Genomic DNA, 137,864 nt, shown 5'->3' with positions numbered 1-137,864 from the left:
ATGGTGACTGTGGCAACCACAAAATGGGAAATGTGTTCTGCTAGGATTTTGGTCTCAATTATGAAAAGGGGAGATAAGCAATATGGTCTTACAGAGAAACAATTGTTATCAGTTTACCTAGCCTTACAACAAATTGAGGGGCTAAGCACCGACCTATGCATCAGCGTCAGTGCACAGACTTCCCTGTCTGGATGGATGAAGGATAAAAGGGTGGCTTTAGGTTTATGGGAGTTGAAGGTCTCATTTTTCTGGCTGCTACAGGACCTCCCACCTGGTGTTACTGTAATTCATTGGCATTTAAATTAGTCTCTCCCTCCCAGGGCGCTTGGTATCCTAATCCTATGGGGGACCCTGGGTCTCACTTTCAATCCAGTCTTTTATATTGGAATGGGCCCCACACAGACCCAAATCACCTCTCCCAAAGCATTAGCACAATATCCCTCCTTACTGGGAATTCCCCATAACCTTCCCACTATTAAGTCCAGGTGGTGGGCCAATCATATATGTCATGGTGGGAATGGCTGACATCTATTTTCCTTCTCCAATACATAGATGTAAGTGCTAAACTAGAAATCCAGGCATTAGCACAGTTTCCCAGGTCAGCTTTGAACAACTCCCACCAGAGCATCCCTCTATTAAACGAGGAAATCACTCACCTGAAAAAGTGGTGCTGCAAAACCGATGGCTTTTGATATGTTGAGAGCTGCTCAGGGAGAAAACTTGTGCCTTTTTAAAAAAATTTTATTTTACTTTATTTTATACAGCAGGTTCTTATTAGTTATCTATTTTATACATATTAGTGTATATATGTCAATCCCAATCTCCCAATTCATCCCACTACACCACCACCACCCCGGCCCCTCTTTCCCCGCTTGGTGTCCATACGTTTGTTCTCTACATCTGTTCTCTATTTCTGCCTTGCAAACTGGTTTGTCTGTACCATTTCTCTAGATTCCACATACATGTGTTAATATACGATATTTGTTTTTCTCTTTCTGACTTACTTCACTCTGTATGACAGTCTCTAGGTCCATCCACGTCTCTACAAATGACCCAATTTCATTCTTTTTTATGGCTGAGTAATATTCCATTGTATATATGTACCACATCTTCTTTATCCATTTGTCTCTCAGTGGGCATTTAGGTTGTTTCTGTGACCTGGCTATTGTAAATAGTGCTGCAATGGACATTGGGGTCCATGTGTCTTTTTGAATTATGGTTTTCTCTGCACATATGCCCAGTAGTGGGATTGCTGGGTCATATGGTAATTCTATGTTTGTTTTTTTAAGGAACCTCCATATTGTTCTCTATAGTGGCTGTATCAATTTACTTTCCCACCAGAAGTGCAAGAGGGTTCCCTTTTCTCCACACCCTCTCCAGCATCTGTTGTTTGCAGATTTTCTGGTGATGCCCATTGTAACCAGTGTTAAGTGATACCTCATTGTAGTCTAGATTTGCATTTCTCTAATAATTAATGATGTTGAGCAGCTCTTCATGTGCCTCTTGGCCATCTGTATATCTTCTCTGCAGAAATGTCTATTTAGGTCTTCTGTCCATTTTTGGATTGTGCTGTTTGTTTCTTTAATATTGAGCTGCATGAGCTGCTTGTAAATTTTGGAGATTAATCCTTTGTCAGTTGCTTCATTTGCAAATATTTTCTCCCATTCTGAGTGTTGTCCTTTCATCTTGTTTATAGTTTCCTTTGCTGTGCAAAAGCTTTTAAGTTTCATTAGGTCCCATTTGTTTATTTTTGTTTTTATTTCCATTACTCTAGAAAGTGGGTCAAAAAAGATCCTGCTGTGATTTATGTCAGAGAGTGTTCTGCCTTTGATTTCCTCTAAGAGTTTTCTAGTGTCCGGTCTTACATTTAGGTCTTTAATCCATTTTTTGTTTATTTTTGTGTATGGTGTTAGGGAGGGTTCTCATTTCATTCTTTTACATGTAGCTGTCCAGTTTTCCCAGCACCACTTATTGAAGAGACTGTCTTTTCTCCACTGTATATCATTGCCTCATAGATTAGATGACCATAGGTACATGGATTTATCTCTGGGCTTTCTATCCTGTTCCATTGATCTATATTTCTGTTTTTGTGCCAGTGTCATATTGTCTTGATTACTGTAGCTCTGTAGTATAATCTGAAGTCAGGGAATCTTATTCCTCCAGCTCCTTTTTTTTGCATCAAGACTGCTTTGGCTATTTGGGGTCTTTTGTGTCTCCATACAAATTTTAAGGGTTTTTTTTCTAGTTCTTTAAAAAATTGCCATTGGTAATTTGATAGGGATTGCATTGAATCTGTAGATTGCTTTGAGTAGTACAGTTATTTTCACACTGTTGATTCTTCCAATCCAAGAACATGGTATATCTCTCCATCTGTTTGTGTCATCTTTGATTTCTTTCATCAGTGTCATAGTTTTCTGAGTAGAATTCTTTTACCTCCTTAGCTATGTTTATTCCTAGGTATTTTATTCTGTTTGTTGCAATGGTGAATGGGATTGTGTCCTTAATTAAATTTTTGATCTTTCATTGTTAGTGTATAGGAATCCAAGAGATTTCTGTGCATTAATTTTGTATCCTGCAACTTTACCAAATTCATTGATTAGCTCTAGAGATTTTCTGGTGGCATCTTTAGGATTTTCTATGTATGGTATCATGTCATCTGCAAACAGTGACAGTTTTACTTCTTCTTTTCCAATTTTTATTCCTTTTATTTCTTTTTCTTCTCTGATTGCCATGGCTAGGACTTCCAAAACTATGTTGAATAATAGTGGCAAGAGTGGACATCCTTGTCTTGTTCCTAATCTTAGAGGAAATGCTTTTAGTTTTCACCATTGGGAATGATGTTTGCTGTGGGTTTGTCATATATGGGCTTTATTATGTTGAGGTATGCCCACTTTCTGGAGAGTTTCTATCATAAATGGGGGTTGAATTTTTTCAAACGATTTTTCTGCATATATTGAGATGATCATATGGTTTTTCTTCTTCAGTTTGTTAATATAGTGTATCACATTGATTGGTTTGCATGTATTGAAGAATCCTTGCATCCCTGGGAAAAATCCCACTTGATCATGGTGTGTGATCCTTTTAATGTGTTGTTGGATTCTGTGTGCTAGTATTTTGTTGAGGACTTTTGCATCTATGTTCATCAGTGATATTGACCTGTAGTTTTCTTTCTTTGTGACATCTTTGTCTGGTTTTGGTATCAGGGTGATGGTGGCCCCATAGTATGAGTTTGGGAGTGTTCCTTCCTCTGCAATTGTTTGGAAGAGTTTGAGAAGGATGGGTGTTAGCTCTTCTCTAAATGTTTGATAGAATTAATCTGTGAAGGCATCTGGTCCTGAACTTTTGTTTGTTGGAAGATTTTTAATCACATTTTCAATTTCATTACTTGTGATTGGCCTGTTCATATTTTCTATTTCTTCTTGGTTCAGTCTTGGAAGGTTATACCTTCCTAAGAATTTGTCCATTTCTTCCAGGTTGCCCATTTTATTGGCATAAAGTTGCTTATAGTAATCTCTATGATGCTTTGTATTTCTGCGGTGTCCATTGTAACTTGCCCTTTTTCATTTCTAATTTTATTGATTTGAGTCCTCCGCCTCTTTTTCTTGATAAGTCTGGCTAAAGGTTTATCAATTTTGTTTATCTTCTCAAAGAACCAGCTTTTAGTTTTATTGATCTGTGCTATTGTTTTCTCTGTTTCTATATCATTTATTTCTGTTCTGATCTTTATGATTTCTTTCCTTCTACTAACTTTGGGTTTTGTTTTTTCTTCTTTCTATAGCTCCTTTAGGTGTAGGTTAGATCGTTTATTTGAGATTTTTCTTGTTTCTTGAGGTAGGCTTGTTTTGCTATAAACTTCCCTCTTAGAACTGCTTTTGCTGCATCCAGTAGGTTTTTTTTTTTTTTTTTTTTTTGGTACTTGGACCTCTCACTGTTGTGGCCTCTCCTGTTGCAGAGCACAGGCTCCAGACGCGCAGGTTCAGCGGCCATGGCTCACAGGCCTAGCCACTCTGCGACATGTGGGATCTTCGCGGACCGGCGCAAGAACCTGTGTCCCCTGCATCAGCAGGCGGACTCTCAACCACTGCACCACCAGGGAAGCCCCATCCAATATGTTTTGGATCATTGTGTTTTCATTGTCATTTTTCTCTATGTATTTTTTGATTCCCTCTTTGATTTCTTCAGTGATCTCTTGGTTATTTAGTAACGTATTGTTTAGCCTCCATGTGTTTGTGTTTTTTACATTTTTTTCCCTGTAATTGATTTCTAATCTCATAGCATTGTGGTCATAAAAGATGCTTGATATGATTTCAATTTTCTTAAATTTACCGAGGCTTGATTTGTGACCCAAGATGTGATTTATCCTGGAGAATGTTCCGTGCACACTTGAGAAGAAAGTGTAATCTGTTGTTTTGGGATGGATGCCCTATAAATATCAATTAAATCTATCTGGTCTATTGTGTCATTAAGGCTTGTGTTTCCTTATTAATTTCCTGTCTGGATGATCTGTCCATTGGTGTAAGTGAGGTGTTAAAGTCCCTCACTATTATTGTGTTACTGTCGATTTCCTCTTTTATAGCTGTTAGCATTCGCTTTATGTGCTGAGGTGCTCCTATGTTGGGTGCATATATATTTACAATTATTATATCTTCTTCTTGGATTGATCCCTTGATCATTATGTTGCGTCCTTCCTTGTCTCTTGTAACATTCTTTATTTTAAGGTCTATTTTATCTCATATGAGAATTGCTACTCCAGCTTCCTTTTGATTTCCATTTGCATGGAATATCTTTTTCCATCCCCTCACTTTCAGTCTGTATGTATCCCTAGTTCTGAAGTGGGTCTCTTGTAGACAGCATATATATGGGTCTTGTTTTTGTATCCATTCAGCAAGCCTGTGTCTTTTGTTTGGAGCATTTAATCCATTCACATTTAAGGTAATTATCTATATGTATGTTCTGATTATAATTTTCTTAATTGTTTTGGGTTTGTTTCTGTAGGTCCTTTTCTTATCTTGTGTTTCCCACTTAGAGACGTTGCTTTAGCGTTTGTTGTAGAACTGGTTTGGTGGTGCTGAGTTCTCTTGGCTTTTGCTTGTCTGTAAAGCTTTTGATTTCTCCATTGAATCTGAATGAGATCCTTGTGGGGTAGAGTAGTCTTGGTTGTAGGTTCTTCCCTTTCATCACTTTAAATACATCATGCCACTCCCTTCTGGTTTGTAGAATTTCTGCTGAGAAATCAGTTGTTAACCTTATGGGAGTTCCCTTGTATGTTATTTGTCATTTTTCCCTTGTTGCTTTCAATAATTTTTCTTTGCCTTTAATTTCTTCCAATTTGATTACTATGTGTCTCAGCGTTTTTCTCCTTGGGTTTATCCTGCCTGGGATTCTCTGCATTTCCTGGACTTGAGTGGCTATTTCCTTTCCCATTTTAGTGAAGTTTTTGACTATAATCTCTTCAAATATTTTCTTGGGTCCTTTCTCTCTCTCTTTTCTCTTTCTGGGACCCCTATAATGTGAATGTTGGTGCATTTAATGTTGTCCCAGAGGTCTCTTAGGCTGTCTTCATTTCTTTTTTTTTTTTTCTTTTTTCTTTATTCTGGTCCACAGCAGTGAATTCCACCTTTCTGTCTTCCAGGCCACTTATCTGTTCTTCTGCCTCAGTTATTCTGCTATTGATTCCTTCTAGTGTATTTTTCATTTCCGTTATTTTTCATCTCTGTTTGTTTGTTCTTTAATTCTTCTAGGTGTTTGTTGTTTAATTCTTCTAGGTCTTTGTTAAACATTTCTTCTATCTTCTAGATCTTTGCCTCCATTCTTTTTTTGAGGTCCTGGATCATCTTCACTACCATTATTCTGAGTTCTTTTTCTGGAAGATGGCCTATCTTCTCTTCATTAATTTTTTTTCTGGGGTTTTATCTTGTTCCTTCATCTGGCACATAGTCCTCTGCCTTTTCATCTTGTCTATCTTTCTGTGAATGTGGTTTTTGTTCCACAGGCTGCAGGATTGTAGCTCTTGCTTCTGCTGTCTGCCCTCTGGTGGATGAGGCTATCTGAGGCTTGTGCAAGCTTCCTGATGGAAGGGACTTGTGGTGTGTAGAGCTGTGTGTTGATCTGGTCTGCAGAGCCCAGTAAAACTTTAATCTGCTTGTCTGCTAATGGGTGGGGCTGAGTTCCTTCCCTGTTGGTTGTTTGGCCTGAGGAAACCCAGCACTGAAGACTACAGGCTCTTTGGTGGGGCTAATGGCAGACTCTGGGAGGGCTCCCGCCAAGGAGTTCTTCCCAAAACGTCTGCTGCCAGTGTCCTTGTCCCCTTGGTGAGACACAGCCAACCCCCACCTCTGCAGGAGACCCTCCAACACTTGCAGGTAGGTCTGGTTCCGTCTCCTATGGGGTCACTGCTCCTTCCCCCTGGGTCCTGGTGTGCACACTACTTTGTGTGTGCCCTCCAAGAGTGGAGTCTCTGTTTCCCCCAGTCCTGTCGAAATCCTGCAATCAAATCCCACTAGCTTTCAAAGTCTGATTCTCTGGGAATTCCCCCTCCCATATTGGACCCCCAGGTTGGGAAGCCTGATGGGGGGCTCAGACTCTTCACTCCAATGGGTGGACTTCTGTGTAATTGTTCTCCAGTTTGTGAGTCACCCACCTGAAGACAGCGGTTATGGGATTTGATTTTATGGTGATTACACCCTCCTACCATCTCATTGTGGCTTCTCCTTTGTCTTTGATGTGGGGTATCTTTTTTGGGGAGTTCCAGTGTCTTCCTGACAATGATTGTTCCGCAGTTAATTGTGATTCTGGTGCTCTCGCAAGAGAGAGTGAGTGCACATCCTTCTCCTCCGCCATCTTGAACCAGTCCTATCCTTTACTGAAAAGAGAATGCAGTCATTTTGGCAACTGTATTTTCTTTAATCAGAGTGAAGCTAAAGCTATGACTTTCAAACTTTGGTGTCTGTCAGAGTTTATCAGGCAAGGGTCTAGGCAACTGCATTTTTCTCAAAGCTGTCGGGAGGGACAACTGGCCCCAAGGCTATGCAATGGAAAGTTGTGAGGGCTGCTGTGGCTTTGGACCTCAGTAGACCTCAGACTGGGGCCCCATGTTCTGTGTCAGAAACTGCACAGCTTAACCTGGGGCTTCTGGAAGGCTACCAAAACTTGTACCTTAATGGGACAGGAATGCTGTACATATATGCCTTCATAGGAATCCAACATAACTGATTTACCGTCCTGTGTGAAAACGGTCAGTAATCAAATGGTTTCCTTTGCTGATGCCTTTACCTCTGACTTACTTCTCTCCTAGGTAAAAAGGGAAGCGTCGTTCTTAATGTTCTTTTATGTTTAGTAGGAATCGTTGTTCTTGCTCCTGCTCATCTTGTTGCTATGGGTTTGGAGTGCAAGCCACCCTGGATGTCTGGCCCTAGGGTCTATGGGGAAGAATGACGGATAAGACTGTGGAGCCATCGGGGCTTCCCTGGTGGCACAGTGTTTGACAGTCCGCCTGCCGATGCAGGGGACACAGGTTCGTGCCCCGGTCTGGGAGGATCCCACATGCCGTGTAGCGGCTGGGCCCGTGAGCCATGGCCGCTGAGCCTGCACGGCCGGAGCCTGTGCTCCGCAACGGGAGAGGCCACAACAGTGAGAGGCCCGCGTACCGCAAAAAAAAAAAAAAAAAGATTGTGGAACTATCAAGTTGTTGGAGGTGGAGTGTATGGCTGTTGTCATAATTGGTGCCATCTTGGGCTCATCCAGTTCCTCCTGTCCTTCCACTGACCCTATCCAGGACTGTAGTACATGGGAAATCGCTTCTCTGTCATCAAGGGCTTGGTAGTAAATAGATATTGGTTAATGACCATTAGATCCAGGTGGCCTCTGTGCTCTGTTCGCCTCCAGTAATGAAGACCTTCACTGACATATTCCTGGCAAACCATGAAACTAGTTACTAATTCATAAATCTTGACTTAGGAATGTACTTCCTTTTTCCAAGCATCTACCCCCATACCGTAGGTTAACTATTAAATTGTCCCAACAGCCCCTCGGCGGTGCAGAGAGCAGCTGCTGCGAATGCTTCTGGATCCTTGTCTACCTAATCCTATTCAGCAAGTGAATTATCCTGTAATAAATGGATCCATTGATTATGTGGAGCTGTCTGCCTCATTTTTGGGTCTCAAGGTAACTTCTGAGTCATGTGGACACTTTTCATTCCCTCTGTCATCCAGCAGCTAGCAAGTTTCCAGGCATTTTCTTTTTTGTTTTTTTTAATTTATTTATTTTATTTATTTTTATTTTTGGCTGTGTTGGGTCTTCGTTGCTGCGCACAGGCTTTCTCTAGCTGCAGCGAGCGGGGGCCACTCTTCATTGTGGTGCACAGGCTTCTCATCGCGGTGGCTTCTCTTGTTGCGGAACATGGGTTCTAGGCACGCAGGCTTCAGTAGTTGTGGCTCGCAGGCTCTAGAGCGCAGGCTCAGTAGTTGTGGCGCATGGGCTTAGTGGCTCCCCAGCATGTGGCATCTTCCCGGACTAGGGCTCGAACCCGTGTCCCCTGCATTGGCAGGCGGATTCTTAACCACTGCACCACCAGGAATCCCTCCAGGCGTTTTCTTCTTACTCATTTTCTACTCCATGTTCAAACTCAGCCCTGTGGGATGGAAGGACAGTGATCAGAGCACAGCAACAATCCCCGAAGTCACATTTTCCAGAAAATTCTATCCCCCCACACAAATGCTCAGATAGTTACTGAGCTGAGGGCTCCAGAATATATACTTATAACACTCATATTTGTGGTGAAATGAAATGGTTAAACAGTAACATCCCTGACCAGTGCAAGTAAACATTTTATGGTGTAATACAGGAAGAGTCATGAAGTCATATTTCTGTCCTGTTTTGAGACAGCTGACCTTCCCATTAAAAGGCAAGTAGCTGCTCTGTGGCAGGAAGGGGGGAGAGGGCTGTGAGCCTCAGGACTCTGTCACTAAGAGGGACAGGTCACTGAGGGCTAATAAGCAGCCAGTCGTGGACAGACTTAACACTGCAAACCTCCTCACAGTCATTCCGGAGTTGATACTTAAAAGTGAACTTAGAATAATGTTGCAGTTGAGAATTTCTGCCCTCAGCATAGACTGGGGTGAGACAAGAAGGTGAAGGAGCCACCAGGAGAGGCTCAGCTTACTTAAAGTATTTTGGGAAAGAGAAGAGAGGAATCTAGACCAGACCAAACACCCCTTCCTCTTAGCTGTGTCTATCAGAAGGTTTTCACCTCAGAACCCCAGGGTATAACTTTGTAGCTTGTTATAAATAATTACTATATGCCCGAGTTACCCAAGTAAAGTTACATGTCACAAGTTTTTTTGGTTTCTTTGGTTTTCTTTTTTTTTTTTTTTTTGGCTGCACCACACAGCTTTTGGGATCTCAGTTCCCTGACCAGGGATTGAACCCGGGCCCTCAGCAGTGAAAGCATGGAGTTCTAACCACTGGACGGCCAGGGAATTCCCACATATCACAAGTTTTAATCATTTTCCACAGTTTCTTTTCTTGTCGGCTTAACGATTTCTGGACTGAGTGGGTCGTCTCTGCATTTAGCAATCGAGATTCTAAGTGACTGGTCATGAATAAAAACAAGGAAGCAGTCTTCTTTACAGAATATCGCTCCAGCTTTACTTCTCTCTGGCAAGATGCAGTCTCTTGTCATCTCCAATACTCCTGCTTATACTCTCTAAATTGTTTCTTGTTGCCCCATGAGAACTGGCTCTAAACCTCTACTCCATGACATCAGAAAGCAACCACCCAGGACAGTGCTTCGCTCTGTGACAGCAGGAGACACTGAATATAAAATAGCAGGTCATTCTGGCCGTGACCAGTCAGACCACCACGGAGCTATCTTTTTCACAAGAAGTGGTGTAACTCTGGAATTTCATCAGTGAGTGTGGTCACGTACAGAACTTTGATAATGAGTCCCTGACTTGACCTAGTGCAGTGCGAGTTGGCTGAGTCTCTTCTCCACTATTGATCAGTTCAGGACTGTGCTGGGAGTGATCACGCAGGTAGGCCTTTGATTGCTCCATGCCCTTTGGCTGCCCGTTAGTGGGTCAAGGTCCTGCTCATCACCTTCTGTCAGGTAAAGGAGTCAAAGACAGAGGAAGAGAGAAAGCCAAAACTCTAATCTAGCAAAAGCCTTGATGGTATTGGTGTCTACAGTGGTATTGAAAGGGGATTTTTTTTAATGGCATAAGGATTTCAATTACTCCTTCATTCTTGTTCTCTCGATTCCCTTGAATGATGTAGAAATCAAAGCATATGATTTATTAACAATGAAAAAGAACCACAATACTAGAATTATTTTTGCAAAAGATTAAAGACTAGCATTCACAAGGTTTGATTACAAGAACCTCACTGGGTGACTTTCTTGAAAGGTCTTCCTCCCTTGTCTTTCAGGACTGATTCCCTCTTGCTTCTATTCCATGCTGGGCTAATAATATACTCAGTGCAGAGCTTAGCACTTTGATTTGTGCCCTGGTCTTAATTTATAAAAGGTGACTGAGTGATGACACGAAGAGGCCAGCGCCACTGAAAGAAAAGTTCATTGTGACTCACAGTTAGTTCCCCTAGAAATGAGAGGCAGACGTGTTACACGGCCACACGAAGAGGCACCAAAATTGTTCAGAAGCAGGAACCAGGGGAAAGCATAGGCGGCCACAGCATTCATTGCAGTTTCTATGAGAAAGGCAAGGCAGGGCACAGTAGACATTTTAGGATTGGCTACTTTGAACAATTCCAGCAGGCTTTAGAGGCATAGGGACTGTATTTGTCTGGTACTTGTCTCAGGTTGATTTAGGGCAAGGGAGGTATTGGCTTGGTGTATGAAATCTAGATAAAGGAGGCTGTTGGCGATATGGACTTGAGATTGGCAGGTTTGTGTATAAAAGTCTGGCTCACCAACAAGTTGTTTATAATCTCTAGGAATTAACTAGCTCTGGGAGTGGCAGTCCCTCCCGAGCTAGTAAGGTCCCCCAAAGATGTCCAAGCACCATCAAATATTGAAAATTAAAAACATAATTAATACACGTTTCATTTCAGAATTAACTATTTATGTGACTCTCTCCTCAGTTAGACTGGGCCTCCTTGGGACAAACAACTATGCCTTGTTTTCTATTGAATCCCAAGCACTTAGCGTAGAGCTTGACAATAGCTTAATAAATATAGAAAGAACAAACGAATGTTAACTATAATAATAGTCACTCATAATTATTAGATGGTTACTGTATGCCAGCACTGTGTAAAAGCCTTATAAATTTTATCTCCTTTAATTCTCACAGCAGCCAATTAGATAGATGTATTAGTTTTTTATTGCTGCTGGCACAAATGGCCACAAACTTAGTGGCCTAAAACAACATAAATTTATGATCTTACAGTTCTGTATGCCAGAAATCTGACATGTGTGTCACTGGGCTAAAATCAAGGTGTCAGTGGGGCTGTTGCTTTTAGGAAGTTCTAGGGGAGAAGCTATTTGCCGCCTGTTCCAGTTTCTAGAGGCTGCCCACAATCCTTGGTTAATGGTCCCCTCCCATCTTCAAAGCCAACAATGGCAGGCTGAGTCTTCCTTACATTGCATCACTCTGACCTTTTTTGCCTCCTCTGGAAAATCTCCTTATCTCAAGGTTAGTTGATTAGCTAAATTTAATTCCATCTACAACCTTAATTCACCATTGCCATATACAACCTTAATTCACCATTGCCATATAAGATAACATACTCACAGGTTCCAGGGATTAGGATGTGGACATCTTTCTGGGGGCTATTATTTTGCCTACAAGATATCACTATTAAAAAACACACAAAATTCAATTGAGTAAATTTTTTTTTTTTTCGGTACGCAGGCCTCTCACTGTTGTGGCCTCTCCCGTTGCGGAGCACAGGCTCCGGACGCGCAGGCTCAGCGGTCATGGCTCACGGGCCCAGCCGCTCCGCAGCACGTGGGATCCTCCCGGACCGGGGCACGAACCCGTGTCCCCTGCATCGGCAGGCGGACTCTCAACCACTGCGCCACCAGGGAAGCCCCTGAGTAAATTTTGAAGATCTCATTGGCTTTATTCAGTGATTCGTGAATAGGGCAGCATCGCATCTAGCAAATGCCAAGGAAAGAAAGGAGCGCCAAGGAGCTGTGCCAGATGAAAGACTTTTATAGGCAAAAGGGAGTGGAACAATGACGTGATACTAGCAAAGAGAGGATTGTCGTAGTAAGGTCCTCTTCCTTTCGGGGATGGCAGGGGTCTATCAGGTAGACAACCTCACTAGTACTGACCAGGTAATTCCAGATTGACTGGTTTAAAGTTCCATTCCTGGGAGAAGCCAAAACTGTAATTTTAAGTATTCAATCCCCGTTTGGTGACATGGGGCTTAGCATATGTGAGTCAGTTTGGGGCCCATTCTCCCTCTCTTTTTTTTAAACAAACACCACGGATATCTTCATTTTACAGACAACAAGACTATGGATGAGAGACATTTTATATCTTGTCCAAAATGCCCCAGCTTGCGAGTGGGTGGCTGGAATTCAGTTACAGGCTTGCCTCCCAGAGATACACTGTGGCCTGAGGGCATTAGAGCATGGCTCCACACCATGGTAGGCAGGCCCTCCAGGTTTCTCCACCCTTTGGAAGAATGATGTCCAGGCTTTGGTTGGCAGCTGATGGATTCAGAACCTTCTTTTTGTCAGTTTACATAAAGATGACCAGGTTTAGAGGGCTAATTGATTATTTTTAAAATTTATTTATTTTGTTTATTTATTTTTGGCTGTGTTGGGTCTTTGTTCTGTGGCTTCTCTTTTTGCGGAGCACGGGTTCTAGACGCGTGGGCTTCAGTAATTGTGGCACACAGGCTCAGTAGTTGTAGCACGTGGGCTCAGTAGTTGTGGCTCGCGGGCTCTAGAGCATAGGCTCAGTAGTTGTGGCACATGGGCTTAGTTGCTCCGTGGCCGGACCAGGGCTCGAACCCGTGTCCCCTGCATTAGCAGGTGGATTCTTAACTGCTGTGCCACCAGGGAAGCCCTGGCTAATTGATTTTAAACAAACTTGGAGAATAAATCAATATAATAATTTATTCATCAAAAAGAAAAGGAAGATGGGCTTATACTATTGGCCTCTTAAAAACTTTGTTTATAGACTTAGAAAATATTTTGGAACAAAGCAGTCTTGGTAAGTATAGAATTTGAGCAGAGCAGAGGAGTGTATTTTCTTTTTTTTTTTGGCCGCGTCACGCGGCTTGGGGGATCTCAGTTCCCTGACCAGTGATCGAACCCGTGCCCACGGCAGTGAAAGTGCCGAGTCTTAACTACTGGACCGCCAGGGAATTCCCAAGTGCATTTTCTTAAAGCATATTCCTTTAGTTTTTTTAATTTTTTAATTTTCTGTACTAACAGTATTTCTGTTTAGATAATGGGTACTCATCGTTAGAATAGAGCACCTTCCAATAGTCGTGCAGGAGACACATCCCACTGATGCAGCCTTAGTCTTTGACTCTTCCCTGTTAAGAATGCATGCAGGGCCTCCCTGGTGGCGCAGTGGTTGAGAGTCCGCCTGCCGATGCAGGGGATGCGGGTTCGTGCCCCGGTCTGGGAGGATCCCATATGCCGCGGAGCGGCTGGGCCCGTGGGCCATGGCCGCTGGGCCTGCGCGTCCGGAGCCTGTGCTCCGCAACGGGAGAGGCCACAACAGTGAGAGGCCCGCATACCACAAAAAGAAAAGAAAAAAAAAAAAAAAAAAAAAAAAAAAAAAAGAATGCATGCAGATGCCTACCCTTCCACTCAACTCCATTCACAAAGTCACATTTCACATATCCATTAAATCAGGGTTTATTTTAATAGACTATCTTCCTTGTCTGTCTCTGAATCCCAAAGTCTAGGACTGTGTTTTTAAATAAATGAATGAGTGGATGAATTAGGCATTATTCTTGGTGAGATTTGGGCACCATCTTTTGCAGTTTCTTAAAGAATACTCTAGTTTTATCAGTAACACTTTTTAAAAACTCTCAGACTTGGATGTTTCTTGGGGTGGATGCGGGTGGTAGTTGCATCTTTTATAGGTTCTGATTAGTTTGAAAATCAAAGAATGAAATAGTATTGTTAATTTTGTCCCATGTTACAATAGCATTATTATATTGATTTTTAAAAAGTCTTCTTCTGGAGACACATATTGGAGTATTTTGGGGTAAAATGATATGATGTCAGGGATATGCTTGATAATACTCCAGGTATTCATGCATTACTTGTGAAATTCAGAGGTGAAAAGTAAAAGAATGAAAAGTCTGATTTTTGTTTCAATTTTCATGTTGAACCCTTTTGTTTAACCAATTCCTGCTTTCAAATATTCTTACTAATTATCTAAGGCAGAGGCTTGTTAGCCAACCCACAAGATATTTCTAATTCCTCCTCCCTGTTATTTCTACTATAGAGGCTACAAACCTTGTTTCCAGCCTTCCTTGCAATTAGGAGTAGCCAGATAATATTTATGACCAATGAGACATAAGCAGAAGTTGGCTGGGTCTCCTTAGAAGATTTTTTGCTTTCTTGATAAAATGAAAAGATGTGGTTGGTGCTACTCCTTTTTTCTACTTCTCTGCCTTCAACCTGAAGTAATATTTGGAGCCACAGGAACCATCTTGCAACCATGAGGCATCAGTCATGAGGAAAAGGCCAAGGGCATTAGAGACACTGGCCCTCATATCATCAAGTTGCTGAATCAACCCAGTAGCCACCTATCTCCTAAATTTTTTAAAAAATTTGAGACAAACACCATTGATAATTCCCTTTTAGCTGGGTTTTCTGTTAGCAGAAGGCATCCCAACTGTTAATATTGCTAGATGCAAGGACAGGACATGAGTCCTTATTTTTGGTTCTGGAAAACTGGAGCTTATACATTCTGAAAACTGAAGTCTTCCAATCCTAAGGCACAGTAGAGTATATGGATTTGCATTTAAATACTGATTCATACACTTACCCATGATATGAGGATTTCATTTTTCAAATATTTGCAAATGTCCTAGTTTAGGGTAAAATCTTGGATGGTGTGTTTTTTTCCTAACCAAGCCAGACTTCTGTTTATACCTGCTCTTTTTGTCCCTCTTGCCCACCCCCATTGCCATTTGTTAAAAGCCTGGTTATACCCCATAGACTCTACTCCAAGGACACAGTCTACAGAAAGAGGAAGAAGCTCAAAGATTAAATTTGCCAAGAAAACTTTTATTTCAAGCTAGTTTTCCTGGCACATTGCCATGAAAGTCTTTAGACAGCCCCTCCTACACTCCTTCATCCCTGAAGTTTTTCTTCTTCAGCAACTTTAGCTAAAATGGTTACATACTTTTAAGGAAAGAGTATAAGGTTTATATAAGTCTTAAGAACATCCTTAAAATGACTACCAGTGCTTTTGCAAGAAAAAATTTGCTTACTAAATTGATAGCAACATCACTGTCCCTTTGCCATGTGGACAGAAGACATGAAGACCCAATTTTTTGCTTTAGAGTATTTGTAACACAAAAATCTAGTTTCCCAGAGAAACCATGTTATAAGTGAAGGATTTATTTTTTGGACAGCACACGAAAATCTCTTTTATTAAGGGCAGGAATAAAGACACAGACATAGAGAATGGACTTGAGGACACCGGGAGAGGGGAGGAAGAGGAAGCTGGGATGAAGCGAGAGAGTGGCACTGACATATATACACTACCAAAGGTAAAATGGATGGCTAGTGGGAAGCTACTGCATAGCACAGGGAGATCAATTCAATGCTTTGTGATGACCTAGAGGGGTGGGATAGGGAGGGTGGGAGGGAGGCTCAAGAGGGAGGGGGTATGGGGATATATGTATACGTATAGCTGATTCACTTTGTTGTACAGCAGAAACTAACAAAACATTGTAAATAATTGTAGTCCAATAAAGATGTGAAAAAAAAATAATATGTTAGGAGTTTGGGGTTAACATATATACACTACTGTATATAAAACAGATAACCGGGACTTCCCTGGCAGTCCAGTGGTTAAGATTCTCTGCTTCTACTGCAGGTGACACAGGTTTGATTCCTGGTTGGGGAACTAAGATCTTGCAAGCTGTGTGGTGTGGCCAAAAAAATAATAAAATAAAATAAAATAAAATAAAATAGCTAACCAACAAGGACCTACTGTATAGCGCAGAGAACTATACTAAATATTTTGTAATAACCTATAAGGGAAAAGAATAAAGTATATATATATATATAATATATATATCTGAATCACTTTGTTGTACACCTGAAACTAACACATTGTAAATCAACTATACTTCAATTTAAAAAAAAGAATAAATATGAATGATTATAGGAATAAGAGTAATAATTACTATTACTGTGTTAATAATATTATTCTTGGTATTAATATGATGTTGCAGGTAAAAATTATATTTGGGGCTAATATGTTTTTGGTTTTGTGAGAAACATGGTCTTTGTATTCAGAGTGGACCCCACGGAAAAAATATCCACAAAACTCAAGAGTGGCACAGCCTATTTTAAATAGTGTATGACATATATGTTCAATAGTTTTCCTGATTTTAAAAGTAATTTAGGGCTTCCCTGGTGGCTCAGTGGTTGAAAGTCCGCCTGCCGATGCAGGCGACACAGGTTCGTGCCCCGGTCCGGGAAGATCCCACATGCTGTGGAGCGGCTGGACCCGTGAGCCATGGCCGCTGAGCCTGTGCTCTGCAACGGGAGAGGCCACAACAGTGAGAGGCCCGTGTACTGCAAAAAAAAAGTAAAAATAAAAAAAAATAAATAAAGGTACCATAAAGCCAGTTCACACCTAGTTCCATATTTTAATTTGATAACAAATCTTGAAGGAATAGTAGAATTGGAAGGCCACCATTTGTAATCCCCATTATAAAAATTGAGTCAGGCAAGGATCATCAGTGGATCCTTTTTAAAACTACAAGATGAAAAATTGTTGTAATAAACTATACAAAAAGTTACTTTACAGATTACTTATTAATTATAATAGGAAGATGATACTTTTAAAATGGGGAGAATGGTACACATCACCTTCATAAAGTTATCAAACTTAGCCTTCCCAGTATTAGGACCTGCTGACCTTGTGTGCCTCTTGATGTGATGTAGGAGGAGTACACAGCATCACCTATGTAGTGCTCTTGCCAAAGGTGTTTGACAGGGGTACAATCACAAGGAAATGATCAGAACAATACAGAATATGGAACGTTCTGCAAAATTGACCTGGACATTTCAAAAACGAAATATCATGAAAGATCAAGAAAAAAAAGGAAAAGGTCTCCTGATTTTAGGAAAGATATGACAATGACAACCAAATGCTAAATATAAATGATTAGATCTTGGATTTTAAAAAGTTACAAAGAGCGTTTTGGGAACAACTGGTGATATTTGAATGGACTGTATGTTAGACTGTATTATTGAATTAATGTTAGTTTGAAGAAGGTGATAACGTTTTTGTGGTTGAGGTAGATTGTCTTTATTCTTAGGATGCACATGCTTTAGTATTTACGAGTGAAGAGTCATGATGTTTGCAATTTACTTTCAGTTGGATTCAGAAAAAAAATATAGAGAGAGAGAAAGCAAATGCAGCAAAATGTATATGAGTGTTCAAGGAGTTTTTCTTTTATGTTACTGAGAGTTTGAAAATTAAAAAAATAAGTTGGGAAAGAAAGGGTAAAACTAAGGATGATTATAGTTGTTTTACTTACTTATTGAGAAGCAACAGAATAGAGCAAGAAATGCAATTCATATATTCAGAAGCATTTATCAAATGTCTGTGGGATATAAAAAGCTAAAGGTATAACTATTTACTTGCAGCAGATATATTGCAGATTGTATGTATTGAACCTCAGTTCTGGCTTGGTCATTTCCTTTCCTGTCCTGTTATCTTGCCATGCTGCCCCAATAACTGGATTACAAGGTACCACAGTAACTAAAGCTACCCAGGCCTCTTACCTTGTATTGAAAGCTGTGGTCATGAAAGTGAACTGTGTGCAGGTCAAACTCACCCCCCATGCCAATCAGATACCAATTCACTTCATCCCTAACATGAAATGTCAGGCCTTGGTTATTTCCAAACTTTCTTCCATTAATTGCTGTGGAGGACACAGTTTATTATATTCAACAAGGATTTGAAGTGATACGTTTTTTTAAAAAGTACCATGATATTTTCAGAGGCCATGAGGGTTTTAAAGCCAGCCTAAGGAAGCTGTTAAATATGACCAAGACACCCATTCATGGGTGTGTCTAATGCTAGATAGAGAGTTTTCCTTGCCTGAGGAAATGAAGCACTGCCTTTGCTTTAACATAATCGGGTTGGTCTAGAACAGTTCACAACTGAGGATACTTACATTGGTGGATACTTAAATATATCTATATATTTAAAGTATACTTAAAAGTATCGCAAAAGGCTTAGAATATTAGGAATGTGTTCCCATTTAACTGTCTTACATCAAACCTTCATGATCTGTCACCAGTATGACTGGAATGGCCATTTGCATGAGGTCTTGTCTCGCCCCCTCTCTAATCCGCTCCAGGTGTGGCTTCCAATGGTTAATGAGAAGAAAATATTAAAATTTTAAAAAACCCTCTCTCTCTTTATATATATATCCTCCTTTGTACTTTTCTACTTTGTGTGCATCTTTGGAAATGCAGAGAATACGTTATTACAGTGGCACAAGCATATATTTAATAACCATATATCTATAGAGCTTGGGCTCTAATACTTTTAGCTGATGGAGGGATGTAATAGAAAAAAAACTAGGGGACTGCTTTAGATCAGTGCTTCTCAAACTTTGATGTGCACGTGGCTGGGGGAATCTTGTTAAAATGCAGATTGTGATTCACTGGGTCTGTGAAACCTGAAATTCTGCATTTCTAACAAGCTCCCAAGGGATGCTGCTACTGCTGGACCACGGACCACACTTGGAGCATAAGTGCCAGAGTTGTTCCAAAAACACACGTCTATTCCTATTGTTCGCTAGCTCAGTGCTCTTGAAGCCTTTAGTACAGTGGTTCTCAACAGGATTTCCTCCTCCAGGGGAGTCAAGGCCCAGAGACAATGTTTAGTTCTCACAACTTGGGGGAAGGGGCTACTGGCATCTAGGGGGTAGACGGTATGGATGCTGTTAAACATCCTACAATGCACCGGACAGCCTCACCACAAAGAGTGATCCGACCCAAAATGTCAGCAGTGGCAAGCTTGAGAAACCCCGGTTTAGATCAAGTTTAAATTGTTAACAGGGTATTCAGGGTCTTCCAACCACAGATGGCTTTTTCTTTCCAGGTGCTGTGTGACTTAGCTCACATTCTTCTTTCCACTTGGAAGGTCATTCCCCTCATTTTCTACTAGACAGACTCACAGGCATCCTTAAATACTCAACTCAAAGTTCTCCTCCCCTTCAAGAAGCGTTTTTCGACCTCCCAAATAAGAATTTAAAACACAGCACTGTTTATATTTCTGTCATGGCATCTCCTCAAGTCAGCCTTGTACTGTGGCAACACACGGAACCACTTGAGAGACGACCCATCTTATGGCTTTTGTATCTCCGTAGGGCCTAGGACAGTGCTTTGTGCCCTCTGTGTTGCTTATTAAAGACTATGGATAGAATGGATGTTGTCCTCGAATTAATTTTAAATTTACATATATTTCTTACAGGGGGATAAAACCTAAGAAGTTGAAAACGATCGTATTTGGATTTGCCTTAGTTAAGGATTCCTTAACGAGTCGTATCCCTGAACTTCCTCAGGTGAAAGGATTGGGACCTGAAGTTTGACTAAGACTGTGGTAAGTGAGATTGTTTATATGCTTTTTTATTTGAATAATTGTCTTATTACTGTGATTCTAGATGAGGGGGGTGTAGGTCATAAATAAGGCGAATCTAGTCACAATGAATCTATAAAAGAGTTTTGGTTGATGAGCATGGGATTTTGAAAGGTTCTGCCTATGAAGGTCCTTTGGTAATGGTGGTGCGGAAGAGTGGGTGGGCCATGTGCTCTTCAGTTTGCCTCAAACCCTAGCTCTCCCTGAGTCCATCCAGGTAAAATACTTAGAAGAGCCTGTAGTCAGTCAGACCCTCCAGAAACGATAGCTGATCTCCTCGGTTTTACATTGCCTACAGGGCTCCAGAGACATGAGAATTCACAGTGCTGCTAGGACAGTGGTCTGCACCCTTCATGCCAGTTCCAGCCCACTCACTGCCCTTTTCTCTATGGCTCATGAGCAAAGAATGGTTTTTAAATTTCTAAACAGTTGGAAAAAATCAAAAAAAAATAATATTTCCTTACCTGTGAAAATTGTGTGAAATACAAATTCCAGTGCCCATAAATGCGGTTTTATTGACTTTTACTTACATTATTAACTTACCACTTACATTTGTTTACGTCTTTTCTGTGGGTGCTTTTGTGCCACAAGGGTTGAATAGAAGACAGCACGTGGCGGAGACCCTACAGTCTACAAGCCTAACTCTTTACCATCTGGCTCTTGGTCCACGTGATCTGCACCCCAGCTCTATGTGATCATGTTCTTTAAACTGTTCTGAGAGTGACAGATGTAAACCTTTGTCTGTTTCCTTTGGGCAGAACAACCTGTAGGCTACAGTCAGTGAGTTAGTGAGTGGGCATTACCGTGAATTTACTTGCTGAGGTCAGGAGTAGCATCACTCCTGTCTACTTGGTTTGAATCTTGAGAATAGGTATTGATGTTTTCTTCAAAGTACCAGGATTCATTCTCATGAAAAATCATGAAGTGGAGAACACTGTGAACTATGCTGGCTTTGGTGTCTTTTCGACATACGATCAAAGGACCTACCAGTCTGCTATTAAGATCCTGGAGAAGCAAAGCAAGATGACAAACTGTGCCCACAACTTTCCCCAGTCAAGGAAAAGAGTGGAAACAAGTTTTAGTTTGAGTGAGGTCAGATCCTGAGTTTTGAATGAGTGTAAGGAACAAAATATTTGACATGCTAAATTCTTGATTGAAAAAAGTGATCATCTCACTCATTAGAGTTGAGGTCTAAAGAGAACAACAAACTCCTGAAAGGGATTTTAGACACATTCCTTAGTGGATTTAGCTCCATCTTTGAAATTTTAATTAAAAAACAGAACTTTGGTTTTAATTAGAAGTCCCTGGAGCTGGAGTTGGTTGACAGACGTGTCTAAAGGTTTCAGATCCCCCCCTCTGTGATGCCTCTCCCTCCGCAGCCACTCTCAGCTGGGAGCTTTGGTTTGTTTATATTTATTTTGTTTTGGGGTTGAATGTCTGTGTCTGTTCTTGGTTTGGTGGAGAGTAGGCCCAAAATAACTAAAAGACCAAAGAGGGAACTCTTTTGTTTTTTCTTTTTTAAATACAAATAAACTGGAACTCCAGAGTTGAGAGTTTTTAAAAGATATATACTAGGTATGCATTTATTTGTCACTAATCATAGAATTTTAAAACTCCATGCTTTGTTTTCTGGAACCCAAATCTTATTCAGTGAAACAAAGAAGGGGGTATTATCATATAATTTTACATACATCTATATATATATTCCAACCCACTATAACATTTTGGAAAATATCCTAAATCTAAGTAATCATAATGTACTAATTTAGTTTGCTCTTGAAAAATGCAAACCTGTGTAGAATTAACAACTGAGCAGTATTTAGAAAGTTTACATAAAACTAAGACTTTTTAAAAAAGAAAAATAAACTCCTTTCTTTCATTATAATTTCTAAGAGGAGCTAAGATAAAAACTGGGATTTAAAGTTTAGCCTAACCACGTCCACAGTTGAATAGTAAAACCAAGGTACGCACTCAAAGTCCTTTGAGGTAGGATCAGCTCTTTCAGGAATCTGCCAAATGTATGTTCGGATCTCTCCTGAAATAGGCAAATACAATGTATTTAAATAGAATCTTTTAAATCACACTTCTTTATGGAGAACCAGATTATGAACAAACTCTAAAGCTATACAAATGTTAAACAGCATAGTCTTGTTTTTACTTCCAGCTCTACAGCTCCTTGCTTTGTGGCCTCAGTCAATGTGTTTACATGTTCTGGACTTCTGTTTCCTCATGCACATAAAATGGGGATTTAGCGATTAGACAAGATGGTGCAAAGGAAGCCCTTGGTGTTGCATTACCTGGCCCACAGGGCAAGGTCGATGTCACTATCAGTGTTGGCTATTATGTTCTCAGTGTTACAGGATCAAAACTTTATAGTGATTTTGCCATTGAAAAACATCAGTCATTAAATATCTAATTCATTTGTTCAATGAATATTGATTGTAGTGAAGATAACTCATCCTTTGAAATGTGACAAAATTGTTTTGAATCACAGCTCTGAACCTTCCAATTTGTGGATCACATGAACCTCCTTCCTGCTCCCAAAGCTGTTTGCGTTAGCCCTACTTAATATAAATCCTCTTGACTCTTGCAGGAAAGTTCTTTTGGTCCCCACCCTCACCCCTTGCTATATCATTCTACATCTCCCCTTTCCAGAGGCTTAAGTTAATTTTCCCAAGCACCTGTGACATAGTCTTCCTTTTCCACTAACCAACCCCATCTTCAGCCTCCCCACTTCCAAATCTTTAACAATCATCTTACTACTAACCCTCCCCTTCCAGCACACCACGCAGTGCCAGGAATACATCATGTACTCAGAAGTGTTTGTGAAATGCATGTAACATGATCCTTTCCTGACTAATTAGAACAAAGTGCTGACTTGCAAACTCCCTTGATAGGAGATTCATGTTGGTCCCACCATAGGACTGTCTGCCTTTTTTTTTTTTTTTTTAATTATTTATTTTTTTGGAGGGGAGTGGCTGCATTGGGTCTTCATTGTTGGGTCTTAGTTGCTGCACACGGGCTTTCTCTAGTTGCGGCGAGCGGGGGCTGCTCTTCATTGTGGTCACAGGCTTCTCATTGCAGTGGCTTCTCTTGTTGCAGAGCTTGGGCTCTAGGCGTGCAGGCTTCAGTAGTTGTGGCTTGCAGGCTCTAGAGCGCAGGCTCAATAGTTGTGGCACACAGGCTTAGTTGCTCTGCGGCATGTGGGATCTTCCCAGACCGGGGCTCGAACCCGTGTCCCCTGCATTGGCAGGCGGACTCTCAACCACTGCGCCACCAGGGAAGTCCCAGGACTGTCTGCTTTTAAAATCAAAAGAGAATATTTCACGTACCATCAAAGTCTATCTTCAGTCCCTCTGCCCCACAAAACTTTTTTTCTGAATTTGGCTCTTTCCTTGATACCCTTAATTCCCAGAACTACTTATGTTGGTGGGCAACTATGGAGGACATTTTGGATGCCCCTTTCACATCCCTCTTGAAAAATGCTCCACCAGGTGTCAATAGCCATGCCCCCAATCCCTGCATCTAATGACTGAGGCAGGGACATAAAGGTCCAGCTTTCTTTCCCCAATTCAAGAGAGTTGAGGGCCACCCAATCTTTGGAATTTCTCACAGGGTTATGGCTGTGACTTCTATTGAGCCTGTATCCTTATTAAAACTTTCCTCCTGCCCAATTCTGCTTCTTTCCTTTTTTCCCCCATAGTTATTGACCCCAAGAGCACTACCTGCACACGAATCTTCATTTTAGAGTCTGCCTCCTGGGCATTTATATTAAAAAGTATTCATTTTCTTTGAGTTTAGAATGCTGAGCAGGATGCCACATGTATAGTGGTGATGCCACAGTGATTAGCACATGAGGTTCATCCCTTTTTCTTACCTGCTTAACTCTTTCCCTTGCCCTCTCCCTCACACACTGCATCATGTACTCCACTCCTACTTTAGCACTTGAGTTGGAGAGAATGAACATAGCACAAATACCTGACAGCTGGACAGGTAAAGAGGCGGGAGAGAGGGTGGCCCTAGAGGAGAAATTGTATACACTAGGGGGTTGCATACAAATTGTATACACATGGTGCCCCATCCTGGAAGCAAACTCCATTTGCAAAAGGAACTTCTTTCCCAAACTTGTTCTTCAGGCCCTTCTTACTAGTCCACTAATCCCGCTCATCTGGAACTACACCCGTATTTAAGAAAGAACATTAGCCCCACAGTCCTGCATAAAAGCTTTGGGGCTTTTCTTTCTCCCAAAGCAGTTACCTGGCTGTGTTGGAACAACAGTGGAATAGTTTGTCTTCACTCCAAGAGTGGTATATCTTTCCACCTGTTTGTGTTGTCTTCAATTTCTTTTCTCAGCACCTTATAGTTTTCCGAGTACAGGTCTTTTACCACCTTAGGTTGGTTTGTTCCTAGGTACTTTATTCCTTTTGATGTGATTGTAAATGGGATTAATTTCTTAATTTATTCCTTAATTTGTCTTTCTGATATTTTGTTGTTAGTGTATAGAAATGAAACAAATTTCTGTATATTAATTTTGTATTCTACAACTTTACCAAATTCATTGCTGAGCTCTAGCTGTTTTTTGGTGGCACCTTTAGGATTTTCTATGTATAGTATCATATCATCTGCAAACAGTGATGGTTTTACTTCTTGTTTTCCTGTTTGGATTCTTTTTATTTCTTTTTCTTGTTTGACTGCTGTGGCTGGGACTTCCAATACTATGTTGAATAAAAGTGGTGAGAGTGGACATCCTTGTCTTGCTCCTGATCTTAGAGGAAATGCTTTCAGCATTTCACCATTGAGTATAATGTTAGCTGTGTGCTTGTCATATATGGCCTTTATTATGGTGAGGTATATTCTCTCTATACCAACTTTGTTGAGAGTTTTTATCATAAATAGATGTTGAAATTTTTCAAAACTTCTTCTGCATCTATTGAGAAGATCATATGGTTTTACTCTTCAATTTGTTGATGTGAGGTATCACACTGATTGAGTTGTAGATATTGAACCATCCTTGCATCCTTGGGATAAATCCCACTTGATTATGGTATATGATCCTTTTAGTATATCATGGAATTTGGTTTGCTAGTATTTTGTTGAGGATTTTTGCATCTGTGTTGATCAGTGATATTGGCCTATAATTTTCTTTTTTGTGATATCTTTGTCTGGTCTTGGTATCAGGGTGATGATGGCCTCATAGAATAAGTTTGGAAGCATTCCTTCCTCTGCAATTTTTTGGAATAGTTTAAGAAAGATAGGTGTTAACTGTTTTCTAAACGTTTAGTAGAATTCACCTGTGAAGCTATCTGGTGCTGGACTTTTGTTTGTTAGGTTTTTTTTTTTAATTTTAATTGATTCAATTTCATTACTGGTAATTGATCTGTTCATGTTTTCTATTTTTCTTCCTGATTCAGTCTTGGAAGATTTTATGTTTCTAGGAATTTATTCATTTCTTCTAGGTTGTCCATTTTATTAGCATATAATTATTTGTAGTAATCTCTTATGATCATTTATGTTACTGTGGTGTCATTTGTAAATTTTCTTTCATTTCTGGTTTTATTGATTTGGGCCCTCTCTCTCTTTTTCTTGATGAGTCTGACTAAAGGTTTATCAATTTTGTTTATCTTTTTGAAGAACCAACTCTTAGTTTCATTGATCTTTTCTATTGCTTTTTGAAATCTCTATTTCATTTATCTCTGCTCTGATCTTTATGCTTTCTTTCTTCTACTAACTTTAGGTTTTGTTTGTAAATTGGAACAACCATTATGGAAAACAGTATGGAGGTTCCTCAAAAAACTAAAAATAGAACTACCATATGATCCAGCAATTCCTCTCATGGATATATATCCAAGGAAATTGAAAACACTAATTTGAAAATATACATGGACCCTAAAGTTCATAGCAACATTATTTACAATAGCCAAGACAAGGAAGCAACCTAAGTGTCCTTCAACAGATGAATAGATAAAGAAGATGTTATACACACACACACACACACATACACACACAATGGAATACTACTCACTATAACAAAGAATGAAATTTTGCTATTTGCAACCACATGGATGGACCTGGAGGGTATTATGTTTAGTGAAATAACTCAGACAGAGAAAGGCAAATACTATAATATCACTTATATGTGAAATCTAAAAAATAAAACAAACTAGTAAATATAACAAAAAAGAAACAAACTCATGGATATAGAGAACAAAACAGTGGTTACCAGTGAGGAAAAAGAAGTGGGGAGAGGCAAGATAAGAGCAGGGGAATAAGAGGTACAAACTACTATGTATAAAATAAATAAGCTATAATGATATATTGTATTGTACAGTACAGGGAATAAAGCCAGTATTTTATAATAACTATAAATGGAATATAATCTATAAAAATTTTGAGTCACTATGTTGTACACCTGAAACTAATATAATATTGTAAATCAACTGTACTTCAATTAAAAAAAATATGGCATGGCATATAGTAGGTATTCCACAAAACCAACCAACAAACAAAAACAGGAAAAAAAAAGAGCAAACATTAGCCCCACAGTCCTGCATGAAGCTTTGGGACTTTTCTTTCTCCCAAAGCAGTTACCTGGCTGTGTTGGAACAACAGTGGAATAGTTTGTTTTCACCCCATGAGCATGAATAGAATACGGCCTTGAGGCATTATTTTTAAAGACAGCATAGAGTTTCTCGCCAGGGCTAAGAAATATTATGGGACCTAGGAAATAGAAAAAGGAAAATGTGTGGATAGTTGTCATTTATTTAAATTATGAGTCATCTGTCCCCTTAAGTATATACACAGTGACTTATTCTTTTCCTTAACATGCAGCCAAATGAAACAAAAACACATTTAACAAATGGACCATTGCTGGTTTATGACACATGGTTTTTGCCTTTAAGTCGTCTAGAATTTTTATAAGCTCCAGCTCTAGAAAACTTACTTCGATGAGCATCAGTTAATGCCTATGAAAACACTCAATTTAGAAGTGGAACACTTTATTTTCTTTCTTGACCAGCCTCATTATTTAAGACTTTTATTCTTTTCCCCTTTCACCCTCATGGAGGATTTGGAGAAGCTGCAAGGCATCTTCATTGACCCAGGACAATTATTTCTCTCACAAAGTAAAGACCCTTCATTTTACTCTCTCTCCCTTTCAACCCAAGCCAAGAACTGGAGGTATATAATTTGTTATAAAACTTCTTTCTATTTGGAGGCAGATTGAATCTGTGGCTCTAAAAATTCTGAAACAGAGATGGTTTTGAGATGAACTAAGCAGAAAGAACTCTCCTTAAACTTGTGCTACAAGTACTAAAATCAGAGCCTTGAAGAGACTTTGTGGACACTAGATGCTAGCGAAGTAAAGCAACTCTTTGCCTCCCATGGCAATTCTACAGTCTCAAACACTATGCTTGTTTTTCCTTTTCTAAAAAGGGTGTTTTTTTTGTATAAATAATAAAGGAATCTAGAGCGTCCTATTTTGTTATTTATCTTAGTACATTTGGCCAGAATCCTAGAGAAAACAAATATGATGCTGTTACTAAAGATAAGAGCCCACTCAAAAGCACTGGGAACTGGATAGAATAGATCTCCCTCCAGAGGTTGCAAAGCCCGAGAGCCTGATGAGGAGCCAAGAAAAGTAAAAGTTTTTCCCCGTCAGCACGTACATCCATCTTCTCAGGGTCCATGCCAGAAAATGGACGCCAATAGACACACAGACATCAGGACTGAAACAAGATCTGGGTGTATGGAAATGCCATGTGACTTCTGGAAATACTAGGCAATGTATGGAAATGCCATTTGATATATGAAAACATCGTGTGACTACAGAAATGCCATGTGACTTATGGAAACGTTATATGTGGGTGCCTGGGAGTGACTTGTAGGTTTCCTAGCTGATCTGTCAAGGGTGGAGGAAAAGGCTGTAATTTTCCTCACTCCTGGACAGAAGATGAAATTAAATCTTGACAGAAAATTAGTAAGAAAACACAAGCCTTAAATGACACAAGAGACCAGATAGATTTAATTGATATTTATAGGACATTCCATCCAAAAACAGCAGATTACACTTTCTTCTCAAGTACATACAAAACATTCTCCAGGATAGATCACATCTTGGGTCACAAATCAAGCCTCAGTAAATTTAAGAAAATTGAAATCATATCAAGCATCTTTTCCAACCACAATGCTATGAGATTAGAAATAAATTACAGGGAAAAATGTAAAAAACACAAACACATGGAGGTGAAAAAATATGTTACTAAATAACCAAGAGATCACTGAAGAAATCAAAGAGGAAATCAGAAAATACCTAGAGACAAATGACAACGAGAACACAGTGATCCAAACCCTATGAGATGCAGCGAAAGCAGTTCTAGGAGCGAAGTTTATAGCAATACAATCCTACCTTAAGAAACATGAAAAATCTCAAATAAACAATCTAACCTACATCTAAAGGAACTAGATAAAGAAGAGCAAACAAAACCCAAAGTTAGTAGAAGGAAAGAAATCATAAAGATCAGAGCAGAAAAAAATGAAATAGAAACAAAGAAAACAGTAGCAAAGATCAATAAAACTAAAAGCTAGTTCTTTGAGAAGATAAACAAATTTGATAAACCTTTAGCCACACTCATCAAGAAAAAGAGGGAGAGGGCTCAAATCAATAAAATTAGAAGTGAAAAAGGAGAAGTTACAAGGGACACTACAGAAATACAAAGCATCATAAGAGACTACTACAAGCAATTCTATGCCAATAAAATGAACAACCTGGATGAAATGGACAAATTCTTAGAAAGGTTTAAGCATCCAAGACTGAACCAAGAAGAAATAGAAAATATGAACAGACCAGTCACATGTAATGAAATTGAAACTGTGATTAAAAATCTTCCAACAAACAAAAGTCCAGGACCAGATGGCTTCACAGTGAATTCTATCAAACACTTAGAGAAGAGCTAACACCCATCCTTCTCAAACTCTTCCAAAATTTGCAGAGGAAGGAACACGCCCAAACTCATTCTATGAGGCCACCATCACCCTCACATCAAAAGCAGATAAAGATACTACAAAAAAAGAAAATTACAGACCAAATCACTGATGACTATAGATGCAAAACTCCTCAAAAAAAATACTAGCAAACAGAATCCAACAACACATTAAAAGGATCATACACCATGATCAAGTGGGGTTTATCACAGGGATACAAGGATTCTTCATTGTACACAAATCAATCAATGTGATACACCATATTAACAAACTGAAAAAATAAAATCCCATATGATCATCTCAATAGATGCAGAAAAAGCTTTTGACAAAATTCAACACCCATTTCTGATAAAAACTGTCCAGAAAGTGGGCATAGAGGGAACCTACCTCAACATAATAAAGCCCATATATGACAAACCCACAGCAAACATCATTCTCAGTGGTGAAAAACTGAAAGCATTTCCTCTAAGATCAGGAAGAAGACAAGGATGTCCACTCTCACCACTATTATTCAACATAGTTTTGGAAGTTTTAACCACAGCAATCAGAGAAGAAAGAGAACTAGGAGGAATACAAATTGGAAAAGAAGGAGTAAAACTGTCAGTGTTTGCACATGACATGATACTATACATAGAGAATCCTAAAGATGACACCAGAAAACTACTAGAATCAGTGAATTTGGTATAGTTGCAGGATACAAAATTAATGCACAGAAATCTCTTGCATTCCTATACACTAACAATGAAAGATCAGAAAGTTAATTAAGGAAACAATCCTATTCACCATTGCAACAAAAAGAATAAAATACCTAGGAATAAACCTACCTAAGGAGGTAAAAGAACTGTATTCAGAAAACAGTAAGACTCTGATGAAAGAAACCAAAGATGACACAAATAGATGGAGAGATATACCATGTCCTTGAATTCGAAGAATCAATAGTGTGAAAATGACTACACTACCCAAAGCAATCTACATATTCAATGCAATCCCTATCAAATTACCAATGGCATTTTTTATAGAACTAAATCAAAAAATCTTAAAATTTGTATGGAGACACAAAGGACCCTGAATAGCCAAAACATCTTGAAGGAAGAAAACAGAGCTGGAGGAATCAGACTCCCTGACTTCAGACTATACTACAAAGGTACAGTAATCAAGACAATATGGTACTGGCACAAAAACAGAAATATAGATCAATGGAACAGGATAGAAAGCCCAGAGATAAACCCACGCACATATGGTCACCTTATTTTTGATAAAGGAGTCAAGAATACGCAATGGAGAAAAGACAGTCTCTTCAATAAGTGGTGCTGAGAAAACTGGACAGCTACATGTAAAAGAATGAAATTAGAACCCTCCCTAACATCATACAAAAAAATAGATTCAAAATGGATTAAAGACCTAAATGTAAGGCCAGACACTATCAAACTCTTAGAGGAAAACGTAGGCAGAACACTCTATGACATAAATCACAGCAAGATCCTTTTTGACCCACCTCCTAGAGAAATGGAAATAAAAACAAAAATAAACAAATGGGACCTCATGAAACTTCAAAGCTTTTGCAAAGCAAAGGAAACCATAAGCAAGATGAAAAAACAACCCTCAGAATGGGAGAAAATATTTGCAAATGAAACAACTGACAAAGGATTAATCTCCAAATTTTACAAACAGCTCATGCAGCTCAATATCAAAAAAAACAAACAACTCATTCCCAAAATGGGCAGAAGACTTAAATAGACACTTCTCCAAAGAAGATATACAGATTGCCAACAAACACATGCAAGGATGCTCAACATTAATAATCATTAGAGAAATGCAAATCAAAACTACAATGAGGCATCATCTCACAACAGTCAGAATGGCCATCACCAAAAAATCTACAAACAATAAATGCTGGAGAGGGTGTGGAGAAAATGGACCCCTCTTGCACTGTTGGTGGGAATGTAAATTGATACAGCCACTATGGAGAACAATATGGAGGTTCCTCAAAAAACTAAAAATAGAACTACCGTATGACCCAGCAATCCCAGTACTGGGCATATACCCTGAGAAAACCATAATTCAAAAAGAGTCATGTACCACAATGTTCATTGCAGCTCTATTTACAATAGCCAGGACATGGAAGCAACCTAAGTGTCCATCCACAGATGAATGGATAAAGAAGATGTGGCATATATATACAATGGAATATTACTCAGCCATAAAAAGAAACAAAATTGAGCTATTTGTAATGAGGTGGATGGACCTAGAGTCTGTCATACAGAGTGAAGTAAGTCAGAAAGAGAAAGACAAATACCGTATGCTAACACATATATATGGAATTTAAGGGGAAAAAATGTCATGAAGAACCTAGGGGCAGGACAGGAATAAAGATGCAGACATAGAGAATGGACTAGAGGACACAGGGAGGAGGAAGGGTAAGCTGGGATGAAGTGAGAGAGTGGCATGGACATATATACACTACCAAATGTAAAATAGATAGCTAGTGGGAAGCAGCCACATAGCACAGGGAGATCAGCTTGGTGCTTTGTGACCACCTAGAGTGGTGGGATAGGGAGGGTGGGAGGGAGGGAGACGCAAGAGGGAAGAGATATGGGAACATATGTATATGTATAACTGATTCACTTTGTTATAAAGCAGAAACTAGCACACCATTGTAAAGCAATTATACTCCAATAAAGATGTAAAAAAATAAATAAATAAATGAGTTACAAGTATGAAAAGGGGGGGGGGTTAGCTATAACACTGTTAGTGAACCAAGAAGGTGAAAGCTATTTAAATATCTATCAGTAGGCAAATGTTTAAATAAATTAGGCTATATCTCAAATATGGAAAACTATACAACTGTTTAAAAGAGTAAGTTAGAGGTATAGGGAATGTCATGGAAAAGATTTGAAGGCATATCGATGAGTGAAGAAAGCAAGCAGCAGAATAAAGAAAAACCTATTATATAAAAATAATAGCCTATTTTTAAAAGTTATATAATTAAATAAAACTTATATGCAGTGTGATCTACTTATGTAGAACAAAACACAAAACAATAACTGTGCATTTTTTATTTCTACATGTTCATATATATTGTATGAAAATGCATGGTAAACAGGTTTACAGGTATTCACGCAAACTTGCTTACAGGGTTTATTCTCTGAGAGGGAACTGGGATGGTAGTGGGGTAGGGTTAGACTAAAGGTCTATTCTTAAACCATTTCTCTAAAGGTGAACACAAAATCTGATTCTTCTCTTTCTTTTTCATTTTTTGCTAATTTTGGTAGTGTAAACTCTCTGCCTTGGCCAATTTGAAGCTACCACAAGTTTATCAGCTGGCTTATTTAATTTTCAACTCTCTGGAGGTCCTATAAGGTGGCTCCCAGATACCATATTAGACTTTCACTCTTTCTGTCTGCTGCCGCCACCAAATTCTCCCTCCCTCCTTCACTACCCCCTGCCCCGGCTCCTTCCTCTTTCTTTTCTTCCTTTCTTTCCAGCAAGTCTATTCATGTATTCTTGTAATTCCTAAAAACAAAACAAAACAAAAAACCAAAACCAAACAAACAAACAAACCCCCAAAACTGTAGGTCACAGGAAGAGAAGAAACACAGGGGAAGGCTATGGGGTCCATCAGCCAAAGAACTTTCAGAAGCTTTCTCAACTGTGCCTAGGCTGACCCTATATTTTTCTGCAGAGTTGAGGAGGAAAGACCTGATTTAAAGGTAAGATCTGTGAACGAGGTAAATAGGAGGAGTGGGGCTGAGTGTACATTTTAACCTTTAAAACATATGTTAAAACAATACTTCTTTCTGAGAACCTTTTTATCATTAAATTCTGTCGAGTTATTATAGCTGTGTGTGGGTCTCCTTTTTCTCACAACCCTGGGAGGGACACAGCACATAGGAAATCCCAATAAATACTTGTTGTTTAGTTGTTTAAATAATTAATTGAAGTATGATGCTAACCAACGTATGGGACTTAGAAAAAAGAAAGGTTTTTCTCAGAGAAGTAAACCCCATTTTTTTTTTTTTCCGGTATGTGGGCCTCTCACTGTTGTGGCCTCTCCCGCTGTGGAGCACAGGCTCCAGATGCGCAGGCTCAGCGGCCATGGCTCACAGGCCCAGCCACTCTGCAACATGTGGGATCTTCCCGGACCGGGGCACGAACCTGTGTCCCCTGCATCGGCAGGCGGACTCTCAACCACCGCGCCACCAGGGAAGCCCAGTAAACCCCATTTTTGTACAAAAAGAAAAAAGAAAAAGATTCTTCAGTTCTAGTAACAATCATGTTTACTGATTGAGAAATAAAACAAAACGTTTAGATGATTATATGTAGAGTTTAGTCATATTTAAGAATAGAGAAGATCAATAACTTCATAACAGGCCTTCCTATCATTAAATGTGAAGTGTGATTGAAGAGGGAAATAAACTAAAATAAGGAGATTTACTGGGTACTGGATTAGAATTGCTTGGTCCTACATAATTCCTGGCTCTCATAGGGTTTTGGGTACGTGTTTTAACCTCTTGGAACTTGTATTCTCAATTTTTAAAAAAGGTGTAATAATACACGCTCTGTCTGACACTCAGGGCTTTCTTGTAAGGCTCACCAGGTAATGAATATAAACTTCTTTTTTGTAAAAACAACAACAAAAATAATCCCTATATACCTAAAAGGGTTTATTACCATAAAGTTAAAGGTGTCAGAGACGTGGGTTCTAGTCCTAACTGTGTCACTGACTTTCCAAAAGGCAGTCTTATCACCTCCCCAATGGTAGTTTCCCCCATTTGAAAGATGAAGCATTTGTAATGGGTTGTAACCCTGGGAGTCCCCTGACCCTGTATTATGTAAAAGGAATAAATCCCTACCACGTATCTGACAGCCCAGCATCCACTCTCTAGCACCCTTGGCCACCAAAAAGGCATCTTGCATTGAGGCAGGGAAGACAGTGACGGTGTCTTTTCTGTGATTCCAAGAGATCAGAGTTTGTCCATGGGTAAAGATGGAGTGTGTGTCCAACACACCTCCCATGCCAATAAAATACCACTTGACCCTGTCCTCTGCACACATGGTGAGATTGGGCAGATTTCCATACATGTATCCATTTATTGCTGAAAACAGATGTAAATTAACCTATCAAGCATGTTAGATCAAGGCCACATGGTATACATTCTATGCATTTTCTCATCACATAAGCCTGGCAGTATCATCATTGTTCTCATGCATAATCTACGACAGGACTGATTTATTTTCCCAAAAAAGAGGCCGTAAGCATTGTTTCTGATTAAAGCTGAGGAGCACACAAATTTAGAGGCAAGAGGAGGAAAAGTAAGCTAAAAAGCAGGAAACAGTGAAAAAGGGAAAAGAATAGAAAGAAGCTAAGTCCATGGAAGAAGAAAACAAGAATAAAGGTGACTGAGATAAGAACATCTTTTCTGAAAGGTTCTACATAGAAACACATTTCCATAAGATATCTGGTCAGTTATGTCTTTGTTTTTCTATAATATTTTATTACCTTAAAATTACATCTTTGCTATACTGTCACCACCTACTTTTGATCTATATCAGATGTTAGAAACAAATGCATCTGTTTAACTTTACTTGCTATGAAACTTTGGAAACCAAGAGGATTTACTAGATGACTTGCCTATCAACCAGCATACCTGGAGCAAGAAACTGGGAAATAAAAACTCATTCAAACAAACTCAAACAAAGGGAAATCACGAAATAGAATCATAGAAGTTAGAATTATAGGATATAATGAATGAGAAAGTTCTTTATAATCTTACAGCACATGAGATTCCTCTCCCAGAAGCCAGAATCTCTAGCATTAACTTGGCCAGATTCAGTATATATATTAATATTGTCATCGATACACCAGCTACACAGTTATAGAAAACATCAGAACGTAAGACTCGTGGATATTTTTTTCCATGTCTCTATCCAGGGTTCCTGAAACAAAACAGCAAAACTTCCTCTTTGTAGAAATTCTTTTTGCTAGGAAATAAACTAGTGATTCTAACTGATTCCACTCAAAATGTAAAAGGAAAATCTTGCACCTCCACAGACAGAAACCTAAGGAACTGAGCATGCAAGGAACAGGCAGACAGCCTCTCATCTCCCTATTTCCTCCCACCCTGTGGGTTCAACACTTCTCTGTAGAAGGGTGGCAGTTTTGTGTGAAGGTGGCTAAGGTGACAATTACTGGGTTTGACTACCATCTAGTGTCCAACCTGCACTCTTGGACTTGAATGGAGGCATTGGACTCAAGATTGCCATCTAGAGCTCAGAGTTCCAGTGACAACATTACTTTCTTGACTGGAGAATCAAGGTCAAGGCAGGCAAAGAGAGCTCATTTGATAGCAAAATTCCACTGGAAGAGTGAGGGAGACCCCACGTATCTTGGTTGGCTCTATTGCTACAATGAGATTTTTAAAATGTAACCTCTTTTACAAGTCAGAATTGGTCCAAGAAGTCCTGAAGCCACATCTTTTAGAGTTTCTACATGGGAGTGGTACATCCGTGTCATGCAGTTACTGTCATCGGAACAAGGCCCCTGAGTTGCTTCTACAAACCACCGGTAAGTATACTCTGCCCCTGGCTCTAGCCGGTCATCTTCCTTTTGCAGGCCTGTAGTGTTATCAGGATAGAGAGAGCCTAGAAAACAACCTGCAGCATGGTCACAGTAACCACCGGACGACACTGTTTTGAATGTGACCCACGCTTTCTCCATTAAGTCACGAATGTATGTTAATTTGTATTTTTAGAATAAAGTGTGCATCTCCACCTTCCTTTCTCCTGCCTCCTGTCTCCCTAGATCCCCCTTACTTAGTTTCGACCTGAATGCACACCTTGGTCAGTTTCCAGACTAAATTGGAATGAGTCAGGCAGCATATTAACAGACTATCATCACCTTTATTGATAGATTCCACACATATTTATTGTGTACCTACTATGTGCTAGATCTTGGACACAGAGAGCTAGGATCCTGAGTTGACCTCCGTATTTTCTATACTGCAGATCAGACTTTGGGACCCAGGGCCTCAAGAGCATCCATGTTATCTACAAGCTGCCCACAGGCATCGGGAAGTGGCCTTCTGCATAGCTGATATTATACTGAGCTACTACCTAGTCTGAATCTGGCGTCTTGCTATCTTTTTTTGCTTCCTCTCCTAGAATTAGGCTTCAGATCTCCACCTCTGGAAGCCGGAATCTGATAGTTATAGGTAACATTCTTTCATTCAACAGAAGACTTTGAAGCATGACCAACCTATCGTTTATCATCTTTTGAGACGACCTTGCTCCATGTTGAACACAAAACCCTATTTGTTAGCTTTCTCTTCCCTTCCTTTTTCCAACACCATCAGGCAGTTGTGAATGTGAATGTTTAGGGGAGAAGATACTGTCTGGAAAACAGGGACTTCACCTGACAGTGATGTTTTCCAAGAAGCTAATCCTCATCCACTAGGAAATGGAAATGAGATGAAGGCAGAACAATATTTCTGCCAACCTAACATTTAGCTCATGAGTGTCTCCTACCCATCCCCCAATTATTTATTTATTTACATGAGAGAAAAGTGTGTTTTCTTTTCCAGAAATTGCACTGGGTGCAGGGGGGAGGGTCTACTCATTTCAAATGAGAAATTAAAGAAAAACCTGGGATATAAAAATTAAGGACATCTGAAGTAAAAGTCCACATTCACCCCAAACTACTCCTAGTTCATAATTACCTTTCTTTTCCTGAGGTTTGGGGCTCATGCTCTTCATAAGCAAAAGCTCAGGAATCTAAGGAAAGGGGACCCACTTACCTTCGTTTTCTTTAGTGCAGTTGATTCCGTGAGGATGGAAACTATAGTTTCTTGAAGCAAAATTTTTCACATGTACACAAACGGGGTCTCCAGCCTCTGCTTTCATGATTGAACCTAAAAATCCCAACCAGGATGGTTTCTCAATGATCGTTTAAAATGTATCATCCGTGTACTCAAAATACAAAGCCTTTTTATAAACAGGTCCTATCCTATCTTGGCTTTGCTTTAGATATGTTTGGGACTGAAACTCTCTGTAAACAAACAAACAAGAACTTGAACAATGTTTGACTGGAAAGAAAACAGTGTTAAATCAACTGAAACTAGAAGTAAGAAGCGTTACAGCCTAATTTTATAGAGCAAACCCAGATACTGGTGAAAACCTAGGAGGAGTCAAAAACAGGGTAGTAGGCAAGGAGAAGTTTGGAAGTTCTGGTGAAGAGATCAAATGCAAATGTAGCAAGTAATATACATGGTATTTCGGTTTAAGTGACTTATCAAATTCTTTGTACTGAACCACGAAAGATTTCTAACCCTACCCTGAGGTTACTTTAGCTCTCAAGCATCAGATCAATTCCTACAAGTTAAGATTGTTTACACATTTCAATGATTCGTGGATTTGTTGGTAGAATTGGGGGCAACTTGGCACACAAACATAGTAAATCAGAACCCGACTCATAACCTCTAGATTTCCTCGTCCCAATTATCTGAACAGAGAAATCAAGAAGAGAGCTGCAATTTTACAGTCTCTGCCATAGACTCCATATGAGAAGGAAAAGTGTTGTTTTACATCTTAAGCACCACTCAAACAAAATCGATGATAAATACAGAATTAGAGATGATCCCTGAAATATGCATCACGAGGCAAAGAGTGACAATAATCCCAGGAAGGAGCAATTTCTGATTTATATTAATAGCTGTCTTCCATGTCATGCTTATACTAAAAATTCAAAGGAAGCGGTTCTAATAGCGAATGTGCCCTGAAAGGGTCAATCATGGAAAATTCGTTAGCAGTATTTTATCAGTGAATAATAATGATCAACGTTTGCTTCTGATAGCAGCTTTTTCAGTGTGAAGGTATTACTTACTGATCTTCTGAAATAGGCATTACATTGAGCATATATTTACCAGTAGGAACATAATTCCAAGTAGTTTCTCTAATGCCTATGCAGTAGTGCCCCTCTATTGTCCAACCTGGAGAACTAATAAAAACCAGAAAGGTCAGTGGTAAAAGGATCTTCATTTTCAAACCTTGCTCCTGGATAGGCTAACTGAGTGATGTTTGCCTTCATTTTATAATCCAGATGTTCTTCCTTTATTTGTGTCTGTTTACATAGATCAGGGCTGCAAAAGAGCTCATCAAACACTTCGTCTACATATATGTCACTTCCATTCCAAATGCATTTAGTTTTCATTAGTCAGGCCAGGTGAAATGTGGCACAACACATAGAGAATACTGGTTCTTGACCCAGTGTACGTTGCCAATTAAGAGCTTGTTGAATTACCAGGTAGATGGGCTACCCAGATTATCCATCAACCCCTAATGATTCTTATCTATTTCTGGATTATAGGAATCACCTCTAGTCTAGTCTAGTCTACAGACATCCCCCTCTTTCTCAATTCATTATGTTACCAAATCAGGTTTATTTGCCCGATGGGCACCAAGTCAAACGCTGAGACACCAAGGTTTGCATCAAAGAAAAGGTTTTTTTGCAAAGCAGTCAAGTGAGAAGAGAGAAAAACAAGTCTCAAATCTGCCTCCTCAAAGGCGAGAGGCTTGGGATATTTATGGGATAAAGAAGCAGGGTGGTCTGAGACTCGGGGGAAGGTGATTGGAGGTAAGAAAAAGGTGAAGTAACTGTCGTTCTGCGCAGGTAAAAATGAGCTTCGTGTTTCTTCATGGAACACATGTTCAGAAAATTGTGGCATTAGTATGTGCTGAAGGTGGAGTTTTTGGCCCTCTGATGTCAAAAGGTCACCTATCAGACACTGGAGCAGGCCCAGGTGAGGGATCGGTGGTCTCAACGGGTTTGAACTGGATGAGAGGTGACTCCTTGTTTCTGAAAAACAACTTGGGCACACACCTTAAGGCTAGAGGTACTACTTATGGAGGGTGGTGAAGTGAGTCTTGTGGTACCTTGTCTAAGCTGCGTAAAGCTTGGTGGGTATGCAATCTTGCAAGAACAAAGTGAAGACGGATTACAATTTTCTAATACCTAGACAAGCTAGTTATTGTCTAATGGATCTAACTAATAACTCTCCTCAGTTTCAAGCAGCTGTATCAAAGCTGACAATTAACCACACACTAGTTTGCATTGTTTAAATTTTTATGTGGTATTTTCTCTACCCCTAATAGATTATAACTCCAATAGATTAGGGACCACTTCTTTTGTACTGTATATCTGCCAGAGATGTCAAGAAATAAATGTTACATTTGGGGGGGACAAATAAATAGAGTGCCTTGGCCAGGATTACAAAAGTGAGGAAAAGAGTAGGAGTCTTTATTTGCCATCGATCTGTGTATCGTCATATATTGGGATATCTATTCCTATTAGGTATTGTTTGAGACTTTACAATTTGAAAGCCACAGTGGTTTCAACAGTCAGAGTGCCGCTCTGATTTAGGTCTAGAAACCCACACTTAGTAATATTAAGGCAGCAAATATGGCATGTATTGTTCTGCAGTTTGGCTTTTATTCCTGGACTACAAGTCTTAGAGACCTTTATATATCACTACCTAGATGTCTACATCTTTCATTTTAATTGCGGCATATTTTTTTCTATCATGAGTATACTTCATTTATTTTTTATTTTTTATTTATTTATTTATTTATTTTTTTTTTCGGTATGCGGGCCTCTCACTGTTGTGGCCTCTCCCGTTGCGGAGCACAGGCTCCGGACACGCAGGCCCAGCGGCCATGGCTCATGGGCCCAGCCATGCCGCGGCATGTGGGATCCTCCCGGACCGGGGCACGAACCCGCGTCTCCTGCATCGGCAGGCGGACTCCCAACCACTGCGCCACCAGGGAAGCCCCCATTTATTTTTTAAAACACAAAAGATCAAAGTATATATTTTTCTGGGCGTTCATACAGATAAATATGCATACTTAAGGACATAAACTAAATACAGTTCTGAGAAGAAGAGAGAGGATTATTATACTTAAAATGTTTTTTTATAAGGGGAGCACATTTCCAGTTACTTGATTTAAAAAATCAACAAAATATTTGCAATTTGTTTTCTCTTTTGCATTACAAAAATGAGGCTATAAATACTTTCCTTATAAGCAACAGCTGCTAAATTCTACACAGGTCACAACATGCAGGCTGTCATATCACAACGTTTTTCACATTTGTGAATCCTTCGGAGGGTTGTAAGAGGAAGCTGGGGAAGCAGCCCACTGCTTTGGCAGATTTTTATGTCACCAGCAGATGTTGGAAGAAATTCAGAAAAGCTAGGCCTAGAGGGACCATGGTGGGTGGAGCAATCACCCACAAGAGAGCCATGAGGAAGGAATTCACATCTGGCACCCTTTGGGAAGCAGTTGAAAGGAGTGGGGAGAAGATGCAGGTCAGACATGATGGGTTTCACAAGAGAGGAGTTAGGGATGGGCTCTCTGACCTAAGTGAGGAGATCCAATCGGGCTGGAATTGTTGGACGCTACAGCCTCCCACATTTCTCTCTGTGTATGTAAGAACCTTATAACCTTCCCTGTCACTGTGACCTCGACCAGCTGCTGTAGAAGGATCCACCCATCAGGCAGGGGGACAGGATGCCTTAAATGGGTTTTCAGATGTCCCTTTATCAAAATTCTATAACGTGCTTCCTCTTTCTTTTAGGAACATTAATTTTACTTTGGAATGTAGACAACAGAAGAGCCATTCAGCTGGGATATTTTTCCCTCAGTAAGTACCTCAATAAGTTCAAAGAAAGTCTAATGTATTCACTTCAAACAGATCTACCTCCAATTCTCACTCTGGAAATAAAGAAGAGCCATTCAGCTGGGATATTTTTCCCTCAGTAAGTACCCCAATAAGTTCAAAGAAAGTCTAATGTATTCACTTCAAACAGATCTACCTCCAATTCTCTCTCTGCCATTTACTAGCTGCGTGATTTGGGATGAGTTGCATAATCATTCTAAACTCCAGTCCCTTCCTACCTGTAACATGAAGGTAATAATAATGAAACCTCAGGGCTTCTGTGAGGACCTCTTCCAGTCTGACACAATGTAGGCATTCAAAGTTAGCATCCTCCCCTGAGACAATGAAAATGGTGTTAGTTCATTGTTCTTTTCTTTTCTTCTCAACAAATGACTAGGACTGGCTTCTATTTTGGGGGGAGTCAGGAGAGCACTTCATCTTAGGTAATGTTGTATTTTATGGCTCATCCATAGGTAAATTATGTTTGCAGTCCTGTCCTTCCCTTCCTGCATAGCCCTCAGTAGATCAGTCTTTTGCTACAGCAGGATTTGAAGTTGGTCACCATTATTTGACTATATTCTTGGTGGGTAGCCCAAGAACATAAGGCAACTGATTTAGATACGCTTCGCTGAATTGGGTCCCAAGGTATGAGCTCAAATACCTTGGAGGGAAATTTGAATGCTTTCCTGGTTTTTTCCATTCCATAACTGAAAATAAGTTTAAGGAATAAATTGAGCACATAAAAATATGCATAAGGACCGAATTATAATAGAACTTTCTGTGTAAAAAGCTTTACAATATGTAAAATACCTTACAAAAGAAAAATATTACCCAAAGTCATCTTCAAAACACTCTCCCCTAGCTCCCACCCCTCATACTTGTTTAACAGATGAGGTATCTACAACTCAGAAGGTCAGGTAAGTTGCTGTAGGATGTAAACTTCCCAGTTATGGAGCCAGGAGTCAAATATAAATCATTGGATTCCAACTCAAATGTCTCTTTCATGGGATCTTACTAATTGGCTCCCATAATTGAAGAGTATATACTTCTATATTATCAACAAATGTTAAGTTTTACTCAGAATGTATAATTCTAACCATATCTTCCAATAAGGCAAACCAATGCGATATAAATGATATGGGGACAAGATGGGGAGTTCAAAGACAAGGGGAAGATGCCAGCAATTTTTACACCCATTTCTATTCTTTCTATTACTTCTACCAATAACCACCATTTGTTGAAATGGCCATCAGATTTTCCTTAGCCGCTTTCTAAACACTAGGTCTAATTGTGTCAGCCAATCCAGAAAGGGAAGTTTATTAAGTTCTTTTTCTAGAGGAAGAAACTGGAACTAGAGGGTTTTAAACAACTTGCTAAAGCAAGTAGGTATTATTGCTAGAATTTAAACACAGGCCTTTAAGGCGGGTGGATGCTCTTACTACTAAATGCTCTGCCTTGTAATCTAGGCTACTCTGTGGAAAACTATTTAACCTCTTTGAACTCCTCTGGGTTAGAGGAGGTTAAATAAGTAGAGCAACTAGTAGCTGGGACAGATGAGTGCAGATAAAGCCCTCTGTCCTTTGCAGGTTAAGACTATATAAATTGCAAGCTTTCACAGTATGGGCTAGACTCCATGAAGGACCAGATGCCCACAAAACAAGGCATAGAAGGGCATAGAGGGAAGATATTGGGGACTGATGAGAAAGAGAAAAGCAACCCCTGACATCCAGAGCTGGGCCTGGCACTCAAAGGTAGTCCTGGTGTTCTCCTGTTGGACATACACAATTTCTAGAACACCAATATCAGACAACACCACTGTGACCAGGATAAATCAAGACAAAAACAAGACCACTCCATAATAATGTCTGAACACACATGAGGAACATGAACATTGTCCAAACCTTTAGAATAACCAAACATTCCCTTATCCTGGCCATAGCTGATGGTTGCTTCTTTACCTATTACACCTTTAGCTTTAACCCTCCTACCTTACAGAAAAGATTTATAAAGACATCCAATCATACAATTGCCCCTACTTCCTCACTGCATTCAATCCAGAGCAAAGCCCTACCTCCTTATGCCCCCCCATAAATCACCTAACGTTAGTCCTAATCCTATAACAAGTCCTTTCTAGGACACTTTTTCTGAGATACTCCAAGTTCTCCATGGTGTGGGTTCTCTCACATTGCAACGAGGAATAAACACAACTTATTCAACTACAGATGCGTTGACACTCATTTTCCCTAGAAAAAGAAACCTATATCATGGCTTAAACTACTAACGACATGACAAAAATACAGAAATTTATGTCTCCAGCCTGGACCTCTCTGCTTAACTCGAGACTCCAGTGCATATGGTTGTCTTTTCCACATCTTCACTTCATTGTTTAATACAGTATTTCTCAAACATCTATGTGCAGATGAATCTCCAGAAACATCTGTGGATCTTTTAAAATACAAGTTCTGATTTTGTAGTTCTGGGGTTGGGCCTGAAAGTCTGCATTTCTGCACTGGCTCTCTGATAATGACAATGCTGCAGGTGCATAACCATGCCTGGAGTAGCAAGAATCCAACAGACACCTCAAAATCAACATGCCCAAATAACTCCTAAGAATTCTAGCTTTAACTCCAACTTGTAAAGAGCTTGTAAGCCATTACTGCCATTCTTATAACAAGAAACACTGGACAAGCCAAATTCAACAACTTTTTTTGAACCCATCAGAGAATGGAATTTGTAGGGCAAACTGCTATCCTCACATCTGGAGAGTCGGGTGAATCTAGAAGACATCTGCTTACCTGGAGCAGAAGCCCCTGGAGTGTAATGTTAGGAACACTTGAAAGGTAATTCTAATGAACTGCTGGAGGCTGAGTATGGACTAGCATCAGAGTGAGAAACTCCGGGAGGCCATAGCCTCAGGCTCAGGCTGGTGGGTGGGGAAGGGCCATACTTTCATAGGCTTTATCTCCAGGAACCCCACGAGGTTCTCAAGGTGAAGATCTGAGAAAGATCCCCACGTGGCTCTGGAAGGGGAAGGAGAAAAATAAAACCAGTGAAATAGGCCCAGAGACTTCTCCATAGCTAAGGTTATTCTCCAGAGGGAAGACTTGATCAGAGACTTTTCCCAGAGGCATAAGAGAAGGATATGTCTCTCATTCCAGCCCTCTATAGCCTTCCTGTTCATCTAAGGGAGAGAAAGGCGCTATACCAGAAGAAACACCTGTGAAGGTCACAGGAGAGAAACAGAGGCTGACTAAAAGACTGAGATTTAGGGACTTCCCTAGCAGTCCAGTGGTTAAAACTCCACGCTCCCAATGCAGGGGGTGCTGGTTCAATCCCTGGTTGGTGAACTAAGATTCCACATGCTGTGCGGCACAGCCAAGAAATTTAAAAAAAAAGAAAAAGACTGAGATTTATTGGAAGATTATAGAATGTTCTTCCTCTTTCATACCTTACCACTGTGCTCCAGTATAAATAAAGCAGATTACAATTGAAAGAGCCACAAGACACAGTGTGTCCCTAAGAAGATATACTTAAGGTGGCCCAAAGTCAAGAGGGGAGACCAAAAAAGAAAAGGAAAGAAAGGAGACACTAGAAAAGTTTGAAGCCTCTGGCACCTAGAGCTATAGCAAACATTAAAAAACATTAAACCAAGCTCAGCTCCTAGCTGGATTATCATAAATCCTTATACAAAAGGCCTATTTACCTCAGTATCCATAAGCCAATACCACATCTTCCTCTTTAAACAAAAAATGACAAGCCATGACAAAAAGCAAGAAAAAAGTCTGAAGGGTCAGAGCAGACTCAAATATGACACAAATGTTGGAATTATCAGACAGGGAATTCAAGATAACTATGATAAATATGTTAAGGGCTATAATGAAAAACATAAACAACATGCAAAAACAGATAAGTAATGTAAGTAGAGAGATAAAAATTCTAAGGAAGAATCAAAGGAAAATGCTAGAAATCAAAAACGTTGTAACAGAAATGAAGAATGCTTTTGATGCTTTATTAGACTGGACACAGCCAAGGAGAGAATCAGTGAGCTTAAAGATTAGTCAATAGAAACTTCCAAAACTGAAATACAAAGAGAAAAAAAGAGTGAAAACAAACAAAAAAACAAACAAAAAACACATTATGTTGTACACCTGGAATTAACATAGTATTATATGTCAATTATACCTCAATAAGACACACAGACACACAAACAAAACAGAATATCCAAGAATTGTAGGAAAGTTTCAAAAGATGTAACATAGAGAAAATTGGAATGCCAAAAGGAGAAGAAAGAAATGGAGTAAAATAGATGTTTGAAGTCATAATGGTCAAGAACTTTCTACAATTAATGACAGACACAAACTACAGATCCAAGAGGAAGCTCAGAGAACACCAAAGACCAGAATAAATACCAAAGGAAAAAAAATACCAACACCAAAAACCTATACCTAAACATATATTCAAACTGCAGAAAACCAAAGATAAAGAGAAAATCTTGGAAGAAGCCAGAAGGGGAAATATCTTACCTATAGAGAAACAAGGATAAGAATTATGAAAACGAACTGATCCTGCTCATCCCCCCAAAAGCCATTCCAGTCATTTCCTTCTTCATCTCAGTTAATGACACCCTCAGTATTCCAACAACCCAGGCCAAAAATCTAGGATTCATTCATAGCTTCTTTCTTTCTCACATTTCACATCCTGTCTGTCACCTGTGCAAACTATGTTTAAAATGTAGCCACTTCTCACCACCTCTACTGATATACTTCCCTGGTTCAAGCCACCATTATGCCCCTCTGGGGTGCTCTAAAGTCTCCTAAATAGTTTCTCTACTTCAACCATTGCCTCCCCTCAGTCTATTCTTAATACAGCAGCCTGAGTGATACTCTTCTTTTTAGGAGAACAAAGAAAATTTCATTTGAGCCAAACTGAGGATTATAACCCAGAAAGCAGAACCCTGAGTGATCCTTTAAAAATATAAATCCCATCAGGTCACTCCTCCACTCAAAGTCTTGCAATGGCTCCTTATTTCTTGCAGAGTAAAATCCATAGTCCTTTCTATGGCTCTCAAAGCTTCTTAAGGATCTCAGCTCCCATTACCTCTTTTCTTTCACCTCTACTTTCCTCTCCTTTGCTTACTCTGCTCCAGCCAGGCTTACCTCCTTGTTGTTCCTTGAACATACCAGCCACTCTTAACATAAGGCCCTTGAGCTATCTTCCCTCTGCCTGATTGCTATTCCCTCAGATATCCTGATGGCTCCCTTTTTTGCCTCCCTCCAGTCTTAAATGTCACACTCCAAGTGAGGTCTATCTTGACCACCTGATTTAATATTGCCACCTGCTCCACTTCTCCTCTCCCCAGTGCTTGGATCCCCCTACTGTTTTTAATTTAATTTTTAAAATTAATTAATTAATTTATTTATTTATTTCTGGCTGTGTTGAGTCTTCATTGCTGCACATGGGCTTTCTCTAGTTGCAACAAGTGGGGTTTAATCTTCATTGCAGTGCGCGGGCTTCTCATTGCAATGGCTTCTCTTGTTGTGGAGCGTAGGCTCTAGGCACATGGGCTTCAGTAGTTGTGGCACACAGGCTCAGTAGTTGTGGCTCGTGGGCTCTAGAGCGCAGGCTCAGTCATTGTGGCACATGGGCTTAGTTGCTCCATAGCATGTGGGATCTTCCCAGACCAGGGCTCGAACCCATGTCTCCTGCATTGGCAGGCAGATTCTTAACCACTGCACCACTAGGGAAGCACCCACCCTGCTTTTTTATTTTGCTGTTAATCATACATATCATCTTCTAATTTACTGTAAAACTTTTCCCTCTACCAGGTTTATAGGTTATTGCCTGTCTGTCCTTACTAAAATGAAAGCTCCATAAGGGAAGGGATTTTGTTGGTTTTGTTTGTTGATGTATCTACAGCACCTAGAACAGTGTTTGGAACAAAGCATGTGCCTAATAGATATTTATTGGATGAATGTACTGTAGTATACCCTGAAACTGGCTTTGTGGCCTAGGAAAACAACAGCAGCAACAATAATGATAATAACAACAATTTGGGAGGTGCTTTCTTTGTGTTAAGTACTTTATGAGTTTAATACAGTTAATCTTGACAACCTCAAGAGTGAGGCAATTAAAACAGAAGGAAGGAAAGACTCAGCCCAGGTGACATAGCTGGCTGGAGACAGAGCCAGGATTTGAACACCAAGGCATTTCTGGCTCCAAAGCCCATGTTCTTAATCCACGTGCTGTGTTGGGAAAGCGGATTATTCTCTCTACACCTCAGGCATTTTCCTCTTTATTATGAGTTTTTAGGCTGGATTACTTTTCTTTTTTTTAATTTTAGAATTTTATTTATTTGTTTTATACAGCAGGTTCTTATTAGTTATCCATTTAATACATATTAATGTATATATGTCAATCCCAATCTCCCAGTTCATCCCACCATCACCACCCCCACTACCACTTTTCCCCCTTGGTGTCCATATGTTTTTTCTCTACATCTGTGTCTCATTTCTGCCCTGCAAACTGGTTCATCTGTACCATTTTTCTAGGTTCCACATACATACGTTAATATACGATATTTATTTTTCTCTTTCTGACTTACCTCACTCTGTATGACAGTCTCTAGATCAATCCACGTCTCTACAAATGACCCAATTTCGTTCCTTTTTATGGCTGAGTAATATTCCATTGTATATCTGTACCACATCTTCTTTATCCATTCATCTGTCAATGGGCATTTAGGTTGCTTCCATGTCCTGGCTATTATAAATAGTGTTGCAATGAACATTGGGGCGCATGTGTCTTTTTGAATTATGGTTTTCTCTGGGTATATGCCCAGTAGTGGGATTGCTGTGTCATGTGGTAATTCTATTTTTAGCTTTTTAAGGAACCTCCGTACTGTTCTCCATAGTGGCTGTATCAATTTACATTCCCACCAACAGTGCAAGAGGGTTCCCTTTTCTCCACACCCTCTCCAGCATTTGTTGTTTTGGGCTGGATTCTTTTGCATCCACAAAATTGTCACTCTGCTTCACTGTTTTACTAACTTTGCTGATGGCTTTCAGATTAAGGTATCAGTCAATGTCTTGGTGGAACCAGGACCCAGTGGCTCTGTGGACATCATTTTGCAGATCCTTTCTAATGTTCCTACTTCCTATTTTCAGATACAAATATGCACAATTCAGCATGAGAAATCTTTTTTTTCCATAACAATACAGTGCTGACTAGTCCTGCCTATCAAGGTTCCCTGTACCTTTAAGGATGAGCAAACAGTGATTTTGCAAATCAATGTACTTCAAAGAAAACAGAACAATTTTAAACCACTAGATTAATCTAAACTAGCAGAGCCTTAACTCCTGCTGTTAGAAGTGGATCAGGACTCTTGTGGGAGAGGAACTGAGGGAGCTTGATACAGCTCAGAGGTACTCAACTGCCCAGAAATACTGAGATATAAAACAGCAAGATCAATAAAGAAAACTGTACTGGAAAAAATTTTTTTGTCTTCTTTATTTACCAACTGTGAGCCATTTCTACTTCACTATGTATGTGAATGACACTCATATATAAGAAGTCATAGCTTCATTCATGTATTCAACGTTCAGCAAATAGTTATGGAGAGTTTCTACATGCCTTGCCTTTTCCAGTTGCTCAGGGGGTAATGGCATTATAAAAATCGGGCAGTATAATGACTGAAGAGGTCCTGTGGGTGACGGTACAGCCAGAAGTAAAATATGGCCAGACAAGAACATAAACATCATTTCTTATGTGTGCCCTCAAATATATTGCCCAGTTTGTTTACTTATTGCATTACTAAAAAACCAACCCATCTTCAGTGGATGACTATTCACCATCTCGAAAGACAGTAAAAGGAATTATTGTCACAGAATTTCAGGGAGATTCCAGAGGATAAGACCACAGAACTGTTTGTAACCTTGACCCTATCATGAAAATGTCTGTGAAAGCTCCCCTGGTGATGGCTTTGAAAATATTGACACTCACTTGGATATGCACATTTGGATGTGTATCTTATTAAAACAAAGTCACATTCATAATTCTTCAGCATGTTATCAGTTAAAAAACGGGTTGCTTGCAAAAATTAGTTTTTAATTCATTATTTGGACCCCAGGATGACTTTTCTCCCACTGAAACAATGTTCCGAGCAGTGGGTGGATTCTACCTCTGCCCTCCAAGTGCCACTGTAACCCCAAATGTAGATAAATAACCAACGATAATTGTTACCAAAAATTAGCCACTTAAAGTGAATTCATTTGGAACTGGAAACAAAATATTTTACTAGGATTTTATTGTTAGAAATGCAAACCAATTAATAATCTTATTTTATCTTATATTAGTTTAAACCCTACATTTTTGATTTATAAAAATGACAGTTCCAAATGGTTCAATCTAATATTTAACACAATTTTAATTTGTCTTGTAAGTCTGCACCAAATCTTAGAATCAACCAAAAATAAATCAAGATGTTGTTTAGATCCAAATGCTTTCATTTTTATTGACAAAACTTTAAGAGAGCACAATATGGAGTCCTTCATTTCACTTTTGATTTTTGCAGCACTTTCACAAGTAGGGTTATTTTGCCTAAATATTAGAGGGCATCTAAGGGAATCTCTTAATCTATAGTAGTCAAATCATTCTTTAGATATCATAACCTGTTATCATACTTTTTGACTTTTTCTTTAAATGTTCCCTATCATAACTCTGCCAGATCCTTATTTGTCAGAACCTTGTGTGTGATTTGGGTAGCTCCCCATTACTTTTAGTGACTTTCAAATCCTGCATTATTTACATTTGATTGGCATTCTATTTATAGCACGGAGTAACAGATATATTGACACAATGGATTCGGAAAGATATTTGTGTCATATGGGAAGAAATGTTCAAATAGAGAGTGATATCATAAAAGGTCACTTTAAACAATCACTGGGTTCATACTTACAATAAAAATGGTAGAAGACAATGTTGGCTCTTTTATGGAAAAGTTTAATTAGAGAAAAAGAAATAATGATTCTGAAAGAGCCCTTTAAGGACTTTATATACAAGCTGGGTATCTGACTTCAGGGGTTAACAGAATCAATTCTTTCTTATAAATGATTCATTTGAAAAACTTGGATTTATTCTCCTTGGAATTCATCTTTCAAGATACTTAAAACATATAAACCATAATAATAGCTGTTCTGGCACTTTTAACAGTCACATTTTTAAGCCCTTTGATACACATGTATTCTATTCATTTTTGTGTTTTACAGACTCTTTGTTTGCCACCCTCCCACTTTTTAGTTTGAAATTTCAAACTACAGAAAAGTTGAAGGAATAATTAATGCAATGAACACGTGTATTCCCTTTACCTGGATTCATCAATAGTTAACCTTTTGCTACATTTGTTTTATCTCTTTCTATATATTTATTTTTTCTCTGAATCCTTTAAAAGTAATTTATCACTCCTAATACTTCAGCATGCATCTCCTAAGAACAAGGAATTCTCATATATCATCACAATATCATTATCACACCCAATTTAACATTGATACCAAAAACTTGACTAATATACAGTCCATTATCAAATTTCCCCAACCAGCTCAATAATGTCCCTTATAGCTTCTTTTTTCTTCCTTTTCCTGACCCAGGAGCCAATCAAGGAACATATTTGCAATTGGTTGTCAGGCCTCTTAAGTCTTCACTATTCTAGAACAATTTCTTGACTTTTTTTGGCCCTTTATTATATTTACATTTTTGAAGATCACTAGGCAGCTGTTTTGTGGAATGTTCTACAATCGGGATTTGTCTGATTGTTTCCTCATTACTGGATTCAGGCTAACGATTTCTTGTTTTTTTTTAAACCATTTAAATTTTTTTCAACTTAAAATTAATAACATAAAATTATTTAAACATAATTTATTTTTAAACTTTTTTTGGCAAGAACATAGTGTAATATCATGTACTTACCGTTGTGTCAGTGTGCACTGTTATTGGTAATGTTACACACCTTAGTTTGGGCTGTCCTAAAAGTAGACCCTGAGATAAGAATTTGGGTACAAGTAGTTTATTTGAGATGTGACCCCAGGAAGCACAATGAGAGAGTAAGGAAGTGAGACAGGGAAGGGAGGAAAAGCCAATAAGTGAGTGAGTTAATGCTCTAGGTAACCAGGGCTCATTCCGGCTGTGGATTTTTGAGAGACTGAACAATACGCCCCCTCAGAATTATCCTAATGAAAGGCAAGGAAGTTATGGAATTTATCTACCAACTCTCAGTGGTTGAAGGTTATTATGTGGTGTTAACCCCCAAGTACTTCTGGCCTGCCCTGTGAGCTGTGCAGGAGCTGTGCTCCTTCACCTGGAGATTATCTTCCGGTAGAGAGATGCAGAAAGTCATCTGCCTGCCCTGGAACTGTCTGCAGAAGCCCTACTGGGTGAACCAAGGGGAAATGCAGTAGGCACTGACGTGTCTGCTCTACTCAGTTTGGTCACTTGAAGAAGGTGATGCCTGCCAGATCTCTCCATTAGAAAGGTACCTTTCCGCTTTTAAATTAGTAATTTCAAAGGTGATGCTTTGAGATTGAATACATATCTTATTCCCCAAACATACTTTCACTAGATGAGTTTAGTATTATTTATTCATCATTCATTAAAATAAGGGATCAAACCCTATTTCTGATCACTGAACTCCAAAAACCTATAAGTAATGACAGTTAACCTCAGCTGAGCCCCTGGACTCTTTTAGTCTGCCTCAGTCCTTCCCCCTGGCTATCTTCTTAGACATCCGGTCCAAAAGAACTCATCCTTTGGGTTTTTTATGGTATTGCAGAAGCTGACCCAAGACACCAGGAACTGCCTCTAGGATTCTTGCAAATGTTTCCTGTCAATCTCTCTGCCCTTACCCTTAGGGCTGGGTCTATCTACCTCTGCTAGAGTAGGTGAAGAGGAAGCCCAGAGCTCAGAGGCAGAGTAGAAACTTGCTCTGTCATATCCAAGAACACCAAAAGGAGCCTCATTTTCCAGTTCAGAAAGGCTGATGAAAGACCCCTCCATGACAGGCAGCATCTGTACTTCTAGAGGTTCCTACCATGGTAGACCTGATGGATTCCCTAGGGCTGCAGGGTCAGCCAGTGTACCTCGTCCTGTCCCCTGAGGCAGAGAATCCCACATCTTGCTCATTTCTCAGGCTTATTTCTAGGGCCTTTTTTCTGGTCTTTCAGTAATAACTTTATGATCCTTGAGGCCTCATGATCTGATGCCAAGAGAGCTCAGTGGTACTCAATCATCAGGGTTCTGTGTTCTTCATCTACAAAGGAATCCTCAGCTCCCAGCCTAACGGAGCTCCAACTTCCATTCAGTGCCTTCTGCTGTATCCCTACATTAGATGCAGTGGTTCTACAAGTAGAGAACCAGAGTCTCGTTGAAGATAAAAGGGTGGAGGGGGAGTCCAGAAGTTGCTGGCCCCCGAGTTGGTCTACAGATAAAAATAAATTTCTCTAAACATCTTTAGCATTGCTCATATATATTAACCTTAGTGCCTAGAGTGACAAGTTATGAACTTTACCACCACCAGAGCTCAAACATCCGAAGCCATGGAGGGAACTGCAGGACCAGATCTGGGTTACAGAGAAGCTGGCTGATGAATTTTGGAGAATGAGATAAAGACCTCAATATTAATGTGAGTCTCTGGGTTGTTGTGCTTGGGGGTTTTCTTGAGCTAGAATTTCCCAAGACTTTCAATAAAACATTTTGTATGAAATCCACAACTGATTGTTAAAGATCCAGGAACCAACTGCCAGGGTGACACTAGAATCTACCTTGGTGAACACAGCTCATCCCCTGGAAAGTAAATTGTTTTATTCTGTATCATTTTAAGATTTTACATGGGTATCTATCCCTAAAAAGTATGCTGGGTTTAAAAAAATTTTTTTTAAAGTTTTTTTTGATGTAGACCATTGTTAAAGCCTTTGTTGAATTTGTTACAATATTACTTCTGTTTTATGTTTTGGATTTGTGGCTGCGAGGCATGTGGGATCTTCGCTCCCCAACCAGGGATCGAACCCGCACCCCCTGCATTAGAAGAGGAAATCTTAACCACTGGACCATCAGGGAAGTCCCTGTTGTTTATTTATTTTTTATTTTTTAAAGATTTTTTTTATGTGGACCATTTTTTAAATCTTTATTGAATTTGTTACAGTATTGCTTCTGTTTTATGTTCTAGTTTTTTGGCCACAAGGCTTGTGGGATCTTAGCTCCCTGACCAGGGATTGAACCCACACCCCCTGGGTTGGAAGGTGAAGGCTTAACCACTGGACTGCCAAGTCCCCCTTGTTGTTTATTTTTGAAGAAAAAACAATAGCGAGCATAAACTAGTATGTATTCAGAGAGGCGACTGTGCCACTCTTGGATGAACGTTCCTGGGAGAAGATAAGCTGAAAGTCTCCGGGTCACAGTCTGGCTCCATGGCCCCCCTCCACCTCTCAGGAGTGAAGTGAGTGCCCTTAGGAGATCCAAACAGTGGAGAAAAGAAAGGAGGGCAGGAACAGCATCAGCACATGGTTAAGCCAAACCAAATACAGATAAAAATCGCAGCCAGACTTCCTGTCCTGAGGTTCAAAGGATAGTACATTAACATTTAGGTATTTTCCAGTCATTTTTCTATGTATCTGAATGTTTATATACGTCTACATGTAATTGTATGGTTATTTTAAAATTTGGGTTCACACTGCGCACAAAGATTTATATACAGTTTTTACTTAAAATTGCATCATCAGCATATACTTTTTAAATACAAAATTTGGGTGGCTGTGTTAATATTTGATTTACTGATAGAGATACTGTAATGAATTTGACTGTGCCCCTGTTGTTAGACATTGTTTCCAGTTCTGTGGTGGAGTCATTCAGCTGACATCTGTTCATGGTCCACTCAATGTATGGTACCATAATGAATCTAAACACAATGGAGACAGTCTTAATGACAAACTGGTGGGGTTGACCTGCCAGAAGTTCATTTACAAGAGGACTGAGGAGCCTTTTGGAGAAAGAGGATGCTGGATATGACAAGCTTGTGGGCTTGACAGAGTAATCAGATACTCTCTGGCTGGCTTTCTTCCTTATCCTTTAATTGTTTTCCTGGCAGCAATGTCCACGTTGCTTCAGTTTTGGTTTCATAATTCAAAGTTTCAAGCAAGAATAACCACCAATCTCATTTGGACAGTGTTTCACTTTAGGCTAAATCATTGGCCACTAGAGTCACAATAGGTTGCCCATGGCTTGGGTGCCGGTCCCAGTTCTGTCAGCTAAGTCCTGGTCATGGGGGTCTTGTGGTACCCAACATGGCTTGCTTTCAAGATGCTCACTTCAGCAAAGGCTATGGACAGGGCAGCTATCTTTTTTTTTTTTTTCGGGGTACGCAGGCCTCTCACTCTTGTGGCCTCTCCCGTTGTGGAGCACAGGCTCCGGACGCGCAGGCTCAGCAGTCATGGCTCACGGGCCCAGCCACTCCGCGGCATGTGGGATCTTCCCGGACCGGGGCACGAACCCGTGTCCCCTGCATCAGCAGGCGGACTCTCAACCACTGCGCCACCAGGGAAGCCCAAGGGCAGCTATCTTAAAGGAGGCTATAGGTTGAGCAGGCACCAATGAGAGAGGCATTCTCCAGACTACTGGCTACCATTGCCAGGCAGGTGTTGGTAGAGCAATGTTGACAGTGTCCATGGAGGAGGGCAATGGGGAAGTGGTGGAAGTGTTAAGGCCCAATGGGTCCATGATGGAGACAGGTACTCAGCAGAGCAGCCATGAGGAGCAGAAGAGCCTGGAATGAATGTCCAACATTGAGTGTCTCCTATGTCTGCTTTGGGCTAGGCCCTACGGATGATGGAAAAATATAAAACATGACTGCTGTCCTCCAGAAGGTCATGCCAAGTATAAGTAGAAAGTTCATAAATGTTTTACTTTAAAAATTTTTTCTTAATAAATATTTAGTGGTAACTCCCCATGAAACAGGTATCAACTGGTCACTGGTCACTTTTTATAACCCACTGAGCATGTCCTCGACTGCTCATTCATTTCAAGTCTACTTCTTGTAGCTCATCATACTCACCACCAGAAGTAAAAAAATAAGGCCAATTAGCACAGGGAGATCAGCTCGGTGGTTTGTGACCACCTAGAGGGGTGGGACAGGGAGGGTGGGAGGGAGGGAGACGCAAGAGGGAAGAGATATGGGGACATACGTATATGTATAACTGATTCACTTTGTTATAAAGCAGAAATTAACACACCATTGTAAAGCAATTATACGCAAATAAAGATGTTAAAAAAATAAAAATAAAAAAATAATGCCAAGAGCTCAATTAGATTATATAAATTTGTGTACAACATTTTGTGGCTTATCTATCTCACTGCTTTCCCCACTGAACATTGATTGAAGTGTTATTCTGTGATGTTTACAGATAGTCAATGTTGGAAAACATTTGGAAAAAGTGTATTCCTTTAAATGTTGGAAAAATAGCAAACCTTTTAATAGTAAAAATATGTTTTTTTTAAAAAAGGGTTTTTTTGTTGTTGGGGATAGGAGTTCTATTAATTTATTTATTTTATTTTTGCTGTGTTGGGTCTTCGTTTCTGTGCGAGGGCTTTCTCTAGTTGTGGCAAGTGGGGGCCACTCTTCATCGCGGTGCACGGACCTCTCACTGTCGCGGCCTCTCTTGTTGCAGAGCACAGGCTCCAGACACGCAGGCTCAGTACTTGTGGCTCACGGGCCTAGTTGTTCTGCGACATGTGGGATCCTCCCAGACAAGGGCTCGAACCCGTGTCCCCTGCATTAGCAGGCAGATTCTCAACCACTGCGCCACCAGGGAAGTCCCCCCAAAAAGTATTTTAATAGTAAAACATAATAAAGAAAACTTGGAAAATATAGACAAGTAGGAAGGGTCACCTATGACCCAAATCAACCACAGCTGACATTTTTGTGTAAATCCATCTAGATTTAGTTTTTATCCTGTATTTTGGTTATTTGGTTTTGTTTTGTTTGTTTTGGATAGTTATGCTTATACTGTAAACATAAATTTGTAAACTGCTTTTTCACATAGTACTACTCATAATCTTTAAATCATCATTTTACATAATATTACAACTAATGTACCATATTTTATTTAATCCTTCCCCTAAAGTTAGACTTTCTGGGCATTTCTAATTTTCCAGAATATTAAATAATTTTCAAATATATGTAGTTGCATAAAGCTTTATCTTATATTCTTATTTATTTTCATAGTATAGGCTATAGAAATTGGATTTATTTGATCAAAGGGTATGAACATTTCTGAAGATCCTGACACATACAGCTTAGAAAAAAATTCTAAATGGAAGGCACTTCCAATGAGGACAATAAACACCAACTGGAGAAAAAAGCCATCATCTGAATATGGCCCTCAAGTCCAAACAATTGACACAGGTAGATGACCATATCTTGAGAAAGAAAAACATTGTTGTTCTTATTCAAATGATTCCAGGCTATAAAAAAAAAGAAAGAAAGAAAGAAAGAGAAACAAAGTGACTAAACTTGACTTGATTAATAATCCATAATCCAAGTAGCAACTTAAACTTATAGTTTATATGCAAAACATGATAGAATAGGAAAATATCTATTTGAAACTACTAGGAAAGGTATTATACATTATATGTTGTTAAACAAGATACAAGATGTCTCATTCATGATTTCTCTTTACCCTGGACTTGCTGGATAGGTTTAGCAGTTTCCACCATAATTAAATTAACGTTAATATTTTAGCAGATGAAGCAGAAGTAGTTTCAACAGGATAAAGACGTATTTCTCTTCTTCAAAACCACTCACTAATGACTCAATATAAAGAAGGATTATTTGAATGTAGCAGCATTCAAAAGAGAAATTATATCACTGGGATTAGGTTGTGAGCCTTCGACTATTTTATGAACAGGGACATTCTCAATAAATGGTAACATTTCTTTGAGCTTTGAGTTATTTCTACATAGAACATTGCTCATTTAAAACACCTGTGGTGGGCTTCCCTGGTGGCGCAGTGGTTGGGAGCCTGCCTGCCGATACAGAGGACACGGGTTCGAGCCCCGGACCAGGAGGATCCCACATGCCGCAGAGCGGCTGGGCCCGTGAGCCATGGCCGCTGAGCCTGCGGGTCCGGAGCCTGTGCTCCGCAACAGGAGAGGCCACAGCAGTGAGAGGCCCGTGTACCGCAAAATAAATAAATAAATAAATAAAACACCTGTGGTGTTTTCACCATACAACACGGAATATGATTTTATAGTTATTCCACTGATTCAATCCATTTAGATAAGCCAACAGACACATTGGAATATTAGAAAAAATTGAGGTATTAGAGGTTGAGTAAACATGACGGCAGTAGGAATGGAAAGAAAATGATGGAATTCTAAAATCCTTCCAATAAGATCCATTGAGTCCTGGACAGTGGGGGTAAAATGGAAGAGGTACAGGTGCCAGTGGGGTTCTGTTACCTGGATGATGACTGAATAGGTTCCACACAGTATCTTGGACAACTGAATGACTACTCTGATGAGGCAGACAATCACTTGAAGACCACTGAGAGCTATGAGAATAGAAAATAAGATGATGTTCCACTCCACTACATGTGCTGGTTCCAGGCACTGAATCCATACGCTAGAATCTGTAAGGAAACTGAGAGAGAGGAAGGAAATGGTCAACATGATGCATGGCCAAGCCTAAAGACTTGGTCCAAGGAAGAAGTCTACAAGTTTCATATGTTTGGGAAATTAAGATACTGATATATATGATTAAAGAACAATATTATTAAATGTGAATGAATATATAAAATTATTCAGATACATAATTGAACACATAGTATGCATAGCACAGGGCTATGCTTATTATGAACATGGTGCCTGCCTCAGACAATTCTAATTCACTTAGGAGGCAAGATGCATACTGAAGAGTTCAACAGCAAGGAAAGGCCACACATGTCAATACCAAGAGAGGTAGAGATTTCCCCATTTCCTAGGAGTCCAAAGTTAGCCTTGGGCTTCCCTGATGGCGCAAGTGGTTGAGAGTCCGCCTGCCGATGCGGGGGACACGGGTTCGTGCCCCAGTCTGGGAGGATCCCACATGCCGCGGAGCGGCTGCGCCCGTGAGCCATGGCCGCTGAGCCTGCGTGTCCGGAGCCTGTGCGCCGCAACGGGAGAGGCCACAACAGTGAGAAGCCCGCGTACCGCAAAATAAATAAATAAATAAATAAATAAATAAATAAATAAATAAATAAATAAAAGTTAGCCTAGGCTGTCAGGGACAGGGCTGAGCTAGCACTGGATATAAAATCACACGGTTGGTAAAAGAGCAAAGAGAAATGATGCTATTATTCTTAGATTCTGTCCCAAAGCCTTTTAGAACAATGGTTCTCAAATTTGAGCATACATCAAGATTATCTGGAAAGCTTGTGAAAATGCAGATTGCTGGGTCTCAGCCTAGAGTTTCAGATTCAGAAGGTCTGGATGGGGTGGAGACTTTGGGTTTCTATGTTACCAGGTGATGTTGATGCTGTTGGTCTGGGGTCCACTGTGTGTTCTGCAGCTCTTAAAAAGATTGAGATTATGAGGTGGAAAAGCAAAAGACTGAATGGTTCAATCAGTCTAGCGTAGCACAGGATTTTGAGAATTAAACCACCTCCACGTTTAAGATAGTCTTAAAACCGTGCTGAATTATCCTGTCTTTTGCCCACTTCCAGGTCAGCTATGGCCATTAGCATTTCTCCAAGAGTGACACTCGGGGCTTCCCTGGTGGCGCAGTGGTTGAGAGTCCGCCTGCAGATGCAGGGGACACGGGTTCGTGCCCCGGTCTGGGAGGATCCCACATGCCGCGGAGCGGCTGGGCCCGTGAGCCATGGCCGCTGAGCCTGTGCGTCCGGAGCCTGCGCTCCGCAAGGGGAGAGGCCACAACAGTGAGAGGCCCGCATAACGCAAAAAAAAAAAAAAAAAAAAAAAGAGTGACACTCTCTTTGTTGAACTAAATTGAAATTAAAAACTGGTTTCCTCAAAAAAAAAAAAAAAAATCCCCGCAACAAAAACAATCAAGCCCAGTTACAGGGCAGAGCTGTTTGTAAATATCTTGTTGACAGCAAGATGCCTTTTTTCAAAACAGCAATTCGAGCAACCTTGGTGCCAGCCAAGTTGTCCTTAACTCTCTCTTTCTTCCCTTTCTTTATTTCTTATTCTCTATGCTCTGGGACATTCAGAGGCACTCTGAGAATTTCTTGGTATTGTTCATGGACCTTAGGTCTCAAGGGGTAAACAGCACTGAATATGAAGTCAGAACTCCTGGATCTGTAGGATCTTGGGCCAGGGATTTTACCTCTTTGATCTGGACAATGGGTATAAAATATCTAACCCTAGGGTTATTGTGAATATTTGATGAGATGTATGTAAAAATGCTTTGGAACCTATAAAGCACCATACAGATGTAATTTCCTGTTATCATTTCCCTAGACCCACTTCATACACCCTCCTACTCCTAACTCAGTCTCAGACACCAGGGAAGCTAATCCCTTCAAGATCCTTACTCTAGACTGTTCCCAGTGTATACTCTGCACAGATCATCCAACACTTTAAAGCAAGAGGCCTTGCAGGATTTCTCTTTTTCTCCTAGGATACGGTGCTATTTATTCTTCTTGTATAAATGGAATGAGTCATAAGTGCACTATCAGGGTCTGGAAGGAACAGAGAAATTTGCCCTGATACTCATTCTCTCCACAATTTCCATACACCGTTCTAACAAAACAGGTACTTCGTTATGTTATAATTCTATCTATAGCTATATCTGTATATCTAGTTCCTCACTACACAGTGTACTGTGAGAACACTGTTGTGATTTATGCATGTCTAAATGGCCATGTCTAAGGCCTAAGGCAGTGCCTGGGGGCATTGCAAAGATCAACAAATGCTTGTTGAATGAAACTGATTCAGGATCCTCACTGGTCACCATGCCAGTGGCTGAACTTAATGGCTGAACTTGCTGTCCGCTTGGCAGATGGAAGACCATCATGTGGTATAGAAGGTTATGCAAGGTAATGATTTTAATAATAAAACCTGGCATGTCGAGAATTTATTAAATCTAAACTGTGCTTTACTTCTGTTTAATTTTCAGTTCTGTGAGGTAGGAATGATTATTGTCTCCAGTTTACGGAGGCTCAGAGATATCCAGATATTTGTCTAAGGCCATACAGTTTGTAAGTAGGAGACGGGAGACTTCAACCCAGATCTACAAGCACTGAAGCTCTGTGCTCTAAGGGCAATGTTCATTCTAAGGCTTCCATCTCAGCAGAATGTTCTTTCAGATCTGCATGAGTTCCTAGAGGGAAGTGAACCTGTGTAATTTATCTTTGATTGTCTAGCACCTAATCCAAGACAGGAACATAGTAGGCGCTTAATAAATATTTGTTGAATAAATGTACATATGAAGAGGTGATTTGGGCAACTTTCAGCTGGTTTGTTCAACATTAACAGCTGTTCCACCTTGCATTCACCAAGCCTTGGAAACTTCTTTAGGGGCCCAGAAACTTAGTTTCCCTTCATGGCCTCCAATTTTTCACCTCTAAACACTTTTATAGAGCTGGAATCGGGTGAATACAAATATCAAGGGCAACTTTAAAGGAGGAATGAAGAGGCATGTGGGCAGCCTGAGATTCCTGCATTGAAATTGGAGGCTTACTTGTTTTGGGGGTGGGGAAAAGCTTAGGGGCTGGTGGCATAAAGAACCACTCTTTGTACCCAGTGGCACTTTCTACATTAGGGTCCCCTTTCCTGGGCCCTTTCAATCCCAAAGGAGTGTCTCCTCCAAGTGTTCAGAAAGACCTGAAGTAATTTTCTAGGTTCTCCTGACCTGAGGGAGAGCTCTGCTCACAGCATGGGGTACCTCATGGACACTTTAGAACAAAGGCAGCTATGGACACAGAAGCAGTTGTGCTGTGCAGGCTGAGGTGAGCAGGTAAAACCTCAAATGGATGTGGGCTTTGAACAATAGAGCCAGCCATGGGGATTTGAGAAGAAAGTGTAACTTCCCCAGGAAATGGTACTGACACTTCCTCATTTTATTCCATTGGAATTGTCTGTGCAGTACAAGACAGGGAGAGATTGAGTAGATCTTCTTGTATCTCTGTCTGGGCCCTGCTCCCTCCCGAGCTGGTAGGGCCATGAGCCAGCACAATGCCAGTGTGAGGCATTCTGTGATCCAGGACTGGGTCCCTCAACACTTGACTGCACTACCAGCCTTCAGAGTAAGGCTACCCCTTGGACTCTTCTTCAGTACATGCTCGATAAGCTCTTGGCTCCTTCCACAAACTCCTGCGCCTACTCATGTCCCTGGATCTCACTTGGGTGCTCACCTTGCCTGGTTCTACCTCCGTGTGGCCCCTAATGGTATAGCTCCATATGGCACCATCCAAGGGCACTGTGATTCTCTCCCAGCCAAGCCCTTTCACATCTCTAACAGACTCCATGTCCAACCTGGCCACAAAACAAGACTGACTTCCCAGGGCCACCCAAGCCCCAAGCTCCAGCAATTGCCAGACCCCAATAACGATGAAGCCTTGTTCTGCAGTATGGCAGAAACATGCCTTTCATTCGGAAATGTCCACGACAGCCTTAAAATAGTGAATGCATGTGACATTAAAAGACTGGAGAAAAAAAGATCTAAACAGGGGCTTCCCTGGTGGCACAGTGGTTGAGAGTCCGCCTGCCGATGCAGGGGACACGGGTTCGTGCCCCGGTCCGGGAAGATCCCATATGCCACGGAGCGGCTGGGCCCGTGAGCCATGGCCGCTGAGCCTGCGCATCCGGAGGCTCAACAGTGAGAGGCCCGCGTACCAAAAAAAAAAAAAAGATCTAAACAGAGTTCTGTGTAGGAACAAATTGGTCTGGATATTAGTAAACTATTAGGAACATTCTGGACTAAGGTAGACACACAGAACTGCCAAGTGATCATGGAAAATGAGTATGGGCATGAAGCCAGGTGTTTCTGACTTTCAGACCTCCTCCCAAATCAGGGAATTATTCCTTACCGTCCTGCAGTGCCTTCAAAGGCGTACTCCCAGCCATCAAGGGTGCGGCAGTAAGGGCCCTGAAGAAGGCCCAAAGCAGATATGACCAGGCAGTATCCAGAGAAAGCAATTCCAAGGGCAGAAAAGATCATCGACAGCAGTGTCTAAATTAAACATAGAAGGAGGTTAGCGCCATAGAATGAGACAAGGGGATATTGTGAATAAGTGATCAGATAGGTAACTTCCCCTCGTCATCCAAGCCTACTGCAGCCTGTGTAATAACAAATGTCCACAGAAAAAAAGGGAACATTTAATCCAAACCCACTTGATCTTAAAAATAGGTTTTTAAATGATTTTTTTCTTTGGCATTCCATAGAGAAAATTAGTTAATTTACTAAATTTCTCCCCTTTTTTTCTGGAGCTTTGATATCAAAATAATGATCAACTCATACATAAATGCAATGAAAGGATGTGATCAATCAATCTATACTTCTTTACTGAAGACATATTATTTTCTAGGTAGGGTGGGTTCTCTAAGAATCAAAAGCTACGATCCTTGTTTTTCTCTTATGAAGATGATATTTGAATATGTTCGCACACAGGAATATGTGGGGAAATATCATGTGATAGCCTAGATGGGCATGTTTATACTCAAGTGAGCATGGGATTGATGAGGAGGAGGGTATTTTCATTTGAGTAGAAAGAATGAGCAATGTTCACCAACAGATCCATACAAGGTAAGTTGTGAGACTAAGTAGATTGATCTGATCTAAAAGGGATTCCTACAGATGAGTAGAGGGGAGAAGCTTGGCATGGTGCTAAAACTGAGAAAGCAGGGCTGATAAGACTCAATCCAGCCCTTATATCACATAACGTGAGTGTAACTCGGGAGATCCAGGCAGAAGGTGGCCTTGGATGCTGGATCAAGGAGACTGGACTTCATCCTTCAGGGTAAGTGGATTTTTCTCCCACAGTCTTTTATTAAAAAGTTTTTTCAAATCTACAAAAAAGTTGAAAGTATACTACCTTTTTCTTAGACTCAACTTTTGTGACTATTTTACCATTTTTGCTTGCTCTCTCTCCCTCTCTCTCGGTATGTATATGTTCATTGACAAACACATATATTTATTTACATTTTTGTTACTTAACCATTTGAAAGTATGTTGCAGACATTGGGATATCTATCTCACCCCTAAACGCACCAGCACTTATGTCCCAAGAATAAAGATATTCTATTATTCTGCAATTGTTTCTCCTTTTTTGTACAGGATCCAATGAAGGTTTATGCACAAGGTTACATCTCTTTAGTTTCCTTTAATCTACACTAGTCTTGCTGCCTTTTTTCTTTCAGGATATTAAATTGTTTTTAAAGAATCCCAGCCAGTTGTCTTGTAGAAAGTCCCACATTCAGAGCTTTCTCGATTGTTTCCTCACAATTGGACTTGGATTAAACACTTTGGCAAGAACAGGTGATTGGCGTGGGTACATTATGGGCCTCTGACTGCTACTGATGATGCTAAATTTGATCTCTTGGTTAAAGTGTTGTCCTTCAGATCTACAAATGTACATTTTCTACTTTGCAATTAGGAAGTAATTTGTGAGGTAATATTTTGAGACAGTGTCATATCTTGTTCCCTAAAGACATTTCAACAGATGGATTTAGCATCTACTGATGATCCTCATGTTCACTGAGCACCGATTATCACAATAAGTGGTTGTAATGTACTGCTTTTCTAATTTTTCATTTCTCCTGCATTTGTAAGTTATCATTTTTCTGTACAGAAGAACTTCTATGTCCCGTTTTTCTCCTCTGCCCCTCTCTTTCTGTATTATTGTGGATGCACGGATTTTCTAATTCATTATGTTATAACTCATAATTGTTATTATTCCTTTCGATGCTCAAATGGTTCAAATATGACCAGTGGGAACATCCCTTCAAGTCAATTCCTGTACCCTTCAACATACCCCTATCATTCTTTGAACACTTCCTTGCTTCCTGGCACAAGATGTCCCAAGATCAGTTTGAATTTATGCTGCCTTAGACCTGGAATAGCTGTTTTTCTAACGAGTCATGAAATTAATTTTTGAGCAAGGAAGTGACATGAACCAATAAATGATTTTGGAAAATTACTCCGGCAGTGGTGGCATACCAACCAGAAGTGAGAGAGCCCCTAAATAAGAATTCCATGTGGAGAAAATGTCAAGTTGTGGCAACAAAGACACGCACTGGACAAAAAGACATTGAGGAGGAAATGAGTAGCTGGAGATGGGCTGAAAAAAATTCCAGAGTTTGGGACTTGAGTGAAAAGGAGACAGAAATAGGGATGCCAAGAAAAGCAGTATTGTTTGGGAGAAAATTTAATTTAGTTTAAAAAATGTTGATTTCAAGTGAGAGTAGGATGAACAAACAGAAACATGCAGTAGCCAGTTGATAAATTCAAAAGCTGAGACCAGGAAAGAACAAAAACCCAGCAATTTTTGGAACAAAGTTTGTTTCAAATTATATTTCTTTGCTTGGAGTTATTTTATAAATGTAATATCAATGCATGATCATTATGGAAAATCAGAAAAAAGTATTTTAACAACACAAAGAAGGGGGGCTTCCCTGGTGGCACAGTGGTTGAGAGTCTGCCTGCCGATGCAGGGGACATGGGTTCGTGCCCCGGTCCAGGAGGATCCCACATGCTGCGGAGCGGCCGGGCCCGTGAGCCATGGCCGCTGAGCCTCCGCGTCCGGAGCCTGTGCTCCGCAACGGGATGAGGCCACAACGGTGAGAGGCCCGTGTACCGCAAAAAAAAACACAAAGAAGGAAAGAACAATTATGCTTTTTTCCTATTTGATACTAGTAATCTCACTGGCAACTTCACATATGATAGAAAGCTCTTTCAAGTTATATTTTCATATTGATTGTTAATAGAGTTTTGCCTTGTCATGGGATGAGATAAATAGTTTTTTTTATAGTAGATTTCTGTTAGTTATACTTTGTAAAAAATATTTACCTATTCGCCAATGTCATCTTTGAAAAAGGAAGAAGGACGTTTTCAAAAGATTGAGCTCCTTATTTACCAAATGGCCTTAAGCAGTTTGCTGGAAAGGTCAGTGGAGAATTTCTTCATTTGGTGAATTTACAACCATAGCATTATATATGTATATATATATATATATATATATATGTATACATGTATAAATTACAATCTAATGAGTGGATACATTTGCACGATCGAAGTAAGCCTCAAAATAAAGTGGGAATAAGAATCTCTCTGAGTCACAGTGTCATTGTCCGTAAAATGTAGATGATGTAGATGGTTACAGCGCCTACATAATAGGGCTGTTTCAAAAATTAAAGGATACAATGCATATAAAAATTATTTGAAAAGTGAAAAGCATAAGCAAAATATTATCTACTATTTCAAGTGCCCTTATTTGGCCAGTATGTGTTTTCCAGGGATAACAACCCACAGAATGTTGGCAGAAGATGCGACACCACAGAGGAATGGATAGCAGCCAAGAAATTCATGGGGTTCAGGTCATGCTGCTCCAAACCATGGCATCTTGGCATATGAATACCTTAAGCCGAAGGAGTTTGTGGAAATGGCAGAGGCAGGAAGTTCACTCTGACCTCTCCCACCTTCTCACCCTTCTTCCCTGAAACAGGTCATAAAACTCCCAGGTGAAACATACCCTCCCTGCACCTGGAGGAAGGAAAACATTCTTACTACCAGAGACTGGAAATTTGGGGCCAAGAAACCTGTATAAACAAACCTCGTTAAGCTAAACCTTACCTTCCTAGTTACTTCTTCACCATTTAGTACTCCTGGTCCAAACCCCTCTGACTTGCCAATTCTTTACAAACCTATTGTTGTTTCTTTGCCTAAAAGGTGTGGAAACTTCCTGCTCTGGTCACGTCTTCGGGTCTTCATTCTTTTGTGAAGACTCCTGTGTACATGGAAAAATTCAATAAAATGTGTATGCGTTTCTCAATCTGTCTTTGTCAGGTTAATTTTCAGACCCAGTTAGGGACCCTAAAAAGGTTGAGGGAAACTTTTTTCTCCCCTACAGTTTCTGGGACCCACCGTGGGGCGCCATCTCCTGGGGAACACCTTGCTCAATCTGGAAGCTGCAGTCAGAGATCCTAGACCTCTGACAAAAGCTGGCAGAAGAATTCTTGCCAAGTTATCTCTTCAACCTCTCCCTGGGGGGACCAGTTGGGTGAAGATGATAAGGGTCCTTTCCTTTCCCAGTTCAGACTGGCAGGAGAAAAACATTTGCAAGAATTAATTCTTGAGATTGTGACTCTGATTCCAATTTGGTTTCGGGGTACCCACTGGTTATTGATCTTTTCCCTCCCAGGGACGGCTATTGCCTTCCTGTTTGTCTCTTGCTTTGTGTCCTGAGTCTTTGGCTTGGCTTTCTGCCCATCAGGGCATGCAAGTGTCAGGTCTTGCTTCTGCAGGTGGCCAACTGTCAGATGGCAAGCCTCCCCGGCATGGCTGTACAGAAATGTAGTTTCGCCCCATTTGTGGCTAGCGTCCTCCCGGCTGTTACCAGTTCTGCAGAGGGGTTGTCCAAGTTTCCTTTCTTTTGGCTACTGCGTGGTCAGGCCACTCAAGATGGTTGCTTTCTTGCTCTCTGTGCATCCCCTGCTCACCAGTGCCTGCTTCACCTACAAGCTACTCGCAAGACTGATCTTCCTACGTACGTGCCCCAGGCCCCACTTAAAGACTGTTCTTATCAAAGGGGCAGTGAAGGGCGTGCCCCTCTGCTGGTTTTCCTGGAAACTGATGAGCCAACCTGACATAATTCCCCCTATGGTTGGCCATCTACCCCTCCCCCCACCTCGAGCAAAGACTGCCACCACATCCTGCCCTCCATCTGCTGCACACAGTGGGGTATCGCTCCAGGGCCTTGCTTCAGATGCATAAGCTCCCCCATCCATTAAACCATTGATGTCTCTGTTGTTGACTCCAGGCTCTTTCTTTAGTCTTGAAGCTGGACAAACATAGGCCTTGTGGGCCTGTAGAGTGCAGCCCAACAATTATCTCTGGAAGTGGTTTTGGATCTTGAGAAGGCTGCATCTCTTGCACCCTCTTTGGGGACACCTCTTCATCCATGGTTAAGTATTGGTTTTGAGTCACTTGATAAAATATACCTTTGGTTTAAATATTTGAAACTTTTTTTTTTTTTCTAAAGAGCTTTATGGTCAGAAGTTGACAGAATTTGAGGTTGATATTCAGAGCCTGATAGGAACAGTTTTTGTGAAGGCCTCCTCTCCTAAGCAGAAATGGAGCTCTGTACTCACAGGAAAAGAAAACACGTGAAGGCTTTGTGGAATGATTTATGAAAACATTCCAAAGACACACAGCTCTAAATCTAGAACATAGAAATCTTTCCATTTCCATCTTAGTTGGAAATCTTCCACCTGATATAAGGAAGCAACTTGAAGATAATGTAGTCGAATAGGCAGGTCAGCCCCTTGATATCATTCAGGCTGCAAACCAGTTCTTTGAGGAATTAAAATACAGCTGTCCTTGTCTTATGATTTGAGGCTTCACAAAACCATAAATGCAGCTGTAAAAGCAAAAGTCCACTAAACCTTACCAATCCCCAAACCTCTTCTATTGATATTAACACAAAATGTTGGCAGATATTGTAAAAGATCAGGATGTTGGAAACAGAACTGTCCTGTATTCAAGAAAAAGATGAAAAAATTTAAGTAGTGATTACCCTAGATTTCTGATAATAGAAAGATATGTCCTAAAACTCCATCTAAGAGAAAACCTGTATCTTTTCTCTGTCCCTCAGAGATGTAACTCTTACCATGTTTTTGAAATGTAAACATCCCAGGAGATAGCTAAAACACTGTTCACAACCACCTGAGAGTGAGGGGAAAAAAAGGAAAAGAGGCTTTGAAAAAAAAAAAATTATAAAAGCTTCCTTACTCAAAATCTAGTCCACAGCCTCCATAAGTTTACTTGTTAAGGGCAGATACAAATCTTAAAAGTCATCTCCACAAATATCAGTAAAAAGTTTAGCCATATGAATGGAAAACCATAATTTGTTCTATCTGCCAATTTGGATTCTCTATAAACTAATGAGTTTTGTATTAATGTACCTGACACGTGGTTAAAATTTAAAAACCAAAGCTATAAGATCTCTGTTTGCATCTGTCTGTATGTTTATTTGTGTCAATATATGTATGTTATAGATATGAGATATTTTCCTACCTCCCAATGTTATCACCAAATTAATTTATCAAATCTCTCAAAGGAGTTCTATTCAAATTAGTGTAAATATAAATGAGCACTCACATAAATTAAGTATTCCTAAAACTCTCAGAAACATAAAAACTAATTCAAAGCTTCATTCACATGATCTGGAATAATCTTTGGTAAATAAAGCTAGTTTTTAAATTGTTGAAAAAAAAGGCATAACTTTAGAGTTGTCAGCATTAAATATAATGCAATCATACAATTTTTTTCTACCTAGGTTTACTAGTGAAAAAAACATATTATCTCTACTAGATGTTTAAGATGATAAAAACCATAAATTCAATCTAAAAGTAAAACATACATTAAAAATACATTGTTTAATGTCTGCCAAGCACAGTAGTTAAAAAAAGAGAGAAGCTGTATGTTTAATTTTTAGATTCTTTGTTTCTATGACATTTATGCTTGTTTAATATATATATATATGTTATAACGTTTGTCAACCAGAAAAATAACAAGATAACAGCTAACCTTGTCTAGTGTCTCATAAAATGTTCATGAGTAATCTAAACATAATTAAGAACAAGTGAATTAAATAAATGTGTGATAAAAGTTTATAAATGAACTTTTCAACAATAATTATATTTTATAAAATATGTCTACTTTAAAATAACTTCCTCACCAAACAGATGAGGGAGATTAAAAAGTACAAACTTCCAGTTAAAAAAATAAATGAGTCACAGGTGAGAAATACAGCAAAAGAAAAAAAAGCTTCTAAAATCTTTTTGCTAACTTGAAACCTTAAATTGATACTAAGTTAAGTGATAGAAATTCATTGGATATCTAGATCATTTCTGAATAAGATAAAATACTGAAACATTAATTACTGAACATAAGTTTACTGACTTTTTTCTTCCTAACACGGAGGAACTAAAGGTATTTGAATTTGTTAGTAAACATGTCTTGTGCCGCACTGAAAAATTGTACTATGAGGAAATGTATACTTCCAGAAATTATGAAATAATACCTTCATAAATTTTCCAATCAACAGAATGTTCATATGTAACAGACAGTTCACAATTGCTTGCTTCCTAGTTTTCACTAGAAATTAAAATTTCTAAGAGTTAAGAATTCTAATATATGTAATTAAAGCTACTGGAAGTAATAAGTGAATGACTCTGTATGCAAGAAAAGTACAATGTGGTTAAAGGTATGAATTATGGAGATGTGTTTTTATTAAGGGAAAACAGTAATTTTGTCCTGAAGTAAAAATGTTGGTTGTTCAGAAAGAGAATAAAGGACAAATTGAATGAATATAGAGAGCTGAGAAAGGAGAGAGAGGAAATCTTATGTGGTCAAGCTGGCCTTAATATCAAAAGTACACTGATGCAGAGTGAAGTAAGTCAGAAAGAGAAAAACAAATACCGTATGTGAACACATATATATATGGAATCTAAAAAAAAAAAAAAAGGTTCTGAAGAAACTAGGGGCAGGGCAGGAATAAAAATGCAGATGTAGAGAATGGGCTTGATATAGGGAGGGGGAAGGGTAAGCTGGGACGAAGTGAGAGGGTGGCAGGGACATATATGCACTACCAAATGTAAAATAGATACCTAGTGGGAAGCAGCTGTATAGCACAGGGAGATCAGCTTGGTGCTTTGTGTCCACCTAGAGGGGTGGTATAGGGAGGGTGGGAGGGAGACACAAGAGGGAGGAGATATGGGGATATATGTATACGTATAGCTGATTCACTTTGTTATAAAGCAGAAACTAACACACTATTGTAAAGCAATTATACTCCAATAAAGATGCTTTAAAAAAAAAAAGTACACCGATGCAAAACTAGAATTGGGTCTTATCACCCCTAAAAGGACACATTTTATTGGACTATTGGTCTCCTCTTGATAAGAAATCATGAAAGGCTTTTAACCTTTTGGGTAATCTACCCAAAAAGCAAAGATTTTGTGTTTTATCAGAATAATTCCTTGGGCTTCAGGGAATTGTTTGTTTTCACCACATCTTTGATTACTTAAGACAACTGAGTCTTCTCTACTTAAAGAGTCAAGTTTTGGTTTTTTTTTTTTACAACTATGTAACTTTCTATATTTACCTTTGAAATTGTTTAACTTGAGTTAAATGGATCACTATGTATTGTTTCACAGTGACATGATCCTATTTGATATTTTTGACAAATTTACCCCCAAATTAAATTCTAAATGAAGTCTTCTTGACCTCAGACTAACTTTGGGATTTTCCAGAGGGCCCCTGGAACATCTCAGTAATTTGTTCTCTGTCCTTTAAGAGAGAGAGAGAGATACCAAACTAATTAGGTTCACTTGATATGTTAAATTACATGGGAAGCTTTGTCAAATAAGAAGGGATTTTTTAACCTTTTTAGGCTATATTTGTATGGGTACATGTTATTATATGTGTTCCAGAAATTATATGGCATTCCTAGAAACCTATATCCTGGTATAACATTATCAGTCATAATTCTAGTTATTATCTTAAAATGTCATATGTCTCAGAAATAACCAATTTTTATTTTCTTTTGCATTATAATAAACTCTCATCAGATGTTTAACCATGGTCATTTTAAAGTCTTTTGTCATTTACAGAGAGTTATTGTTTTACTCTGATGCTTTTGCAGAAGTGCTTGTCTTAAGGGTGATCCATGGAAAGAACTCTAACAAGTATACGTTTCTGATAACGTTAAGATCATATCACTCAACTGAGTAAAAATTTCCAAAACTCTAATGGAGAAACTGATGGATTCATAAAATGGCTAACAGAAAACCAAGCAGAAGAAAAATTAATTACATGGGACTGAATAAACTGATGAGTTATAATTCTTTATTACTTTCTCTTTAAAACTTTGCTGGTTCCTTAATGTTTTGCTTTCCATATTTAAGGAAACTGTTTTTTCTCTTCAGCTATCTATGACTTAGAGCAATTTTGTAAAGCATACCTTTATGAACAAAGATGAAACAATTACTTTTTCTCCCTACCTGATCCCTCCAAAATTTGAAAACCCTTAGTGGTTATTCTTAGATTTATGGCAATATAATTATTTGCATAAGTTCAATAAAAATCTGTTCTCCTTGCAACAGGACACAGCTGGAAACATTGGTTATATTACCAAGGCTTTGACTAGAATGTCATATTTGTGAATGTTCATAGAATCAGATATGAGCAGACAACTTTAAGGATCTAAGGTTGACTTTATGGAGCCAATGAAGTTCCTTGGAAAAAGTGGCCTGGTACCTTGTTTACAGGGTTTCCAGCAGCTTTACCAGGTGAAAGTCACTTCCTGGCAGACCCAGAAATCTCAGGATATTTGGGGGACCTAAAGAGAGAAATTAACCCAAATCTATAGGAATTTTATACAAAGTCTGATGGCAAGTTCTTGGCTTGTCTTCTTAGCCTGGAGAGGATTTTAAAAGTCTGATCTGAGCTTCTTTATGAAAAGTTCCAGCAAAGTAAACATTAAAGGAGCCTATATGGTTATCACTGTTCTTGCTGTACTTAAGTAAATAATCAGGCCAAGTTTAATGAGACTAGATTTATTTCACAAACAAATTAGTCTTACTTTGGTTATTTCTGATAGAAATGAGGGTGACTGTAGAGAAAAAAATATGTTTCATTGGAAAGTCATAACACACCCTCATGGATAACAGATTCTAGTCCTATTCATTGTCTTTGAGTTTTTGTTATCTACCTATACACTGGACTGAGTCTTAAATTCTTTTAGTTTTCTCCAATATCTGGCTACAATTCCCCAAATTAATGTTTCCAGTTTTTCACCCATCCTTCTGATTTGGAATCATTGAGAACTAAAACTGCCCTTTTTCCGAAACTGGACAAAGCTAAAGCTGGACAACTTGATATAAACTTCAGAGAAAGTACTGCCATAGCTCATACTAGACAATCTTTGTGCCTGTCGCTGTGTAGGTCTCTCAGAGAGTTCACCAGAACACCTGATGACATCCCCAGAGACATTCAAACTATGAACCAGGGAAGTGTCAGGCTACCTTTTCCTGTTCTCACTCCATCTGAAGATGCTTGGAGTTCCAACATCTAGAAATCTTCTCAACTGGCTGCCCTCTAGACTCAAAAACTGAGTTTATAGTTTGTTCTAACCATTAGCTTGTGTTTGTTTGTTTGTTTGTTTTCATACAAATGTCCAGGGCTGAGGGACTGGTTCATTGGGTTATGGGACAATCTACTCCTTCAGTTTCTGGACTGTGAAACTTCTTGAGGGAAGTTTCAGACAGAAGAATGATGGGGTTCAAGACACACTACCCCAAAATACAGCACCTTGGCATATTAATATCTTAAGCTGAAGGGGTTTGAGGAAATGGCAGAGGCAGGAAGTTCACTCTGACCTCCCCCACCTTCTCACCCTTCTTCCCTGAAACAGGTCATAAAACTCCCAGGTGAAAGATACCCTCCCTGCACCTGGAGGAAGGAAGACATTCTTATTACCAGAGACTAAAATTTGGGGCCAAGAACTCTGTATAAATAAATGTTGTTTAACTAAACCTTATCTTCCTAGTTACTTCTTCACCTTTTTCTATCCCTAACCCAAATCTCTCTGTCTTGTCAATTCTTCACAAAGTTATTATTTCTTTATCTAAAAAGTTTAGATGCTTCCTGCTCTAGTCACATCTTCGGGTCTTCATTCTCTTGTGAAATCGCACATGTATTACATGTAAAAATTCAATAAAATTTGTATGCTTTTCTCATGTTAACCTGTCATCAGATTAATTTTCAGACCCAACCAGGGACCCAAAGAGGGTTGAGGAAACTTTTTTTCTCCTCTACAAGATGAATCTTAGATGACCTAAATTTCCATTCTAGAGCTTCAGAAGTTACAAACTGGTGCAGACTCAAATTTGGCCTGCAAGATGTGTTTTATTTAGTTTAAATGAGAATTAATTGCCAACATTTTATAATTGTGAAGTTTTACTTAAAACTCCATATCTCTACTTCCTATTGAAAATTGAGAATTATTGCCCAATATTGTAGTGGTAGCAATTGGCTGGACCTGAGTAGCAGCTCCCTCTCTTCCTTAAATAGAAAATTTGCTCTAATGTCTACATATTTCACTGCCATCAGGTATTCGGCATCTGGGGGCATATCAGTTAGGACCCCTATCCTAGAGCGTACTTTGAAAGAACCAAGCAGAATATCCAGGGATCCTCTCTCCCTTCCTCCTGCTCTTCCCACTGAGATGCCAGTCATCTCATCCAATGTTGATTATAAGGCAGTGTCCAGACTCTACATATTTCTAGCATACATTTGTGCTGGAGATGCTAATAATGAGTTAAGGCAAATTGAACACGTGGATTTTTATTAGATACTTAATGGTACAAACATTTCTATTCTAGAAATTCCCTGAGTACATAGGTTAAAATTTACCTGAATCCATTGCTTCACCTAGACCATTTTGAAAACTTTTCTGTAGTATAATACCAACAGTTACTGGGGGATGTTTGATTCAATTGGTTAAAAAAGTATACTCACACACACACACACACACACAGAGGGAGAGTATTTTGGTCTTCTAATTCTTCCCCACTAGGGGCACAATTAAACAACTAATTTAATCTTCCAAAAGCAACAGTCAAAGAAAGTAAGCCATACCATCTTGGCTGCATATTTAAATGTAATTGCACCTGGGACCAACTAAGTCAGAGTCTCTGGGGGTGGGATTCTAAGGCCAAGCTCCCAGATCATTGAAAAGTGCAGACAACATGTGGAACCACTTCTGCAAAGAATGCCTCCCAGACCTCTGGCAAAGCTCCTTCTAGTTAATAAATCATATTCTCTTTGAGTCACAGGTGACTCATCTATAAAGCAGGAGTAGCAATGATATAATTCACTGGGTAAATGTGAACAAACTATGAAGTGCTATGCAAATATGAATAAATGATGATGACATGAGGAGGGGGAGGTGGATGATGGTGGAAATACAGGAACCCAGTGCGTATGTGTTGAGCATAGGCTTAGAAAATGTGGTTGTATTGTTCTCTCTTGACTCTATTTTTTTTTTTTTTTTTTTTTTGCAATACACGGGCCTCTCACTGCTGTGGCCTCTCCCACTGTGGAGCACAGGCTCCTGACACGCAGGCTCAGCGGCCATGGCTCACGGGCCCAGCCGCTCCACGGCATGTGGGATCTTCCCGGACCAGGGCATGAACCCGTGTCCCTTGCATCGGCAGGCGGACTCTCAACCACTGCGCCACCAGGGAAGCCCTTGACTCTATTTTAATTATCTTTAAAGTTCTAGCTTTAAAAATGTCCATCATATATACCCAACTCTGAGATAAATCTAATGCTGTGTGAAAGAAGCCAGATACAGAAGACCAATACTGTATGACTCTATTTATATAAAATACAAACTAATCTATAATGACAAAAAGAGATCAACGATTATCTTTTGGGGGTGATGAAAATATTCCATATCTTGACTATGATGGTAGTTTCATGGGTGGAGTTAACTGTCAAAACTCATGGAATTTTACAGATGGCATTTATTATATGTAAATTAGTCTTCAATAAAGTTGATAAGGGAAAAAATAGACTCACAGAAACCCAGTTTGGAAAAGGTAATATTATTTTCTAATTTCATGTATCTTTAAATCTTGAATTGCTAGAAGAATATCAGCAGAACAAAAGTGGAGGAAAACTGTAGACAAAATAGATAATATTTGGAGGAAACTCTTGGGCTCTGAACTGAAAGGACGATGGAGAGGGTACAATAGTGTCAATATTTTCACATTTCCAAGTGAGAGGAAAGAAAGCCAGAGCACACTCAACCATCCTCAAAATACTATTGTTCTTACCATGTATTTTTTGCTGCAGTTTTCACTCTGGCAACATTTATAGTTGTTATCATTCTCCAGTACAAGAAGAATTGCTGCTACTATAAGCATCTATAGTAGGGAAGAGAAAAAAATATCAGAAATGGAATACTAGTTTGCTTTCATGCTCATAATCAGAGCACAGTGCTTCAGAGCATAGACTCTGGGATCAGGTAGCTCTGGGTTCAAATCCCAGTTCTGCCACTTAATAACTGTATGAACTCCAGAGTCCTTTCCTATAAAATGGTGCTGAGAACTCACCTCTTTGGGTTGTTATGAGCTATTGCATGTAAAATTGTGAATAGTGTGCTTGATTCATAACATGTGATTGATAAATGTTAGCTGTTATTATAGTTATCAGTTATCAAAAGCTAATGATTAAGGAGCGGTAAATGGTATGGACATGAGAATACCACCCTCTGCAGCAAACATGCACTTCTCGCTGACTCACTTGTGGAGGACAAAGGAAAACCATTCACCAGACGTTGCCATTTGCCAGCCTCTTTCTACTTACTGCCCTCTGGGAATGCAGGTGGAAGGTATGGTTACTCTGAACCTAAATCTCTTAATCCAAAGTAAAGTAAATTCAATTTCCTCGAGTATTCAGATCATCTTAGATTCAGATTTTCCAGTGGGTTTTGTCTGTATGAAGCCAACAAATTGGGAGAATTCAGTGTTTTCTACTTCCTTTTCTTGGTATGTTAGACAAAGGGCTCAAGTTCCGGAAAGAACATGGATTTCTTTGCGATTGGGTTGGCCAAAAAGTTCGTTCAGGTGCAGAAAAACCCGAACTATCTTTTTGTTCAACCCAAGATTATAGTCCTTGGTTTGGGCAGGTATGGACCGTGAATTGCTTCTGGCAAATTCTCCACCTATCCTTTCCTTGTACTCTTCAGTACTGAATCTTGTAGTTGAGTTCATTGTTATTTTATTCCTTGTAGTGAATATTTCCAGTTTCCAAATTCCTTCAGCCGTCATTTATTTATCTATCCATTTAATTATTTATCTATATTCCTCTCCTTTCTCCAAAAAGGATTTGATCTTGAAAGAATATTTTTCAAGAATTCCTAGACAGTGAAAAATAGAGAATAGGTTCTTTTTACAGTTTTAAATTTTACATGGAATATAAGCAAACAGTCCTACATTCTCCTCCTTTCAACACCATTAATTAATACAATTTTAAAGAGATTCTGGTTTAACTTTAGTAATGTCTTGCAAATCTTCCACTTATTACAATTATATATTGAGAGAAACAATGACAAGATAAGCCACAATAAACCAGGTGCAGTAACCAGCTTCATTACAATATTGTTAGAAATAATTAGACCTAGACCCTAGAGTCCTGTGCCAAAGGAGAAACACAGGCATAGCCTGTGTTTAAAGAGAAACTTCTTTCTCTTTTTGTTATAAAATATAGCTGCAATACAGAGGGCTCAAGAATAATGGAGGAAAATTACCCAAAATACCACTACTCTCACATGTTTTTAAGTATGTCCTCCCACATGTGTATATTTTACATAATTTCAATCATAATGTATTCACAATTTTGTTATATCTTTTTTCACTTAATATAAAATAACATGTGTTTTCCATTGCTACGTGTTCCATTGCTATGTGTTGCTACGTGTTCATAACTACAATTTTCATCCTTTATAAGGTGAATGGACCATAATCTATTTTGCCATGTCTATGCTAGAATGCTTCTAGTTTTTTGCTATTATAAATAACGCTGCCACCAACATCTATGTATAAATTTCTTCCCTTATTTTGGATTATTTCCTCAGAATGAATGCTCAGATTTAGGATTACCAAGTCAAAAGACATAAGCATTTTCATGGATCTTAATATATCATATGAAAAATTTCTCCCAAAGGCTTGCATTTATTCATAGTACCACCACCAACCGTCATTATGTACCTAGCACATAGCACCTTCAGTAGCACTGTGTATTAATATTTCAAAGTTTATTAATTTAACGTGCAAAATAACAAATAAATGAAACTGCTTTCCAACATATTTATTCAAATATTATAATAATTAAACACCCACCAAGATGTAGAGATAGATTATAATGGATTTTTTTTTTTTTTTTGCATTCTTGTTGGTATAGAAAGCTTGCAGTGCACAGTGTGGTTTTTTTTTTAGAAATGATATGATCCGGAAAAACTTCTTTTCCTCTGAGTTGCCAACATGATTTGCTATCAGTTTGTTTTTAAAGAGCACAAAGTCATCAGATAAACATCCATGGATTCTTACTGTGGGTACTTTGATTTAGTTTTCAAAAACAACCCCCCAAAGACATTGAGTAACTTTCTTTAAGGTCTCATGACACAAATGACAGAGCTTAGCCTGGAACTCAAGTTTGTCTGAATCTTCAAATCTCTGCTTTTCCCACTGTCTTAATACCACTCCAAGCTAGAGAAATCCTGAGTACAGACAGAAAATCCGTTCTAGGAAAAAGCAAGGCCACTGGAGATTAAATAGCATAAGTTGACACACAGCTTTCATGAGGATATAATATTTCTATAGGCCAGTGTCCCACCAACTTTCATTAGGACTAATTTCCTGCATTGCTGGAGCTACATAAATAAGCAGCTTACTGAAAACAAAGCTACCCTCCAAGTCCTCATGGACTACCTGCTTTTTTACCCCCATCCATCTTCCAAACCCAAACCAAGGATTAGAAGAATGATTTTTCCATGATTCATCATTTTCACTAGGAACAAGTTAATGCTTAGTAAAAACTCCCCCTTCTGCAATCCCAAGTCTCCAAAGTCACACTTACCATAATACCTGAGAAACAGATTCCTTCAAAATACCAGACGTAGTTGGTGAGTTTATTGCTTGATGCATAGGAAGCTTGCCCATTGGGGAAATACAATAATATGTTTACAATTATACTCCAAAGTGCAAGAGGAATCAGCAGACTACTCAGGCAGCTTCCACATTTCCAAGACCCCATGTTACCCTGCTCAGAACCTGCAGGAGATTTCAAGAGTGTTGAATTACATCAAGCCTGGTTTTTTTTCCTTACCTGTCTCCCCCCTGCCCCCTCCCGGAGATTACCTACCACTTTCTGGGTCAGAGCCCTTCAGTTCATATTCATGAGGAGTCCAGGACTCAGACACAACTGCAGCCTGCAATCTGTCGGTGTGGAAATAGTGGTTTACTGTTTGGAGAACAATAGACAAAGATCAACGGCTGAAAAGCTGAGCTGGTCTTCATCCTGTGCCAAAGGAATGTGGTGTTTTTACTGCTTTTTAAAATAAGTCATTTTCCTCTGGATTAGAGCACTCAAGACTGAATCCTGGGCATGTTTGCAGAAGGAAGTTGGAGGGGGGCGGTTGGAATGGAGTCTGGCAAATTTCACCCCCACAGTGGACAGGGGGGTTAAAGAGAAAACTACCAAGGGATCTTCTACTGGCACCGGATGTGCGGTTTGCTCAAATATTCTGACTTTATGTATCTGTCTTTTATTCAGTGTTCTTTATTGTATGCTCACTATTCACCAAGCACTGTTTAAACTGCAGGGGGCACAAAAAGGACAAAGAAAGGGAAAGACTGGTGAGTTAGGAAAACAAGACATCACAGTTGATGAGTTTATTGTTATAAGACTGGTACAGCTTTCCTCTAAAGAGTTCACATCTATTATCTCTACCTCGCAATAAAATAATAACAGGAGTAAATTCATATCTCTTACTGCCTAGGAAAAAGAGGTAAAAGAAGTTGGGTAATTTGATAAAGGCTTTATGAGTAATAAGCTTGAAGTGAATTTAGGAATTCTCCCTTCCAAATTAGTATTATTTTTTAAACATCTTTATTGGAGTATAATTGCTTCACAATGGTGTGTTAGTTTCTGCTGTATAACAGAGTGAATCAGCTATACATATACATATATCCCCATATCTCCTCCTTCTTGTGCCTCCCTCCTTCCCACCCTATCCCACCCCTCTAGGTGGTCACAGAGCACCAAGCTGATCTCCCTGTGCTATGCGGCTGCATCCCACTAGTTATTTTACATTTGGTAGTGTATATATGTCCCTGCCACTCTCTCACTTCGTCCTAGCTTACCCTTCCCCCTCCCCATATCCTCAAGTCCATTCTCTACTCCCTTCCAAATTATTGCCCTAAATTTAAAGAGCCACAGATCCCTGTAGTTCTGATGACATAAGGAGAGGATTATGGGAAGGAATCTTGGCACTAACATGTTAAAGATAACGTAGACAGTGGTGTAAAGAATTCAAGGGTTGGAAAGCAACTATACTCCAATAAAAATTAATTTAAAAAAAAAAGAATTCAAGGGTTGGGAATTCCCTGGCGTTCCAGTGGTTAGGACTCTGTGATTTCACTACCGAGGGCCCAGGTTCAGTCCCTGGTTGGGAACTAAGATCCCAGAAGCTGCGTGCCACAGCCAAAACTGAAACAAAACAAAACAAAAGAATTCAAGGGTTGCCTGACCTCATTGCCACTTTCTGCTGGTAACCTCAGAACCCTGCTTGACTTAACTTTCTCAAGTCTCAACTTCCTAAGTTGTGAAATGGGGATTAAAAAACAGTACCTTCCCCACAAAGATAATGTGTGGGTTAACAGGATTATGTGTGCAAAACACGGTATCAGGTGATAGAGAAGGAGCAGGCAGTAAATGGGAGCCGTCATTAATAATAAAAAAGCAGTTATAGGAACATAATGGTCCAAATGGTACAGAGATCAGAAGTAAAGTCTGCTTATTTATTCCTCTCAATACTCAAAGAGTTTTGTATCATGAACCCTGAAAAACTTAACCCTAGAAGTATTTATATTTAATTTGTATTATCCTCCAGAAAGTATTAACACTCCATGACATAACTGCTTTTAATTCAAGAGAATAAAAACTTATTCTTATATGAATACTTTTAAATTGTATTATACTTATATTTTTTAAAAAATTGAGCTACTTGGGGCTTCCCTGGTGGTGCAGTGGTTGAGAGTCCGCCTGCCGATACAGGGGACACGGGTTCGTGCCCCGGTCCGGGAAGATCCCACATGATGCGGAGCGGCTGGACCCGTGAGCCATGGTCGCTGAGCCTGCGTGTCCAGAGCCTGTGCTCCACAATGGGAGAGGCCACAACAGTGAGAGGTTTGCATACCGCAAAAAAAAAAAAAAAAAAAGAAAGAAAGAAAAAGAAATCCAAGTGGAGATGCCAATTAGGCTGTTGGATACACAAATATGAAGTTCAGGTAAGAGGTCTGGGATGGAGTGTGTGAGAGCTGTCAGTGTATACATGGTATTGAAAGACATGAAACACTATGCACGAATGAGTGTAGTTAGGAAAGAGACCCAAGGACTAGGTCCTGGGAAGTCCAGTGAATTGAGTTTGGGAACAAGACAGGGAGTCAGCAAAGGAGACTGAGAAGTGGCCAGTGAGTTAGAAGAACCAAGAGCTTATCCTGGAAGTTGAGTTCCTAGTTGAGAAAGAAGTGATCAATTAGAGTTAAGGCTGCCTATAGAGTGAGTAATGTGGGAGGACTGAGAAATGGCTATTGGACTTAGCAGTGTGGAGGTCATCAATGAGCTTGATAAGAGGACCTTTAGTGGTGGGACAGACATGAGTCCAACTGGAATGGGTTCGTGAGAGAATGAGAAAAGAGGAATTGGAAACAGAGAAGAGGTAACACTTTTGGAGAGTTTAGCTGGAGGGAAAGTGGGAGTCCAGGGGAAAAGTTTAAAGGAAAAAATTATAGCACATTCCTATACTGATGGGAATATTCTTGTTGAGGGTTGGGGAGGGGAGGGGAGTGGAAGAGAGAAACTGGGGAGAATTGCTAGAGCTGTGTTCTTGAGTAAATGGGAAGCAGTGGGAGTGTGTGCACAGATGGAGGAGCTGGCCTGAGCTAGCAGCCTGGGCAGCTCTGTGTTAGTAAAAAAAGGAAGACAGAGCATAAGGAATTGGAGGTGTGGGAACTTCTGATTGCTTCTGCTTTCTCAGTAAAACCAGAAGCAGGCTTATCAGCTGAGAATGAAGATGGAGAGGGGGCGTTACAGGTTTGGAGGGAGAGGAGAAGGTGTGAAACAGTTGCCTAAGAAAGCAGGATGGTGAAAGGTCTAGAGAGATGTGGCAGATGCTGGCAGGCACTGAGGGCCCTCTTGAGGTCATGAATTTATAGTGAGACTAGGCAGCATGGTCAAGTGCTTGTCCCAGTGCAGTTCAACTGCAGAGGTGTGGGCAGAGAGTAGTAAGAAAGCTGGAATCAACCAGGATTGGGAGTTTGCCAGGCAAGTATCATAAAGAGAGAGGAGGGGACAAAGGAATCAAGGATATATATAAGAGAGTGATTATCGTGATGGACTGTGGAAGGAAGAAGGAGGGAAGTAAGGACATGAAAGAATATGAGGAACGGTAAAAAAAGGGGTTGGATTTGTAGACTGTGTGTCCCAGTGTGGTTGAAGAATGACTGGTTTTGAGTAGCAGAGAGATAAAGAGCTGGAAAGATGCAGATGTAAGCTATTACATATGGAATGGATAAGCTACAAGGTCCTACTGTATAGCACAGAGAACTATATTCAGCATCCTGTGATAAACCATAATGGAAAAGAATATATATATATATGTATATGTATATATATATAACTGAATCACTTTGCTGTACAGCAGAAATTAACACAACATTGTAGATCAACTATACTTCAATAAAAAAATGGAAACAAAAAAGATCTGGAAAGATAGAAGGCAGTGATTGGGAAGAAGGGATGCTGGAATCAGAGATTAACATGTTTCAGTAATTGGTGGAGACAGTCTAGAGGTATATTTTGGGCTGAATTTTGCTCCCTTGAAATTCATATGTTGATGCCACATAACCTCAGAATGTGACTATATTTAGCGAGAGGGCCTTAGTTAGAACAAGGCTGGTAGAGTGGGCCCTAATCCAATCTGATGGGTGTTCTTGTAGGAAGAAGAAATTTGAACACACAGAGAGATACCAGAGGTGCCTGTGCACAGAGACATAGGAGGACACAGCAAGAGGACAGCCATCTGCAAGCCAAGGAGAGAGTTCTCAGGAGAAACCAAGCCTGCCAACATCTTGATCTTGGACTTCTAGCTTCCATCGATGTGAGAAAACACATTTCTGTTGATTAAGTCACCTATTCTGTGGTATTTTGTCATGGCATCCCTAGCAGACTAGTAGGTGTGACCATGGGAGTGAGTGGCCTAAGCAGGGTGGAAAGCAGGAGGATTGAAAGAAAGCAACTGAGAGGGCTGGATATTGGAATGGTGCCTTGCAATGAATATTAAAATCAACTATTATAACAATGGTAGTTTGGGAGAGAATGACTGCATTTGGAGAGACAGGTGCTAACCTCTTCAAGGAGCCAAAGGAATTAACCTTGAGGGGGAATGAACTGAGGGTGGGAGACGATCACAGTATCATCCGGCGTTGAAATTTACAGTCTCTCCAGTCAGTATTTAACCACCCATCTCTCATCAACTTTTAAGCAAAGATGTTTAAAAACCTGAAAATGTTTAATTTGGCTTTAAGTATTTCTCACCTTAAGACATCAGTCATAGAGATTCTAACAGGCAATGAAATAAGGTAAGGAGGAAGGGGGAGAACAGGATAATCTCTGAAGAGGGTAACTGGCTACCAAGAAACCCAGAAAGAACAGTGTTTTACAGACTTATTAGGGTTTAGTTGAGACTTCATAAGGTTTTATTTCCAATATTTTGTACTTTGGAGAGGAGTGATTAAGAATACCTTTTATTAATGGGACTTCCCTGGTGGCATAGTGGTTAAGAATCCGCCTGCCAGTGCAGGGGACACAGATTTGAGCCGTGGTCCAGGAAGATCCCACATGCCAAGGAGAAACTAAGCCCGTGCACCACAACTACTGAGCCTAAGCTCTAGAGCCTGTGAGACACAGCTACTGAGCCCACGTGCCACAACTACTGAAGCCCACACACCTAGAGCCCGTGCTCCGCAACGAAGACCCAACACAGCCATAAATAAATAAATAAATACATACATACATAAGATACCAAAAAAAAAAAAATACTTTTTGTTAAAATTTATAGAGGGTAGAATCCTTGAGCAGTTCCCACCTATCAGTGTTGTGGCTTCCAGGAATTTTCAGTGTCAGTGAGGTGAGCTCCCAGTCAGGGCCCCCCTCAAAATAATCATGATAAATTGACATCTCTTGAGTATCTTTGTGCTAGGCACTGTGCTAGAAGCTTTCAGATACATTAAAAACGAACAAAAAATAATTTTTCACAATGACACTAAACTGAAGGCATTAACTCCATTTTGCATGTAAAACAATGGATCTAAGAAAAATTTTTTTTTTTTTTTTTTTTTTTAGCGGTACACGGGCCTCTCAATGTTGTGGCCTCTCCCGTTGCGGAGCACAGGCTCCGGACGCGCAGGCTCAGCGGCCATGGCTCACGGGCCCAGCCGCTCCGCGGCATGTGAGATCTTCCTGGACCGGGGTACGAACCCGTGTCCCCTGCATCAGCAGGCGGACTCTCAACCACTGCGCCACCAGGGAAGGCCTGGATCTAAGAAAAATTTTTTAAACTTCCAGGAACTAGAAGTTAAGCCCAGGATTTAAGACATATTCTTTGAACTCTTCCACCATGTTCACCCTGGTCTGACACACGTCCAGGCGTTAACCCCCTCTTCCACTGCAAAGAGGTTTCAAGTTTAGATATTTGGATTCTTTGGTAGTGGCTGCCTACATTGTTACCTTGAAGACACACTGATGTCAGTGGGAGGAACATACAGGCCAGAAAAATGACTGATGTCTGCTGTGGAGACAGGGTCAGGGAAGGGAAACATGCATGACTAGTATATCCCAGGCTTGGTCAAGCCCCAAAAGATGTCTCTAATGATGCTTTCAAGTCACAGACAGTTATGAAGATTTGGGGGGGGGGCGGTGCAGGACCAAACACCATTTGGAAGACCGTTCAGCAAGGGTCACAGAAGTGAATGAAAAGGATATGACCGGCTGAAAAACTTGATAAAGTTGTGAAAAGGGAAGATAAGTAATTTCCTTATCTTTGGTTATCCCATTAATGAGAGCATCTAAAGAAGTCTCCCTGGACAATTTTAAAAATTACTTTATTTCTCTCCTAAGAAAACTCTTTCTTAACCTGCCTCCTGGGGGAAAAAAAAAAAAAAAAAGAGATGTGTACTCATTAAAAAAAAAAAAAACCTTCCTGAAGCCATTTGTCTCCAGTGAACTCCCGATCTTCTTGTCAAGGAATTCTTCCTAAATCAGGATTTTCTTGCTGGTCCTCCAGGAACCGGGAAGAGTCACTGGGCTGCCTTGCTTATTGGCTGCTTTTGGCCTTGGCTTCCTGTTCTCAACAGCAGAGCTGAGGAAATCCGCAGGATGCCTGCTACCAAGGGACAAGGTGACTCAAGAGGAAACACTCCACCTAAAATAGTCCTTGTGTACAGTCTCAGAGTCACTCTGGAATCAGAATTAATATATCATCCTGGAATTAATTCCATAGGTGGTTGGAAGTGGAGAAGAAGGAGGTAACTGAAAGAAGTTTATCAAAGAAAAAAATTTGCCACAAAGATAAAAGCTGAACTGCAGAAAAGGCTGATATTCAGAAAGAAAGTTCATCCTGGGAGTTCAGAGTGCATGCATTGTGATTCCCCCCACTCACTGTGGGCACAAAGTTCTGATCCTGGTCCAACCTAGGGACCCACTGGGAGTGGATGTTTCCTTCAAAACACAGTAGGAACGCAGCAGTAGAATAGCTATGTAAACAAAAATGGACCATTGGGATGCAGTCGCCTTCATTTTTGTGTTTATAATTCTTTCTCTAGAATTATCTGGCCCAAAATGTCTATAGTGCAGTTAGATTCTAGATTTATCTCCAACGAATGGTAAACCTCTAGCATATTGCCTCCTGAGAGACGGGAAGTCATATATGATTCATATCCAAAGTTCCCTGAGCAATATTCTGTATTTGGAATGACCTCTCAGACTCTTGTCGTACCTTCCCTTTACCCTCTTCTCCCTGGCTCCCAGCCTTCCAGAGTCCATTTATTTATTCCAGCTCTTCACAGTGAAGAGAAACCACATTCCACCATTTATTCTTTAAATAGGTACTGAGCAATTACTACATAGTGGGGAGACTACTGAGGCGAAGAACACCCGTCCTTGCCCTCAAGATGCTCTGCTCAGGGTCTGATAGGGGAAATACAAAAGTTCAAGAGCTTTGGAATACAAAATATTGAATCTCCAATAGATTTAAGCATAGGCTTCTGGGAAGTACAAAAAGTCCCAGGAACTTTGAATGGAGCTGGGGTTTCACAGGAGATTCCTAGGAAGGGCCGGGACAGAGCTGAGTCATCTAGCTTAACAGAAGCCTGTAGCTGGGCAAACTGAGACTCAGTCAAAGATAAATATTCACTGGGGGATAAATGCAGTGTATAAAGCTCGATTGGATCTTGGTTTGGAAGACAACACGATGAAATACATTTTGGGGACAGCTGGAAAAATATCCATATAGATAGTGTTAGACTATATTAGAAGTTGTTTTATTTTGGGTGTAGAAATGGTGTAGTTATGAAGCAGGTTGTTCTCAGTTTTAGGAGATAGATACACCTGAAATGGATTTAGCAAGTGGTTTAGCAGAAATATGAAATTTGAAATAGCTTTGCAGAAGAAGAAGGGGGAGGAGGAGGTGAAGGATGGATATATGGTAGACAGATAAATGAAGCAAATGTAACAAAATGTTAACAATTGTTGAACTGAATTTGGATGTGCATTGCACTAGTTTTTCAACTTTCCTGAATTTTTGAAAATGTTCCTAAAAAATAGTTGAAGAAAAAAAAGTTCCCTGGTAGATAGTTGCATAAATGCCAACACTACCCAAAATTCAGAGGGTGCTTTCATCTTGGGAATACAAAGTAGAAAATAAATGCTCTGCCCAAACAAGTGCCTTAGGCTGCACAGAAGCACTGAGGCGGGACAGAGAGTGGTCCACTCTGCAACTCGGAGCAAGTAGAGCTTGGCTGTGTCCAGCTGCCCGAGTGGGACACAATGGATGGATGTTGCTGGGAGGGTGCGTGAGAAGGAGCTCAGAGCTCGAAGAGTCTGAGCTGTATGTCAGGCCGGAGAGTCTGGATCTTATCCTGAGGAAGTCAGAGCCACTTAAGAATGGAGGGCATTTTAGAGGCTTGTTCTGGTTTCAGTTTGAAGGATGGATCAGAGTTTGGAAGGCATGGAACCAAGAGGTCATTCCAGAGACTACTGCAGTAATTCCATCAGAATTAAAGAAGGCCAGATGCTGGTGAGGATGTGGAGCAACAGAAATTCTCATTTGTTGCTGGTGGGAATGCAAAATGGTACAACCACTTTGGAAAACAGATTGGCAGTGTCTTACAAAATTAAATATACACATACCATACAACCCAACAATCTCGCTCTGAGATATTTACTCAAGAAAAGTGAAAACATGTATAGGAATGTTTACAGCAGCTTTTTCATAATCACCAAAACCTGGAAGCATCAACTGGTAAATGGATAAATAAATTTTACCTTCATGAATGAATACTATGCAATAAAAATGGAGTGAACTACTGATACTACAACATCATGGATGAATCTCAAAAGAAATATGTTAGGTGAAAGAAGCCAGACTACATCCTGTATGACTCCATTGATAGGACATTGTGAAAAAGACAAAGCTATTGGTATAGAAATAAGATCAGTGGTTACCAGGGGCTGGGGTGGGGGGAGGAGTTGACTATAAAGAGGCACATAGAACTTTCTGGGGTGATGGAAATACTTTATATAGTATCTTTATTGTGGTGGAGTTTACACAGTCATATACGTTTATCAAAATTGTATAAAGTGTGAACTTCATTATATAGAAATTATATCTCAATATGCCTCACTTTAAAAAAAGGAAAAGAAAAAGAATAATATGACCTGAGGACTGACTGGATAGAGAATAGGGGAAGGAAGAGCAAAATATGTTTCAATGGTCTAGAAAGCAGACATATTAATAAAAGAAGTGGTACCTGATGCAGCCAGTTAACTGCTGCAAGAATGAAATGCTGAATAAAGTTACATTGAGGAGTATTTCAGAATATATTAAAACATTTTCAGCCATTTTTATATTACTTTAGGGGCCAATTTGGCACAAGTGTGAGGAAAATGTTACTAACTTTTAAAAGCATATAATGGATTCTCAAGAAGAAATTTATGTTCTGGGAACACATCAAGTTTCTGTGTGTTTATATATGCATGCCCATGCCTGTCTCAAAGCATCTGATACTCTTCCTTGGAATATGTTTTTCACGGATTTTACATGTTCTTTAAACAATTAAAATGTATACAAAATGCTTTCTTAGTTCTAATTAATGAAAAATACTAAATATTAATTTTTTAAAAAGAAAAATGCCTATAATACAGTAGCAGAAGTGGACATGGTAATAGTTTGGAGAGAATTTAAGAAGGTAGAATTTTTCCAGGAAGTGATTTTTCGGATAAGGTATGCATGCACATAGGGATATGACCTATCAAGTAAGAATACTACTGTATTATTTGTGAAGAAAAAGACTGGAAATAATCTCACTCCCTATTAATAGGAAACTGGTTAAATAAATTATGGCATAATTTATGCCATATAATGGCAGTCTATAATAATGGAATACTATACAACTGTTAAAAATGAGATTAAATCTATATGCAATGATGGCTGAGTTAGAAAAACACTGTATATAATATTGCTATTTATATAACAAAAAGGTATGATCTATCTATCTGTCTATCTATCTATCTTTACATACACATTATATAGGCATAGAATGTCTCTACTACAGGAGCTGTTTTATCTGTCAGGATCCATTCAGGAGACAGAAATTACACAATAATTTGAATAGTGAAGGTTTAATATGGAAAATGATTAATAATTTACTAAATGGGAATAAAAGAATTCTGAAGAATACCCTAGGGCTTCCGACACTGAGAACACTTAGCTGGTTCGAAAAGCAGTGGAGTTTACCTTAGGGCTGTAAGAAACCAAGAGTCCACTCTTGAAAACTGTGCTCACAGCATGGAGGCAGTGGACAGAAAACTGCCTGGTGATCAGGCTTGGCTTGCCAGGATCACCCCAGCAGTGTTTTTTTTTTTTTTTTTGGATCTTTCACATCAGGCAAGGGAAACAAAGAAAAAAATAAGCAAATGGGACTTTATTAAATTTAAACGCCTTTGCAGAGTGAAGGAAACTACCAACAAAATAAAAAGACAACCTACCAAATGGGAGAAGATATTTGCAAATGTTATGTCTGATAAGGGGTTAATATCCAAAATATATAAACAGCTCATACAACTCAAAAAAACCGAATAACCCAATTAAAAAATGGGCAGAAGACCTGAGTAGACATTCTTCTAAAGAAGACATACAGATGGCCAATAGGCACATGAAAGGATGCTCAACATCACTAATCATCAGGGAAATGTAAATGAAATCCATAATGAGGTATGACCTCACACCTGACATAATGGCTATCATCACAAAGACCACAAAACAACAAATGTTGGTGAGGATGTGAAGAAAAGGGAACCCTTGTTCACTGTTGGTGGGAATGTAAATTGGGACAGCCACTACGGAGAACAGTATGGAAGTTCCACAAAAAATTAAAAACAGGACTACCATTTGATCCAGGAATTCCATTCCTGGGTATATATCCAAAGAAAATGAAAACACTAATTTGAAAAGATGTATGTACCCCAATGTTCATAGCAGTATTATATATAACAGCCAAGCTATGGAAGCAACCTAAGTGTCCATCAACAGATGAATAAAGATATATATATATATGTATGTATATATATATGAACTATTAATGAAATATTACTGTCATAAAAAAGAATGCAATTTTGATCTTTGCAGCAATGTGGATGGAACTGGAGTGTATTATGCCTAGGGAAGTAAGTCAGAGAAAGACAGATATTTTGTATTTCACTTATACGTGGCATCTAAAAAAATAAAACAAACAAATGAATATAACAAGTAATAAACAGACTCGTAGGTATAGAGAACAAACGAGTGGTTACCAGTGTCGGGGGGCAAGACAGGGAGAAGGGATTAAGAGGTACAAACTACTATGTATAAAATAAATAAGATACAAGGATGAACGTACAGCACAATGAATATAACCAATATTTCATAATAACTTTAAATGGAGCAAAATCTATAAAAATATGGAGTCAACTGTGTTGTACACCTGAAACTAATATAACATTGTAAATCAACTATACTCCAGTAAAAAATAATGATAATAATAAAAAAGAATACACTAGGTCTGAGAAAGGGTACCCAATAAAGGAATGAACTTGGAAGAGTGAGATCCTCAAGGTTGGACACAGACCTCCTTGGAGAGGGGGCAGTCCCTCTGATGGTGTAGTATTTTGGTGGGTTGCCTCAGGTCGGAGCTGGCCCACAGTGGACAAACTCTAAGTCACAGACCAGGCTGACAAGTTGAAAATTCCTCTACTGGGGAAATTGTAGGCTGAGGCTGCTGGGAAAGAAATCACTAGCCGGGGTGGTGGTGGGGGGGGGGGGCTGCTGATGAAACTCAACGGGAAACTGCCTCATGGAAAGAGCTGTGGAACTTGTGGGAAGCTGGCTGGGCCATGACTGGACTCACTGGAAAGCTGCCAGGAAGCTGCTTTACAGACGTGTCGCTGAGCTGACCCTGGGGAACCGGTGGGGGCACCCACGGAACTTTCTGGGGTGAGATCCATCGTTGGGTCTCCCATACACCAGCGCAGCACCACAGGAGCAAGAAGAACGGAAAGCCCACTAAAACCAGGAAGAGAAGCCCATTTTTCCTCCAGAGTCCCTTCAGCGTCCCCTACTGGCCAACTTTAACATCGCGTCAGCTGGAAAAGGAAAGATGTGTCATTATCACAAGCAGAGAAATGAAGGGGGGATTTGGGTCTAAAAGGAAATAAATTCATAAATGCCACGGCTGGTAACAGTTATATCTGGGGAGAAAAACTGGTTGATCAGGCTCAGATGTGAGAGAAATGTACTTTTCACTGCACATCTTTCTATTGCTTGATTTGCGGGAGGGGCACCACAAATTTTCTTTAATACATTATACTGAATTTCATACCGTAAAATAAGAATGCTGTTGATGATGGTAATGTGCCAGTCATTATTTCAAATGCTTTTGCTGTAGTAAATCACCTAATCTTTCCCCGAAGCAGTCACTCTTATTAGACCTAATTTTTATACTGGAAGAAACTGAGGCAAAAAGAGATTAAATAATTTGCCCAAGATTAGCTGGCAAGTGATTGAACTGTGATTGATAATCTGGCTGCAGAATCTGTGCTCTTAATGACTAAGTCCTACGTCTGTCAGTATTTACTTTGGCATAAAACATAATGAATGAGATATGAGTCCTTTATACTACTCATCTGATATTCATCAGATACACCCCATCTCTGACTCCCCTTAGGGGTGGGGTGGGTCACGTGATTAATGAGTTGTGTGTGTTCATTTCATTGTTTGTGAGAGAGCCCCAGTAACTCCCATTCTCCTTTTGCACAGACCCTCTGTGTTAACTGTAATGGTTAGATAGCATGAGCAAGAAATAAACTTTTGATTTTCTAAGCCCTTGATACTTTGATGCTGCTTCTCACTGAGGCAAAATCTAGCTATTCTTACTGATATAAATGATGTGTTTCTGATTAGAGTTAAATAGCAAAATGTGTTTTATAAAATGCCAAATAAGATATATTACTTATCCTAAAAATTTTTATCTTGAAATATTTTGAACTTAGAAAAATTGAAAAAACTAGAATTATACAATGGTCACTGTTTATCCTTCAACTAGATTCACAGTTGCTTATGTTTTGCTCCCTTTGCTTTATGTTTCTCACTGTACTTCTTTTTTTTCTCTCTCTCTCAATCATTTAAAAGAAAGTTGCAGACATCATGAAGCTTCATTGGAAAAAGTTCCACAGGCATCTTCTAAGACCAAAAACATTCTACATGACTGCACTGAAAATCTTAGTTCCTAACAGCATTAGAATACTTACTTTTTTGCTTTATTCTACAATATATAAAAAACAACTTTAGAATTACAATTCTGATATTACTACTGAACATAAATCTATGAGGTAGAGTTTAAATATTTTGCAGTCCTTCTTTTCTCTAGAATATAAGGCCCTCAAGGATGTGTAACTGGGGTACTGTGTTTAGTACAGAGCAGAGTAATTCAAGTAACTTTGAACACAGCCCTCTATAAATCCTTAGTGAGACATGTTCTGGGGTCAAAAGAGACTGCAAAAAATAAATCTTGATAATAATTTGGTACAGAGATGCATTTACTTCTTTTTATAGTCAATTTTAGGGTTTGCTCTTTAAAATCTTTTTATTACATTTTTTTAATAAACAACTTTTACTTGGTTCCAAAGTCAGAGCCATATAAAAAAGTATATTCAAAGAAGTGTTACTCTCATCCTTCCTCCACTCTGACCTCTCCAGCTTCATAAACAGATATTTTCATTAGTCTCTGTTTTATCCTTCCTGTGTTCCTTTCTTTCTTTCTTTTTGAAAAAACAAGCAAATATATATACATATTCTTATGTTCCCTTAGTTTTTACATGGTAATATACCATACGCACCTCATTTTCTTTTCGCTTAACAATACATCCTGGAAATCACTCCATATCAGTTTATAGAAATCTTTCAAATTTTTTTGTTATGACTGCATAAGACTCCATCATGTAGCTGTACCACAGTTTGATTTATTAGTGGCTGCTTGGGTTGTTTTCAATATCTTACTATTACAGACAATATTGTAATGAAGAACATTGTACATGCATTCTTTCATATTTGTCGAGGTTTACTATCAAGATAGTTTCCTAGAAGGGGTTTTCCTGGGTAAATACATAATTATTATTGTTAGATATTGCCCATTTCCCTTCACCAGGGGTTGTATCATTTTGCATTATCACTGGCATTGTCTGACAGTGCTTGTTTCCCCACAGCCTTGCTGGCAGAGTGCATTGACAAATTTTTGAATTATTGTCAATCTGGCAGGTGAGAAATAATATCTCTGTATAGTTTTAATTTGCATTTATCTTATGATGAGTAGATTTCAACATCTTTTTATATGTTTGAGTCATCTATGATATACCTGAAACTAAATATTTTAAATCAACTATACTTCAAATTAAGAGTTTCTTCTGTGCTCCACGTCAGCAGCTGGGTTCGTGCAGAACTAATATGACTGTTCAAAGACGGGCAACATTACTTCAGACTACTCAGCTTGCTGATGACATTGGGAGAATTGGTACCAAGATGGTGGAGTAGAAGGACGTGCTCTCACTCCCTCTTGCGAGAACACCAGAATCAGAGCTAGCTGCTGGACAATCATCGACAGGAAGACACTGGAACTCCCCCAAAAAGATACCCCACATCCAAATACAAAGGAGAAGCCAGAGTGAGAGGGTAGGAGGGGCGCAATCACAGTAAAATCAAATCCCATAACTGCTCGGAGGGTGACTCACAGACTGGAGAACAATTATACCACAGAAGTCCACCCACTAGAGTGAAGGTTCTGAGCCCCACCCCAGGCTTCCCAACCTGGGGGTCCGGCAACGGGAGGAGGAATTTCTAGAGAATCAAACATTGAAGGCTACTGGGATTTGGTTGCAGGACTTTGACAGAACTGGGGGAAACAGAGACTCCACTCTTGAAGGGCACACACAAAGTAGTGTGCACACTGGGACTCAGGGGAAGGAGCAGTGACCCCAGGGGAGACTGAACCAGACCTACCTGCTAGTGTTGGAGGGTTGCCTGCAGAGGCGTGAGGTGGTTGTGGCTCACCAAGGGGACAAGGGCACTGGCAGCAGAAGTTCTGAGATGTACTCCTTGGCGTGAGCCCTCCCAGAGTCCCCCATTAGCACCACCAAAGAGCCCAGGTAGGCTCCAGTGTTGGGTTTCCTCAGGCCAAACAACCAACATGGAGGGAACCCAGCCCCACCCATCAGCAGTCAAGTGGATTAAAGTTTTACTGAGCTCTGTCCACCAGAGCAGAAGTCAGCTTGACCCACCACCAGTCCCTCCCATCAGGAGACTTGCATAAGCCTCTTAAGATAGCCCAATCCACCAGAGGGCAGACAGCAAAAGCAAGAAGAACTACAATCCTGAAACCTGTGGAACAAAAAGCACATTCACAGAAAGATAGACAAGATGAAAAGGCAGAGGGCTATGTACCAGATGAAGGAACAAGATAAAACCCCAGAAAAACAACTAAATAAAGTGGAGATAGGCAACCTTCCAGAAAAAGAATTCAGAATAATGATAGAGAAGATGATCCAGGACCTCGGAAAAAGAATGGAGGCAAAGATTGAGAAAATGCAAGAAATGTTTAACAAAGATCTAGAAGAATTAAAGAACAAACAAGCAGAGATGAACAATACAATAACTGAAATGAAAACTACACTAGAAGGAATCAATAGCAGAATAACTGAGGCAGAGAACAGATAAGTGACCTGGAAGACAGAATGGTGGAATTCATTGCTGTGGAACAGACTAAAGAAAAAAGAATGAAAAGAAATGAAGACAGCCTAAGAGACCTCTGGGACAACATTAAACGCAACAACATTCGCATTATAGGGGTCCCAGAAGGAGAAGAGAGAGAGAAAGGACCAGAGAAAATATTTGAAGAGATTATAGTCAAAAACTTCCCTAACATGGGAAAGGAAATAGCCACCCAAGTCAGGGAGCTCAGAGAGTCCCATACAGGATAAACCCAAGGAGAAACACACTGAGATACATAGTAATCAAATTGGCAAAAATTAAAGACAAAGAAAAATTATTGAAAGCAGCAAGGGAAAAATGACAAGTAACACACAAGGGAACTCCCATAAGGTTAACAGCTGATTTTTCAGAAGAAACTCTACAAGCCAGAAGGGAGTGGCATGATATACTTAAAGTGAGGAAAGGGAAGAATCTACAACCAAGATTACTCTACCTGGCAAGGATCTCATTCAGATTTGACGGAGAAATCAAAAGCTTTACAGACAGGCAAAAGCTAAGAGAATTCAACACCACCAAACCAGCTTTACAACAAATGCTAAAGGAACTTCTCTAAGTGGGAAACACAAGATAAGAAAAGGACCTACAAAAACAAACCCAAAACAATTAAGAAATGGTCATAGGAACATACATACTGATAATTACCTTAAATGTGAATGGATTAAAGGCTCCAACCAAAAGACACAGGCTTGCTGAATGGATACAAAAACAAGACCCATATTTATGCTGTCTACAAGAGACCCACTTCAGACCTAGGGACACATTCAGACTGAAAGTGAGGGGATGTAAAAAGATATTCCATGCAAATGGAAAACAAAAGAAAGCTGGAGTAGAAAAACTCATATCAGATAAAATAGACTTTAAAATAAAGAATGTTACAAGAGACAAGGAAGGACACAACATAATGATCAAGGGATCAATCCAGGAAGAAGATATAACAATTATAAATATATATGCACCCAACACAGGAGCAACTCAATACATAAGGCAACTGCTAACAGCTCTAAAAGAGGAAATCAACAGTAACACAATAATAGTGGGGGACTTTAACACCTCACTTACACCAATGGACAGATCATCCAAAATGAAAATAAATAAGGAAACAGAAGCTTTAAATGACACAATAGACCAGATAGATTTAACTGATATTTATAGGACATTCCATCCAAAAACTGCAGATTACACTATCTTCTCAAGTGTTCACAGAACATTCTCCAGGATAGATCACATCTTGGGTCACAAATCAAGCCTCAGTAAATTTAAGAAAACTAAAATCATATCAAGCATCTTTTCTGACCACAAAGCTATGAGATTAGAAATGAATTACAGGGAAAAAACACAACTAATCTATGACAAAGGGTGTAAGGATATACAATGGAGAAAAGACAGTCTCTTCAATAAGTGGTGCTGGGAAAACTGGACAGCTACATGGAAAAGAATGAAATTAGAACACTCCCTAACACCATACACAAAAATAAGCTCAGAATGGGTTCTAGACCTAAATGTAAGACTGGACACTATAAAACTCTTAGAGGAAAACATAGGAAGAACACTCTTTGATATAAATCACAGCAAGATCTTTTTTGATCCACCTCCTAGAGGAATGGAAATAAAAACAAAAATAAACAAATGGGACCTAATGAAACTTCAAAGCTTTTGCACAGCAAAGGAAACCATAAACAAGATGAAAAGACAGCCCTCAGAATGGGAGAAAATATTTGCAAGTGAATCAATGGATTAATCTCCAAAATATATAAACAGCTCATGCAGCTCAATATTAAAAAAACAAACAACCCAATCTAAAAATGGGCAGAAGAACTAAATAGACATTTCTCCAAAGAAGACATACAGATGGCCAAGAAGCACATGAAAATCTGCTCAATATCACTAATTATTATAGAAATGTAAATCAAAACTACAATAAAGTATCACCTCACACCAGTTAGAATGGGCATCATCAGAAAATCTACAAACAACAAATGTTGGAGAGGGTGTGGAGAAAAGGGAACCCTCTTGCACTGTTGGTGGGAATGTAAATTGATACAGCCACTATGGAGAACAGTATGGAGGTTCCTTAAAAAGCTAAAAATAGAATTACCATATGATCTAGCAATCCCACTAGTGGACATATACCCAGAGAAAACCATAATTCAAAAAGACACATGCACCCCAATGTTCATTGCAACACTACTTACAATAGCCAGGTCGTGGAAGCAACCTAAATGCCCACTGACAGACGAATGGATAAAGAAGATGTGGTACATATATACAATGGAATATTAGCCATAGAAAGGAATGAAATTGGGTCATTTGTTGAGATGTGGATGGACCTAGAGACTGTCATACAGAGTGAAGTAAGTCCGAAGGAGAAAAACAAATATCGTATATTAACGCATATATTCGGAACCTAGAAAAATGGTACAGGTGAACCGGTTTGCAGGGCAGAAATTGAGAAACAGATATAGAGAACAAATGTATGGACACCAAGGGGGGGAAAGCGGGTGGGGGTGGGGATGGGGTGGTGGTGTGATGAATTGGGCGATTGGGATTGACATATATACACTGATGTGTATAAAATTGATGACTAATAGAACCTGCTGTATAAAAAAATAAATTAAATTAAATTAAAAAATTAAAATTTTTTTCAAATTTAAGAGATTAATCTATGTCTCCTTCTGTGAATTATCTGTTTATGTTTTTGATGATTTTTCTATCATGTTTCGGATTTTATTCTCTTTTATTTTTAGGCACTCTTTATATATTAAAGAAATCAGTCCTTTTTCTGCAATATAAGTTGCAAATATTTTCCACTAATTTGTAATTTGCTTTTTGACTTTGCTTATGATGAAACAAAATAAAACAACCTTTATTTTTACATGATCAAACTTATCAAGATTTTCTATTGTTGCTTTTGGATCTTGTTTTATAGCTTTGAGACATTCTTTCCAAACCCAGTTATGTTTTCTTTTAGTACTTATGCCTTGCCTTTTTTACATTTACATTACTGATCCATTTGAAATTTATTCTGGTGGCATGAGATAGGGATCTAATTTGATCATTTTTGAAATGGCTATCCAGTTGTCCCTACACCATTTTTTAAAGAGTTAATATTTTCACTAGTGACTATCTCAATCATTTACTAAATTTCATATATATTTGGGTTTATTTTTGAATGTCTAGTCTATTCCATTGGTCTGTATATCTATCTATTCATATCATACTTTTTAAAATTGAGGTTTAGTTGATTTACAATATTAATGGATGGAAAGCAAACTTCTGGTTACCAAAGGGGAGATGGAAGGAGGGAGGGACAAATTAGGGGTGTAAGATTAACAGATACAAGCTCTTCATGCTATGTTTTTTTTTTTTTTTTTTTTTTCTTTTTGCGGTATGTGGGCCTCTCACTGCTGTGGCCTCTCCCGTTGCGGAGCACAGGCTCCGGACGCGCAGGCCCAGCGGCCATGGCTCACGGGCCCAGCCACTCCGCGGCATATGGGATCCTCCCAGACCGGGGCACGAACCCGTATCCCCTGCATCGGCAGGCGGACTCTCAACCACTGCGCCACCAGGGAGGCCCCATGCTATGTTTTTAAAAATCATATGCAAATGTTACTCCTCATTCTTCTTGAAAATAATTTTTTTATAAAGGTACCATGTCCATGGACTTGGTGACTAATTGAATATGGAAGTTGGAATAGAGGAAAGTGTCCAGGCTAACTCCCAGACTTCTTTCCTATCTGCCTTGAGTGGGCAATAAAGCCTTTTGTCAATAGATGCCAGGGAGAGTGTGTAAGAAGAGCCTATCAACCAAGGATGGAAACCCTGGATCACACCAAGAGGATGCACAGGAAGAGGACTGAGAATGTACAGTTGAAGAGACGCATATTAGTTTCCTAAGGCCACCATAACAAATGACCACAAACTGGGTGGCTTAAAACAACAGAAATTTATTGTCTTACAGTTCAGGAGACCGGAGGTCCAAAATCAAAGTGCCAGCAGGTTTGGTTCTTTGGAGTTTCTGAGGCAGACTCTGTTCCATGCGGATCTCCCAGCTTTGGTGGTTGCTGCCAGTCATTGGCAATCCTTGGTTTGAGCTGCATCACTCTAATCTCTGCTTCTGCCATCACATGGCCTTCAGCTCTCTGTGTGTCTTCACACGGACTTCTCATAAGAATACTAATCATTGGATTAGGGCCTATCCTAATCCATCTAATTAACCATCTTAACTAATTACATCTGCAAAGACCCTATTTCCAAATAAGGTCACATTCTGAGGTTCTAGGTAAACATAAATTTGGGGTGGTAGGGGGGACACTATTCAATCCACCTAAGCTGGGAGAAAACCAAGGAGTAGAAGCAACATGGAAATCAAGAGGAGACAATTTCAAGGTTCAGTAGGTCCAGTGCCTTGGAGAGGTCAAGTGAAACGTGCCCAGAGAAGCATCCCTTGCTGGCCATCCTCTTGCCTTCCACTATCCAGCCACCCAAACTGCCTTCCAGTTGCCCCAAACTGCAGAGTGTGTCCTGCCCCCAGGTCCTGTCCTTGCTGTTCCTACTGCCTGGAACTCTGTCCTCACCTGTCCTGGCTCATGGGCACCATCTCATCCTTCAGGTCTCACCTTAGAGACCACTGTGCAGGCTTCCCATCCATCTTAGACAAATGTAATATATCCAGTACCTTTCACTGTGCTTGGCACATAGTTGATTCTTAATAAATATTTTTTGAATGAATGAATGTATTAAGTAAATGACATTGTACAGAGCACATTATTCAATAAGTTGCTTGTTTGCTGTTGTCATCATTTGCTATTTTTTTCTTCTTAACACTAAATCAAACAGCTTACCTTCTGGTACTGATTTACATAAAGAAGCTCTGCTCTAACCTCCCTTGGAGAGTGGACTCTCAAATTGGATATTTCATAGTTCATTTCTCACCACTAAGCTGTCAGTTAAAGTTAAGTTAACTCAGAGAGTCTGCCTATGCTGATGCATCTTAAAGTAAATTACAGATGATATAATAGTGGGTTAAAAAGTATATTTTATTTAGCACTTATAGGATGCTTACAATGTTCCAGCTGTTTTAAGCATTTTATCAATATTAACTCATTTAATTCTCATAAAAATTTAATGATTTTTAGGTACTTTTATTATCTCTATTTGATGGAAGAGGAAACTGAGGCACAGAGAGGTTAAATTACTTGCCCGAAGTCACACAGCAGGTAAGAATTGAAACCGGGATTCAAACAAGGCAATGTGACTCTAGAAGGAGTCTGTGCTCTAGCCTGCCTCTCAATATACCTTTGACCTTTCCTTAGGTGGGCAGGTGCCTTTTTCATATAATCTTTTTTCTGCAGCGTGAGATGGAGATCAGCCTGCAGGTTTCCCCTATGGACCCTAACGACAAACTCCACCTCTGCATCCAGCTGTTCAGTACAACACACGTAACCCCATAAGAACACACGATAACACGCAAACGCTAGACAGTCCCAATCAGACTTAGGAAAGTGTTAAAGTAACCAGATTGGGCCCAAGGTGGAGTTTGCTTGCATGTCAGCAAACCAAAACTTTAGCTAAGTTTCTATGCTGGGCTATCCCAGAAAAGGAAGGTCTACATCAACCAATCACTGCTCGACTGCTCGGCACAAGGTACCTGGCCCTGCTCGGAGGCTTCCCTTTGCTCTCTGTAAGGAAATAGCCTTGCAATAACCAATCTGCTTTTGCCCAGTGTAACCTCCTTGTTCCTGCTCATATTGGTCTATAAAACCCCCTTGAACTGTACAACTAATTGGAGCTCCTTTCTATCTGCTAAATAGGATACTGCCAGATTCATGAATCACTGAAAAAAGCCAGTAAGATCTTTAAAATGTGTTCAGTTACATTTTGTTCTTTAACAAAAGAAATGTTTTCTAAAGTCAGCATAAAAACCCAAAACCAAAACAAAACAAAAAACCCACTCGATTTACATAACAAATTAGACCCCTTAATTTGAATGCTGGTTACTTTTCATCCTCAGTAAAATTGCATGGACTCTTGTGCTTTATATTTGCATAACAGAAACTCATTACAGTAATTATTTTTCTGCACAAAAAGGAATCATTTTACCAGGCAGGCCCACTCCCTAGATAGTGTTTTGCCAAAGGTTTATCATGATGTTACTGATTAGGATAGAAAATAGAGTGCACTGCAGTATTGCTTTTGTGAAATCCTGCATATAGAATTGCTTTGTAAAATGGTCTCAATTATCACAACTTTGCTACAGTGTGGTGGAAAACTTAGCTCAGGACAGCAGAAACCATAATTTACAATTTTTTTACAGTCTCATAAAATGCAATGTCTAATCTCTACTGGGTGTTTGATTTCATTCATATAGTATTTTATGATTTACAAAATATTTTCTCGACATCATCTCAGTGACCTAAGAACAGCTCTGTGGGGTTTGCAGGAGAACATTTTCATCTCATAAACATATAGATAACCAAGCCAAGATGGCACAGGCATACCGACTTGCCCATACCCTCTTGGCGGGGCTATGGCAGAGCCCGCCCCGGAATCCATCTTTCTAACTCCAGCTGTTCCACGCATCCCAGAGCTGCTGGCTGAGGAACATGCCCTAGTTCCAAAAGGACTCACAAATGCCTCATGGGGATAGAATTATTTGGTACCTCAGTCAATTTTTAGTGCCAGTGTTTTAGCACCCTCTCCCACTGCTTGTTTCCAAGACAACTCCTAGCTCGGAATGTGGATATATAAGGAGAAAGACGTCAGCAACTTCCCTGGCTGCCTGTGACCCAAGGACAGATCTGCTCACTCTTCATATTCAGTTAGACCAGCGGGTCCCAACCCTGGCTGCACATCAGTTCATGACTGAAAATCCTGAAGCCCAAGGCACACTCCAGACCAACTGCATCAGACTCTGTGGGGTTGCAGTCTGAGCATCCGTAGGTTTAAAACCCCCCAGGTGAGTCTGATATGCAGCCAAGGTTGAGATCCAAAGAGTTAGAGAAATATGATGAGTCTAATCTGGTCTAAAACCACACCTCTTTATGAAATGGATCAATTCTTGATTTGAAGATAACGAAAATACATCGAAGGTCTGATTGGTCTACAAATTTTTGACCCACTATCATTATTACAGTAAAGCTCAATTTATAGAGCAGTTTTACTCGTCATTACACTTTGCCAGTATTCTCTGATTAAAACCTCCCTGGAGGTGGTTATTCTCTCCAATTCACAGGCGAGGAAGCTGAGGCACTTGGGGCTCAGTGACATGCCCGAGATCACACAGCTGCTAAGTGGTAGAACTGAGATTCAAATCCAGCACTTGACACACCTAACTTCAGAGCAACACTGCCTCCCGTGTGAATGACTGATTTCAAGGGCTAGTTTTATGTTTAGTTGTCGGCATCTGTCTATCTATGCCTTTTAATATCAGCGGTGGCAACTGACACCGGCTCGGATCTTCCTCCTCTCTGCTCTTCCTGGGCTTGCTTCCTGCCAAGCAGGCTCCCTGATGGAGAGGCTATGTTTTGCTCTGTACCAATCTATCTTCCAAGCCCTGAAACATGGTGGGACTTCCATGCCCAGCCCCACCTGACACATGGTGGGGCTCACACCCTCCCTATTGTTTGAATGTATGACATTCCAAGCCACATGGTCTATACCCATTTGACTAGTTTTACATAGTCATATTCCTAATAAATCTATAAATGCTTTGAGAAATCGATACGGTGGTGTTCAGCTAGAAATCAAATGAAACATTTCTTAACTAGAAGCCTGTAGTGAGTAGCATGAATAACTTTCCCAGGAGATTCTTAAAACATTAAACAGTTCCATATAAAAATGTAGACACTTGCACTAAAGTTACCTTAGAGGAAAATGTAATGACCCCAGAGGAGTCCCGCTTGAAAGTCAAAAATTGAGTCCTTCCACTCTTCCCTCTTCCCCCTTTTCAGAAAACAAGTTGGCACATCATGCGGTGAAAGAGGAAACGAAACAAAGCTTGTGTTCAGTGGCCTGGAGTGCGATGCTCAGGGCTCCAGCAAAACCTGCAAAAGTCAAACTGACGTGGTTATAGATTTTCAGAAATGTAAGTAAAGTCTATTTATAACCTTTGTTTTAGAATGTATGTAACCAGTATGAATTACTCCAACAACTCAAAGTATCAATACTGAAAAAAATCGCTGTAGCCCCACCTGGCCTAGAACAAGAGGGCCAGTGTCTCCCTTTTGAAGTGCACACTGTCTCCAGTCGTTCAAGTTTGGGCACAGGTTCGCCAGGCAACCTCAACCCCCGGGGCAAGACGATTGGTCCAATGCTGTCTTTACTTCTCTCGACCACATGGTGTCACTCTTGAAGACCAGTTGGTTCACCTTAAAATGCGTTCTTTCTGTGAGGAGCCCTCAGGATGCCAGTCCCTGAAAGAGCCACAGGGGCAATTCACGGAAGACAGTGCCCTCCCTCAGCAATCCGTTTTGCCAGGGACCCCAACGTGGCTGCCCTTTCAACCAAGCTCTTTTAGTTTCTGTATACCCAGATTTGGTTCCTGAAGCTCTGAATCAGAATGGACTCCACTGTTCATAGAACTCCCTCCCATCCTTTCTCTCTAGTGATGTCCAAGGGGCAAAGTGGCAGCCCCCTGCCCCCCAACTTCCCAAACATAAAGGGTCTCTTTATATTGCCTTTCCCTAGGCAGTCTAGGCTACTCCCCCTTTACTTATGTGTCTGGTGTGGCTTAAATGATATGTATCCTCTTAAATGAAAACTCCCCCCAGGAGTCCATAAAGCTATTTTCCATCCTGGTCCATAAGGGAAAGTAGCTTGTACTTTTCTCACTAAAGAAACGAAGAGATACAAGAGAAGATCATTCTCCTTTTACAGGGCTAAGATAAAAAAACACGAAATATATTTCCATTCTATCGTTTTTATTTTTCAGTGACGTTATAGATTTATAATACAATAACTTTGTGATAGTAAATATATCCAACTCCTTGGAGGTGTTTTTCCTTCTGTTTCTCCCCAGCCCCAGCCCTGTCCTTGTTTTTTTTACCATATTCTGCTTAACTATGGTCTGGTCTAACGCCGTGTTTATTGAGAAGGGAGTGAACTTGATCAAGGCAGGGGCAAACCTGGGACTCAAGGTCCTGACTTCTAGTCCAGTGCTCTTTCTGCCACAAAGCTCTGCATCTCTGCCTCTGGAGAATACTCCCAGGCTGGGACGGTCAAGGATTTTCCTAGAGGCTGGATGAGAGATGGAAATGAGTCAAGGTAGATGGTCAAGGCAGACCCCTCAGCATCTGTTCTAGTTTTCTGCATCCCTCCACTCAGCACACATGTCTTTTTCCAGGGACCAATGAGTTCAAACTGCAGCTGAACTTTGGAGAAGCCTCACCCTGCCCTCTACTTTCTATGTCCCTCTCTCTATCCCAGGCATATAGTACCGCCATGTGGGGTTTCCATCCAAACTTCTAGCAAACATGTATGATTGTCTTGGCCCCCTGGAATTCCTCTTCTCTCTCCTTGGGGAACTACCCTCTAGCATTCCATGTGATTCTGGTGGGTTTGGCTAGTCCCAACCACCCCTGTGTAAACACATGACCCACGCCCAGTATCAAGGCCGAAAAGAACAACCAGCCTCATCTGAGGTCTTCAGAATTATAATTCAGAAGACACAGATTCAAATGAAACCGAAAGAGTGTTCTAGGGAAGAGAAAAAGTCAAGGGCTTATAAAGACGAAAACCACAAGGTGGTTAAAGTTGCCCAGAGAGGATTGTGATCAACTCTGATGCAAGTCAGGAAATGTTTGTCCTTAAGGAATCACAACTAATTTTAGAGTAGGGGTTCGATAAGTAGATAGGCCATCATGAGTTATTTTAGAGTAAGTGTCTGATAAGTATCTGGAGTAGGACAGTGCATGGTCAAAAGGTCAAATTCCATACAGATTGAGACAGACACGAGTCATACTTTTTCAATGGCTTCCTGGCTCCATTGTAGAGAGTTCTCTTGGCAATATTGACTCCATTTTTATTTTCCTTCCACACCAGTCAAAATACCCTAACTCCAGGGCCACAGCAAGTTGGTCTTTTGACCCAAGCAAGGCAATACGGCCCTTCCCTGGGATTTTATTTATGGACACTGGGAGAGATGAGTCTTTCCTGTGGAATCACTAAGCTGGGATGATAAATCATTTAATTGAGGAATTATTTGACACTATGCATTCTGCCCACACACTGTCTTCTGTAATAAATGAGGTCAACACGCCAGGTGATGCAGAGATAGGAGATGGAAGAGAGGAAGAGAACAAAATGTATAGACAGCCTTGGGGGAGGCCCAGAGTCCCTTGAACTCATTGTCATCCCAGTCGAGTTTCTGTTACATTTAACATATTTCCCCTTTCAGATTTTTCCTCTGTGTGGTATAATAAGAAATATATTTAGTCTTTGTCCCTGATTTCTGAGCACCTAAAACCCTTGGAATTTCCTGAGTGATAGGAATGTTTTTGTTATTCATAATGAACCACTTTTGGTCACACCTGAGCTTGTGCTGATGCAGTGACTTAGGGTGAGGCCCCTAGAGAGCCTCGGGATAGAGCTGGTCACCAGAAAGATGAAGCAATTCAAAGGTTAGAAGATTTAGCCCCACCCATTGACCTCCAGGAAGTAGGAGGAAGGCTGGACATTAAGCTTTATAAAAACTCTTGAATAACAAGATTTGATGAACATCTCGGTTGGTGAGCACGTCAAGGTACTGGAAGGGTGGTCCAGCCAGAGACGGAGTGGAAGCTGTGCCCATCCCCTGGACCTTGCCCTAAGCACTTCTCCCATCTGGCTGTTCCTGAGTTATATCTTAAGAGTAAACTAGCAAACATTAAGTAAATTCTTGCCCCAAGTCCTGTGAGTCATTCTAGCAAATTATCATGCCTAAGAAGGGGATGGTGAGAACCTGCAACTTATAGCCATTTGGTCAGAAGTATGAGTGGCCAGGATTTGCAACTGGTATCTCAAGTAGGGGCAGTCTTGGGGGATTGAACCCTTAAATCTGTAGAATCTGACACTAACTCCAGGGACTTAGTATCAGAATTGAATTTAATTGTTTGACACCTGATTGGTGTCCAAAGAACTGGAAAACTGTTGGTGTTGGAAAATACCCCATATTTTGTCAAATATACATATACTGGGTTTCCTTTGTTTGAGACTCTAATTTTATGAGGAGAGCTGCATAGCTACTCTGTGCTGGGAACAGAGGTGTGAGTGTGTCAAATCCCTAGCCACCATATTTCCACTGTGTCTTCCTGAAACCCACACATAATGGGTGCTCCCACACTCCTTCAAATGGGTAACACCCCCATCCCAGAAGTCCTCTGTGTGCCCCTTCCTGCACAGCCCACATCTCCTTCCCTCTCCCCTAAAAATAACCATCATCCTGACTTGAGAGTAATCATTTTTTTTACTTTTCTTTACAGCTTTATCACCCAGGTGCATCTCCAAATACTAAAATTTATTTTTGCCTTTGTGTGTGTTTGGGGGTCGGGGTTGGGTGTTGGAGAAAGACTATGTCTTATACCAAGGAAGAGGGTTTTACAGTGGGCAATGGTTCTCAAGCTTTTCAGGGCAGTGGTTCTCAAGCTTGAATAAGCATCAGAATCACCTAGAGTGTTCATTAAAACGCAGATGGTTCACTGGGCTCCACTCTCATGTGGGCTGATTTACTACATCTGGAGTGAGGACTGAGAATTTGCATTTCAAACACCAGTTCCCAAGTGATGCTAATGATGCTGGGTCAGGACCACACTTTGAGAATCCTATACTCAGGATATGCGGGGTTATATCCAGGGATGCCATAAATTCATCTTATAATGAGCAGGCTTCTATTTCCAATAATACTGTGGAAATCAGGATTCGATGGCTCCAGAATTTTATAATGCAACTGTCTATTCTTTTCGCTATGCTGAATGATGATGATTTGCTTAGCCGGTCCCCTTGTGCCCAACCAGAAGAGCCTACGTCTGAGATCCTGTGAGCTCTTGCTGTATGTAGAGCTCCCATCTGGTGCCAAACCACTGCTCTACAAAGGCCAGAAGAACTAGGGTGGCCCAGTTCTCTTGGGTGACTAGCCCCTAGAGTTTGGATGCATTTCTTCCAAAAGAGAGATTACTGAAATCCTAAGATTCTCCATTTTGCTCACAGAAGCCAGAAAGAAAGATTCTCATTTCCAGCCACACCAAATAGTCAAACACAAAATGTTCTTTGCAACGTCCTTTCACCTTCATTCCATTTGCCACTCCAGCTATACCGCTGAATAAACTGAAACTATGAGTTTGATGGTGATACAAACATAAGTGCAGATTCAATCTCTTCCAACGAAATTCATATGAGGTAAAAAGGAAAGTGCTATAGAAGGGGGGAATCTAACATTTTTTTCTTACTTTCTTTTCATCACTCCATGTGTTGGGTGTTGTGGTAGCCAGTCTCCAAGATGGCTTCAGTGATCCCTGCCACCTATGTTGTCCCCTCCTATCTTATACCAGGGTTGGCCTGTGTGACCAATAGAATACAGCAGAAGAGATGGCATGTAACTTCCGAGATTAGGTATAAAAGTCTGCAGCTTCCATCCTCCATTCTGGGCATGTTCTCTCTCTCTCTCTTTCTCTCTCTCTCTTTTTCTCTCTCTTATGACTCATTCTAGGAGGAGCCAGCTGCCTTGTAGCAAGCAGCTCTGTGGAAAGGGCCGCATTGCAAGGGACTGAAGCTTCCTGCTGAAAGCCACATGAGTGATCTCGAAAGTGGATTCTCCTCCCCCCAGTCAAGCCTCAGATGACAACAGACCCCAATAACACTGTAACTGCAGCCTCTTGAGCGATCCTTAGCTAGAACCTGAGCTAACCTGCTCCTGGATTCCTGGCCCCATGAGGAAAAGAAAATGTTTATGACTTTAAGCTGCTAAGTTTAGGGGTAATCTGCTATGCAACAGTTAATAATAAATACAGGTGTTTTTCCAATGATACCCCACTTAAGCCTCTAACAACCCTGAAGGATTGTTATTGTCATATTTCACTGAATCTAAGATGCCATTGAGGACTTCCCTGGTGGCGCAGTGGTTAAGAATCCACCTGCCAATACAGGGGACACGGGTTCGAGCCCTGGTGTGGGAAGGTCCCACATGTCGCGGAGCAGCAAAGCCCGTGCATCACTACTGAGCCTGCGCTCTAGAGGCTGTGAGTCACAACTACTGAGCCCGCGTGCCACAACTACTGAAGCTCGTGTGCCTAGAGCCGATGCTCCGCAACAAGAGAAGCCACCGCAAGGAGAAGTCTGTACACTGCAACGAAGAGTAGCCCCTTCTCACTGCAACTAGAGAAAGCCCACGTGCAGCAACAAAGACCCAACGCAGCCAAAAATAAATAAATAAACGTTCCTCTAAAAAAAAAAAGATGCCATTGATTTCAAGATACCCCATTTATTCAATGAACCATTAAGAAAGGAAAGAAATGCTGTTAGACTATGACATGCCTTCACTTGTAAGATGTGCTCCAATTTCAGGTATATGTAACAAAAATGTGCATCTTAGAATGGATAATGTTATCTGCTTTTTTTTAATTTATGTTTTACCTACTTTCAGATTTATTTACTTATTTATTTTTATATCTCACATATTATCTGCTTTTTAAGGCAGGAATTTCTTCTCATGCACTGGGGAAATGAAAGCTTTCTCTTCATTGCCATTTTTTAGCTTTCTGTGGAGTAGCTACTTAGTATACACCCGTTAAGAGGTTTTGTTTTTACTAAAGAGGTCAACATGACCTCTAGGGCAAAGCTGGACTCAGCACAGATCTTGTTCTTAATTATAGATCTACATGGGAAAATTCTAAAAGACATAAGTTCTCCTAATTCTTATGTTAGTCAAAGGAAGGTTCCTTTCTGGATTCTTAATCAACGCTGTCTCGTACATTTCCTCTTTGTGATGTGCAAATGTACTGCATATGTGGCCCTTTAACACCAGCCCGAGGTGGCTCCCAGCTCCTTGGAAGAACTGACGTGAGGGTCCACGTCAGCATTCTCACTTACTTTATCTGAGCCAGACATTGTCACTCCCACTGGACATATGAGGGAAGACACATTAAGAAACTTGCTTTGCTGGTGGGAATGTGAATTGGTACAGCCACTATGGAGAACGGTATGGAGGTTCCTTAAAAAACTACAAATAGAACTACCATATGACCCAGCAATCCCACTACTGGGCATATACCCTGAGAAAACCATAATTCAAAAAGAGACATGTACCAAAATGTTCATTGCAGCTCTATTCACAATAGCCCGGAGCTGGAAACAACCTAAGTGTCCATCATCGGATGAATGGATAAAGAAGATGTGGCACATATATACAATGGAATATTACTCAGCCATAAAAAGAAACGAAACTGAGCTATTTGTAATGAGGTGGATAGACCTAGAGTCTGTCATACAGAGTGAAGTTAGTCAGAAAGAGAAAGACAAATACCGTATGCTAACACATATATACGGAATTTAAAAAAAAAATGTCATGAAGAACCTAGGGGCAAAACGAGAATAAAGACACAGACCTACTTGAGAATGGACTTGAGGATATGGGGAGGGGGAAGGGTAAGCTGTGACAAAGCGAAAGAGAGGCATGGACATATATACACTACCAAACGTAAGGTAGATAGATAGTGGGAAGCAGCCGCAGAGCACAGGGAGATCAGCTCAGTGCTTTGTGACCGCCTGGAGGGGTGGGATGGGAAGGGTGGGAGGGAGGGAGATGCATGAGGGAAGGGATGTGGGAACAGATGTATATGTATGACTGATTCACTTTGTTATAAAGCAGAAACTAATTAAAAAAAAAAAAAAGAGAAATCTAGAAACAATAAATGCTGGAGAGGGTGTGGAGAAAAGGGAACACTCTTGCACTGCTGGTGGGAATGTGAATTGGTACAGCCACTATGGAGAACGGTATGGAGGTTCCTTAAAAAACTACAAATAGAACTACCATATGACCCAGCAATCCCACTACTGGGCATATACCCTGAGAAAACCATAATTCAAAAAGAGACATGTACCAAAATGTTCATTGCAGCTCTATTCACAATAGCCCGGAGCTGGAAACAACCTAAGTGTCCATCATCGGATGAATGGATAAAGAAGATGTGGCACATATATACAATGGAATATTACTCAGCCATAAAAAGAAACGAAACTGAGCTATTTGTAATGAGGTGGATAGACCTAGAGTCTGTCATACAGAGTGAAGTTAGTCAGAAAGAGAAAGACAAATACCGTATGCTAACACATATATACGGAATTTAAAAAAAAAATGTCATGAAGAACCTAGGGGCAAAACGGGAATGAAGACGCAGACCTACTTGAGAATGGACTTGAGGATATGGGGAGGGGGAAGGGTGGGCTGTGACAAGGCGAAAGAGAGGCATGGACGTGTATACACTACCAAACGTAAGGTAGATAGATAGTGGGAAGCAGCCGCAGAGCACAGGGAGATCAGCTCGGTGCTTTGTGACCGCCTGGAGGGGTGGGATGGGGAGGGTGGGAGGGAGGGAGATGCATGAGGGAAGGGATGTGGGAACAGATGTATATGTATGACTGATTCACTTTGTTATAAAGCAGAAACTAATTAAAAAAATAAATAAATAAACTTAAAAAAAAAAAAAAAAAAAAAGAAACTTGCTTAAGGTAACAAAACTAGAAAGCGACAAAGGCTGGGGTTCTAGGAAGCTGTTCTTACTGCTACATCTCCCACATCACTAGGCCTTTTCCAAGGAGCAGTGCTGTGGCCTCTCTCCTGACCTTAAGTGATATTCACAGCAAAGCACAAAAGGCTGCCAATTCCTGTGAGAGCTTTCAGTGGTCTCTGAATATGCCTTTTACATGAATAGCATGCTGTCTTTCATCTTGGGAACACAGAGCGTTTTGTAAATGTTATCTCATTAGTCTTCACAGCACCAGACCTTTTCAAACAAATGAGTTAATGTTTTCAGAAAAGTCCTTGAGATTGGAAGACTATAGGCACAGGGTGAAGGTACAACATTGTTCTAAAGTCTGAAGAGTTGTCGTGGAGTCACAGGTTTGGAGACCTCTTCTATGAAAATGTCAGACTTTCCACGTGATGGAGATAGAGGCAGAACTGGAGGAGATAGAGGCAGAATTGGGGGAGGCAGAACCAACAAAGTCATCTGTGGTTTGGAGAGGGAATAGATCTATCAAGCAGAGCTGCCAAAGGGGATTCCGTTGGCAGTTCTGATCAGTTATTGGTGATTGCCTGATATGCTGAGTATAGAAGGATCCTAAGGCCATGTCTGGGCTCATGGGGAATGATTGGTGATGTCTGCCATGGGGACAGGACTGGAGAGTGTAAAGCATATGTTCCAGGAAGTTGCCCTTCTTGCTACAGATCAACCTGGGTTGCATATTGGAATTAGCTGAAGGGCTTTTTAAAAAATGGAGCTGGAGGAATCAGGCTCCCTGACTTCAGACTATACTACAAAGCTACAGTAATCAAGACAGTATGGTACTGGCATAAAAACAGAAAGATAGATCAATGGAACAGGATAGAAAGCCCAGAGATAAACCCACAGACATATGGTCACCTTATCTTTGATAAAGGAGGCAGGAATGTACAGTGGAGAAAGGACAGTCTCTTCAATAAGTGGTGCTGGGAAAACTGGATAGGGACATGTAAAAGTATGAGATTAGATCACACCCTAACACCATACACAAAAATAAGCTCAAAATGGATTAAAGACCTAAATGCAAGGCCAGACACTACCAAACTCTTAGAGGAAAACATAGGCAGAACACTCTATGACATAAATCACAGCAAGATCCTTTTTGACCCACCTCCTAGAAAAATAGAAATAAAGACAAAAATAAACACATGGGACCTAATGAAACTTAAAAGCTTTTGCACAGCAAAGGAAACCATAAACAAGACCAAAAGACAACCCTCAGAATGGGAGAAAATATTTGCAAATGAAGCAACTGACAAAGGATTAATCTCCAAAATTTATAAACAGCTCATGCAGCTCAATAACAAAAAAACAAACAACCCAATCCAAAAATGGGCAGAAGACCTAAATAGACATTTCTCCACAGAAGATATACAGATTGCCAACAAACACATGAAAGGATGCTCAACATCTTTACTCATTAGAGAAATGCAAATCAAAACTACAATGAGATATCATCTCACACCAGTCAGAATGGCCATCATCAAAAAATCTAGAAACAATAAATGTTGGAGAGGGTGTGGAAAAAAGGGAACACTCTTGCACTGCTGGTGGGAATGTGAATTGGTACAGCCACTATGGAGAACGGTATGGAGGTTCCTTAAAAAACTACAAATAGAACTACCATATGACCCAGCAATCCCACTACTGGGCATATACCCTGAGAAAACCATAATTCAAAAAGAGACATGTACCAAAATGTTCATAGCAGCCCTATTTACAATAGCCCGGAGATGGAAACAACCTAAGTGTCCATCATCGGATGAATGGGTAAAGAAGATGTGGCACATATATACAATGGAATATTACTCAGCCATAAAAAGAAACAAAATTGAGCTATTGGTAATGAGGTGGATGGACCTAGAGCATGTCATACAGAGTGAAGTAAGTCAGAAAGAGAAAGACAAATACTGTATGCTGACACATATATATGGAATTTAAGAAAAAAAAATGTCATGAAGAACATAGGGGTAAGACAGGAATAAAGACACAGACCTACTAGGGAATGGACTTGAGGATATGGGGAGGGGCAAGGGTAAGCTGTGACAAAGTGAAAGAGCGGCATGGACATATATACACTACCAAACGTAAGGTAGATAGCTAGTGGGAAGCAGCCGCATAGCACAGGGAGATCAGCTTGGTGCTTTGTGACCGCCTGGAGGGGTGGGATAGGGAGGGTGAGAGGGAGACGCAAGAGGGAGGAGATATGGGAACATATGTATATGTATAACTGATTAAATTTGTTATAAAGCAAAATAAATAAATAAATAAATAAATAATTTTTAAAAAAATACTGGTACCCAGGCCTCATCCTAGACCAAATGAATCAATTTCAGGGAGTGAGGACTGGATATCTATATACTGATATTTTTTAAGTGCCAAGTGATTCTAATTGACATCCAGGTCTGAGATCCACTGAAGTGAGATTATCACTTTCTAGGGCAGTAGTTCTCAGCCTTGACTATACATTGGCATTACATGGATTGTATTAAAAATTTATTGATGTCTAGATTGCAAGCCTGTATATCCTGATTTAATTGATCTGGGGGGGGTGGCCTAGACACTGGGAATTTCAAAAGCACAGCAATATTTTTTTATACACTTAATTTTTTTACAGCAGTTTTAGGTTTAATTTTAGCAAAATTGAACAGAGTGTACAGAGAGTTTGACTCACATATACCCTCTGCCCCCATGCAGATACAGCCTCCTCCATTATCAACATCCTCCACCAGAGTGGTACATTTGTTACAATTGATGAACCTACAAGACACATCATAATCATCCAAAGTGCTTTGTTTACATTAGGATTCACCCTTGGTGTTACACATTCTGTACCTGAGCACCATTCTCCCATCTGGGACATCTCCACAAACCATCAAACTCTGATGTTCTCTCCTGCATAGGGAGCCCTGAGGATGTGGACATGAATATTTCTCTCATTATACAAGATGAGACTCACCATTGCCTCTAGGGTGACGCTTCCCTGGGCCAAAGAAACACCCAGGAGTTCACAGTTTACCTGACTCAAAGGGCTCCCTGACCCTCTGGCCATGGACGCTGAAGACTGATTCACCGAGCTTGCCTTTGCAGAAACTGGTTACTAATATGTCATTTCATTTCTGTCTCTTTCCAGCCTCCAGCTTTGCCTGTCATACAACCATGACATGACCTTTCCCCTAGTACCTCTGTACCCATGCACAAGGGGAAGTATTGGCAAATGCAGATGGAAGTTGTTTTTCAACCTTTGCAGGGCTTTGTATGTTTCATATACCACTACCCGTACTCGCATACAGGCCCACCTCGTGATAAACACATTTGGACTCAGAAATGGAGTTGGTGGGAGAACTGGCTTGACCCTAAATTATGGAGGGATGAAATGTCTTATGATTGGGTTATTTATATCTCTGAAATTCTCCTGTCTCTCCTACTCAGAGAGGTCTGACAGCTACAATAGAAATTTTTTCTCCAAAATTGTGACATCGGAAGTTAGGACTCCCCCAAAACCTAGGGATCTGGATTGCTGAAAGGGCACATAATATTTTCCTATAGAATTGGAGCAAGATCTACAAAGGTGGTACCCTGCGCACCTATTCAAGAGCAGAAGAAATGAACCGAGTACATATCAGAGTTCCTGTCCATTGAACAGGCAGCAACTAATCATACTGAAATGTTTCTTTTCATCCTAAGTTCCCCATTGTCATTGAAGGACTCCTCTGACCTCTAACCTCTATCGTTCTTTAATGAGTTTATCATGTTTACAGCTCTGTGCTTTCCTTTTCACCTGCTGTTCACTTTCTTTCCAAAGCTGCAACCCTAGGGTCTGATAGTTGAATTATTTGGGAAGTTTTGAGTTAACCAGGCTTTTACACCAAGACTTCTTAGAGCTTAGGAAATGTGTGTGATGAATCTTCAGGAAGATTTGTATTGTGTGCACTCTCTTCCAGGCTTTTTTCCCTAGACTTTTTCAAGGACATGTCATAGGACATCTGTTTAGTTTAGAAGATGCTGATGAAGTTTCCGATAGAGACTGCCATCTCTTCCTCTGGTCTGGGTTGAATTGTGTTCCCTCAAAAAAGACACACTGAAGTCGTAATACCCAGCACCTCAGAATGTGACCCTATTTGGAAATATGGTCTTTATAGAAGCAATCAAGTTAAAACGAGGTCATTAGGGTGAGCCCTAATGCAATGCTACTGGGGTCCTTGTAAAAAAGGGGAATCTGGACACAGAGATAGACATATACAGAAGAAAGACGATGTGAAGAGGCACGGAGAAAAGATGACCTTCTACAAGCCAAGAAATCCCTGAGGCTACTGGAAGCTAAGAGAAGCCTGGAACAGCACCTTCAGAGGGAGCGTGGTCTTGCTGACACCCTGATATCAGACTTCTGGACTCCAGAACTGTGAGACAATAAATTTCTGTTGTTCTAAGCTATCCAGTTGTGCTACGTTATTATGGTGGCCCTAGGAAACTAATACATCCCCTAATATCCATTCTAGTTAGATGGTAGGCAAATTAGGTTCATTTTTTCTCTCTCTACTTCTTCTTTTTAAAAAATTTGAAAATTTTTATAATAAGCTTAAAAATAACAAAAATATTCATTGTTCTCCTCTTCCATTGTAATAGAATATCAACTTTTAGCTAGGCAAATGGGCAACTAGGCTAGAGGTCAGGAAACTCTTTCTGTAAAGGGCCAGATAGGGACCTATCTTAGGCCTTGTGGGTCATGTGTTCACTGTCACAACTACTCAATTCTGCCATTGTAGCAGGAAAGCAACCATAGACAATATGTAAACAAATAAGCATGGCTATGTCCCCATGACTCTATTCACAAAAACAGGCAGCAGACCAGATTTGGCCCATGAGCCATAGTTTGATGACCCCTGATCATTGAGCATTTATTGCATGCTAGGCTCTGATTTAGGAGCTGGGGATACAATAGTAAGCAATATAGTCAAGAACTCTGTCTCCTGGAACTTGGAAAGCTCCAAGCTGTGTCTTCAGCACCTTGTGCAGTGCAGGGCACACAATGTGCATCCAGAAATATTGAACCAGTAAGTGATTGACAGTCCCCTGGCAGGAAGAGATGAACCAAGCTTTGGTGTCGCTGGGCCAAGGGGAAACTCTGGACCCCCTGAGATGCTAACTAAAGCCCAATGAAAGAATCTCCATTGACAGTTTGATTCCTTAACAAGGCAAAAACAAACCAACCTACATCAATAAGTTCTTATATGCACCAAAAAAAAAACATGTACAAGAATGATCATAGTGACATATTTCCTGGAAACAACCCAAATAGCCGTTAATAGAATTTTGAGTAAATGAACTGTAGTATATTCAAACAACGGAACACCACACAGCAAAGGAAATGAACAAACTACTGCTACATGAGGTAACACAGATGAATCTCAAAAATATTGCAAACTGGAACTATCTACTCCCCACCCTGAGCTTGGATACTGAGGACTGACACCATAAACTGCTCCAAGGCTTACCGTTTATTAGGATTTTATTATTCCATAGTCTTTGTTAGCATAGCTTTACTATTCCAGGACACTCTTGCCCAGGCAAACAACTTTATTGTTTATTATAGGAACTTCCTGAAAGACCTATCATCTCTTCAGTAGAAAACATCAACCGTTTCCATCTCAAGGGTCTTTGAACCTCTCATCTCAAAATCCTTGCCTTACTCTTCCCAACAATCCTAAAAGATATCATAATTCTTGTTAATCCTATTCAAGCCTTCCCATCAAAAGGCTCACCTTAAACCAGAATTAAAATCTCAAATTCAACTTTTTCCTTCCCCCTCCAACACACTACCAAAGCTCTTTCAAGGTGGTGTTCTCCCTGAGGGCAGTAGGCAATACACTCAGCTTTGTCTTATGAACAGATTGTCCTGGTGATATGCCAGGAGCCAGCATTCAACAACATAATGTGTAGTGAGAAAAACCAGACACCAAAAAAACGTGCTTTATGCTTCAATTTATATTGAGTTCAAGAATAGGCAAAAATAATCTATGCTGATGGAAATCAGAACTGTAGCTACTCGAGAGGTACGTATTGCCTGGGAGATGACCTGAGAGAGTTTTCTGGGTGCTGGAAATGTCCTGTATCTTGATCTAGATGGTGGTTACATGAGTATAAACATATGTAAAAGTTCGTTGAGAAGTACATTTTGTGTGCATTTTACTGCATGTAAAAACAGGAGGATTTAATAAAAGATTTAAAATTTTTTGTTAAAGTTCAAAATTTAATAGGTGTCAGAGATTATGGGGAGAGATGACTGTAGTTTTTAAATTATTGCTTTAGTCAGGGAGTCGCCTTAAATGACGTGGAGTCAGGTATTGTGAGAGATCCCAACCTGGCGACCTTGGTTTTGCTTTCAAACCCTTCTAGGCATCATCTACACCTGAGACAGGAGAGGTCACTGCCATTGGCCTTGAACCCTGCACATGAATCGGTGATATTTGTACACATGAAACAAAGGAGGTTGTGGTGAGAATTAGCAATTGGAACACACAGTCTTCCACTTCCAGGATGCAACTTGTGAATACAGACATCTTGAAACAGCCCTTCTTAGGGACTTACAGTGTTGCTCCTATAAAAACCTAATGTGTGGGATATTGCATAAAGGGACTCACCACCCCTTCCTCTATTGTAAGGATTTGGCTACATCAGTTAAGATTACATCCAGAATTGTGTTGACAAAATTGGGGGTGGAGACAGTGTAGATGGGTTCTGCTCTCAATATTTGTGGGATTCACCAATGTTGTCTCGTTTGAAGTAGTCTGTTCCTTTTAATTGCTATATAGTAGGAAAATGTGTGTACATATGTGGTGAGTGTGTGTGTGTGTGTGTGTGTGTGTGTGTGAGAGAGAGAGAGAGAGAGAGAGAGAGAGAGAGAGAGAAAGGGAGGGAAGCTGTTTGATCAGTTCCAAGAATTAACATGAAATCCAGCTCCAGAAAGGCCTAGCAGACTTCTATAACTGCAGTAATCAAAATAAGTATCTAAATTGACAAAGATACACACACACACACACACATACACACACACAAATATTTCATGTGAAAAGGGAAGGAGGAACAATTTGTACTACCTTTGGGTAGGTGACTCAGTTCCTGTACTTGTTCAAACGCGTTGGATCATTTTCACAAACCAGGCTGAGCCAAGTCCTATAAACCCATGCTGTTGTTAACCCTCCTCTCATCTCAGAAAAGTAAAATGAGGAAAATTCGGGCTGTGCTACAAAATGTCCTGAAAAAAGGCCAATGCTTAAAGTAGAAGTATTTCATTACTTTCATTTTTAAAATGAAAAAACAGATACGTATTTGATATTTATAAAACATCTCATTTAGTAGCTAGACCAAGTAGATACCATGTACTTATGTTTCCCAAACACAGAGTGGGAATTATGGTTTTCCCCATAATATTTTTAGCCTGTAGTCACTGCCTATCTCACCTGGCTCATCCCCCCACCTAATTGCAGACACAGTTATTCTCCAGTGTTTACATGGAATGATTCCCCTGTTCACCCACAAGAACAAAGGTTTTCTCGCACACTTGGGAAGTGTCCTTTAAAGACTGTGGACTGTTCCCTGAATTTTTTTCTTTTCTCCTTTTTGTTTTCTTCCCAAAAGTAGTATGTGTTTATAGGAGACCCTTCAGCAAGTATAGATAAGCAAAATGAATCCAGACAAAAATCACCCAGAATCTCATCCAAATTACTTTTTAGTGTATGCATATGTTATAAATATAAATATGCAAATATTTTACTGTGTTGACTACATTTTATCAAACCAGTTCCTTGTTGTCAGACATTTAAGCTCTTGTCATTTTTCTAGGTATAAACAATACTCCCAAAGTTATCCCTGGAAACTGAACATCCTTGATGATCCTCTTAAAATAAAGGTCTTAAAGTAAAAATATTGGGTTAAAAAAGATGGGCAGACTTTCTAGACTGTCCCTTTTCTGAAAAATTGCTCCAAATCCCATACCCGTTCATACTAGGGTAAGTGTCAGAGGAAACATAATCAAAGAAATCTCACACACGTACAAAAAAGAGATTGTAGTAAAGGTACCATTCCATCAATTTCCTTAGGTTTCACTTCAAGAGATTTCCTTTATGCAGGTGGTTATTTGCAAATCTAGTAACTACAGTAAAATGATCCTCAGAAGGAACTATCTAACCTTGAGGCCATGTGTGCTATTCAGGTGATTCAGTTTCTACAGAAATTTTTGTTTTTATGTTGCCAGGTGATAATAAGCTGTTTTGGTACAATCCCTGAGGGAATTTCCAGCTGAATTGAGGGGTTTAGAATATTACAGACCCAGAGTGTGAGCTATGAATAGAAATAAACTAGGGTAGAAGGGAACTTGTGTAAGCTATTTCCTCTGGACAATGGCAATGTCTACTGTGAAAGGATTTACAAACTAGAGGAAACTTTGAGTCACTCAAATTTGAGCTCTGATGCGGATGACTGAGGTCACAGGGTCGTCAAAGCCCCTTTTGGTGGGCGGAGAGTCTGAGTTCCAGTGTTGAAGGAGACAAGACCCCAGCACCTGGGCAGGGGCAGCAGAGGAGGTGGAGGGGGCCAAGGAAAGAAGTGGGTTTTCATGTTAGACTGACGTGGATTTATGAATAGTTTTATCACTTGCTAAAGATGTGGCCTTGGGTAGACTACTTAACCTTTCTGGTCTTAGACTCTATACAATGGAGACAAGTATCCCCTACTAGGGCTGTTGAGAGAGTTCAGTGAAATAATGTGTGTAGAAATGAAGTACAGTAATTGACACAGAACTCAATAGTTAAGTTGCTATTATTACTATCATGGTTAATAATCGTTATTTCCATTTCCTTTGAGGATAGATTTAGGAGGGAAAAGTGCTTATGACTGATCATTATGCCTCTTTTTTGGATGCAGGGGTTCTTAACCTGGTGTCTAAGAACTCCTAAGAGGCCCATGGATAGATATCTGTGGTGGGAGGAGGTGTTAAACTTGGATGGGAAAAAAATTTTGTCACTGGTTTTATTAACGTCTATGAAAAATTAGTATTTCCTTTATTGTGACTGCAGGCAACAAATCACAGCAGTATCAGCAACACTGATTGTCCTTTGAGCAACAATACAAAATTACACATCTTTTCAATATCACATTAAAATTGTTGCATGTATCGCAAAATATCATTCAGTTGGAATCATATTTCAAAAGTACAGTAGGGCTTTCCTGGTGGCGCAGTGGTTGAGAGTCTGCCTGCCGATGCAGGGGACACGGGTTCGTGCCCCGGTCCAGGAAGATCCCACATGCCGTGGAGCGGCTGGGCCCGTGAGCCATGACTGCTGAGCCTGCGCGTCCGGAGCCTGTGCTCCGCAACAGGAGAGGCCACAGCAGTGAGGAGCCCGCCTACCGCAAAAAAAAAAAAAAAAAAAAAAAAAGTACAGTAGTTCTTAGACTCTCCCCTCCTTAGCCCACTGCCAGATCACACATGATCATTGTTTTCCAGTCTACAGATGTTGGTGTGATGGAGCTGCCTATCAAGACAACTACCTTATAATTTAAAAAAATATTTTGATAAAATAGATATCTGGGTTTACTTTGTCATCCTATGTCTTTGTTTTATGCATCTTAAACAGTATTCTTCAAAGGAGTCCATAAGCTTCACCAGACTGCCAGAAAGACAGAGGCACAAGAAAGATTAGACCCCTTTGGGCAGGAGAACTGGCTCTTAGGAGGAGTTCTGCTGTCTAACAGCCAGTGAAGTTTCTTTATTCACTAGCTTGTCTGTTGCATAGGCCAATAAACACCGAAAGCTGACAATTTCTGAAGACAATTCCCAATAGGTCAGGGGATCCTGTCACTGGAGAGAGCCTAACCATACAACAGATGTAAGATATCGAGAGAAAATGTCTGTTACACTCCTCAGGAGCTGGATGTCTGCAGCACCCAGTGGAAAGGAAGGTTGCCTAACTAGGATGATGGCCCAAATGCAACGATAGCAGAGGAAGGTGGAAGAGGAGGGAGAAGATGAAGAAAAGAAAGTGGGATAAAGAAACCAGAAGACACAAAGCCCCTAGCAATGGAGACCGTACAACCTGCAGACTGGAAAAAAAAAAAAAAAAGGGAGAAAAAAGGAGGAACTTGAAACAAAGGATGATGAAACTAAACAACAAAACGGTAGTGAATACTTTATTTGTTGTATTTAAACAAGCAAATTTGGGGGGCGGGGTATTTCCTCATGGTCCTCCCGCCCTTCCTCCGCCATGTTCCCATGATGCTGATCAACTGCTTTATTCCGTTCCCCATCTTTCTTCTTGTCCAATTATCCAGGCCTTTCTCTTTTTAAATCCATGATCCTCAGTCCTGTCTTTGAAGGACGAAAAGCTTTCCACGTGTTAGGAAAATTCAGGATCTGGTAGTCCTTGCGACAACTCGCTGCATGTGTATTTTGACTCACTCATTTGGCTTCGCGCATTCTCAACCTGTCCTCCCACGCCAGGGAAGTATCTGTCTCTTTTATAACACGAATCAATTCAAAAGGTCCCTTGTTAGAGATTTGCAGGCATGCAAATGGGAAACACCATATAAACAGTGAAAAAATACATCTTTTCAGGTTGTTGGATTTTCTCCTTAATGGTCTTTAAAAAAAGCAACTTGAAATCATTCATTTCATAAACACATGCACATATAAATATTTACAGTAGTAATCAGAATGTGATATTTATCCTTGTAATGTTTCTCAAAAACGTGACCTCAGCCAGGGTTTATCTCAGGTAGGCTGAGAACTGTCACTCAGTTTGTAAATTACCTCCAGAGTGTGGTTTATTTTCTTATTCCTAAAAAAAAAAAAGATTTTTTTTGCTAAATTCAAACACTGACATCCCGTGAAGATGCCAGTCTTTATACTCACTTATAAAAGTAGAACATGTGCTGTATGATACACTAGTACAAAGTTTTACAAATTATTACAAGTAAATTATATAAATTACAGTGACATTGAGGAAGATTGTAGTTTTATCTTGGGGTAGTTCTTCTAGCAATCATATTGCTGTAAAGAAAATGAAATAAGCATCAGGTTCTGATCAGGCTAAACAATGATGACATTTCAGTGCTTTAAATTCCTGTTTTAAGCAAACGTAAAGCAGACTGATCTCAGCTTCAGCAGAGGTTGGATCAGCAACACTGAGAGCTTTGACAAGGCTCACAAAATGTTTCCTAAACAAACCAGACTGTTGTCTTTCCCCAGTAAAAGCTGCAGAAAGAGGCCATGGAAACTGCAGTTTACGATGCTTGGCTGGCTTTGAATATGCTTGGGGTGGGTTTTTAATCCCAGGGATTTAAGAGATAATGCTTTGGGATTTTCACAACTGATGGGGGCTCAAGGCAGGCAACTTTTGAATTAAATGCTACAGAGTTACAGATTTGACTCATCTACATTAAAAACCTTGCTCTTTGAAACTGTCTTTTGTCTTACAAACAAACTTAACAGATCTGACCTGCAGTGTCTGGGAAGAAGCCTCCCTACTGCGACTCAGATGGGAAACCCAGTGGGATTCTTGGTTGCCCCCCACCACTCAGAGGAGAGTGTCATTCTGCCGAACACTACAGCAATTTTGGTCGTTGACATTTATGCCCGCCCCCCAAATGCACCAGCGCTGAAGTGCAGTGGGTTCTCACCTAATTTAAACTCTGCCTTGTAGGAAATTCAAGGCTAAAGATAGGTTATTTTATAGTAATCCCGAGAGCATTCTTTGCCTCCCCCCCCAACCATATTGCCTGGAAACGACTCCAAATTGAAGGCTTTCCACTCTGCTGTTTTCTTGGAAATTTGGCAGGCTCCCAAGGCAATTATTAGTCTTGCTTTATTTGCCTGATAAGGAAATCTAGAATTTTATTTTAACTTCCCCTCAAAAATCGTAGAAAGTTTCCATCTATGTTCAGCAAAGTTTTTCATCGTAGCAATGGGCTTTTCGTTTTCATTAGGTTTTGTCTTATTTTGAAAGAAAGTTAGGAGGCCTTGAACCAGAGAAATGAATGGTTACGAAAATACAAATTAAGTAAGTTTTTGTTTATCTATTCCTGCTTTACAGAATAAGACATTTAAAAAAAAATTGGACCAAAGCTGGACTTCCATCAATTCAGTAATATATGTTTTTTAGGAAAATATAGAAACAAAAACTTTCTTTATTAACAAATGCGTATTTCTCCTCAAAATCATATCCCCAGGAAACAAGTGCTTCCTGGTTTTCTTTCACAGTGAAAGGCTTTTAATGAGCTGCTATTCAAAGGCTACTAGTGATTCTCTAGGCTTAGCTGTTTGGGCATTATTGTGACTCCTTATTAGGAAGGAACTGTAGAAAACCCAACAGAACAGCAAGTGCTGCATACAGGTTAAGAGAAGGAGCTGTGGCATAAAATGACCCAGGGTTTGAAGCCTGTTACTTCCTTACTAGGTGATCTTAGAAATGTTGCTCAATCTCTGCATCATAGGCTTTTCTGGAATAGGGGTTTAGCACAGTGCTTAGGGCAATGGATGATGGCTATTACTTGTGTATACTGGTTGGGAATGTGAGAGCAAGCAATGAAAGGACACTTCTTTTGTGTCTCTGCAACCAGAGCAGGGGCAGTGGGTTAGATCCTGAAGGGGCACTCTGTCTATGGGTGACATTGTTTTATATACACAGGGCCAGCTACAAAAAACCAAGATAACCCAGTGACTGTGGCACTCAAGGAAGCTTACTATTGAGAGCAAAACTGAATGCTGTAAATGCTATGCCACAAAAAATGGAATAAACACTGGTAGTTGGAGCAAGGTTTGATTTTGGCTTTTTTCTCTAGGATGAAAACTATGGTGCATTTTTACACAGGTTCTTACCTGTTGGCGAGAGCAGCAATAACCACAGATGCCTCCAAGCACTCCGTTTATTATTTGAAAGAGACACAAGATGAATTCAATTCCACCAAGTGCCAAGAGGATAGAAAACAGAGAGACATTCCATTCCACTGCATGCTTGGGTTCAATGCATTGGGACCATGTGGAGCTATCCATAAGGTAACTGTGGATTAAAAGAGAAACTTCTGACATATGGCCACACCCAGTGGGATGTCTCATAAGCATACTTTTTGTGTGGTGTTTTTTCATTAATCAATAGATTTCTTCAGTGCCCTATATCAGATTCTTCCAATCCAAGTCATTCCACAAAATGAGGAATTTAGCCCAGATGTTGTTGCTGTAGTAAACAAGAAATTCAACAAAGATTATGGAACACTCGGTGTGGGTTAGACATTGAGACAGAGGTGGGGATATAATGGCCTGGGTTCTGTCCTGGAAAAGCATCGCTTAAGAGAAGAAACAATAGCTAATCTCAGTGTAACCAGTACACTGATCAGGTAAACCAAGGGTAAAAGGGCCATAGAGGAAGGACACCTAACTTAGGCCAGGGAGAAGAGCTGCTTATCCATCTAGTCCACAAGTCTGAGCTCCATGAAGGTAGGAACCAGACCTATTCATCATTGTATATCCAATTCCCAAGCCAGTATATGGCACATAGTAAGTACTCAACACGTTGGAAAAGTCATCGAATGATGAATAACAATCCGAAGTCACTGTAAAATGTTAGCAAGCCATACTGGGGTCATTATCTGAATATATATATTCTTCATGAAATAGGATTCAATCACGTGGGAAAATCTAAGATTGACTTAATTCCACTAAGAGATCTGGTATAATTCTTTCCTTATCACTTCTTCCTACCACAACAGAACAAAAGGGCTGCAAATTAGAGACCTCGCCTTGGAATGGTTCACTGAGCCAATCAGAAATTCAATTTGTTGATTACATACAAAAAAATTCTGTTCTTCTGGCCCGGTCTTTCTGCATGTAAAGTGGAACAAAAGTCCATAATTTCAGAACACAATATAAAAAAAATTCTTTGGCTCCACTTGGCTATTGAGCAGCTAACCACTGGCTTGTTATTCCCCATATTGAAATCTCTGGACAAGTTGAAATTAGGAATAACACAGAAGCAGGAGGTTTCTTGAAGAAGCTGGGGTGGATCACGAGAGGGGCTATAAAACAATCAGCTATAAAAAAGTTTAATGATACTCTCACCTCTCCTTGGATTAATCATAATGTTTTTAGAGGTGGGTTTGTGCAGTAGATCATATGTTTTTGTATACATGTGTAACCAATTTGTACTGGTACATTCAGTATGTTCACAACAAAGCATGAAAAGTATGAGCTGAAAAATCATGATCAATAACGATTTTGAACACCAAAACTTCAAACTACTGTGAGTGCTGATTTTCCTTCAGAAGCTACCATTGGGCTGTACCTGTTGAAAGCTAGTAGATAATATGAACAGCTAAGAATGGCAGTGCTCATGCTGAGTCAGCTTCTGTGACAAATATTTTATACATGGTATCTTATTAATCCTCCAGACAACTGCCACTGGCTTTACTTTACAGATGAAATAACTGAGATGCAGAGAGCTCAGTTCACCTTTTCCTGGTTACTGAGACAGGAAATGCAGAGCTGAGATTGAACTCAGTCTATCTAATTCCATATTCATGATCTGATGACTTCATTATATGCTACAAAATTCATGGGAGACAAACATTCTTGAAAATATAAAGGCATTTCAAATTCACTATTCTTATTATTTTCACTCATGAATCTCATTACTAAACCTTTCAAAATTCAAAACAGAGTGTCATTCATTTATCATCATGTACATCAGTTTCTATCAGCTATTTCTGTTCTTTTCTCAATAATGGATAAGAAATAAGTATCAACATAAAACAATGGAGCCACTTAAATTTTCCTGATGTTAAAGTCATGAATAAGATCTGTCTTATACAGCCTGATCACTTTAAATAAAGGGTGTGTTATACACAGTTATTATGTTATATGTGAGTGTGTGTGTGTGTGTGTGTGTGTCTGGAGGGGGGTAGTATGATTGACCCTGGGCTTTGGTTAAATTCATATGGTTTTAATCCATATTATATAAGGATTCCATAATATTTTCTTAGAAAATAGTAAAATTAGCCAATTGCTCTGGCATAGTATACACACTGTATAAGCACAAACTTCACAGCTAGGCTGTCTGGGTTCAAATCATGACTGCCATGTCTTAGCAATGTGACTTTGGATAAGTTACTTCATCTCTCTGTGCCTCCATTTCCACATCTGTAAAATGGAAGCAATAGTGGAAGTCACCTCATACCGTTATCACAAGGACTGAGTCAGTGAATCCATTAAAAAGCTTCTCTGGGTCAGGGACTGGGCATTCATCCTCCAATACCCCTTGCCTAAATTGTGCCTGAGTTAGTGAGAATAAACCTGGTTGAGAGGATGGATGAATGAATGGTTGATGCCTTTTTAGTTTGATGGGTTTACCACTATACACACGTGGTGGATAAGAATGTGTGCGACCTGATGGGGGTCAATCACTTACCCTCCTTCCGTGTTGGCAAAGGTGTAGTTCCATTGGCCACTGGCATCCAGACATCTTGGTCCTTCCGCTAAGCCCAGTGCTGCCACGATGACGCAGTAGCCAGATCCTGCAATTCCGATGAGAGCGGCCAGTACAGAAGAAAACATCTAGGGGAAGGAGGATGACCAGAAGTGAGGCACAGAGCGTTGCAGCTACCTCTGAGGGACCACTTCCCCACCGGCGCAGGAAAACCTACCGCGCATCTTTTGCCGCAGTTTTCGTTGCCGCCACAGCCGCAGCAGTCGTCCTGTTCCAGCCCCATGAAGATGAATGCTGGCAGGAGCATCTGTTTAGAAAACACGCAAATTAAAGTCATTGTCTTTCCCCAGGTCCATAGGGTCAGTCAGGCTCAGCATCTTTTGGTAAAATATTTTTCTTTCTGACACTGTTGAATGTCTTTGGGTTAGGTTAACAAAATATCTCAAAGAATGTAAACTCTGAGGAGAGAAAAAACCCTCTAGAGGGTAATATCCCTCTGTTTTCATGTAATGTATCACATTAGGTAGGGTCAGGTTGTAGCATGGGAGGGGTAAAATAATTACCTATAAATGTGTTAATCCATAAGAGTTCATAACATAGTTCCGGAGGTAAACTCTGTTTGGAAACTATTAAACCCTGTCTTTTAAGTCTGTTCGTTTGTATGTTTTCCCTTGAAAAGCATAGAAGATAACAACAAATCTTCAACAGAATAATTGAAACTTTTTATAAACAAGAGAGATGAAAGCTCTGTATAATAGAAGTGAAGTGCTTCTTTGAAGACACACTGCATGGTTGTAGCTTCACAATAAAGCTCTTAAAATAACATAAGTTGGAAATACTTTGAGTTCAAGATCAAAAGAAGTTTAAACAAGCAAGGTGTTGTCTTAAAGACAAATGATTATGAAATTAACTATACCTCAAAAAATAAAACAAAACAAAAACAGACCTGAAAACTAGTGGGGAAAAAAAAAGACAAACGATTATGTTAATATGATGGTAATGCTTAAATTCAAAGCAGATTTGCCATACCATAGTTAGTGTATTAAGTTTAAGTATCCTTTACTTGACTAAGAAAAATATTCTGTGTGGTATTAGCAATTCCATAAAACTCCTCTTCAAAATTCTCAGTCCCAGCATGTCAAAGTGGCAAACTCAAGTTTGTCCACATTATTTCCATGCTGTAGTTGAAACTAATACTTTCTGCTCCCAGGTTGGCAGGCAAATTCCTCTCACTTCACTTCAAAACAAACCTTGGGACAAACAACACATTCCACTATTACCTTCAGACACTGATTTGCTGCTAACTGAAGGATTTTTCCTGAATGCCACACCCCAGGCTTACATAAAGGAGAAAATGTATAGTCCTTTCCCAATAGCCATGCACTCACAATTCAATATTTTTCTCTGTCACTGATGCCTGAGAATAAACAGCAGAGAATTTGGATCCAAAACTCTGTTGATTTAGACAGAGAACCAGTGGACTTCTCCCAGCTCCCCAGAGCAAAGGTTAAATGACTACCTGCTCCAGGACTAGAAACTATAGCTTTTCAAATCTTATTTAAAAGTGAGTATCTGTTTCTAGCTGTAAAGTAAGAGAGTTTAGCAAAAAAGTAGTCCACTTTTCATTGAAAGGGGATTTAGTAAAACAACATCTAGTAAAATCAATACACTATGCCTATCTCAACTTTCGTATAATCTGCTTTCAAAAGAAGAATGAACGAAAATCCTGGATTTGGAAACGTGCCTCATAGAAAACTTTCTATGAAAACATCTCGTCTAACAAGAAAGAATTTTTTAAGGCTGGAATGATTCTGAATGACTTACCAGCAAACCTCCTCCTATGATGCCAGAGAAGAACCACACAAAGTGGCTAAGATGGTCTTCAGAAGCGTACTTTGTTTCCCCATTGGGAAAGTACAGCAAGATATTAGCTACAATGCAGAGGATGGAGAGCCACACCAGAGAATGTCCGATGCATCGCGCGCATTTCCCGTAGCACATAGTGGCGGAGTTTATTTTCCCCCCCTTCACTCTGCGCCTTGGCTCGGTGCTGGCCCAGATTAGATGAGAGCGCGCCCGTCTGCGGAGAAAGCCAAAGCCATTCTCAGCCCATTCCTACAACCTCTTAAATACTCTGAGTTCTAAGTCACTGGGTGGATGAGGTACTTGGCTTTCATTGGTCCTGATTGCAGGCTCCGGTTGGGGGCGGGCGTGGGGTGGGGGAATGTCCCGCCCTTCAAATGAAATCCTTGGGACGAGCGAAACCAGGGGCAGGACTTGAGAAACAGCTTCAGTCATAGGCAAGAGAGAAGATGATTAATCCTCCACAAGGAATTCACTGTGTAACTCCTTCGCAGGATAAAAAAAATCCACAGGAAAGTCTAATATAACTTTCCAGTAAGTGCCAAGCGTCCACAGCATGACAGTTCTGGTTGAGGCTGTGATTTTGTTCCATGCAGCTGTCTGGACAGCTTCCAGTCTGAGGGCTCTGTGTTCCCTTTCACCTCTGCACTGATTTAATCCGAGACCTGGGGCAAGTCTCCTGAGCTCTGAGCTCGTTCCCTTGTCTGTTAAAGGCAAGGGGTCCAAGCCATCACCCACGGATTTAAGGAAGCTTTTGGGAAAATGACAGAGCTGCCTTCTTTCCTCTGCCTCTGGTGTGCTCGGCAGGACTGCGCCTACCGTCCAGCCTTCCCGGACATCTGCCTCCAAAACAAATCTGGCACCAAAACAAAGGTGGCATTAGCCAACACAAAGGGCTCAGGCACCTTTTTATTCCTGAGTACTGCAGTCAGGCGAAGGGTTGCCAGGAAGGTCTAAGGGAGGCCTAAAGCCTGGGAGAAGGATTAAAAAGAATAAGAAAGAAAAAGAAAGGAGGAGAGAGAAAGGAACTTGGCAAGCAGAGTGGGGAAACAAGATTGAGAGAGTCTGGAATTACTGGGAGAAACACACATGGTTGAGCAGGGCACAGGGGCAAGCGGTAGTCTACCAGTCAGATCTGTTGCAGGCTCAAAAGGCAAAGCAGAGAGAGGGTGTTAGACTAACTTTCTGGTACGGTTATCTTGCAGAAGGAGGGGTCGGATTCTGAATAATTTTAGCCCTTGAATAGCAGGTGGCACCGGACAGCTGGGTGTGGGGAGGACTGAGTGGCCAGGTGAGGCCAGGAGGACTGGAGGGACCCCATCACCAGGACAAAATGGCGAGTACAAAATAGAGGCAAAAGGTCAAGATGAGGAGTTGTTAGTTCAAAAGAGGAAGGTGAGCCCCACCGGTGAATCTAGAAGCTCAGGCTGAGGCCAGTGTCTGAAGGATTCGGATCAAATCTAGAGGGCAGGACACATACCAAAACTGAGCAGCCAGCTGGGGTTAATGATGTGCGATCCAGACTGGGAAAAGGACCCCAGAGGAAACATATGGCCTGAGTGTACTAAGAAGGATGAGTATCCAGAGTGGCCTAAGAAATAGATGGATGGAAAACCGAGTGCAGACCCGGAAGCCTGAAACCACCCACCTCCTCAGTTATAGGGAGGCAGGTCTTCACAAGGACATTAATCCATCACCACCATGCATCCAAAAACCAGGCACGTGTGCCCTCTGTCCTGGCTTTAAGTCCTACTGGAAACGGGATTCCACTGGTGTCAGGGTCTGGGGTGGCAGTGCAGGTGAATGACTGGGTCCTCTGTTGAGGCATCGTCATTCTAACCCTCACCTCTGAGGACCTATCCCATAGATAGAGGTCAAAAAGGGGGAGAGAGGTCCTTTGACGACTTTGTCTCCAAGTGCGTAAGTTCCCTTCCTCCTTCTCTACCCCACCCCTACTGTCAGGGGTGCAGGGAGAAGAGAGGGAGGGGGAGCTTGGAAAGAGAAAGTCTGAGGTGACAGGCCAACTCTGCTCTCTGCCAGCTTTGAGGATCAGGCAAGTCGCGTACATTCCTGGGACTCTGTTTCCTACTCTCTAAGACAAGGGGCAGGACTCAATCAGTGCTTCTTAAGTTTCTGAGTCTTGTAATGGTATGGACGCCCCCCAGAAAAAGAACTATACATATGTGCAAACACACACATTTTTCATTCCACTCCTGGGGGTGCACGGACTCCCTGAAGCCCGTTAGTGGATCCTTTCCCACGTTGCTCGAGATGTGGCCTGTCCAGAGACCACTTGCATGACAGAGGCAGATTCCTGTTCCCTTGCTGGACGTCCTGAATAGCAATTTATCAGCATGGGGTCCAGTCACCGGCATTTTTTACAAACATTTCAAATGGGTCTTATGTTCACTCAGGTTTGGGGATCACTGGTCCAGTCCACAGCCCAGGAAAGTCTCATTTGTATTAGATGTTCTCTAAGGCCACTGTCACCACCAATGGCGCCTCAGCTCTACCAGAAGACAGTGCATGCACGAATTGTGGCGGCACGTCACAACTCAGCATAAGGTGCTTTCAGGCTTGAGCTGACAAAATTCTCTTGTAATATGGAATCCCTTGCCCTTGCCCACCCTCTGTGTCTACCCCTCAGCTGATAAATTAAGCAGGGTCTTTTCTGTTTCAGCTCTCAGTGTAAGACCACATATGGTTTTCTGGACAATTTCTTTAACCACTTGGCTCTGGTCCTAGCCAGACTTGGCCCAACAGATGACCCTGGCCTTCTTCCTGGCCATGAACTCTCAGTTTCCTGTGCAGACCTGCTATCGCCATGGGTTTCTTTCCACACTCCAACTCCTACCGCTGGCAGTTCCCCCACCTCTACCTTCCTGTCTTCCTTGTTCTGTGTCTTATCTTCTTCCACGGCTTCAAGCTGTAGGATTCTGCTCATACATCACCTCAAAGAGGCCTTTCCTAGGACCCTACCTTATGATGCTGTGCCCCGCCTCAGGTACTCTTCATCACATGCCCCTGTTCTGTTATCATCCCGGAACTTATCATCCCTGAAATTATTCTATGTATTCACTTGTTTCCTCTTCTGTTGTCTGTCTTCCCCTCTCCTCCCCTCTGACCGGAGAACCCTTTCTGCCTCGTCCACCATTGCTTCCCCAGTGCCTGGAACAGTGCCTGGTGCATAGTAGGTGCTCCGTAAATTTTTGCTGAAAATTGAATGAATAAATAAATGGATCAATGACTTTTTAAGGCTATTCTTAGCAGGCTGGTGCTCCAGTCCCTCAACTCTATTTTGCCTCTCTGTGAGCCCACAGTCTCACTCCAGAACCCTCTTAGCTTTGGAGTCCATAATACTGCTCCTTGACCCTGCCACTGCCTGGCTGTTTGCTTGGGGCGAGTTATCAACGATTCTGTCCCTCAGTTTCTATCATTCATTGGTTCACCAATGTTTATTGAGCTCCTACTATGTTTTCTAAGTGCTGGGGATGCAGCAGTAAACAAACAAAAATCCCTTTAAGAAGAGTCCATTCTATCAGAAGGAGACAAATAAAAAGTAGTGCTAAATAAATAAAATACATTGTGTATTGGTGATAAGTGCAGGAAAGCGGACTGAATGGGTGAGGAAGAGGGCCTCTGAGACAGGATAATAATAGAACCTACATCAGAGAGTTACGATGTATGAAGTGAGTCAACGTGTCTAAGGTGTGAAGCACCTGGCATTCAGCAATCACCCCTTAAATGTTACTTATTATTACTATTTTCATCGACACACTCTCCCAGGCAAGATGTCTCTACTCCCTTTACCATTCATTATATCTACGTCCCTAATATTCCATCTCTCCAATATACACTGGGTCCCTTTATTCTTTTTTGTGACTAATTTTTAAATACTGGAGCTCCAACAATTATTAAAAGTTCACTTTTATCTCCCTCATTGCATCTGGAATCAACCTCAACTGACAAATACCTTTGGAAAGAGGGGTTTATCCTGCACTACAGGACTGGTCTGTGAGCACATTTTAGGTCTGCTGTCCCCCCGCCAGAGGGCCCTGCTCTTCCTCCCTGCCCCATTCCATCCACACAGCTTTGTTCCCTAGGCCAAACTCATCACTTTTCCGTGACACCTCCCGTCACACCCCTGCCTACCTCCCAGAGGCTCATCACTCCCACTTTGCCCTTAACACACCCCCACTGAGCACCCATCAGACCACGATGCACTAATGTGCATCCTCACCAGCTTCCCCAGCTCCACTGAGGTCCTAGAGAGGTTATCTTTTCTCCTCTGAAGGCACAACAGCTAACACAGTCAGGCATTTAGTTGGCTGCCAATAAATATTTGTGAAATTTTGTTCAAATCCATAGGGAAGTTGAATATGGTCAGTTCAAAGATGATTTGCTCTTAAGTGAAGCCAAAATGTCTTATGAAAAGTTAGGCAAAATTGACATTTGTTTTGCTTAAATTAGAAAAATTTCAGTTTTACCCGTCATGCACATGAGCAGCTGCCATGTGCCTCTTATAACGAGCTCTCCTAACCATTTGACCTGTGGAATGTGACTTCAAGAATAATTCCAAGGAAAACTCCTTTTGATAATATCAAGATAATATCAATGTAAGCATAGGTTGTAATGTTGGAAGAAGCCTCAATAGAGTGAATGGTTCAGCTCCCACCCCTTCACAGAATCTTTATGGTCATTTTAGTTAAACCCACAGGGATTAAAGACTCCTCCCAATGTCATCTAGCTAGTGGGCAGTAGAAAGCAGTTACCTTTAAGAACTAATGTCAGTGGTCTATGATTCTATGTGGTTGTGGGATTCTAAGAGGAAGATTCTAACTCATATCTCTTGTCTCCTGGTTGCTTTCTTCCATGTGTATTTTGCCTTCCTTGTTGGGAAAGCACTAGTTTCTCACTCAACTGACACTTGAAAAACATAACCATTCGTAAATAATAACCATACTCATTAGAGCTCTTTTGATTATAAATAAGAGAAGCCAGTTCCAACTGCTTTAACCAAAGGGACATTAGTTATGAACTCCAAAGGTAGGGATGCAGATGGGATGGTGGGAATCATGGACAAGGGGAACCAAACTCTGTGAGAAATCCAGAATGTCCTCCTCAATCTCCGTCTTATGTTTTTGACTCTTCTGTCCATAACTTCATTCTTCTTAATGAAAACTTGTTTTCTCTCTCACAGGAAAGAATACGGCTACTGACGATACCCAAGTTTACATTTTCCTCTGTTCAAGAGACCCATCCGAACCCCAGATCCTGAGGGAAGGGAGTTGCACTGGACAAGACTGGGACGCGTGCCCATGCCTGGGGGGCCTGAATAACTTGCTGCAAGAAGCCATCTCTGCAACCGTGTATATGGAGGAGCAGGCATCCTCAGGGAAAGGTGAGCATTGGACCAGGTGGAGAAACCAGGAGCTGTTCTTTACTTGAAATTGAAGTCAGGGTATCCAACAACAGTAAGAGGAAGGCAGAGAGAGGGAGCAGTAGTGAGCCATCCTACCCACAGCTTCCTGGCTTTCCCCTCACTTTAGATTGTAGCTCAATTTATTCTTGGGTCGAAAATAAGCTTCTTGGCAAACTCACAATGAGTCACCAGTCCACACCTGTCAGAATGGCCATCCTCAAAAAGACCACAAATAACAGATGTTGGTGAGGATGTGGAGAAAAGGGAACCCTGTACACTGATGGGAATATAAATTTGTGCAGCCACTGTGGAAAACAGTATGGAGGTCCCTCAGAGAACTAAAAATGGAACTACCATATGATCCAGCAATTCCACTCCTGGGTATATATCCAAAGAAGACAAAAACATTCATTCAAAAAGACACATGCATCCCAATGTTCACAGCAGCATTATTTACAATAGTCAAGATATGGAAGCAACCTAAATGTCCATCAACAGATGAATGGATAAAGAAGATGTGGTACATATATACAATGGAATATTATTCAGCCATAAAAATTGAAATAATGCCATTTGCAGCAACATGGGTGGGCCTAAATAAAGATTATCATACTAAGTGAAGTCCGAAGGAGAAAGACAAATACCCTATGTTATCACTTATATGTGGAATCTAAAATATAAAACAAACAAATGGAAATGCCAAAAAAAATAAGCTTCTTGGCCCAAGATTAAACCAGAGTTCCATTTTTTCCCCTCACCCATTTACTTCTCAGTTCCTTCATCTCCATCTGGTAGTTTTAGCTCAACATTTCACAACCATCATTTTACCCCCTCATCAAGCCAGGGAACTCCCTGGCCTCATTGCCATTTTCAGACAAGACACGGCCTGGGACATCTGCTCCATATTCTGAAGCTCCAGATGTGGGTCTAGCTCTCCCTTCTTGGGGGCTGTCTGCTCAGAAGGGCTGGCCTGCCCCCTTGTGGGACGGGTGAGCTGAGGGTGTCCGGAGCACGCCTATGACAACCAGCGCACAAATACTTTTAAGAGAGCAGGACTCTTGTTTTCTGATTTGAGTATCATTTCCTTGGGTTTTGTAACAGAGCCTGCCATATGAGATGGTGGAGGGCTTCAAAGATGATCTGAGTCTCAATGGACAATGGCCTGTGGGTTTCTAAAACCATACACACTGACAAAGCCCAAGGGAAACAGAGACTCTCCGAGGTGGGGCTAGGAATCTGCATTTTAAGAAAGCTCCCCAAGAAATTCGATGCACAGTCAGAGTTGAAAGCCATTGATGCAGGTGACCCAACTTTCTAGTTATTTTATAAATGAGGCCACCGAGGTCCAGAAGGGTTAATTTCAGTTCAGAAGAAAAGCCACAGATAATTAAAACAAAAACAAACCCTAAAAAATGAAAAGTGATTAATTCGTCTGTGTTTTTGGAACCCATCAACCAGGTGTTTCCCTTTGTGGTTCTCTTTTACTTCCCCAGATCCCAGCTGCCTTTGAGGAGGATGACAAAAACTGTTATCAAGTTACTGTGCAGTAGAGGAAGGAGAGAGGAACAATAATGTATAGACACGTGTCAGTTCTCCTGTGTGGTAATTGAGTTTTACAGCTGTCCTGTGGGGAGCTGTTTCCAGGTGAGGAAACTGAGGCTCATGTGGGTTATGCATGCAGGCTGAGGTCACGATGCTGGTGAGTGACACGTTCCGGACTCCTACTCAGGTATATCTGACTCAGACCCTCATGCTCTTCCCTTCACACGTTTGGCTTTTTTCTACTATTTCACCACACCCTCTCCAATGAAAAACGTTGATCAGATTTAAGGACTTTTAATTTGGCAGTTCTGAATAACATAATTCCCAGACATTAATCATTTGGGTTCTACTTTAATTAGATAAATGATTTTCAAGTTAACCTGGGAGGGGGAAAAATTAGGAGTATGGGATTAACAGATACACACTACCATATATAAAATAGATAAACAACAAGGATTTACTGTATTAGCAGAGGGAACTATAGTTAACATTTTGTAATAACCTATAATGGAAAAGAATTTTTTAAAATAATATAGTTATATACATATACACCTATAACCAAATCACCTTGCTGTACACCTGAAACTAACACACTATTGTAAATCAATTATACTTCAATTTAAAAAAATAAATAAAAATTTAAAAATAAAGTTAGCCTGGTGTTTTCAAATGAGACTTTCCACCAATGTGGGTTGAATGGTCAGAACCCTGGTGGACAGCACAGGACTAAGCCTATGGACAGTAGTCCATGAACTTGGCTTTATCGTAGCATAATAGAACTGTCAAAAATCAAGATATGTGTACCACTAAAAGTTTAAAAAAAGACTAATTTATTCTTTTTCTAGATTTGGTATAGGAGAGAAATAATAAACCTATTTTCATTTCCTTTACCCTAGTCTAATGTGTGAAAGGATTTCCCCACTTGGCCTTTGAGCTTATATAAAAAATATGCTTGCCTTTTTTTTTTTTTTTTTCAGAAAGGTTAGTGTGGAATTCTCTCCCCTGTTGCTTTCCTGTCATTTAAAATTCAGCCCAGTGGAGCTTCTGCCAGCCGGCAGTTGAAGATCACATAAGGAAGTAAGAGTGGTTGGCTCAGAGGTGATTTTTAGGCACCACTTTCCAGGAATCCCTGGTGACAGGGGATTGTGTGTGTGTGTGTGTGTGTGTGTGTTTGAGTTCTGAATAAAAAGAATCATCCTGCTGTACAGTTTTTAATTGTTTCTATGACTTCAGCACTCTCCAAGATTTAGATTGAAGCATAAATAAGAGGCAATGTGAACTTCTCCAAGTAACCACCTAGACCTCGTGGCCTTGCCACTCTCAGCCAAACTGGTTTTGTGGCTGTCAGTCAAACTCTAGCATGGCACAATTCCCACCGATACTGAATGAGCTGAAAACTTGGGTTACTGCTGATTTTGCCCCAGGGAATTTTACCCAGAACAGCATTACAACAGTGGAGTAGTTGAGACTTGGGGTGTGTGTGTGTGTGTGTGTGTGTGTGTATGTGAGAGAAAGACAGACAGACAGACAGACATCAAGGAAACATGGCAGACTTGGGTGGGCTCAAAGGCTCAGTTCTGGCCAAGGTGGACGCTTACCTTACTTTCTATCTCCCCGTTCATAGTTTCTACCTGGCACCAATGCAGGAGAACCGAAGTCCAAGTAAGCACTACCCCAGCATCTAGTACAAACACCATGCCTCAGATTTCCTCCCCAGAAAGGGAGTTGAGATTCTAATTAGCCGAATCATCTAGTGACAACTCCCTTCATTGTCGTAGGTTACAAAAACACAGTCACGTACTCTGGGAACCCTGATGGGAAATTTATTCCATTTTCAAGTTAAACAGTTAGCCTGGCCTGTTACAAAAGACTGAAAGATTCTTTAGAGTCATGGTTTCTCAACAATGCCTTCACAATGATTCAGAAATTACTTTTTCAGATTTAAAAGGTGAGGAATACTTGAGCAAGAATAACAAAGGGCCTGAAATACCAATTTGAAACATAAAAATCATCTAGAATATTTCTAATGCATTTGTTCCTTGCCCAGTAGGAACAAAATAAGCTTCTTTAGTGAGAGCCTTCAGGATAGCCGTCCCTCCGAGTAATTAAATCAGGAATTTGGGCTAGAGATACCAGTTGTCAAGAAGATATTATTAACAGCAGGTTCAGGATGTAGAAACCCTGCTCTGCCTTGCAGCTTCCTTTGCAGATGCAAGTTCTGGCTGTTCTCGCTCCCCGTCATGAGAAAACAGGGGAGAATGATTACAGGACCTTGTCCTTCTTGACCGCCTCCTCCTCCAACTTCCTGACTGTCTTCTCAATAGTCGTGGTGTCTTCTGAGGTGACTTGATGTTTTTAGGAATCAGAGTCCCAGACACAGGTTTGGCATGAGGATTGTGTGAGTTACTTTCTTTCTTTCTTCTTTTTTTTTTTAATGAAGAAGGAAGACAATGAACATAAATGAGTGCAAAGCATTTTTTTTCTTGAATCACATATGTGACATTTCACAGGAGGTCTTCTAGCTTCTCACAGTATATTAAAGACAATTTAAAAGCTATTGTGGGGAGTTCTTAAAGAAAAAACATTTCCATAAGAAGAATGAAGATCCCTGACAAATTCACTTTTTATTTATTTTCTAAAAAAGATGTAGGGCTTCCCTGGTGGCGCAGTGGTTGAGAGTCCGCCTGCCGATGCAGGGGACACGGGTTCGTGCCCCTATCCCGGAAGATCCCACATGCCGCGCAGCGGCTGGGCCCGCGAGCCATGGCCGCGGAGCCTGTGTGTCCGGAGCCTGTGCTCCGCAACGGGAGAGGCCACAGCAGTGAGAGGCCCGCGTACAGCAAAAAATAAAAAAAAAATAAAAAAAATAAAAATAAAAAAGATGTAGATTAAGGTTTTCCCCTCATTTTCATTCTTCCTTCAGAGCTTCTGATCAACATGAAGATCCTTCATTCAATAAATATTTACTGAATAACTGCTGTGTGCCAGGCCTGAGCCTGAGAACTTTACATGGACACCTCATAGCAACCTTTTGAGGTAGGCACTGCTATAAACACCATCACACAAGTGATCGATTATAAGAGACTCTCCCAAGGCCTTGCAATGTGTCCACGGTGGCCATGATTTGAGTTCAGGCAGTCTGGATCTAGAGCTGACCCTCTTAACCACTCCACCATATTGCTTCCAATCCAGGAGGTTTGGTCAGGTGAGAACAGGTATAGTCACAGATGTTAATACAATTTAAGTAAAATACACCTAGCACCCAGATACCGGTTTCTAAATTTTGGGTTGGCCAAAAAGTTCGTTTGGGTTTTTAGATGTTATGGAAAACCCTGAACGAACTTTTTGGCTAACCCAGTACCATTCTCCAATAAAAGGAACCAAGACCCTTTAGAGAAATGGCTGATTCTAGGGCTGAAGCAGCAAAATACAAGATGATTCTGGAATATCTTGTGCTCTGTGTTCTGTGTTCTTTTATGTAATAGTCAGTTAGATGTGGCCACAAGAGGAGACACAGTGGAAGCCTGGAAAACAAAATGTATTATACTCACAGCCCTGGAAACAGGATGCCACCCAGGGCCACATGGAAAAGACACTAGGGTGGTCAGGAGGCCGAAGGGGCAGGTGTGAGGGGAGAGCTTAGGCCACCATTGGTGGCATTTCAAGGACAAAGCAAGGCAGGCAGGGTAGACAGTTAGAATTGGCTAGTTTGAATAATTTCAGCAGGCTCTAAGCTATAGGGATTGTCCCTAGTTGCCTGGCACCTGGTCCTGGGATGATGAAGGCAGAGGAGAATTGTCTCCTGGAGTCATGGGCCAGATAGGGGCTATCTGGCTCTGGACTGATTAGTTTGCATGTCAAAGGCATGCTGGGCCTTTGCTATCTCTAAGAGCTGACTGGCCCCAGGAGGGGTAGTATCTCCCCAGCCAGAAATGTTATTAAGATACTGAAACATCATGATATATAGAAAATAAAAATATAAGCAATACAACCAGAAAGTAAGGAAGTGCTTAAGGGATGATGGATCCCTGTCAAAAGGACACAGGGGCCAGTTTTAAACAGCTTTCCCAAGCCAAATCTGGAACAGCTTGAGCATTAGCAATAGATTATGACTTGTTGAATAAAATAGGAATTCACAAGTTTATAGAGACATTAATTCATTAAAAGTTTGATGAAAATGTAATATTGACATTGTATCAAAGTATCTCCCTACAAAATGCTTACGATTTATAAAGGGGAAAAGAGTAACTGGAGAAACCTGGTGGACACAACCTTAATCAAGTGCTCCAAGTTAACAGCACCAGTAGTGAGACTAATGGATATCGTGAACCACTGGGTAGGATGCAAGGAGGATGCAGCATCACTGTGGTGGACTTTAATGTGGCCCCCATAATCCCACCTCCTGGTATTCATGTCCTTGTAGAACCCCCTCATCATGAGTGTAGGTGGGATCTGCAACTTCTTTCTAATTGATAGAATATGGCAAAAGTGATGGGAGTCATCCTGCGGTTATCTTACATCATATCAGCCTCCATCTTGCCAGCAGAACCATCTTAGAGTCTTGCTCTTCTTGCTGACTTTGAAGAAGCATGAGCTCTACAGCCAAAAGGAAGTAAACCCTGCCAAC

General features: G+C 40.3%; 2 protein-coding genes and 1 pseudogene across 3 annotated transcripts; all 3 read right to left on the bottom strand.

Annotated features, from left to right (window-relative positions):
* Positions 1–16,583: 16,583 nt before the first annotated feature.
* Positions 16,584–40,428, bottom strand: LOC308617982 (ceruloplasmin-like; annotated as a pseudogene). The gene is made up of 10 exons: positions 37,687–40,428; positions 36,602–36,852; positions 35,238–35,450; positions 34,583–34,745; positions 33,403–33,904; positions 26,418–26,572; positions 21,729–21,864; positions 21,541–21,543; positions 20,633–20,880; positions 16,584–18,102 (listed from the first exon to the last, which is right to left on the bottom strand). The product of its transcript is annotated as a ceruloplasmin-like (transcript).
* Positions 40,429–55,731: 15,303 nt separating this feature from the next.
* TM4SF18 (transmembrane 4 L six family member 18) lies at positions 55,732–77,892 on the bottom strand. Its single transcript, XM_081234423.1, has 6 exons — positions 77,702–77,892; positions 77,417–77,610; positions 74,614–74,703; positions 61,581–61,723; positions 57,013–57,193; positions 55,732–56,016 (listed from the first exon to the last, which is right to left on the bottom strand). The coding sequence occupies exons 2-6, from the start codon at positions 77,591–77,593 to the stop codon at positions 56,002–56,004; spliced, it is 606 nt and encodes a 201-aa protein (XP_081090549.1). The 5' UTR covers positions 77,594–77,610; positions 77,702–77,892; the 3' UTR covers positions 55,732–56,001.
* Positions 77,893–119,112: 41,220 nt separating this feature from the next.
* Positions 119,113–126,546, bottom strand: TM4SF1 (transmembrane 4 L six family member 1). Its single transcript, XM_081234687.1, has 5 exons — positions 126,235–126,546; positions 124,628–124,717; positions 124,393–124,538; positions 121,812–121,992; positions 119,113–119,984 (listed from the first exon to the last, which is right to left on the bottom strand). The coding sequence occupies exons 1-5, from the start codon at positions 126,409–126,411 to the stop codon at positions 119,970–119,972; spliced, it is 609 nt and encodes a 202-aa protein (XP_081090813.1). The 5' UTR covers positions 126,412–126,546; the 3' UTR covers positions 119,113–119,969.
* Between the last annotated feature and the right edge of the window lie 11,318 nt (positions 126,547–137,864).

Source organism: Mesoplodon bidens (assembly GCF_964165515.1).
Source record: "Mesoplodon bidens genome assembly, chromosome: 5".
Taxonomy (NCBI): domain Eukaryota; kingdom Metazoa; phylum Chordata; class Mammalia; order Artiodactyla; family Ziphiidae; genus Mesoplodon; species Mesoplodon bidens.
Note: the sequence above shows the minus strand (reverse complement) of the source record. Positions and strands in the feature narration are given on the sequence as shown.

Bases quoted from the DNA above. Each gene is read 5' to 3' on its own strand.
- TM4SF18 (XM_081234423.1), bottom strand. From the start codon at position 77,593: ATGGGGTCTTGGAAATGTGGAAGCTGCCTGAGTAGTCTGCTGATTCCT. The intron at 74,704-77,416 runs GTAAGTGTGACT...TCCCTACTATAG, and splicing joins TCTGTTTCTCAGGTATTATG to ATGCTTATAGTAGCAGCAAT. The intron at 61,724-74,613 runs GTAAGAACAATA...TGTTTAATTTAG, and splicing joins ACTGCAGCAAAAAATACATG to ACACTGCTGTCGATGATCTT.
- TM4SF1 (XM_081234687.1), bottom strand. From the start codon at position 126,411: ATGTGCTACGGGAAATGCGCGCGATGCATCGGACATTCTCTGGTGTGG. The intron at 124,718-126,234 runs GTAAGTCATTCA...TTTTCTAAACAG, and splicing joins TCATAGGAGGAGGTTTGCTG to ATGCTCCTGCCAGCATTCAT. The intron at 121,993-124,392 runs GTAAGTGATTGA...TTTAATCCACAG, and splicing joins TTTGCCAACACGGAAGGAGG to TTACCTTATGGATAGCTCCA.